Source organism: Pan paniscus, chromosome 4 (genome assembly GCF_029289425.2).
Source record: "Pan paniscus chromosome 4, NHGRI_mPanPan1-v2.0_pri, whole genome shotgun sequence".
NCBI lineage: Eukaryota > Metazoa > Chordata > Mammalia > Primates > Hominidae > Pan > Pan paniscus.
Window position 1 is genome coordinate 124,235,690 of NC_073253.2, and position 144,179 is coordinate 124,379,868.

At 36.8% G+C, this 144,179-nt stretch overlaps 1 protein-coding gene across 7 annotated transcripts; it reads left to right on the forward strand.

Moving 5' to 3' along the window:
- The first annotated feature begins 37,203 nt into the window (after nucleotides 1-37,203).
- Nucleotides 37,204-106,244, forward strand: SLC27A6 (solute carrier family 27 member 6). Of its 7 annotated transcripts, none has more exons than XM_008952026.4 (11): nucleotides 37,204-38,326; nucleotides 38,503-39,247; nucleotides 57,785-57,988; nucleotides 61,254-61,412; nucleotides 62,993-63,117; nucleotides 88,308-88,502; nucleotides 96,025-96,115; nucleotides 99,615-99,813; nucleotides 100,827-100,924; nucleotides 102,064-102,194; nucleotides 105,590-106,244. In XM_008952026.4, exons 2-11 carry the CDS (start codon nucleotides 38,767-38,769, stop codon nucleotides 105,764-105,766), a joined length of 1,860 nt encoding a protein of 619 aa, XP_008950274.3. In that variant the 5' UTR covers nucleotides 37,204-38,326; nucleotides 38,503-38,766; the 3' UTR covers nucleotides 105,767-106,244. The 7 variants fall into 7 exon arrangements, with proteins under 7 accessions (XP_008950274.3, XP_034816338.2, XP_008950275.3 ...); XM_034960447.2 differs by having other exon boundaries at nucleotides 38,607-39,247; XM_008952027.3 differs by having other exon boundaries at nucleotides 37,204-38,321.
- The last annotated feature ends 37,935 nt before the right edge of the window (nucleotides 106,245-144,179 follow it).

The window sequence follows — 144,179 nt, forward strand, 5'->3', positions numbered from 1 at the left end:
GATTTTCTTCTAGCTCCATGTCCTGTTAACCACACCAAGCCAGTCTGAATTATAAAACAGTGTTTTTGTTTTGTTTTGTTTTGTTTTTGAGACAGAGTTTTGCTCTGTCACCTAGGCTGAAGTGCAGTGGTGCAATCTTGGCTCACTGCAGTCTCAGCCTCCCAGGTTCAAGCAATTCTCATGCCTCAGCCTCCCAAGAAGCTGGGATTATAGGCACCCGCCACCACACCCGGCTAATTTTTGTATTTTTAGAAGAGACAGGGTTTTACCATGTTGCCCAGACTGGTCTCAAACTCCTGAGGTCAAGCAATCCACCCGCCCTGGCCTCCCAAAGTGCTGAGATTACAGGTGTGAGCCACCACACCCAGCCAACAATGTTTAATCATTGGATAAATTATACAATTCAATGCATTCTCCCCTGGCAAGAAGAAATGCCCTGGCATGGTACGCAGGGCAGATCAAAATGATAATATCATGAGATCTACTCCCACAAAAAATATTTGAGAGACTTCCTTTCAAAAACTTCAAATTAATTATAACTCAGTTGAGGGAGACCTGAAAATGAATAATGACAAAGTACGGCAACATCAAAAATATCTTATATTACTATAATTTGTGCAAATGCCAAATTAAATGTTATAAGCTATCTAAAAAGAATTTTTGCACTATGAGAAAGATGACAAAGCAATTTCCACATGGCTTCTACTGCCTGTTCATATGTTTATACTAAAAGATACTTCCTCTATTGTCCACATGGCTTTTACCAACCCCCACTTCCACTTAGAACTATTAGAGGAAGTTGCCAAATTATTATGAGTCAGTTGTTTAGAAATTGAACATTATTATACAGGTAGCCTACCTAACTCACAGTGTGCCTAAATATGGCAATAATAACACTGACTCCAACATTGTACTCTAAGCTCTCTCAGAGGAAAATTCATAGCAGATTCTTACTTGAGATGACAAATTACGTCTCACGGCTGTAATCTCTTCCAACACACTCTCTTCAGTCACTGGGAATAATTACTGGGATATGGACAAAGAGTTCCATCCATCTGGGGTTTGGGTAAAGGACAATAGGAAGAGAAAAAAGGAGTCCCCAGGAGCTCTTGGTTCTGCATCAGCTTCTAATTGCATTTCTTACAGGGCCAGGAGATTGGTCCACATATTTCTAGTTCTACTATCCTGGCCTGTTCTCCTCTCCCAGGCCACTGCCCTGTGAAACTACAGTTCTTCTCTAGTCTCCAGTTCCTGAATCAAGTATACAGTCCTTTGGAGCAGTGGTTTTCAACTATTTTTTTTTTTACGTGATCTGCAGCAATAAAAGCATTTGACACCATAATTAAATAAATATGTACCTCTACATAGACATAAGTGAAAGAAAAGTTTTACAGGGCAAAACTCATCCTACTATGTGATATGCACATTCTATTCCATTCTATTAAAAAATGTTTGTTATCATGGCTCACTAAGTCAATTTTATGACTGTTTTATAGATTATACCTCACAGTTTGAAGAACTGTGCTTTAAACATTAAAAAAAACTTTAAAAAAAGTCTAAAAACTAACACAAACAATTTCAAATCATCTCGAAAATGTCACACTATACTGGACATTTAGTTTATTTTGACGTTTAGGGCTTTGAAACTCCTCACTATGGAAACTTCTCTACCTCATGAAAACTGGAGAGATAAGGGTATGTTTCCTACTGCAAAATTGCCACTGTCCAGACACACTATTTCTCTGGCCCCTAGAAATAAGGGATGAGCATGTGACCCTTTCAGTTTCTTGGTTTGGAGCAAGAATTCATTCTGGCAGCATAAATTAACATTGGCTTCATGGGTAGTGGTACAACAGAGTACACTGTTCATTGTGGAATGGGCCTGGGTGCCACATGTTGCACCCAGTAGCCAGCAAGAAGGATAACAGTATCTGCATCCACATGGTGTTTGGTGGTGTGGTTTTAGCTGTAATCATTGTGTCCAGCCTCCTTTTATCCTTACCTTGCCCAAGTCTGATTCTCCAGCCTTTCTAGTAGTTCCCTTTCTTTTTAAATCTGCCACTGTGTAAGTTGGTTTCTCTGGTTTGCAATGACTTGCAATCTATTTCCCTGACGTTTAACTCAACATTAGGGATTTTTCCTCTGCTTTATGCAAAAGAACACTATCTCAGAGATTCTTTGCAAAAATATTCATTAGAGGCCTGTGAAGGAAAGGATGGGAACATTGAGAGGTGAAAGTTTGATAGGAGAATTGATAATTCAGCTTGCTGGTGAGAGAGTAAGTAGAGAAAGAATCTATCTTGGGATTTTTTCACCTTCCTTTCTTCAACAGGATCCTCATTATATCCCTTCTACTGTCAAAAATCCTGGTTGGGGTCAGGGTCGGGCAACAAAAGACCAAGATTCAGTGAGGGAGAAAAGGGAAGGCAGTCATAAGAAATGAAAGAGAAGGGAGCCCTAGTTGTATCATTGGGGAATAAAACTAATTCATTATGGCCACTCCGTTTCACATGCTGGGGGCCCGTCCTGGGTATGTACAAGAAAAGAAATGTGTGTGAAGCAAAAATGTGTCTAATGCCATCTGCAGTCATCTAAAGACCAGTGTAAAGAAGCATGTATTTTTCTGCATAAGTATCATTATTATTATCAAGATTATTTAGTATTTGTTAATAGACTGTGAGATCTAGTTTAATTCTTTCCAGTAACAAGCTAGATGGCCAGTGTAAATTTTCGTAGTTGATTCATCCAGTTGGTGCCTTAATTTCTGCACAACTTCTCATCAATAGGCCATAGCAAGGGGTCCTCAAATGCAAAGAAGTAGGTTTGTTGGGGAAAGTGCCCATTAAATTCCATTGTTTTCCTCTTTAGGATATTATGTTTTGACATTTCAACTGTCCTCATTGCACAAGAGTTTTCAGACTAAATGTTTGGTATATAAATCCAATAAAGATATGTTGAAAACTTTAACTCATACTTAAAATGCCACCAGTTTCCCAAATCTGCACTGGATTAACACCCACATGTAAATGTGATGATTCCTTATAACTGCTTCGAAGTTAAGTGAGCACAACTGTGTTCTTGTAGCAAATAAGCACTTGTGAAATATCGAATGAAACAAGCATGAAATACTAGTCAGTTAACAAAAATGCAAAAAAAAAAATGTTTTTACTACTGACTAGTAAAAATCAGTCTAAATAATTTCATTTAGACTGATTAATTTACCTTACCCAGTGAGCGTGTAGATACAATTAGTAAAAATAGAATATGAATATAAATAGCAGTTTTGATGCTTAGAAAAATTTGAAAACATGATATTTGCCAGCATTAAGCTCATGAATTTTCATTTAAAAATACAATTTTAGAAATTTTTCTTCTCTTTGCTTGCAGTGTGATATTGAGAAATAGATGTAAGGCCCAGATGTTATTCATATAAATTCTTAAGCAGTAGAGATTTTAAACAATATGAATACATGATTAACAGGTATTGCCTGTGATTTCGGATTTGAACATGATTAAGGCTGGGCTGCCTACATCTGCTGAATTCTGAGATATGAAGGGACAGGATCTTTAGGGCATCATCTAGTTTATCCAATGAAGTATTAATGTGTTGGAAAAAAATATTTCTTGTTCATGGGCCAAACACAGTCATGTGTCACTTAGCAATGGGGGGTCATTCTGAGAAATGGGTTGTTGGGTGATTTCATCCCTGTGTGAACATCATAAGAATATGGCTACTAAAGTTAGCTTCCAGAAGGGACAGATAAACTTATTCTCACAAATATTTACATTATCAAGAAGAAAGGGGAAAATACTTACAATTTTTAAAATAAGAAGAGACAGTTTTAATCTTTTATCTAATTGATTTTAAAATTATTGAATTAGCTGGGCATGGTGGCACACAGCCATAGTCCTAGCTACTTGGGAGGCTAAAGTGGGAGGATCGCTTGAGCCCAGGAGTTCAACATTATAGTAAGCTGTGATCACACCACTGCACTCCAGCCTAGGTAACAGAGACACCCTATCTCTAATATTAATAATAATTTGAAGGGTTATCATAGTCAAAACAATGTGAAGATTTTTAATATGTTACTCACTTTTTAATAAATTTCTAAGTGCTACCTTATTTAGGCATGGTAACCTTGAAATATTCACATGTTTAGAGTAAAAAAAAATGAAAAGTGAAGTGAATTAATTTTTGGAAGAGTCAGAAGTTAACCTTGGGAATGATTTCAGGTGATTAATTACCTGGGTGGCTGTGGCTGACCAGCCTTACTGGCTCTGCTTTTCTTCATCTGTGAGTCCTGAGCTAGATTATGTCACCCTAATGCCTAGAATGAGTAAATATCTTGTATTAAAAGAGCACAGAAAGCAAGAATATATCATATTTACTAGAAGCTTATGATGTGCATGCAGTGTTCTTTATCATTTCATTTAATTTCCACCATAATCTTTGGTGGTAGATGGTTAAAGTAAAATGCAAATAGACCAAGTTACATTGCTGTACCACACCAAGCCCAGGTGAAACCCACATGAAACTCCTAAGCCTGGCTCACCTTTACTCTTTGATTTAAAAAGTTCATTTCAAATGTCACTTCCTTTAGAAAAATTTATCTGACTTTTCCAAGAAACTCAAGAATTCTTTTCTTTAGCTGCTCAATACACTTTGTTCATTCCTTCATTATATAAACTATCATACGGATAGCCCCATGTCCACCTCCCTTTCTGAGAGAGGGGACTGTGATATTTCATGCTGTATCCCTAGAATCCGTTAGTATCTGGTATACAATAGGTACTGAATATATTCGTTAAATAAATGAATGAAATATTTAACACATTTCTATGGAAATAAAAGCCAGTAAGCATACCATCAGTATATATTAAATAAGACTTACCAATCATCCAATACCAACATGTTGGCACTGCTTTGGTGAGGACATTGTAAGCAGAAATTGGATTGAGCTTTGGTATGAGGAGTCTAACATGGTTGAACTTGGCCAGTCCAAACCATACATGTATGAAATTTGATATATTGCTCAGTGGCAGAGAAGTTGTGTCCCTCTCCTTAAGAGTTGCCTAATACAGCAAGACATGGCCAACCTGATTGTACCTGTGTCCACATCTGCCAAGACCAGCTCGGTCATGGAGACCCTATCCCAGTGGTGCTAGAGGAATTAAAGACACACACACAGAAATATAGAGCATGGAGTGGGAAATCAGGGGTCTCACAGCCTTCAGAGCTGAGAGCCACGAACAGAGATTTACCCACATATTTGCTGACAGCAAGCCAGTCATAACATTTACTAAAAGTATTCCTTATGGGAAATAAAGAGATGGGCTGAAATAAAGGGATGGGCTCTGACTAGTTATCTGCAGCATGAATGTGTCCTTAAGGCACAGATCACTGATGCTATTGTTTGTGTTTTAAGAATGGCTTAAGTGGTTTTCTGCCCTGGGTGGGCCAGGTGTTCCTTGCCCTCATTCCGGTAAACCGACAACTTTCCAGCGTGGGCATCAAGGTCATCACAAGCATGTCACAGTGCTGCAGAGATTTTGTTTATGGCCAGTTTTGGGGCCAGTATATGGCCAGATTTGGGGGCCTGTTCCCAACACACATCCTGATAGATGTGGACTTCTTCCTCATAGAGGATAAGGACTGGAGCTGGGCATGGTGGCTCATGCCTATAATCCCAACACTTTGGGAGACCAAGGTGGGAGGATCACTTGAGCTTAGAAGTTTGACCAGCTTTGGCAACATAGTGAGACCCCGTCTTGAAAAAATAATAAAAGAAAAAAGAAAAAAAGACTTATTTGGAAATATCTTCACTTGCTAAGCAAAATGGTCTACCAATATCAAATTTCTCTTACTAATGCTCCTAGAATGAAACAGGAATTAAAAGAAATTTAAGAATATGTAAGCAAAAACTCAGTTATATGTTAAAAAAAAACCCAATTCCCCCTGAGAAAGAAAAAGAAATGGAGTCCTTTAAAAATTAACTGCCAGTTTTTCTGTCTGTGGCTAGTGAGCCTTATCTCTCCCTTTCCCAGGCATTGTGAAGACCCTGTTTCTCTAGCTGTGCAGCTGCAAGGTCACTAGGTAGATAAACTCAAGTCGTAAAACATGTTTTTCCTTGAAAATTAAGAAATAATGTAATACATGTCTCAATTGAATAACTGTCTTTGTTTCTCGCTTCTGTAACATGCTTCCCCCTGCACAGATCTCCCCCCGCCCCACAAAATGCTTAAAAGGTAACCTGACCCTTTGTTTGGGGCTCAGTCCTTTGGATGTTAATTCAACCGGGTTGGTGCCCCTAAATAATAATATATATCCTCCTCAAACCCTCGGTCTCTCTGATTCCTAAATTATCCCACTGCATTTCTGCAAGAAGTTATCCTCTCTTCCTCTCTATCCTCTTCAAGAAGAGTCACTGGGCGCAGTGGCTCACGCCTGTTATCCCAGCACTTTGGGGGGCAGAGGTGGGTGGATCACCTGAGGTCAGGAGTTTGAGACTAGCCTGGTCAACATGGTAAAATCCCGTCTCTACTAAAAATACAAAAATTAGCTGGGCATGGTGGCACATGCCTGTAATTCCAGCTACTTGGGAGGCTGAGGCATGAAAATCGCTTGCACCCAAGAGGTGGAGTTTGCAGTGAGCCAAAATCATGCCAGTGAACTCCAGCTTGGACAACAGAGTGAGACTCTGTCTCAAAAAAAAAAAAAACAAAACAAAAACAAAAAAAAAACCGCGTAGATCTTTTCCCAATATAGGATGAAATACATCTGAGTGAAACATACAATATTGCTACTCCAGCTAAGGTTGCTCTTGGTCACAGAATTACCATTAGAGTTGATAAAATATGTTCAATTAAATTACTTTATCATGATGACATATTTGCAAATAAGAACATTCATATTTAGATAGGAAGTTAAACAATATATAGTAAACAAAAACAAATTACTTAATGACATAGTATTTCATGTTACTTAATATATTTATAACTATCTAGGAAGGAGAAAGGAAAAAAAGGGTAATATAATGACAAACCTATGGATTCCATATATAATAAATAGACTCATATATAATAAATAGATTTAAACACTATGAAAAAGCTAATGGGCTTTTATCTTCATTAATACATTTCTGATTTTTCACAAGCACTTTACATTTTACAAAGTCTATTCTTATACATTAACTCCTTAAATCTTCACAACTTCCTCCTGTGGGAGTTTTATATTTTATTTGCCAGAAAAGAGCATAGAGGTTCAGTGAGGTTAGGTTTCTACTTTGTATATAACTGTCTCTCCATTAAATAATGGAGCAGCATAGATGATACAGCATCATTAAGATAAAAATAAATTTACATATATGTAGAAGAATTTTCATGAAATGATATTTCAAAAAAGTAACAGTAAGAAAAATAAATTTTACCATATATGCTAAATAATTATATTGCAAAATGGAGCAGAACTATAGGTAGTTATGAAAATAATCTTGCTATATTACACTCAATAATAAGATTTTCACTGCATAATTTCCTAGCATAGCTTTTTGTTAGATTTCCTATTCACACAAAGCTGAATTTCTAATTGCAGTATTCTCTTTATTCTGGAAGAAAAGAATACTGAAAATCTTTTGTAATTTTACTATAATGTATAATGCAAGTGCTAATCTTTCTGTAGACCAAGAATTAATTCGCTAATCATTTTTGTGTTTCAGGACTTTGCTGGAGAACACAAAGGATGTTGGATACTTCTTGAAAGCAGTAAAAACAATTTTGACAGAAAGATAAGAATAGTCTAATTTATAGTGATAAGGAAATCCTGGGCATGAAGTCTACTGCTGCTGGTAAAGTTGGACTAACAGAGTTCAATTAAATCTCATGCCTGAAGTGACTTAAAAACTGGAAAAAATTTTAAGAAAAAAATGGTTTTTAGGTATAGCAATAAAGAACAGTGATCCCAGAAAGATAGGAAAAAAATGAGGTGACCCTCCAGCAGCCCCAGTTTACTGACTGGAGAGAGTTTCAGGAAACAGTACAGGGAGAGAGAACTGGGTAGGATCTGGCAGTTTTGTATGAGATGAGGAGACAGATCTTAGAATCCAGAGAGATCAACAAAACTAGAGGTTGCAAGGCATAGTATCAGAAGAGAGAGCTATCCAGAGAAATCTCTACATCTGTAGAGAGTGCTATTTGAATCTTCAGCTGAGTTCAGATCAGTGCATTCATGTGAGCGTAAGTAGCCAAAGGTGGAGGAAGAGCCAACCAAAAGGATAAGATGGAACACACAGGGTGAGAAATGTTTTTTATTCTAACCATGCAGAGTGGAAGACCCCATCATTCACAGGACACTGGGTAGAAAAGTCAGAAAGATTTTACCTCAGTATTAGGGCTAAATTAGCCCTACACTAATCATCACTCTTTTTCTTCCCAGTGAAGCTTAAACATAGATCTCAAAGGTATCAAACTGTATCCATGTTTCTTAATTGCATCACAAAAATAGGTCAATATTTATTTAAAGGAATACAAATATAGCTAACACAAAGTTAAATTGACAATATCTAGCATCCAATCAAAAATTACCAGGTATGTAAAGAAAAAGGAAAATAGGACCCATTTTGAGGAGATAAATCAATCCATTGAAATTGACATGGGACAGGGCATGGTGGCTAACACCTGTAATCCCAACACTTTGGGACACCAAGGCGGGAGGATTGCTTGAGTTCAGGAATTCAAGACCAGCCTGGGCTACGTAGTGAGATCTTGTCTCTGGTAAAAATAAAAATAAAAATAAAATAGAGTGGTGTGGTGGTGTGTGCCTGTAGTCCCAGCTACTTTGGGGGCTGGGGCAGGAGGATTGCTTGAGCCTGGGAGATAGAGGCTGCAATGCTCTATGATCATGCCACTGCACTCCAGCCTGGGTGACAGGGTGAGATTCTGCCTCAAAAAAAGAGAAAGAAATTGACATAGGAATTATATTTGTGATAGAATTAGTAAAGAATGGCTAAACAATGAATGTAATTGATTTCATAGGTTCAAGAAACTAAAAGACAGATTGAGCATGTTAAGTAAAAACATGGAAGATGAATGTTATTAATGTTTCTGTTAATATCAGACATAATGGATTTAAGAAGAAAGAATATTATCAGGTCATTTAATAATGATAAAAGTATAAATTATTCAAGGGTACATAATTCTCAATGTTTATGCATCTAATAACAGAGACTTAGAATACATGAAGCAAAAATTGATAGAATTTTTAGGAGAAATAAGTATACGAATGTAGTAAAATATAAATGTCAATAACCCTCTTTCAATAAATTATATAGAACATATTATCATATAATAATACATTTTATAGAGCAATTAGTCAGAATATCAGTAATGCTATAGAAAATTTGTTTGACACTATCAACCCAATTGACCTAATTGACATTTATAGAACAGTCCACCTACCAAGAGAAGAAAACACATTATTTTTAAGCACCTTTGGAACATTTACAGACCATATTCTGAGTCATAAAACAAGTCTCAATACATTTCAAATGATTCAAATCAAAAGCAGTATGTTCTCTGACTGCAATATAATTAAACTGTACATCAATAAGCAAAATATATCTGGGAAATCCGCAAATATTTAGAAACTAAATACCACCTTTATAAATAACTCATTAATCAAAGAAGACACAAAAAGGAAATCATAAAGTATTTTGAACACAATAAAATTAAAGGCAAAACATTTCAAAATTTGTGAGATGCACCTAAAGCAGCCCTCAGCAGAAAATCAAAGCATTGGAGTTCCACTTTGGGAAAATAAAAAAAAGACCAAATTAAATTCAAAATAAGCAAAATAAAGGAAATAAACATCAGAGGGAAATTCAGTAAAACAGAAAGACAGAGTCGATGAAACTAAATGTTTTTGTTTCTTTTCTTTTTTTTTTTTTTCACTCTGTTGCTCAGACTGTTGCAATGGCAACTATCATGGCTCACTGTAACTTCCAGCTCCTGGGCTCAAGCAATCTCCCTGCTTCAGCCTCCCAAATAGCTGGTACTACAGGTACGCACCACCATGCCTGGCTAATTTTTAAAAACTTTTTGCAGAGACAAGGTCGTGCTATGTTGCCCAGGCTCCAGGTCAAAAAATACTTCCACCTTGGCTTCCCAAAGTGCTGGGATTATAGGTGTGAGCCACTCATCTGGCTTAAAAGTTTTTTTTTTTTTTTGAGGAGATCAATGCGATGGATAATTTTCTAGACAGATTCATTGGGAAAAGAAATAGAAGAAATAAATTACTAATATCAAAGAGAAGTTATATGAATACAGATTCTGCAGATGTTCAAAAGGCTAATAGGTGTATTATTTTCCTATTGCCATCATAACAGATTACTACGTTATCACTCACTTGGTGGTTGAACACAACACAAATTTATTATCTTATAGTTCTGGGGGCCAGAGGTCAGGAATAGGTTTCCCTTGGCTAAATTTTTTTAAATACTTTAAGTTCTAGGGTACATGTGCACAATGCTATAGAAAATTTGTTGGACACTATCAACGTGCAGGTTTGCACTAACAACATGCAGGTTTGTTATATAGGTGTACGTGTGCCATGTTGGTTTGCTGCACCCATTAATTCATCATTTACATTAGGTATTTCTCCTAATGCTATCCACCCCAAGACAGGATCTCGTGTGTGATGTTCCCCACCCTATGTCCAAGTGTTCTCATTGTTCAATTCCCACCTATGTGAGAGAACATGCAGTGTTTGGTTTTCTGTCCTTGTGATACTTTGCTCAGAATGATGGTTTCCAGCTTCATCCATGTCCCGGCAAAGGACATGAACTCACTATTTTTTTATGGCTGCATAGTATTCCATAGTGTATATGTCCCACATTTTCTTAATGCAGTCTATCATTGATGGACATTTGAGTTGGTTCCAAGTTTTTGCTATTGTGAATAGTGCCGCAATAAGCATACATGTGCATGTGTCTTTATAGTAGCATGATTTAGAATCCTTTGGGTATATACCCAGTAATGGGATGGCTGGGTCAAATGGTATTTCTAGTTCTAGATCCTTGAGGAATCACCACACTGTCTTCCACAATGGTTGAACTAGTTTACAGTCCCACCAACAGTGTAAAAGTGTTCCTATTTCTCCACATCCTCTCCCACACCTGTTGTTTCCTGACTTTTTAATGATCGCCATTCTAACTGGTGTGAGATGGTATTTCATTGTGGTTTTGATTTGCATTTCTCTGATGGCCAGTGATGATGAGCATTTTTTCATATATTTTTTGGCTGCATAAATGATTTCTTTTGAGAAGCGTCTGTTCATATCCTTTGCCCACTTTTTGATGGGGTTGTTTTTTTCTTGTAAATTTGTTTGAGTTCGTTGTAGATTCTTGATATTAGCCCTTTGTCAGATGGGTAGATTGCAAAAATTTTCTCCAATTCTGTAGGTTGCCTGTTCACTCTGATGGTAGTTTCTTTTGCTGTGCAGAAGCTCTTTAGTTTAATTAGATCCCATTTGTCAATTTTGGCTTTTGTTGCCATTGCTTTTGGTGTTTTAGACATGAAGTCCTTGCCCATGCCTATGTCCTGAATGGTATCGCCTAGGTTTTCTTCAAGGGTTTTTGTGGTTTTAGGTCTAACATGTAAGTCTTTAATCCATCTTGAATTAATTTTTGTATAAGGTGTAAGGAAGGTATCCAGTTTCAGCTTTCTACATATGGCTAGCCAGTTTTCCCAGCACCATTTATTAAATAGGGAATCCTTTCCCCGTTGCTTGTTTTTGTTAGGTTTGTCAAAGATCAGATAGTTGTAGATATGCAGCATTATTTCTGAGGGCTCAGTTCTGTTCCATTGGTCCATCTCTCTGTTTTGGTACCAGTACCATGCTGTTTTGGTTACTGTACCCTTGTAGTATAGTTTGAAGTCAGGTAGCGTGATGCCACCAGCTTTGTTCTTTTGGCTTAGGACTGACTTGGCAATGCGGGCTCTTTTTTCGTACCATATGAACTTGAAAGTAGTTTTTTCCAATTCTGTGAAGAAAGTCATTGGTAGCTTGATGGGGATGGCATTGAATCTATAAATTACCTTGGGCAGTATGGCCATTTTCACGATATTAATTCTTCCTACCCATGAGCTAGGAATGTTCTTCCATTTGTTTGTATCCTCTTTTATTTCATTGAGCAGTGGTTTGTAGTTCTCCTTGAAGAGGTCCTTCACATCCCTTGTAAGGTGGATTCCTAGGTATTTTATTCTCTTTGAAGCAATTGTGAATGGGAGTTCACTCATGATTTGGCTCTCTGTTTGTCTGTTATTGGTGTATAAGAATGCTTGTGATTTTTGCACATTGATTTTGTATCCTGAGACTTGGCTGAAGTTGCTTATCAGCTTAAGGAGATTTTGGGCTGAGACAATGGGGTCTTCTAGATATACAATCATGTTGTCTGCAAACAGGGACAATTTGACTTCCTCTTTTCCTAATTGAATGCCCTTTATTTCCTTCTCCTGCCTGATTGCCCTGGCCAGAATTTCCAACACTATGTTGAATAGGAGTGGTGAGAGAGGGCATCCCTGTCTTGTGCCAGCTTTCAAAGGGAATGCTCCCAGTTTTTGTCCATTCAGTATGATACTGGCTCTGGGTTTGTCATAGATAGCTCTTATTATTTTGAGATACTTCCAATCAATACCTAATCTATTGAGATTTTTTAGCATGAAGGGTTGTTGAATTTTGTCAAAGGCCTTTTCTGCATCTATTGAGATAATCATGTGGTTTTTGTCTTTGGTTCTGTTTATATGCTGGATTACGTTTATTGATTTTCGTATGTTGAACCAGCCTTGCATACCAGGGATGAAGCCCACTTGATCATGGTGCATAAGCTTTTTGATGTGCTGCTGGATTCACTTTGCTAGTATTTTACTGAGGATTTTTGTATCAATGTTCATTAAGGATATTGGTCTAAAATTCTCTTTTTTGTTGTGTCTCTGCCAGGCTTTGGTGTCAGGATGATGCTGGCCTCATAAAATGAGTTAGGGAGGATTCCCTCTTTTCGTACTGATTGGAATAGTTTCAGAAGGAATGGTACCAGCTCCGCCTTGTACCTCTGGTAGAATTCAGCTGTGAATCCATCTGGTCCTGGACTTTTTTTGTTGGTAAGCTATTAATTATTGCCTCAATTTCATAGCCTGTTTTTGGTCTATTCCGAGATTCAACCTCTTCCTAGTTTAGTCTTGGAAGGGTGTATGTGTCGAGGAGTTTATCCATTTCTTCTAGATTTTCTAGTTTATTTGCGTAGAGGTGTTTATAGTATTCTTTGATGGTAGTTTGTATTTCTGTGGGATCGGTGGTGATATCCCCTTTGTCATTTTTTATTGTGTCTATTTGATTGTTCTCTCCTTTTTCTTTATTAGTCTTGCTAGCAGTCTATCAATTTTGTTGATCTTTTCAAAAAACCAGATCTTGGATTCATTGATTTTTTGAAGGGTTTTTTGTGTCTCTAGCTCCTTCAGTTCTGCTCTGATCTTTGTGTTTTCTTGCATTCTGCTAGCTTTTAAATGTGTTTGCTCTTGCTTCTCTAGTTCTTTCAATTGTAATGTTAGGGTGTCAATTTTAGATCTTTCCTGCTTTCTCTTGTGGGCATTTAGTGCTATAAATTTCCCTCTACACACTGCTTTGAATGTGTCCCAGAGATTCTGGTATGTTATGTCTTTGTTCTCATTGGTTTCAAAGAACATCTTTATTTCTGCCTTCATTTTGTTATGTACCCAGTAGTCATTCAGGAGCACGTTGTTCAGTTTCCATGTAGTTGAGCAGTTTCGAGTGAGTTTCTTAATCCTGAGTTCTAGTTTGATTGCACTGTGGTCTGAGAGACAGTTTGTTATAATTTCTGTTCTTTTACATTTGCTGAGGAGTTCTTTACTTCCAACTATGTGGTCAATTTTGGAATAGGTGTGATGTGGTGCTGAGAAGAATGTATATTCTGTTGATTTGGGGTGGAGAGTTCTGTAGATGTCTATTAGGTCCGCTTGGTGCAGAGCTGAGTTCAATTCCTGGATATCCTTGTTAACTTTCTGTCTTGTTGATCTGTCTAATGTTGACATTGGGGTGTTAAAGTCTCCCATTATGATTGTGTGGGAGTCTAAGTCTCTTTGTAGGTCACTAAGGACTTGCTTTATGAATCTGGGTGCTCCTGTATTGGGTGCATATATATTTAGGATAGTCAGTTCTTCTTGTTGAATTGATCCCTTTGCCATTATGTAATGGCCTTCTTTGTCTCTTTTGATCTTTGCTGGTTTAAAGTCTGTTTTATCCGAGACTAGGATTGCAACCCCTCCTTTTTTTTGTTTTCCATTTGGTTGGTAGATCTTCCTCCATCCCTTTATTTTGAGCCTATGTGTGTCTCTGCACATGAGATGGGTCTCCTGAATACAGCACACTGACGGGTCTTGACTCTTTATCCAATTTTCTGTGTGTGTCTTTTAATTGGAGCATTTTGCCCATTTACATTTAAGATTAGTATTGTTTTGTATGAATTTGATCCTGTCATTATGATGTTAGCTGGTTATTTTGCTCGTTAGTTGATGCAGTTTCTTCCTAGGCTTGATGGTCTTTACAACTTGGCATGTTTTAGCAGTGGCTGGTACCGGTTGCTCCTTTCCATGTTTAGTGCTTCCTTCAGGAGCTCTTTTAGGGCAGGCCTGGTGATGACAAAATCTCTCAGCATTTGCTTGTCTGTAAAGGATTTTATTTCTCCTTCACTGATGAAGCTTAGTTTGGCTGGATGTGAAATTCTGGGTTGAATATTCTTTTCTTTAAGAATGTTGAATATTGGTCCCCACTCTCTTCTGGCTTGTAGAGTTTCTGCCGAGAGATCAGCTGTTAGTCTGATGGGCTTCCCTTTGTGGGTAACCCGACCTTTCTCTCTGGCTGCCCTTAACATTTTTTCCTTCATTTCAACTTTGGTGAATCTGACAATTATGTGTCTTGGAGTTGCTCTTCTCGAGGAGCATCTTTGTGGCATTCTCTGTATTCTCTGAATTTGAATGTTGACCTGCCTTGCTAGATTGGGGAAGTTCTCCTGGATAATATCCTGAAAAGTGTTTTCCAACTGGGTTCCATTCTCCCCATCACTTTCAGGTACACCAATCAGATGTAGATTTGGTCTTTTCACATAGTCCCGTATTTCTTGGAGGCTTTGTTCATTTCTTTTCATTCTTTTTTCTCTAAACTTCTCTTCTCACTTCATTTCATTCATTTCATCTTCCATCGCTGATACCCTTTCTTCCAGTTGATCGCATTGGCTACTGAGGCTTGTGCATTCGTCACGTATTTCTCATGCCCTGGTTTTCAGCTCCATCAGGTCCTCTAAGGACTTCTCTGCATTGGTCATTCTAGTTATCCATTCATCTAATTTTTTTTCAAGGTTTTTATCTTCTTTGCCATTTGTTCAAACTTCCTCCTTTAGTTCGGAGTAGTTTGATCTTTTGAAGCCTTCTTCTCTCAACTCGTCAAAGTCATTCTCCGTCCAGCTTTGTTCCATTGCTGGTGAGGAGCTGTGTTCCTTTGGAGGAGGAGAGGCGCTCTGATTTTTAGAGTTTCTGGTTTTTCTGCTCTGTTTTTTCCCCATCTTTGTGGTTTTATCTACCTTTGGTCTTTGATGATGATGGTGACGTAAAGATGGGTTATTGATGTGGATGTCCTTTCTGTTTGTTAGTTTTCCTTCTAACAGTCAGGACCCTCAGCTGCAGATCTGTTGGAGTTTGCTGGAGGTTCACTCCAGACCCTGTTTGCCTGGGTATCAGCAGTGGTTGCTGCAGAACAGCGGATATTTGTGAACTGCAAATGCTGCTGCCTGATGGTTCCTCTGGAAGTTTTGTCTCAGAGGAGTACCCGGTTGTGTGAGGTGTCAGTCCGCCCCTACTGTGGGATGCCTCCCAGTTAGGCTACTCGGGGGTCAGGGACCCACTTGAGGAGGCAGTCTGCCCATTCTCAGATCTCAAGCTGCGTGCTGGGAGAACCACTACTTTCTTCAAAGCTGTCAGACAGGGACATTTAATTCTGCAGAGGTTATTGCTGTCTTTTGTTTGTCTTGGCCCTGCACCCAGAGGTGGAGCCTACAGAGGCAGGCAGGCTGTCTTGAGCTGTGGTGGGCTCCACCCAGTTCGAAATTCCCGGATGCTTTGTTTACTTACTCAAGCCTTGGCAATGGCGGCTGCCCCTCCCCCAGCCTTGCTGCTGCCTTGCAGTTTGATCTCAGACTGCTGTGCTAGCAATGAGCGAGGCTCTGTGGGCGTAGGACCCTCTGAGCCATGTGCGGGATATAATCTCCTGGTGTGCCATTTGTTAAGCCCATTGGAAAAGCGCAGTATTAGGGTGGGAGTGACCCGATTTTCCAGGTGCCGTCTGTCACCCCTTTCTTTGACTAGGAAAGGGAATTCCCTGACCCCTTGCACTTTCCAGGTGAGATGATACCTCACCCTTCTTCGGCTCATGCACGGTGGGCTGCACCCACTGTCCTGCACCCACTGTCCGGCACTCCCCAGTGAGATGAACCCGGTACCTAAGTTGGAAAGCAGAAATCACTTGTCTTCTGCATCACTCACACTGGGAACTGTAGATGGGAGCTGTTCCTATTCGGCCATCTTGGCTCCACCCCCAGTTTCCTGACTTTTTAATGATTGCCATTCTAACTGGCGATGGTATCTCATTGTGGTTCTGATTTGGATTTCTCTGATGACCGGTGATGATGAGCATTTTTTCATGTGTCTGTTGGATGCATAAATGTCTTCTTTTGAGAATTGTCTTTTCATATCCTTTGCCCACTTTTTGATGGGGTTGTTCGATTTTTTCTTGTAAATTTGTTTAAGTTCTTTGTACATTCTGGATATTAGCCCTTTGTCAGATGGGTAGATTGTAAAAATTTTCTCCCATTCTGTAGGTTGCCTGTTCACTCTGATGGTAGTTTCTTTTGGTGTGCAGAAGCTCTTTAGTTTAATTAGATCCCATGTGTCAATTTTTCCTTTTGTTGCCATTGCTTTTGGTGTTTTTGTCCTGAAGTCCTTGCCCATGTCTGTGTCCTGAATGATATTGCCTAGGTTTTCTTCTAGGGTTTTTATGGTTTTAGGTCTAACATTTAAGTCTTTAATCCATCTTGAATTAATTTTTGTATGAGGTGTAAGGAAGGATCTAGTTTCAGCTTTCTACTTATGGCTAGCCAGTTTTCCCAGCACCATTTATTAAATAGGGAATCCTTTCCCCATTGCTTGTTTTTGACTGGTTTGTCAAAGATCTGATGGCTGTCGATGTGTGGTATTATTTCTGAGGGCTCTGTTATGTTCCATTGGTCTATATCTCTGTTTTGGTACAAGTACCATGCTGTTTTGGTTGCTGTAGCCTTGTAGTATAGTTTGAAGTCAGGTAGTGTGATGCCTCCAGCTTTGTTCTTTTTCCTTAGGATTGTCATGACAATGTGGGCTCTTTTTTAGTTCCATATGAACTTTAAAATAGTTTTTTTCCAATTCTGTGAAGAAAGTCATTGGCAGCTTGGTGAGGATGGCATGGAATCTATAAATTACCTTGGGGAGTATGGCCATTTTCATGATATTGATTCTTCCTACCCATGGGCATGGAATGTTCTTCCATTTGTGTCCTCTTTTATTTCATTGAGTAGTGGTTTGTAGTTCTCCTTGAAGAGGTCTTTCACATCCCTTGTAGGTTGGATTCTGAGGTATTTTATTGTCTTTGAAGCAATTGTGAATGGGCGTTTACTCATGATTTGGCTCTCTGTTTGTCTGTTATTGATGTATAGGAATGCTTGTGATTTTTTCACATTGATTTTGTATCCTGAGACTTTGCTAAAGTTGCCTATCAGCTTAAGGAGATTTTGGGCTGAGACAATGGGGTTTTCTAAATATACAGTCATGTCATCTGCAAACAGGGACAATTCGACTTCCTCTTTTCCTAATTGAATACTCTTTATTTCTTTCTCTTGCCTGATTGCCCTGGCCAGAACTTCCAAAACTATGTTGAATAGGAGTGGTGAAAGAGGGCATCCCTGTCTTGTGCCAGTTTTCAAAGGGAATGCTTCCAGTTTTTGCTCATTCAGTATGATATTATCTATGTGTTTGTCATAAATAGCTCTTATTATTTTGAGACACGTTCTATCAATACCTAGTTTATCGAGAGTTTTTAGCATAAAGGGCTGTTGAATTTTGTCAAAGGCCTTTTCTGCATCTGTTTGGATATTTATGTGGTTTCTGTCATTGGTTCTGTTTATGTGATGGATTACATTTATTGATTTGTGTATGTTGAACCAGCCTCACATCCCAGGGATGAAGCCGACTTTATCACGGTGGATACCTTTTTGATGTGCTGCTCGATTCAGTTTGCCAGTATTTTATTGAGGATTTTTGCATCGAAGTTTATCGGGGATATTGGTCTATAATTCTCTTTTTTTGTTGTGTCTCTGCCAGGCTTTGGTATCAGGATGATGCTGGCCTCATAAAATGAGTTAGGGAGGATTCCGTCTTTTTCTATTGATTGGAATAGTTTCAGAAGGAATGGTACCAGCTCCTCTTTGTACCTCTGGTAGAATTTGGTTGTGAACCCATCTGGTCCTGAACTTTTTTTGGTTGGTAGGCTATTTATTATTGCCTCAATTTCAGAGCCTGTTACTGGTCTATTCAGAGATTCAACTTCTTCCTGGTTTAGTCTTGGGAGGGTGTATATGTCCAGGAATTTATCCATTTCTTCTAGATTTTCTAGTTTATTTGTGTAAAGGTATTTAAGTATTCTCTGATGGTCGTTTGTATTTCTGTGGGATCGGTGGTGATATCCCCTTTATCATTTTTTATTGCATCTATTTGATTCTTCTCTCTTTTCTTCTTCATTTCTCTTGCTGGTAATCTGTCTGTCAATTTTGTTGATCTTTTCAAAAAACCAGCTCCTGGATTCATAGATTTTTTTGTAGTGTTTTTTGTGTCTCTATTTCCTTCAGTTCTGCTCTGATCTTAGTTATTTCTTGCCTTCTGCTAGCTTTTGAATGTGTTTACTCTTGCTTCTCTAGTTCCTTTAATTGTGATCTTAGGGTTGTGATTTTAGATCTTTCGTGCTTTCTCTTTTGGACATTTAGTGCATGGCATGAGTACTACGTGACTCATGCACAAGCTTCAGTAGCTGATTCGATCAAGTGGAAGAAAGGGTATCAGTGATTGAAGGTCAAATGAATGAAATAAAGTGAGAGGAGAAGTTTAGAGAAAAAAGAGTAAAAAGAAACCAACAAAGCCTCCAAGAAATATGGGACAATGTAAAAAGACCAAATCTACGTTTGATTGGTGTACATGAAATTGACGGGGAGAATGGAACCAAGTTGGAAAACACTCTTCAGGATATTATCCAGGAGGACTTCTCCTACCTAGCCAGGCAGGCCAACATTCAAATTCAGGAAATACATAGAACACCACAAAGATACTCCTTGAGAAGAGCAACTCCAAGACACGTAATGGTCAGATTCACCAAGGTTGAAATGAAGGAAAAAATGTTTCGGGCAGCCAGAGAGAAAGGTTGGGTTACCCACAAAGGGAAGCCCATCAGACTAACAGTGGATCTTTCGCCAGAAACTCTACAAGCCAGAAGAGAGTGAGGGCCAATATTCAACATTCTTAAATAAAAGAATTTTCAACCCAGAATTTCATATCCAGCCAAACTAAGCTTCATTACTGAAGGGAAATAAAATTCTTTACAGACAAGGAAATGCTGAGAGATTTTGTCACCACCAGGCCTGCCTTACAAGAGCTCCTGAAGGAAGCACTAAACATGGAAAGGAACAACTGGTATCAGCCACTGCAAAAACACGCCAAATTGTAAAGATCATCTATGCTGGGAAGAAACTGCATCAACTAACTGCCAAAATAAATTACAGGCATGTGCCACCAAATCTGGCTAATTTTTTGTATTTTTAGTAGAGATGGGTTTCTCCATGTTGGTCAGGCTGGTCACGAACAGTGTAGCATCTTTAAATCTCTCGCTGACTCTGGCTTTCTTGTATCCCTCTTTCATGTAAAAGAAACAGTGAGATTGATTACATTGGGTCCACCTGGATAATCCAGAATAATCTCCCTATCCCCAAATCCTTAAAACATATCCGCAAGTGCTTTTTTTCCATTTAAATAACATAGTCATAGGCTCTGAGTTTCTGAATGCCCCAAAAGTGGGCGAATTGTTGGGCCGTTATTCTGCCTGTCACAGTAGATAATACTATCAACAAATTTATGCCAAAAATTCAGACAATTTAAATAAAATGGATAAATTCATTTAAAAAACAGCTAAAGCACACTGAAGAAGAAATAGATCATCTAAATAACCTTATATATATTAAAGACATTGGATATGTAGTTATAAAACTTCTGACAAATAAAACTCCAGGCCAAGATCATTTCCCTGATTAATTTTACTATTTAAGGAAGAAAATAATACCTAGTCTACAAAAATTCTTCCAGAAAATTGTAGAGTAAATCATGCTTTCTACCTCTTTCTATGAGGGAAGTATTATTACCCTAATACCAAAACCAGATGAAAACACTTCAAGGAAAGAAAGAAATGACCAGTATTGCTCATGGACAAAGGTTAAAAAAGAAAAAAAAAAAAGGCCTAACAGAACGTTACCAAATAAAATCAAACAATATATAAAAAGGGTAATATATCCTGACAAAGTGATATTTATCCTATGAGTGCAAGGTTGGTCTTTAGCCTTAAAAATTAATGAATATAATTCACTTTTTTTTGTTTGTTTTTGAGATAGGATCTCAATCTGTCACCCAGGCTGGAGTGCAGTGGTACAATCTTGGCTCACTGCAACCTCCGCCTCTCTAGCCCAAGTGATCTTCCCACCTCAGCCTCTATTGCAACTACAGGTGTGCGCCATTACCTAACTTTTTTTTTTTTTTTGGTATTTTTTGTAGAGATGAGGTTCTCACTATGTTGTGAGGGCTGGTCTTGAACTTCTGGGCTCAAGCAATCTGCCTGCCTCAGCCTCGCAAATTGTTGGCATTAACAGGCATGATCCACAACAGCCGATCCACAGTATTTTTAGATTGAAAAAGAAATATCATATGATCATCTTATCAGATGCAGAAAAAAAAAATCTCTTGGTAAAACCGAACATCCATTCCAAATAAAAACTCTTATCAAACTAGATGAGAACTTCCATTCCAAATAAAAACTCTTATCAAACTAGATGAGAACTTCCATTCCAAATAAAAACTCTCATCAAACATTGATGAGAACTTCCTCAACGTGATTCAAAGTACCTATTAAAATATCTACATTTAACATTACACTTAATGGTGAAAGAATGAATGCTATCTCCCTAATATCAGGAATAAGGGAAGGTTGTCCACTCTTACCAGTTTTATTCAACATTGTACTGTAAGTTTTTGCTAACACATTAAGAAAAAAAACAGAAATAATAAAGGCATTCAAATTTGAAATGAAGAAGTAAATCTTATTCATTAGTGGCATGATCATATACATAAAAAGTCCTGTGGAGTGTGCAAAAAGTTAATATAGTTAATAAGTGAGGTTAGCAACTGTTCTAGGATACAAGAACAACTTAGAGAAATCAATTATTTTTATACTAGCAAAGAAAAATCAGATATTGAATTTTTTAAAACATTACTTATATTAGTATCAGGAATATGAAATGCTTATATATCACCTTGACAAAACCTGGACAAAACAGAGGTACACTAAAAACTAGAAAAATTATTGATAGAAATTAAAGAGAACTGAATAAAGGAGAGATATATTGTGTTCCTGGATTGAAAGATTAACATTGGTAAGATGTAAATTCTTCCTTAATTGATTTATAGATCAAATGAATTCTGAATAAAAATTTTCCTAGGTTCTTTTTCTTTTGGTAGAAATTGACAAAATGATTCTAAAAAGAAAATGCAAATGCAAAGGACACACACACACAAAAACAACTTTAAAAAATAAATTTAACATTGGAGGACTAATGATACCTAACTTCAAGACTTATTAGAAAGCTTGAGAAATGAGGACACTGAAAAAATGATGTACAGGCAGACAGATCAATGGAACAAAATAGCACAAAGATAGAGCCAAAAATGTAGAACAACTGATTTTTTTACAAAATTGCAAAAGAAATTCTTTGTAGAATGTAGAGCTTTGCAAAAAATGGTGCTGAAATAATTAGATATCCATATGCAAAAAATTTACATCCATACCTTGTACCATATAAAAATTAACTCAAAATGGAGCCTAGATAAAAATGTAAGACCTAAAACTATTAGTCGTCTAGAAAAAAGCATAAGAGAAAACCTGTGACTTTCAATTAGACAAAGTCCTTTTAAATAGGATATAAAAAGCATGAGCCATAAAAGAAAAAATACTTAATAAATAAAACAATTAAAATGAAGAACTTATGCCCTTTGAAAGACAATCGTAAGAGAATATTTTTTTAAAAGCCACAGACTTGGAGAAAATATTTGCAAATCACATGTTGACTTTCTAGGGGCCAAGGAGGGCCCTCTGAAGATTCACTGAAAAATCTACTTGCAAAAGGCAGATTAACTGGAGAACAGGTGCATATGAACCAGATATGGTCATTCACATCTGCAGTCTCAGCTACTGGGGAGGGTGAGGCGAGAGCATGGCTTGAGCCCAGGAAACTGAGGCTGCAGTGAGTTATAATAGTGCCACTGTACTTCAGCCTGGGCAAAAGAGTGAGGCTCCATCTCTTAAGGAAAAAAAAACAAAAGGCATACACATTTATTTAACGTGTGTATACAGGAGCCTTCAGAATGCAGGCCCAAAGATACAGGGGAATCGTTGATTTTTATTCTTAGATTGAACAAAGTATGAACAACCATGTAGAAATATGATTAGACAAAACAGGTATGATGTAATGCTAATGGACTGAGTGAGGAAACCCAGCCAATCCTGTCTGTCTAGATTTTTCTTGGCCTCTCTGTGCAGCATTCCTTCCTTCCAGGTATGGGGCAGGACCTTCTCTGGAATGGGGTCTTAGGCTCTACAGTCAAACAAGATAGGCCGGGTAATTTCCTTATGGCCAGTTCTTACACAGAAACAAAAAGGGAAAATTAGAGTAATAATTTTAGGTTTTATGGCTGGCTGTAAGGAAAAGGAGTCCTGGTTTCTATAAACTGCCTTCACAAAGAGGGATTCTAGTTTCGATGGCTAGCCTTAGGGGGAAATGGAGCTGAGAGACAGGAGGGAAGGGAAAGGTCAAAGAAAAACTTTTCCTTCTGAGGCTGCTTTTGAGGGCTTCATTTTGGGGTATTGTTTTCTGAGCCCCAACAACTATTATCCAATATATTTTCAAAAACTCTCAAAACTCAATAAGAAAACAATAAAAACCCAATACAAAAGTAGATCAATGATTTAAGCAGACATTCACCAAGGAAGATATATGACAGTAAATATGCACTTTAAAAGTAGCTCAAGATTATTACTTATTAGGAAAACAAAAATTGATAGCTCAATTAGATATTACAACCCAGATATTAGAATGTCTCAAGTGAAAAAGAATTAACATTCCAAGTGTTGGTGAAGTAGAGGAACTAGAAATGCTGGTGGGACTGAAAAACTGAACACTTTGGAAAACATTTTGGAAGTTTCTTCAAAAGTTAAATATAACCTTACCCTATAACCCAGCCATTCTACCCTAGAGTTTTTATCCAAGAGAATCAAAGGCACATGCCTAGGCAAAGATGTGTACTGTAATATTCATAGCAACTTGATTTGTTTTTTTGGTTGTTGTTGATTTTTGAGATGGAGTCTCACTCTGTCACCCAGGCTGGAGTGCAATGGCTCAATCTCAGCTCACTGCAACTTCCGCCTCCCGGGTTCAAGCAATCCTCATGCCTCAGCCTCCCAAGTTGCTGGGATTATAGGCACCCACCACCATGCCCGACTAATTTTTGTATTTTTAATTGAGACAGTGTTTTACCATGTTGGTCAGGCTGGTCTCGAACTCCTGACCTCAAGTGATCTGCCCGCCTTGGCCTCCCAAAGTGCTGGAATTACAGGCATGAGGCACTGCGTCTGTCCATAGCAACTTTATGTGTAATAGGCAAACTGGGAAATGACTCAGATGCCATTGAAACGTGAATCGATAGATAAAATATGGTGTATCCATTCAATGGAATATGACTTATCAATGTAAAGAAATAAACTCATTCTACAGTTACAACATAGATGAATCTAAAAATAAATATGCTGAGCCAAAGAAGCCAGACCAAGTAAAAGGAGGAGTACATATTATATGATTCATTTATATGGAAATCTAGAACATGCAAACTAATCTATAGTGACAGAAAGCACTGTCAGGATTTGCTTAGTAACAAGGTGGAACAGATGTGTCAGAGAGGGATTTTAAAGTGAGGAAACTTCAGGAGGTGATGGATACAACCATTATCTTGATTGTGGTGATTGGTTCATATGCATGTACATATATCAAAACTAAACTATACACTTTCAATATGTGTAGTTTTTATATTATTATAATATATGTAAAACATCTCAATAAAGTTGTTAAAAAAACAACATTTATAAGAAATTTAGTAATCTAAAGAACACTTACATGTTATTAGTAATAATATTTCTTATTAGATATTAAATATTAAAATATAAATACATGCCTATATATGCTAATTCTGATTTATTTACCTTGTCATACATTTAAAACAAACAAATAAAAGTAATCTAATCTATATACTACTGTGAATGCTTCTGTGGTAGATACTCCTGTATCTGTATGTTGATGAATCTCTATTTTCGATCTAGTAAAAAAGTGTAAATTTTTCTGCAAAATCTTCTGCAATCCAGGTCTGCAAAGAAGCCAAACAGGGCTGGGTGCAATGGCTCATGCTTGTAATCCTAGCACTTTGTGAGGCCGAGGTGGGTGGATCTCTTAAGTCCAGGAGTTTAAGACCAGCCTGGGCAGCGTGGTAAAACCCTGTCTCTACAAAAATACAAAAAATACAAAAACTAGCCAGGTGTGGTGGCCCACGCCTGTAGTCCCAGCTATTCAGGAGGCTGAGGTAGGAGGATCACCTGAGCCCAGGGAAGTAGAGGTAGTAGTGAGCTGAAATCTTGGCACTGCACTCCAGCCTGGGTGACTGAATGATGAGGGCACATCAGAAAACAATCTTCCAGCTTTGCTAAAAGCAGAAAATAAACTACTGAAGCAGGTGAGACAGTAAGTGGGTGGATTACCTTCAAGCCTGTTGCTTTAAATAAATCAGAAATCATAGTAAAGAAGTAATTTGTGTATTTCAACCCCTTTATCTTCTAAAACCTATTGAGCTCATCTAATAATCCTCAAATGCATTATTAAATAATTATACAATTAAGAAGTTTTGGGAAAAAAAATCCTTGTGAAGACTTGTCAATCCCTTTCTTATCCTACTTCCACAATGAGTCTACATAATCTGTAAGCTTATCCCACCCTTCTCCTAATTCAACATGAGAAAATATGCGAAGCATCATGCCTGTGATGAAAAATGGGATATTTGGAAAGTTTCTATTTTGCTAAATGAGTTCCCAACCTTCTATATCTTCTGCTCCACCATCTACCCTTGTCTCTGCGCTGTCCCTCCTGCTCTATATAGACACATGCACACGTATGTTTATTGCGGCACTATTCACAATAGCAAAGACTTGGAACCAACCCAAATGTCCAACAATGATAGACTGGGTTAAGAAAATGTGGCACATACACACCATGGAATACTATGCAGCCATAAAAATGATGAGTTCATGTCCTTTGTTGGGACATGGATGAAGCTGGAAACCATCATTCTCAGCAAAATATCGCAAGGACAAAAAACCAAACACCGCATGTTCTCACTCATAGGTGGGAATTGAACAATGAGAACACATGGACACAGGAAGGGGAACATCACCCACCGGGACTGTTGTGGGGTGGGGGGGGTGGGGAGGATAGCATTAGGAGATAAACCTAATGCTAAATGACGAGTTAATGGGTGCAGCACACCAACATGGCATATGTATACATATGTAACAAACCTGCACATTGTGCACATGTACCCTAAAACTTAAAGTATCATAATAATAAAATTAAAAAAAGAGAAAATAATCCAGATTAGGCCTTTTGTAATCTTTGTGTGAGTTCAGAAGTTAATTGCAAAGAGTTGACAAGTTTTTCTTGTTGAAAAACATCAGACATTCCTTGTGTGTAACCATTAGGTTTTCATTTGATATTACATAAGGCAGCTCATGGACCTTATTGATTTAATGAGCCAAAATGTATGTGCCTCGTAAAGCAAGTCAGGACATACATTTTTATAACAGTTTGGAGAACAACATATCTTTGAAGCGTGTGGCCTGGATTTTGAGGCCACATTGCTACCGTATCTCTCATCTCTGAGAAGCTCTATTTGTTTAGTTTAGCTTTTGTTTTAAATGTGTTTTCCTAATTTGCTATATAATATAGACAGGAAATTTAGTACTGCAAGGAGCATAAAACTGATATGGATTTTGAATTATATAATTTCATGTCAAATAAAACAAAATTTACATTCTATAGGCATGAAACACTTAATGGCATTAGGATATAGAACAAAAACCTTTACAATAGGTAACTTTAGTTAACTTGTACATATTTGCGAGAACATCTTATATATTTCCTAGTATTTCCTACTTTCCCTTATTGAAAAGTAATCTTATTAGAGACTTCTTTTTCAATTGCCCAATATCCTCATACACTGATGCAGTACACGCCAATAGTACAACCAATACAAAGGGGAAATTGTCAAATCCAGAAAATTCACAGATACGTTTACCGTTTGAATCAGCAATCCCATTTCTAAGAAGCTATCTTAAAGTTACAGCTAGAAAAGTATGTAACATGTCCCAACTCATTAATTGTAACACTATTTGTAATGGCAAAAAAATGGAAGCAAGTCTAAATGTCTATCAGTAGGGAGGGAGTTGAGTAAGTTATTATATTATCCCACAGTGAAGTATATGCAACCATATGTAAAATGAAGAGGATGTCTGCATAATGATAGGTTGTGATCACCAGGATCCATTAAGTGAAAAAGGCAAGGTGCAGATCACTGTATACAGCAAGCTATGTTTTGTAAAATAAAAAAGAGAAAAATGTAAATATGTATGTATTTCTTGTATTTGCAGAAAGAAATATTGGAAAAGTGAACTGAAAGCAAAAATTACTACTATAAATGCACTGGCAATAAGGGTGAAAGGGTTAAGATGAAAGCCAAATTTTTTGAGTATATATATATATATATATATATATAAAACTTAATGTTTTACATATTTAGAATATAATATATAGTTAAAAACAACATTAAAAAGCACTTGTCAATTACAGAAACAAATGTTGCAGGAAGTCTTTACTTTGCAAGTTGATTGTTGAGGAAAGAATTGACTCTCCAACTCACTTTATTGTATAAACTGTATATAAGAATAATCATATGGTTCTTGTTAATAAAATAAAGCTCTTTTTGGAGAAAAATGTCAGCTAGTAGGATCATTTTTCAACTCTATGAAATAATTGACAGGCAATCAATGGGCAATCACTAATGGATACTAAAATAATTGAGTGAAAGATTGATAGAAAACTGAACATTCACACAGGATCCAAGTACCCCTTCCTGGTACTTGTGCAGTAGCACACCAAAAGAGGAAAAACAACCAAACGTGACTACTTGAAACCTGTAGTCAGGTTTCATCCTCAATAGCAATGTGTTGTCCAATTCACAACAAGCAGGTATTAGGTTTATCCTGATGTAATATGACATAAAGTACACAGCATCACCTATGAAATATTCTTGCCAAAATGTTTAACCTGAGTTTCATGAAGATTTTAAGTCTAATTATCAGTTTACATGAAATTAAACATGGTAATTAGACAGCATATTTTAGGGGCAATTAGGGGACATAAGAACACATTAAACGAGAGCAGGGAGAAGCAGTCAGACCAATGCAGAAGGTGGGACACTCTACAAGATCTGTGGCCTGTTCTAACAAGTAAATTTCTGACAAAGATAAAGAGGTTGTGATAGGAAATCAATTCTAGTTTAGACCAACAAACTCTATAATACATTATGAAAAAATTAAATGTGGACTAAATATTAGATGGTATTAAAGAATTATTAATTTTATCAGGATTGATCATGGTATTGTGATTAGGTAGGAAAATGTCTTTTTGTCAGAGATGCACCCTGAGATATTTAGGGGAGAAATGCCATGTCGTCTGCAATTTATTTAAAATATCTAAAAATAAACGGATAAGAATTTGAATATGATACTAACAATCATTAAACCTGTGTGATGAGCATATTGAGGGGGTGGGTCAAAATTTTATTGTTTCTACCATTATGTATGTTTCTAATTTTTTATTTAACGAAAAGCTAAAAATTAAAATTGAAACAAAGAAACAGCAATTGGCTATGATTTTCCTGGGCCCATTTTCCCTTCCTGATGGCCAGGAGAGAGCGAGAGCTGAAGCAGCTGCCTTGAATTTATAAGCAGAAACCTCCAGTTGGCAGAGCGGTGCCAGCCCTGGGCCACCAGCGCTAAATCACCAAATCACCTGCCTACCCAGGGAAAGATAATTATTATAATCAAGTCATTGAAAAAACATTTTTAAAAAATTAAGTGTTGTAACATTTCAGAATATATTGAGATGGGATTTCCACTGTACATCTCAGAAGTCCCACTCTCCCCTCATACACCTTCGAGACTAAATCTTAGGCCTTCTGAGACATGCAAGAGTGGGAGCACATGGAAAGACTCACTGCAACACTGGAGCATTGTTAATTCCTAACAACAGTTGCCAGAGAGTTTCTTTGATTTACCTCACTAATGATGAAATGAAGTTCCTCCATGTAGGTGGCTTATAAAATAGAAAGGAAGCTGGCTTGAGGACTCAGTGTTCTCAATTATTTATTTACATAAATATCTTTTCCAAACAGTAAATTTTGTCAACACTGAGAAAGGAGAATTGTAATAACTAGAAGTATGTGGATATAAGACAGCTGTTTTTTTTAAAAAAAAAAACACGAATAAAAAACGTGTGAAATATCTTCTTGGCAGGGTCCTGAGTGCCATAAATTTCTAGGCATAGTTTGTAATAAGTGGTAGAAATGATAGTTAAATATTTCATTTGTTTGGAAACTGTTCTTAAGTCTATCATTATAGGACCATTTATTTGGTGCTATAAAATTTTTATATTTTAAGAAGCGTTTGATGTGTCTGACATGTAGTAATGTTAACAGCACCCAATTCTCAAACAGCACACCTCTTATTTTTTTTTAATTATACTTTAAGTTCTAGGGTACATGTGCACAATGTGCAGGTTTGTTACATCTGTATACATGTGCCATGTTGGTGTGCTGCACCCATTAACTCGTCACTTACATTAGGTATATTTCCTAATGCTATCCCTCCCCCCACCCACACCCCACTACAGGCCCCAGTGTGTGATGTTCCCCACCCTGTGTCCAAGTGTTCTCATTGTTCAGCTCCCACCTATGAGTGAGAACATGCGGTGTTTGGTTTTCTGTCCTTGCGATAGTTTGCTAAGAATGATGGTTTCCAATCATCCATGTCCCTACAAAGGAAATGAACTCATCTTTTTTTATGGCTGCATAGTATTCCATGGTGTATATGTGCCACATTTTCTTAATCCAGTCTATCATTGTTGGACATTTGGGTTGGTTCCAAGTCTTTGCTATTGTGAATAGTGCCACAATAAACATATGCGTGCATGTGTCTTTATAGCAGCATGATATATTATCCTTTGGGTATATACTCAGTAATGGGATGGCTGGGTCAAATGGTATTTCTAGTTCTAGATCCCTGAGGAATCGCCACACTGACTTCCACAATGGTTGAACTAGTTTACAGTCCCACCAACAGTGTCAAAGTGTTCCTATTTCTCCACATCCTCTCCCGCACCTGTTGTTTCCTGACGTTTTAATGATCGCCATTCTAACTGGTGTGAGATGGTATCTCATTGTGGTTTTGATTTGCATTTCTCTGATGGCCAGTGATGATGAGCATTTTTTAAATATGTTTTTTGGCTGCATAAATGTCTTCTTTGGAGAAGTGTCGGTTCATATCCTTTGCCCACTTTTTGATGGGGTTGTTTGATTTTTTTCTTGTAAATTTCTTTAAGTTCTTTGTAGATTCTGGATATTAGCCGTTTGTCAGATGGGTAGATTGTAAAAATTTTCTCCCATTCTGTAGGTTGCCTGTTCACTCTTATGGAAGTTTCTTTTGCTGTGCAGAAGCTCTTTAGTTTAATTAGATCCCATTTGTCAATTTTGGCTTTTGTTGCCATTGCTTTTGGTGCTTTAGACATGAAGTCCTTGCCCATGCCTCTGTCCTGAATGGTATTGCCTAGGTTTTCTTCTAGGGTTTTTATGGTTTTAGGTCTAACATTTAAGTCTTTAATCCATCTTGAATTAATTTTTATATAAGGTGTAAGGAAGACATCCGGTTTCAGCTTTCTACTTATGGCTAGCCAGTTTTCCTAGCACCATTAATTAAATAGGGGATCCTTTCCCCATTTCTTGTTTTCATCAGGTTTGTCAAAGATCAGATGGTTGTAGATGTGTGGTATTATTTCTGAGGGCTCTGTTATGTTCCATTGGTCTATATGTCTGTTTTGGTATGGCACCATGCTGTTTTGGTTACTGTAGCCCTGTAGTATAGTTTGAAGTCAGGTAGGGTGATGCCTCCAGCTTTGTTCTTTTTGCTTAGGATTGTCAGGTAATGTGGGCTCTTTTTTGGTTCCATATGAACTTTAAAGTAGTTCTTTCCAATTCTGTGAAGAAAGTCATTGGTAGCTTGATGGGGATGGCATTGAATCTATATATTACCTTGGGCAGTATGGTCATTTTCATGATATTGATTCTTCCTATCCTAGAGCATGGAATGTTCTTCCATTTGTTTGTGTCCTCATTTATTTCGTTGAGCAGTGGTTTGTAGTTCTCCTATGTCCTTCACATCCCTTGTAAGTTGGATTCCTAGGTATTTTATTCTCTTTATTCAGCAATTGTGAATGGGAGATCACTCATGATTTGGCTCTCTGTTTGTCTGTTATTGGTGTATAGGAATGCTTGTGATTTTTGCACATTGATTTTGTATCCTGAGACTTTACTGAAGTTGCTTATCAGTTTAAGGAGATTTTGGCCTGAGATGATGGGGTTTTCTAAATATACAATCATGTCATCTGCAAACAGGGACAATTTGACTTCCTCTTTTCCTAATTGAATACCCTTTATTTCTTTCTCCTGCCTGATTGCCCTGGCCAGAACTTCCAACACTATGTAGAATAGGAGTGGTGAGAGAGGGCATCCCTGTCTTGTGCCAGTTTTCAAAGGGAACGCTTGCAGTTTTTACCCATTCAGTATGATATTGGCTGTGGGTTTGTCATAAATAGCTCTTATTATTTTGAGATACTTCCCATCAATACATAGTTTCTTGAGAGTTTTTAGCATGAAGGGCTGTTGAATTTTGTCAGAGGCCTTTTCTGCATCTATTGAGATAATCATGTGGTTTTTGTCTTTGGTTTTGTATATATGATGGATTACGTTTATTGATTTGCATGTGTTGAACCAGCCTTGCATCCCAGGGATGAAGCCAAGTTGATCGTGGTGGATAAGCTTTTTGGTGTGCTGCTGGATTTGGTTTGCCAGTATTTTATTGAGGATTTTTGCATCGATGTTCATCAGGGATATTGGTCTAAAATTCTCTTTTTTTGTTGTGTCTCTGCCAGGCTTTGGTATCAGGATGATGCTGGCCTCATGAAATGAATTAGGGAGGATTCCCTCTTTTTCTATTGATTGGAATAGTTTCAGAAGGAATGTTACCAACTCCTGTTTGTACCTCTGGTAGAATTCAGCTGTGAATCCATCTGATCCTGGACTTTTTTTGGTTGGTAGGCTATTAATTATTGCCTCAATTTCATAGCCTGTTTTTGGTCTATTCAGGGATTCAATTTCTTCCTGGTTTAGTCTTGGGAGGGTGTATGTGTCCAGGAATTTATCCATTTCTTCTAGATTTAATAGTTTATTTTTGTAGAGGTGTTTATAGTATTCTCTGATGGTGGTTTGTATTTTTGTGGGATCGGTGGTGATATCCCCTTTATCATTTTTTATTGCATCTATCTGATTCTTCTCTCTTTCCTTCTTTATTAGTCTTTCTAGCAGTCTATCAATTTTGTTGATGTTTTCAAAAAACCAGCTCCTGGATTCATTGATTTTTTGAAGGGTTTTTTGTGTCTCTATCTCCTTCAGTTCTGCTCTGATCTTAGTTATTTCTTGCCTTCGGCTAGCTTTTCAATGTGTTTTTCTCTTGCTTCTCTAGTTCTTTTAATTGTGATGTTAGGGTGTCAATTTTAGATCTTTCCTGTTTTCTCTTGTGGGCATTTACTGATATAAATTTTCCTCTATACACTGCTTTAAATGTTTCCTAGAGATTCTGGCATGTCGTGTCTTTGTTCTCATTGGTTTGAAAGAACATCCTTATTTCTTCCTTCATTTCATGATATACCCAGTAGTCATTCAGGAGCAGGTTGTTCAGTTTCCATGTAGTTGAGCAGTTTTGAGTGAGTTTCTTAATCCTGAGTTCTGGTTTGATTGCACTGTGGTCTGAGAGACAGTTTGCTACAATTTCTGTTCTTTTACATTTGCTGAGGAGTGCTTTACTTCCAACTATGTGGTCAGTATTGGAATAATTGTGATGTGGTGCTGAGAAGAATGTATATTCTGTTGATTTGGGGTGGAGAGTTCTGTAGATGTCTATTAGGTCCACTTGGTGCAGAGCAGAGTTCAATTCCTGGATATCCTTGTTAACTTTCTGTCTCATTGATCTGCCTAATGTTGACAGTGGGGTGTTAAAGTCTGCCATTATTATTGTGTGGGAGTCTAAGTCTCTTTGTAGGTCTCTAAGGACTTGCTTTATGAATTTGGGTGCTCCTGTATTGGGTGATATATATTTAGGATACTGAGCTCTTCTTGTTGAATTGATGCCTTCACCAGTACGTAATAGCCTTCTTTTCTCTTTTGATCTTTGTTGGTTTAAAGTCTGTTTTATCCGAGACTAGGATTGCAACCCCTCCTTTTTTTTGTTTTCCATTTGGTTGGTAGATCTTCCTCCATCCCTTTATTTTGAGCCTATGTGTGTCTCTGCATGTGGGATGGGTCTCCTGAATACAGCACACTGACGGGTCTTGACTCTTTATCCAATTTGCTAATCTGTGTCTTTTAATTGGAGAATTTAGCCCATTTACATTTAAGGTTAATATTGTTATGTGTGAATTTGTTCTTGTCATTATGATTTTACCTGGTTATTTTGATCGTTAGTTGTTGCAGTTTCTTTCTAGCATTGATAGTCTTTACAATTTGGTATGTTTTTGCAGTGGCTGGTATCAGTTGTTCCTTTCCATGTTTAGTGCTTCCTTCAGGAGCTCTTATAAGGCAGGCCTGGTGGTGACAAAATCTCTCAGCGTTTGCTTGTTTGTAAAGGATTTTCTTTCTCCTTCACTTATGAAGCTTAGTTTGGCTGGATATGAAATTCTGGGTTGAAAATTCTTTTCTTTAAGAATGTTGAATATTGGCCCTCACTCTCTTCTGGCTTGTAGAGTTTCTGACGAGAGATCCACTGTTAGTCTGATGGGCTTCCCTTTGCGGGTAACCCGACCTTTCTCTCTGGCTGCCCAAAACATTTTTTCCTTCATTTCAACCTTGGTGAGTCTGACAATTATGTGTCTTGGAGCTGCTCTTCTCAAGGAGTATCTTTGTAGCATTCTCTGTATTTCCCAAATTTGAATGTTGGTATGCCTTGCTAGGTTGGGGAAGTTCTCCTGCATAATATCCTGCAGAGCATTTTCCAACTTGGTTCCTTTTTCCCCCTTCACTTTCATGTACACCAATCAAACGTAGATTTGGTCTTTTCACATAATCCCATGTTTCTTGGAGGCTTTGTTCATTTCTTTTTACTCTTTTTCCTCTAAACTTCTCTTGTCACTTCATTTTATTAACTTGATCTTCAATCACTGATACACTTTCTTCCACTTGATAGAATCAGCTACTGTAGCTTGAGCATACGTTACGTAGTTCTTGTGCCATGGTTTTCAGCTCCATCAGGTCATTTTAGGTCTTCTCTATGCTGTTTATTCTAGTTAGCCATTTGTCTAATCTTTTTTCACTGTTTTTAGCTTCTTTGTGATGAGTTTGAACATCTTCCTTTAGCTCAGACAAGTTTTTTATTACCAATCATCTGAAGCCTTCTTCTCTCAACTCGTCAAAGTCATTCCCCGTCCAGCTTTGTTCCATTGCTGGTGTGTAGCTGCGTTCCTTTGGAGGAGAAGAGGCGCTCTGATTTTTAGAATTTTCAGCTTTTCTGCTCTGGTTCCCCCCATCTTTGTGGTTTTATCTACCTTCGGTCTTTGATGATGGTGATGTACAGATGGGGTTTTGGTGTGGATGTCCTTTCCGTTTGTTAGTATTCCTTCTAACAGTCAGGACCCTCAGCTGCAGGTCTGTTGGAGTTTGCTGGAGGTCCACTCCAGATCCTGTTTGCCTGGGTATCACCAGCAGAGGCTGCTGAACAGAAAATATTGCAGAATGGCCATTGTTGCTGCCTGATCCTTCCCTGGAAACTTCATCTCAGAGGTGCACCCGGCTGGATGAGGTGTCAGTCGGCCCCTACTGGGAGTTGCCTCCCAGTTAGGCTACTCGGGGTCAGGCACCCATTTGAGGAGGCAGTCTGTCCATTCTCAGATCTCAAACTCTGTGCTGGTAGAACCACTACTCTCTTCAAAGCTGTCAGAAGGGGACGTTTAAGTCTGCAGATGTGTGTGCTGCCTTTTGTTCAGCTATGCCCTGCCCCCAGGGGTGGAGTCTACAGAGGCAGGCAGGCCTGGTTGAACTGAGGTGGGCTCCACCTAGTTTGAGCTTCCTGGCCACTTTGTTTACCTATTCAAGCCTCAGCAATGGAGGATGCCCCTCCCCCAGCCTTGCTGCTGCCTTGCAGTTGGATCTCAGACTGCTGTGTTATCAGTGAGCGAGGCTCCGTGCACGCCTCTTATTTTTAATGTTCGGTTTGCTTCATGAGTCCTTGTGTCGAATACTATTCTGGGCAATGATTATTCATTAATACAAATAAACATTAGATTATAGGAAGAGTAAGCTTCCCATGATAACCGAAGTTATTATCAGATCCTAAAAGCAATAATTAAAAACCCTGTTCCCAGGTAGAATTGTAAAGTGGATGACTCCTGCATCCAGCATTCTCCCATTCATTTTTAGAGCCATCCAACTCCCTCAGTCACTTCACTGCCATTCCCTTTCCCAAGCCCCGGCTGCCGTCTAGATAGTCAGAGCTTCTTGGCCCATTGCAAGCACTCATCATGATGTTTAGCCACCAACCCAGCATTGTTTGGCATCTTTCTAAATTTCTTGGTTTTCACTCAAACCTCCCATAATCCAAATGATGACTGCTATAGAATTCCATCAGAAGACTTATGAAGACAAGTGATTTGACAGCAAAGAGTCAGAATTCTTAGGTTGCAGTGGCAAAATCCTGTAGGCTCCATGTCTGTCATATATTGCTATTTGTTCAGTCTTACTTTGATCTACTCACTAAACAATTCATCCTCTATAGAACTGAGGGTGCAAAGGTGGTTGGTAGTGGGTTAAAGAGGAAAGTCAAATCAGAAATGAAGAAGAGGTTGAAGAGACCATATGTAGATTAAAAATAAACTTTTTTTGGGGCATTGATTTTCATTTAGTCACAATATTTTTATTTTCAAATAACATTAAAGAAAAACAAAGTCTTTATGTTTTTTAAAGGAGAAGCAGAGAAATATTACACTATTCCTTGTCAAAAGTAATGTTAGCAGGAATGTCTAGACTATTTCTATGTGTTTATTTCTCTTTATTTTAGTTAAATGATAGATTTACTCACTTGCAACTAACTCTTGCTATATTTCTCCCATTTCAAAATTCTTAAACTATTGTAGCTAAAAATTGTATCTATTTTACTTAGCTGCCTTTGGTAGCATTTGAAAGTGAATGCAAAATTTCTGGACAAAATAGAAACAGGTACATGGGCTAATATAGGAATATACACAATACTGTTAACTGTCCCAAGATTTTTCATTGATTACGTCTTCCATGGTGAGATTTCAGGCATAAAATTGGTTTGGGTTAGTACAAAGTCTGGCCCAACATATGCTTACTTGTAGTTCTTCCTAATAAGTCAAACAAGCTCACATTTATGGTGCTGAATATATTCTAGATTCATTGTATCTGCAGTTGCTAAAAATTTAGTTCCATGCCTTAGGATGGTATTAGAATGTCCATGATAAGAAAAATAAGTGCAGCAAAATAAAAGAAATGCCACGCCTATCTTTCTGTATTATTTTTTCCACTGGAGAAGGACAGATTTTACTCATTAAAACTACAAAAGTCTGAGACCAACTGCTCCATATTCTTTAGTGTTCGTTAAATGTTGTTATTTGGAGGTGACTTAATTAGACTAAAGCTAGAAGAGAAAACAACAGAATGTCAAAGATGCTTTTCAAGTTGTAAACTAACGTTTTAAGTTATAAACTACTTGATACTATTTTCTTAATTAAAAAGATATTTCTGAATCGAAAAGATCAAAGCTTCTGAGTAAATTTAGAAAGCATTTTTTTGTCATTTACAGAAAAGGGTTTTAAGAGCCTATGTTCCTTTGGCTTTAAGAGCTCTTCACTGTGACTTCAAAGTAATCATTTTCAGATTAATAAACTGGAGCTCGTCTTTGGAATTATCAGTTTTTCTTTTATTACAGAATCTGAGGTTAGCCAGAATCCATCTGCAGAACCATGAGGCAGAAGGGAGAAACACCTGACAAGGTGAGGCCTTCCTTAACTATTTTAACACAAGCAATTAACCATTTATACTCACTTAAAAGCAGACAGCTGGGATGATGGTGTCTGCTAGAAAAAAAAGTGTAATGAAATGTTCTTTAGTTTTTTGATCTTTAGTAAAATTTCATCTTCGTATAAAATTTTATTAACCATTCCACTAACTTGTTACTTTTCCACTCCACCTCCCCACTCCCTTTAGAATCGTTAGTTTGAAGACATAATTCTTTAAATGATCTGTCTCGGGGAGGGGGGATCTTGTTACTTTTAAGGACTGCAAATAGCATTATAAACTTTGTTTTTATTTTTAAATACGAATATCGACTGAAGCTCTCAAATCAATCAATATTGTTGTCAAATTTTGTAAAATGCACTGTCTTAGCTCTCTAACGATAGAGTTCTAATATAAATGTAAAAACCAACCTATCAACATGTTTTCAAAAATACTTTTTGTAAAGAACAGTACAATTTTGTGGTGTCCAAATATTCCTTTCTTTCTTACAAAATATTATTGGATCTGTCCAGTTCATAATATTCCTTCCCTCTCTCCCTCCCTCCCTGCCTCTCTCTCTCTCTGCAGTTTTTTTTTTTTGATGTTTGTTCTTTTCTTTCCATTTTCTAGTTATTAATTGGTTCAATGGATGACCTTTGTGCGACACTGTTATACCTTATCAGCCTCGCCAGGGCCCCCGCGCCGCCCAATTCCAGCAACCCTGGTTCTCCTGTGACCCCAAGCCTTCCAGATCCCTGGGTTTCCTCCCACGGGACTGTCACATTCTTCCCCGCCGGAGACGCCAGTCGCGGGGCCTCCTCCCTGGGGTGTGAGCAGGTCGGCGCGCCACACTTCTCTAGGTGGCCGGACGCGCGCCCAGGGAGGAGCTGGCGGCGGGGCCCAGGCTGTTCCGGCTGCGGCACGTCAGGGGATGTGGTTAGCCCTGAGCCTGGAGGCCGAAGGTGGGCAGGCAACACTCCCACCGTGTTTCGGAGGAGAATACACTAGGCTAGCCTAACGACACTCGGAGTGCGAGCTGCGGCTGGGGTAGGGGCACCCCCTTCCAGCGGGCGCGTGGGTCACCAAGGAGCAGTTCCCCGGGACCCGTTGCGTCCGAGGGACTGGGCGGGGCTGGGCGGGGCAGGACGGGGGCGGCGCTCAGGAGCCCTGGAACCCGCTGGCCCTGAGGCCACGGACCGAGGCGTGGTGCTGAGCCCCTGCGCGGTTTCTGGTGCGTAGAGACTGGAAATCGCTGCGCTTCTCAGTCATCATCATCCCAGCTTTTCCCGGCTCGAATTCAGCCTCCAACTGAAGCTCGCGGGAAAGACTACCTGAGAGGAGAAAAACTTCTGTCCCTGGACCTTCTTCTGAGGGTGGTGAGGTTTGTTTAGGGTCGCAGAAGCAGGGAGGACTGACTCAGCCCTCACAGAGAAGAGGGCTGGAAAGTCCTGGGGAACTCGCAGGGCACGGGCCGCTGTCGCGGTTGGGAGGCGAGGGCGCAGCGCTGGGGTTGTAGATTCCAAGACCCCTGAGGGTGGCTGTGTTGGTTTCTCCCAGGAGTCGGAGGCTCCCTGCTCTCCAGCCGCCCAGTGACCCAAGCTTAATCTTCAGCACCACTTGGGGCGACCTTATCGGTGCAAACCTACGATTCTGTTTCTCAGGATTCCTCCCCATCCCGCTTCGCCCCGGAAAAGCTGACAAGAACTTCAGGTGTAAGCCCTGAGTAGTGAGGCTCTGCGGTCTCCGTGGAGAGCTGTGCCTGGAAGAGAAGGACGCTGGTGGGAGCTGAGATCAGAGCTGTCTTCTGGCCCAGTGGCCCCCATGCTTCTGTCATGGCTAACAGTTCTAGGGGCTGGAATGGTCGTCCTGCACTTCGTGCAGAAACTCCTGTTCCCTTACTTTTGGGTTGATTTCTGGTTCGTGTTGAAGGTGGTGCTCATTATAATTCGGCTGAAGAAGTACGAAAAGAGAGGGGAGCTGGTGACTGTGCTGGATAAATTCTTGAGTCATGCCAAAAGACAACCTCGGAAACCTTTCATCATCTATGAGGGAGACATCTACACCTATCAGGATGTAGACAAAAGGAGCAGCAGAGTGGCCCATGTCTTCCTGAACCATTCCTCTCTGAAAAGGGGGGACACGGTGGCTCTGCTGATGAGCAATGAGCCGGACTTCGTTCACGTGTGGTTCGGCCTCGCCAAGCTGGGCTGCGTGGTGGCCTTTCTCAACACCAACATTCGCTCCAACTCCCTCCTGAATTGCATCCGCGCCTGTGGGCCCAGAGCCCTAGTGGTGGGCGCAGGTAGAGTATGGGGTGTGGTCTGCCTATACAGAATGGCAACCCACCTGCTTTCCTACCCTTTTTTTTTCTTTAGGATAATTCGTAACTAATATTTTGGGTGAGTGAAGTGTGCATGTTAAGAGTACAAAATAGTTTTATGATTCTATGCTGGTTTAACAACTGTCTCCTCCCTTCAGGCACGTAGTTTCAGAAAACTTTTATGAAATCTCTGCTTCCTACCATTTTGAGACAGGGACAGTTTTACTGCTATTGGTTCCTTCAGTGAGTGCAAGAACACAGAGAGAGAACTTGGTCAGTTCTAAATTTTATCAGCTCTGACAAAATGATGAATAGGAAAGTTATCTGACTTCATTGTGACACGTCTACCTACCTCTAATTGTACTTTATCAGGGATGACTACATTTGCAGAAGAGATATGTTTAATGGAAGGTACCTGAATTCCTTTCTTCATGTCTGCTCTTATTTTATACTGTCTGCAAGCTAGGACTTGCCTAGCAAGGTTGCGCTCCCACCTGTGAGCCAGAACGTGGGCTCTTGGCAGACTCTAGGAGCCTTTCTATTTCTTCTTCTTGTTATCCTTCCATGCATCCTTTTCTTTTTTTGACTAAGTTCTACCCTTCCTCCTCCCCCGGCCTTGGAGTTAGGACATCTTAGGCTACACGTATTTTCACTGAACTGTAAAGAAAAGCCTGGGGTTTAGTGGCTAATTAGTAAAGAAACTAGGAAGATGGGTTGCTTAATGAAATAGAAGTGAAATATGAAAAATGATACTTATTTGGTGTAATCTAAATGGTTTATGCAGAGTCTTCTTCAATGGGGAAGGAAGGCGCAGAAAGAGGAAGATCCATTGCAAGGACCATAATGAAAATATTTAAGTATTTTAGATTAATAGATACATACCAATACCTTGTATAAAGTTTTTAAACTCACAGAACAATATGGAAAAATATATTTATACACTGGTGATCTCTAAGGTATAGAACTTTTCAAATAACCTTTATGATATAATATTTGTATATCAAACCAAAATGAGTTAGGCAGTATACGGAAAATGGGCTAGCCCTTCAAGGCTATCACTGTTCCTAGTTCTTTTCAGTTCAACTTGTGGTCTGATAAAGTGGCAAATGTTTACTTTTTCTTATTTATTATTATTTTTTATTATTTTACTTTAAGTTCTAGAGTACATGTGCACAAAGTGCAGGTTTGTTACGTATGTATACATGTGCCATGTTGGTGTGCTACACCCATTAACTTGTCATTTACATTAGGTATTCCTCCTAATGCTATCCCTCCCCACTCCCCCCACCCCACGACAGGCCCTGGTGTGTGATGTTCCCCACCCTGTGTCCAAGTATTCTCTTTGTTCAGTTCCCACCTATGAGTGAGAACATGTGATGTTTGATTTTCTGTCCTTGTGATAGTTTGCTCAGAATGATGGTTTCCAGCTTCATCCATGTCCCTACAAAGGACATGAACTCATCCTTTTTTATGGCTGCATAGTATTCCATGGTGCATATGTGCCTCATTTTCTTAATCAAGTCTATCATTGATGGACATTTGGGTTGGCTCCAAGTCTTTGCTATTGAGAAAAGTGCTGCAATAAACATACATGTGTGTGTGTCTTTATAGTAGCATGATTTAGAATCCTTTGGGTATATACCCAGTAATGGGATGGCTGGGTCAAATGGTATTTCTAGTTCTAGATCCTTGAGGAATCACCACACTGTCTTCCACAATGGTTGAACTAATTTACACTCCCACCAACAGTGTCAAAGTGTTCCTATTTCTCCACATCCTCTCCAGCACCTGTTGTTTCCTGACTTTTTAATGATTGCCATTCTAACTGGTGTGAGATGGTATTTCATTGTGGTTTTGATTTGCATTTCTCTGATGGCCAGTGATGATGAGCATTTTTTCATGTGTCTGTTGGCACATAAATGTCTTCTTTTGAGAAGTGTCTGTTCATATCCTTTGCCCACTTTTTGATGGAGTTGTTTGATTTTTTTCTTGTAAATTTCTTTAAGTTCTTTGTAGATTCTAGATATTAGCCGTTTGTCAGATGGGTAGATTGTAAACATTTTCTCCCATTCTGTAGGTTGCCTGTTCACTCTGATGGCAGTTTCTTTTGCTGTGCAGAAGCTCTTTAGTTTAATTAGATCCCATTTGTCAATTTTGGCTTTTGTTGCCATTGCTTTTGGTGTTTTAGACATGAAATCCTTGCCCATGCCTATGTCCTGAATGTTATTGCCTAGATTTTCTTCTAGAGTTCTAATGGTTTTAGGTCTAACATTTAAGTCTTTAATCCATCTTGAATTAAATTTTGTATAAGGTGTAAGGAAGGTATCCAGTTTCAGCTTTCTACATATGGCTAGCCAGTTTTCCCAGCACCATTTATTAAATAAGGAATCATTTCCCCATTTCTTATTTTTGTCATGTTTCAAAGATCAGATGGCAGTAGATGTGTGGTATTATTTCTGAGGGCTCTGTTCTGTTCCGTTGGTCTATATCTCTGCTTTGGTACTAGTACCATGCTGTTTTGGTTGCTGTAGCCTTGTAGTATAGTTTGAAGTCAGGTAGGGTGATGCCTCCAGCTTTGCTCTTTTTGCTTAGGATTGTCTTGGCAATGCAGGCTCTTTTTTGGTTCCATATGAACTTTAAAGTAGTTTTTTCCAATTCTGTGAAGAAAGTCACTGGTGGCTTGATGGGGATGGCATTGAATCTATAAGTTACCTTGGACAGTATGGCCATTTTCATGATATTGATTCTTCCAATCCATGGGCATGGAATGTTCTTCCATTTTTTTGTGTCCTCTTTTTATTTCGTGGAGCAGTGGTTTGTAGTTCTCCTTGAAGAGGTCCTTCACATCCCTTGTAAGTTGGATTCCTAGGTATTTTATTCTCTTTGAAGCAATTGTGAATGGGAGATCACTCATGATTTGGCTCTCTGTTTGTCTGTTTTTGGTGTAAAGGAATGCTTGTGATTTTTGCACATTGCTTTTGCGTCCTGAGACTGCTGAAGTTGCTTATCAGCTTAAGGAGATTTTGGGCTGAGATGCTGGGGTTCTCTAAATATACAATCATGTCATCTGCAAACAGGGACAATTTGACTTCCTCTTTTCCTAATTGAATACCTTTTATTTCTTTCTCCTGCCTGATTGCCCTGGCCAGAATTTCCAACACTATGTTGAATAGGAGTGGTGAGAGAGGGCATCCCTGTCTTGTGCCAGTTTTCAAAGGAAATGCTTCCAGTCTTTGCCCATTCAGTATGATATTGGCTATGGATTTGTCATAAATAGCTCTTATTATTTTGAGATACATCCCATCAATACCTAATTTATTGAGAGTTTTTAGCATGAAGGGCTGTTGAATTTTGTCAAAGGCCTTTTCTGCATCTATTGAGATAATCATGTGGTTTTTGTCTTTGGTTCTGTTTATATGCTGGATTAGGTTTATTGATTTTCATATGTTGAAGCAGCCTTGCATCCCAGGGATGAAGCCCACTTGATCATGGTGGATAAGCTTTTTGATGTGCTGCTGGATTTGGTTTGCCAGTATTTTATTGAGGATTTTTGCATCAGTGTTCATCAGGGCTATTGGTCTAAAATTCTCTTTTTTGTGTGTGTCTCTGCCAGACTTTGGTATCAGGATGATGCTGGCCTCATGAGTTAGGGAGGATTCCCTCTTTTTCTATTGATTGGAATAGTTTCAGAAGGAATGGTACCAATTCCTGTTTGTACCTCTGGTAGAATTCGTTGTGAACCCATCTTGTCCTGCACTTTTTTTGATTGGTAGGCTATTAATTATTGCCTCAATTTCAGAGCCTGTTATTGGTCTATTCAGAGATTCAACTTCTTCCTGGTTTAGTCTTGTGACGGTGTATGTGTCCAGGAATTTATCCATTTTTTCTAGATTTTCTAGTTTATTTGCGTAGAAGTGTTTATAGTATTCTCTGATGGTAGTTTGCATTTCCGTGGGATCAGTGGTTGTATCCCCTTTATCATTTTTTATTGTGTCTATTTGATTCTTCTCTCTTTTCTTCTTTATTAGTCTTGCTAGCGGTCTACCAATTTTGTTGATCATTTCAGAAAACCAGCTCCTGGATTCTTTGATTTTTTGACGGGTTTTTTGTGTCTCTATCTCCTTCAGTTCTGCTCTGATCTTAGTTATTTCTTGCCTTCTGCTAGCTTTTTAATGTGTTTGCTCTTGCTTCTCTATTTCTTTTAATTGTGATGTTAGAGTGTCAATTTTAGATCTTTCCTGCTTTCTCTTGTGGGCATTTATTGCTATAAATTTCCCTCTACACACTGCTTTAAATGTTTTCCAGAGATTGTGATATGTTGTGTCTTTTTTCTCATTGGTTTCAAAGAACAGCTTTATTTCTGCCTTCATTTCGTTATTTACCCTGTAGTCATTCAGGAGCAGGTTGTTCAGTTTCCATGTATTTGTGCGGTTTTGAGTGAGTTTCTTAACTCTGAGTTCTAATTTGATTGCACTATGGTCTGAGAGACAGTTTGCTACAATTTCTTTTCTTTTACATTTGCTGAGGAGTGCTTTACTTCCAACTATGTGGTCAATTTTGGAATAAGTGTGATGTGCTGAGAAGAATGTATATTCTGTTGATTTGGGGTGGAGAGTTCTGTAGATGTCTATTAGGTCTGCTTGGTGCAGAGCTGAGTTCAATTCCTTTATATCTTTGTTAACTTTCTGTCTCGTTGATCTGTCTAATATTGACAGTGGGGTGTTAAAGTCTCCTATTATTATTGTTTGGGGGTCTAAGTCTCTTTGTAGGTCTCTAAGGACTTGCTTTATGAATCTGGGTGCTCCTGTATTGGGTGCATATATATTTAGGATAGTTAGCTCTTCTTGTTGAGTTGATCCCTTTACCATTATGTAAGGGTCTTCTTTGTCTCTTTTGATCTTTGTTGGTTTAAAGTCTGTTTTATCAGAGACTAGGATTGCAACCCCTGCTTTTTTTTTTTTTGTTTTCCATTTGGTTGGTAGATCTTCCTCCACCCCTTAATTTTGAGCCTATAGTGTGTCTCTGCATGTGAGATGGGTCTCCTGAATACAGCACACTGATGGGTCTTGACTCTTTATCCAATTTGCCAGTCTGTGTCTTTTGTTTGGGACATTTAGCCCAGTTACATTTAATGCTAATATTGTTATGTGTGAGTCTGATCCTATTATTATGATCTTAGCTGGTTATTTTGCTCTTTAGTTGATGCAGTTTCTTCCTAGCGTTGATGGTCTTTACAATTTGGCATGTTTTAGCAGTGACTGGTACTGGTTGTTCCTTTCCATGTTTAGTGCTTCCTTTAGGAGCTCTTGTAAGGCAGGCCTGGTGGTGATGAAATCTCTCAGCATTTGCTTGTCTGTAAAGGATATTATTTGTCCTTCACTTATGAAGCTTAGTTTGGCTGGATATGAAATTCTGGGTTGAAAATTGTTTTCTTTAAGAATGTTGAATATTGGCCCCCACTCTCTTCTGGCTTGTAGAGTTTCTGCCGAGAGATCAGCTGTTAGTCTGATGGGCTTCCCTTTGTGGGTAACCCGACCTTTCTCTCTGGCTGCCCTTAACACTTTTTCCTTCATTTCAGCTTTGGTGAATCTGACAATTATGTGTCTTGGGGTTGCTCTTCTCGCGAAGTATCTTTGTGGCATTGTCTGTATTTCCTGAATTTGAATGTTGGTCTGCCTTGCTAGGTAGGGTAAGTTCTCCTGGATAATATCCTGAAAAGTGTTTTCCAACTTGGTTCCATTCTCCCCATCACTTTCATGTACACCAATCAAATGTAGATTTGGTCTTTTCACATAGTCCCATATTTCTTCGAGGCTTTGTTTTTTCTTTTTACTCTTTTTTCTCTAACCTTCTCTTCTCGTTTCATTTCATTTCATTCATTTGATCTTCAATCACTGATACCCTTTCTTCCACTTAATCAAATTGGCTACTGAAGCTTATGCTTGCATCATGCAGTTCTCGTGCCATGGTTTTCAGCTCCATCATGTCATTTAAGGTCTTCCCTATGCTGTTTATTCTAATTAGCCATTCATCTAATCTTTTTTCAAGGTTTTTAGCTTCTTTGTGATGGTTTCGAACATCCCCCTTTAGCTCGGAGAAGTTTGTTATTACCGGTCTTCTGAAGCCTGCTTCTGTCACCTCATCAAATTCATTCTTCATCCAGTTTTGTTCCATTGCTGGCAAGTAGCTGCGATCCTTTGAAGGAGAAGAGGCACTCTGATTTTTAGAATTTTCAGCTTTTCTGCTCTGGTTTCCTATCTTTGTGGTTTTATTTACCCTTGGTCTTTGATGATGGTGACCTACAGATGGCGTTTTCATGTGGATGTCCTTTTTGTTGGTGTTGATGCTATTCCTTTCTGTTTATTAGTTTTCCTTCTAACAGTCAGGACCCTCAGCTGCAGGTCTGTTGTAGTTTGCTGGAGGTCCACTCCAGACCCCGTTTGCCTGGGTATCACCAGCGGAGGCTGCAGAACAGCAAATGTTGCTGCCTGATCCTTCCTCTGGAAGCTTCGTCTCAGAGGGGCACCTGGTTGTATGAGGTGTCAGTTGGACCCTACTGGGAGATGTCTCCCAGTTAGGCTACTCGTGGGTCAGGGACCCACTTGAGGAGGCAGTCTGTCGGTTCTCAGATTTCAAACTCCCTGCTGGGAGAACCACTGCTCTCTTCAGAGCTGTCAGATGGGGATGTTTAAGTCTGCAGAAGTGTCTGCTGCCTTTTATTCAGCTATGCCCTGCCCCCAGAGGTGGAGTCTACAGAGGCACACAGCCCTGTTTGAGCTGTGGTGGGCTCCACCCAGTTCGATCTTCCGCGCTGCTTTGTTTACCTAGTGAAGCCTCAGCAGTGGTGGACTCCCCTCCCCTAGCCTTGCTGCCACCTCGCAGTTCAATCTCGGACTGCTGTGATAGCAGTGAGCAAGGCTTCGTGGGTGTGGGACCCGCCGAGCCAGGCACGGGATATAGTTTCCTGGTGTGCTGTTTGCTAAGACCATTGGAAAAGTGCAGTATTAGAGTGAGAGTATCCCGAGTTTCCAGGTACCGTCTGTCACAGCTTCCCTTGGCTGGGAAACGGAATTCCCTGACCCCTTGTGCTTCCCAGGTGAGGCGATGCCCTGCCCTGCTTTGCTCACACTCTGTGGGTTGCACCCACTGTCCAGCAAGTCCAAGTGAGATGAATCCGGTACCTCAGTTGGAAATGCAGAAATCACCTGTCTTCTGTGTCGCTCACGCTAGGAGCTATAGACTGGTGCTGTTCCTATTCAGCTATCTTGGAACAATAAAAACACAAAGGTTTACTTTTGAGCACTCATTTTAATCTTGTTTTCACTACAGGAGGAAAGGGTCTAGGAGCAAATGTAAACTCCAAGTTTTGCTAATAATTGATAAAGCCATAAGTTCTGTTTACAAGGGCCAACCAAGAGGGCCACAGTGTCCCTGAAAAAATGGAAACATTCCAAAGCCGGTTTCCTGAGAGATTCATCTTAAAGTACGTAGGACTGGCTACTTCTCAAGATAGAGCATTCAGACTTTTCTGTTGACCGAATTGTTGTTTAACTAGGACCAATTAATTTTGCAGTTTTACTTGTGCCAGCTTTTACTTTGCTTGCCAATAACTAATTGCATTGTTTTCTTATTTTTGTTTTTAACACCAACAGTCAGTTTTTTGTATTTAAAAAAGCCACTTTGGGATACTGAAGTTTTAAGCCAAGACTATTTAGTTGATTGGCTCGGTAAGTAGGTCGCTGGAGAAGTCACCCATTCTTTCTGGCATACCTTCAAATATAAATGAGATATATGTTTTCCAAAGATGGAAAAATTCTATTTTGATTAACAGATTTTGTAATAAAATGTAGCTTAGATCATAGTCACTTTTATACTTAAAATACTGTGTTGTTGGCATCTGGAGTCTCATTTGTGAACAATATAAACATACTGTTTTTAGCGCATTAAATTTCAGATTTCTTGGATTCTCATTGGATGTTTCTGATGGTGTACTGTTAAATCATTATACCCCCAGGGAGAGTATATTGAGGTAGAAAGATGAATCATGTGGTTCAGACGGAGGTAAGCCAGACAGACCCAAATTCCATGTATGGTCTGCCACTTCCTAGCTGTATGGTTAAAGATAATATCATCAGTTACCCTGGATCTCACTGAACTTAGTTGTGAAATGGTGATGATACCATCTGATTCACAGTATAATTCTGAGGATTAAATGACACATCTTTTGTAAAGTGGCTAGCTGAGTGCCTGGTATGTACTAAGTAGATCTTAATTGTATTTAAATGATTGCTATTATGATTATAGAGTAATCCTGTGGCTTTTAATAAGGGATCTCATTTGGATTTTGCAGCTACAACCTTATTTGATGTTAGCTAGTATATACAGTCATGAATCACTTAATGACAAGGGTACTTTTCTTAGAAATGTGTTAGACGGGCCAGGCGTGGTGGCTCACGCCTGTAATCCCAGCACTTTGGGAGGCTGAGGCAGGCAGATCACCTGAGGTCAGGAGTTTGAGACCAGCCTGGCCAACATGGCAAAACCCCATCTCTACTAAAAATACAAAAATTAGCCATGTGTGGTGGCAGACACTGGTAATCCCAGCTACTTGGGAAGCTGAGGCAGGAGAATCATTTGAACACAGGAGGCAGAGATTACAGTGAGCTGAGATCGTGCAACTACACTCCAGTCTGGGGAATAGAGTGAGACTCCAAAAAACAAAAGCAAACAAACAAACAAACAAAAGAAATGTGTTAGGTGATTTTGTTGTTGTGTGAACATCATAGAGTGTACCTACACGAACCTAGATGACATAGTTTACTACACACCTAGGCGCTGTGGTATGGGTTATTGCTCCTAGGCTACAAACTTGTACAGGATATTACTGTACTGAATATCGTAGGCAATTGGAACACAATGGTGGTAAGTATTTTTAAGTGAAAACAGAAATGGTACAGTAAAAACATAGTGGTATGATCTTATGGGACTACTGTTGTATATGCAGTCCCTCATTGACCAAAATATCATTATCATTACTATGTGTTAGCAGTAAGTTAATGACAGAGTTAGGATTTGAGCCCATGTTTACCTGATATCATGATGTGTATTTCTCACATTCAGACTTGCCACTTCTGTAAGGAGGCATATCCTTTCTTTACATTATTTTTGCTCCTGACAGTATTCAAGCATCATTCCCTTTCAGTAAATACATGTTCAACAGATATTATAAATAAAAACCCCAGAGTCAGTGCCTCCATGGCCAGTAAAGAAGAAACCACGCATTATCAGTGCTTAGAACACTGCCTTTTCTAGCTACTGAACCATGAAGCCATTTAAACTTCCTATTAAAATCAATTATTTTCTTTTGTAACAGAAGTAATTGTTGATCTAGCTGAGTCTAGGAATGAAAAAGAAAAAAAAAACAAAAAGCCAAACAGTCTATTCTACTAAATACAAGTAGAAATTTAGAAATGTCCTGAAAAGTAAAACAGATATCATGTATGGATATCATAGTATGTAGGTAAGATAATAAAAGTTCACATGAGCTATGTATTTTATCTATCGGCATACATAACACTTTCTATAAAAGTTAAAGGGGGCCAGCGCGGTGGCTCATGCCTGTAATCCCAGAACTTTCAGAGGCCAAGGCAGGTGGATCACCTGAGGTCAGGAGTTCAAGACCAGTCTGACCAACATGGTGAAAGCCCATCTCTACTAAAAATACAAAATCAAAATCAGCCAGGTTTGGTGGTGCGTGCCTATAATCCCAGCTACTCAGGAGGCTGAGGCAGGAGAATTGCTTGAACCTGGGAGGCGGAGTTTGCAGTGAGCTGAGATCGTGCCATTGCACTCCAGCCTAGGCAACAAGAATGAAACTCCGTCTCAAACAAAACAAAACAAAACAAAACAAAAAATCCAAAAGGGCATTTATTTTTCCTCTGACTCTTTTTCTTAGTCTTTAAAAAACAATTGCCTTTATGGTTGAAAGTCATTTGGAGAATTATAATGGCTTGATTGTTAACAAGAACATTTGCCCTGCACCGTTTCAGTGTAACAGTTTATGAAAACTAACAGTGCAAGGCTGCATGCATTATTTTGTGTTTATAGAGAAGACACAGGATTTTTACTTCTTACGAAGAGAAATCTGAAATGCTTCAAAATATGTTGAACAACAAAATACTATCAAATCTAAATTGAAAGAGTTCAGGGTAATTGAATAGTTTTTTAAAGGTCTCTATTTATAAGTATAATGATTTAATATGTGGTGTATTAAGAAAGGATGGAGAATAAAATATATACCATATGCAAGTAAATCTGAAGCCTTGTGGGTGCCTACTATGTCTAAAGTGCTTTGTACCTTTTGGGAGTGATGATTAGTAACATTGACATCAACACAACCAGGAAATCCCAACCATATCACCACCCTCAAAACCAGTTACCAAATGAACAGTAGAGAGTGGACAACTTTTTGCAAAAATATGCAAAGTAAATTAAAAGTTAGCAACTGTTCATGTGTATCATAGTTTTTATTATGCCATTCATTCACTCATTCATCCAGATAATAAATACTTGTTGAATATCTCCTTTGTGCTAAGTCCTGAAAATTTAGCAGTGAACAAAACAAATTTCCTCAGTTCAAGAGTTTACAACCTAGTTCTTGAACTATTCCTTGAGGCTGCATCAACATCTGTTTGTGAATTGGCAAAGAGAGCTTTATGATTGGAGGGAGTCACTGTAAAGACACATAGAGCACCTGAGGCAGGTGAGGTCAGTGGAAAAGGTACTCAAAGTAGATGGATAGAGAAAAGGTGAGAGAGAAAAGGAAAGGGGTGGGGGAACAAGGGAGAAAAGGAGAGGGAAAGGGAGAAGATGGAGATGAGGGAATGAGCAGGAGGAGAAAGGAGGAAAAAGACAAAGGTAAGCCCTTCAGGCTTTTATGATTTAGCATCAGAAAATCTGAACTCTAGTTCCCATGCCACCTTGCCTAGATGTATGAGCTTGAGTAGAGTATTTGCCCACTATAAGCAGGCTTCCCTCATCCTTAAAATAAGGTTAATATTTACCTATCATGGCTGTAAGTGTTGATCACCAAAAATAATGTATATAAACATTTTGTAATCTATGAAGTACTTTAAAATGGCAAGTATTCTTATTTATCATCAGCAGCATTATAATTATGACTAAACATGCCAAAGGATATAGAGATAATAGCATACAAATTTTAAATGATATAAAAGCACCCCAACATTGTTCTGTTTGTTCTAAGTAAAGAGAAGAGCATAGATCAGTAGATGATAATCTTGGCAGCAGATAATATTAGCAATATCAGAGATGAAAAATTGGGGGAAAAGTTGAGGTTTAATCTCAAACACTTTAATTTTCAATAAGTTTCCCAGAGAAATTTGGGATGCCATTTGATATATGTTCTAATCCAAAAATACACAGATATAAGACTTCTGCAAGTATTTTTGAGTCTTCAGACTGTGTGGGAAGGAAATAATAGTATTATAAAAATTTTAACATTTTTCTTATCTGTGTATAAAAAACTTGGTGTCTTAATATTGGTAACTTTTATTTTCATATTTTGTATAGCCTGAATGTGTATTTTTTCAGTTACATCAAAGTGGAATTGACAGTCTCAGAAACATTGGACTATATAGTATAGAGACCACGTTTTGAGTCTGCTCTGCAACCTACTAAGCTGTGTTACCTTAAAAAAGTTACTTAATTGTTTACCATTTCAGTTTCTAAAATATAGCACTTTACCTGTCTCCCAAAACCGCTGAGAGTGCCTTTTAGTTAGCCTTGAGTACATGGCAACTATTATTTTTGTTAGTGACAATAACAAGAGTAACATTTGCCTGGTGGTTTAGCTGAAATCTTTTCCTTTGGCTTATTCCTAAAGACAGTTATCAGATACCAGCCATGATAGAAACTTCACTTATCACAGTGCACATTATCTGGCGTGGCCTATGAAACCTGTTTGGAATTGCTTCTGTATAACTTATGAAAAATAGAATTTTTCTAAAATGTACCAAAACAATGTGTTTAAGGTTCTATTTCAAAGAAACTACACTATTATTTGAAGCTACATGGAAATGCCTGAATACATAGTTCTAGGAGGTATAACTAAAAAATAGAAGGCAAAATCATTATAAAGCCAATAATAGAATGCATACATGATGATGGTCCCATAAGATTGTAATACTCTATTGTACCTTTTCTAAGTTTAAATATATTTAAATACACAAACACATATTACTGTGTTAGAATTGCCTGCAATGTTTTCAGTACAGTAACATGGTGTACAGGTTTGTAGCCTAGGAGCGATAGGCTATATATCATACAGCCTAGGTGTGTAGTAGGCTATATCACTTAGGTTTGATCAATGATTATCATTCAGTCTTGTGTGAATTAAATGTAAAGAACCCAACAGAATACCAGGATCATAAAGTATATTCAACAAATGGATGCAATCATTATTTTTAACTGCATAATGGCAGAGACAGCCACCCATAGTAAGAAGTCACTTTTGCTCAGGTCTCTTCCTTTGAGATTTGTTGTATGGAGGGAAACCCACGTAGTGTGTTACGCAACCTTAGTGAGTTGGCTTTAAACAGCTTTCTTGTCCTCTCCAGTAGCAGTACATCCATAACTACTTCCCAACCCTCAGTGGCCAAGGTTGGAATGCTCTCAGACACAAGTTTGGAGTGAGGTCGTTAGCTCTTCTCTGGCCAAAAAGAAGAAGGTTCTTCTACTGTTAATACCAAAGAGGTCATGAGGGAGATAACCCTGATGGGGTCTGAGTCTTGCAGAAATACTACCTTAGTATTCACTGCCTTTTAAAAATATATATATATCATTTACCTACTAATGAGTCTGTCTGTAGATTGCTTTGGTCTGCATTTACTCTTCTAATTTCACCACTTTCTTACTGAAAAATAGCAAGCCAGGTGCAACATGCCTTCTTGTGCCATTTCAGTAATAATTATTCATTGGCAACAGGAGATGTGTTAGAAATAACATCAAATGAAGTGTTCGACTTTTTCTTTTTTGTATAATTTTGGTTATAATAATATAATGTATAAATTGTGTTATTATGTTATAATAATATTCAATCTGCTCACCTCAAAAATGTGGGAACAACTGAGAGTGAAAACACATAAACCCACTTAGAAACTTGTGTGCATATATTCAGGGCAGTTAAATCATGTCAGGAAAAAATATGTTATTGCAATAGAAAGACTTGTGCTTCTGTTATTCATGAGTTTTGTATTTCACTCCTCGAGAACTTTGCTATGTTAAGTGAGGAATGAAGCTTCAACTCACCCTGCCTGGTTATGCCCTTTTGGGTGGGAAGAGGAAGGGCATGGTCTGACTTGGAAACAAAACAGGCCAGAATCACTAGAAGCACTTCTCCCATGTAAGGACCTGGATTCCCAATCTGTTGCTCTCCCTTCCTGGGTCTGTCATCTCCTCTTTTCAGTCTTCAACCTTCTATTTAATGAGCTTGAGCTCATTGTATGTCCTCATCATCATCATCATCATCATCATCATCACAACCAACAGTAGTAGTAATAACAACAACCACCACAGCAAACACCATTTAAGGAGGACTGATTCTGGGTCAGGCACCACAATGAATGGTTTATATAGACCATTTAATTATCTCAACAACTGTATAAGTTGTATGGAGTCATTTTTCAAAAGAGGAGAGGGAGACTCAGAGAAATGAAGTGACTTGTCCAAGGTCACACAACTAGCAAGTGTCAGAAGCAGTGTTTGAATCCAGATTCTCTGGCTGAAAATCCTATACTCTAGGGAATCAATCCAGAATTCCAGTGTTTTGCTGAAACCATATGTTTTTGTTTTTAAGCCAGTGGGGTCCACAGTGTATGTTGGAACCCATTCTTGGGCAATAATTTTGCCTATTTAATCATCAATTTTCTTAGAAACCAGAGCTACCTGTGCATTATGTGAAAAGCCCGTTGAACTGCTCTACATAGTAGGATGGTAACTATAAGGATGTGGCAAGATCTCTAATTTCGCTTTGAATTCTAATGTTGCTTTGCAGTATGGAAAGCTAAAGTTAACCATTTGTAGCTGAATATCATATTAGGTTTATTAGTGCATAAAATTTAAAGTTGAAATGCTTACCAATGTATTAACAACTATAATCAATCAATTCCCATCCCATATCTTTGAAAGTATTAGCTTGTTTTATGTAGAATAATGTAGTTTTTAGTGCAGCATAAATAATATAACTCATACTAATGGCATATTAGAGGGATACATAAAATTTTTACCCATATATTTTGCAGTCTCAAAAATGTGAATAAGATCTAATGTTGATGAAGAAACAAGAAATCAATTTGTAAAATAAATGCTAAAGGATTTTAGGCAGGGATTATAATTAACATTTTTGTACTTGCAACCCCACCTAATGAAGTACATTGCATGTGGGAGGAAAAAAATATGTAATTTTTGAATGAACATGCTTCTTTGAAAACAGAAATTAAGCCTACAATGTAGACTTTGTTAAAGGTCATAGAAAATCCAGCTGTCTGGCTGGGCGTGGTGGCTCATGTCTATAATCCCAGCACTTTGGGAGGCCAAGGTGGGTGGATCACCTGAGGTCAGGAGCTCAAGACCAGCCTGGCCAACATGGTAAAAACCCCGTCTCTACTAAAAATACAAAAATTAGTTAGGTGTGGTGGCGGGCATCTGTAATCCCAGCTACTTGGGAGGCTGAGGTAGGAGAATCACTTGAACTTGGGTGGCGGAGGTTGTAGTGAGCCGAGTTTGGGCCACTGCACTCTAGCTTGCAGGACAGAGTGAGTCTCCATCTCAAAAAAAAAAAAAAAGAAAGAAAAAAAAATCCAGTTGTCTCATTTTCCTGCAGTAGTTTACGATCAAAATGGTACAAATTTCAGTTTCTGTAACCAGTTATCTATCTAGCACCTAATGGTATGCGGCCAGGTAGAGTGAGCAGAAGGATGGAGGAGAACACACATCATTCTTTTGAGATGCTTATAATTCTACAGGTATCAATGGTAATGCAGTGAAGCATAAATCCTCATGAGATAAAGTCATTTCCTTAAAGTATTTAAACAAATGCTATTTTGTGTCAAGACAATATTCAGAATTTACTGTTAAAGGACATGAAAAGAGTTTTTTTCTTTCTTTCTTTTTTTTTTTTTTTGTTAAGATGGAGTCTCACTCTGTCCCCTAAGCTGGAGTGCAGTGGCGTGATCTTGGCTCACTGCAACCTCCGCCTCCCAGGCTCAAGCGATTCACCTGCCTCAGTCTCCCGAGTAGCTGGGATTACAGGTGCCTGCCACCACACCCAGCTAATTTTTGTATTTTTAGTAGAGACAGGGTTTCACCATGTTGGCCAGGCTCTTCTTTAACTCCTGACCTCAGGTGATCCAGTTGCTTCAGCCTCCCAAGGTGCTGGGATTACAGGCATGAGCCACTGCGCCTGGCCAAGATTCATTTTATTAAGAAAGACTGGCAGTGATAATGATTCTTTATCCCCTACATGACTCTTCTTTATCCCCTACATGACTCTTTTATTTTAACTTTCTCTATCCTCACCCACATTTCCTACCACTATTGAAGAAATAATTTTGTTACACTAAATTCTATTTGAGAATTCTAAGCATCTCACCTAAATAAAATTAATTTTAACTTATGAAAGAAATGACATTGTATCTCCTCTGATTCCTAGGAACCTTCTCACTTTCTTTTTTCTTGCTGTAAAAATTATCACTCTTGGTAAATACTCAGTTTCTTTGGGCTCTAGAATTCCAACAATGATTTGGAGCCACACTTATTCATATTTTAACTTTCTTGGCACTTATTTCCCCAATTTAGACATACATATCATTAAGAACATATAAAAGTTTGTGCTGGGAATTTCTTATTCCAAATGAGAGACTTTGAAATTAAAGTAATGAGTCAGTTCAGAGATTTGCACTTACAAGTTCAAAACCTGAGAAAGAGTCATTACAACAAAATCTGGAACTAACATTAAAAAAGAAAGTCTAGATCCTTTGCTTATCCAGTTTTTCATGTTTCTAACTTGTCACTCCTCCTATCATCCTTGGTGGTTTTTCACATTTTGCCAAAGCAATCTATATACAGCAGCATGATGTGTGTGTGTTAAGTAGAGCTAGGCATTTTCCCTGGATTCTTACATTTTACTTAGATTTGTTATAGAAATAAAAATTAATAAGACATCTTAAGGCTATGAACCCCACTTTCCACCACATATCAACTTCATTATAATTTCTGTGTTGCCTTCTATTTTCATACAGGTTTTATTTATAAACTGCTTAGTCCCACTTGACATATTTCTCTTGCTGCTGCTTTGTGATCAATCTGGGTTATAGATTTCATGAAAGTAAATCAAGAGTTTTCCCCCAATGTATTGCATTGTAGTAGAACTAACCCAATGACTGATAGTTGGCCTTTTGAGGGAACCAGATACTGATTTATGTTTCCAGGGAAATGTTTAATGCAGAACTCTGAATTCAAACTCAAAGCAGAATATATCTTGTGATTATTTTAAAATTTTTCCTGAAAAAATTAGAAAAAATATAATTGCTTTAGGTGTAAAGGTCCACATTTTCATGTACAGAACTTGAGCATTCTGATCTGGGTTTTTTTTTTTTTTTTTTTTTTTTTTTTTGAGACAGAGTTTTGCTCTTCTTGCCCAGGCTGGAGTACAATGGCGTGATCTCGGCTCACTGCCACCTCCGCCTCCTGGGTTCAAGCAATTCTCCTGCCTCAGCCTCCTGAGTAGATGAGATTACAGGCACCCACCACCATACCTGGCTATTTTTTTTGTATTCTTAGTAGAGACGGGGTTTCACCATGTTGGCCAGGCTGGTCTCGAACTCCTGACCTCAGGTGATCCACCTGCTTCGGCCTCCCAAAGTGCTGGAATTACAGGCATGAGCCACTGGGCCTGGCCGATCTGTATCTATTTTACATTTAGCACCATTATTTTTTCTTTTTTGCCATTTATTTCTTTTATGAGGTAATTTTATAGTTTTAGAGTTAGTCTATGGTTAGATTACTAATTCTACCATCCACCAACTTGTGAGCTTGATGTATGAGTTTCCTAAGGCTGCTATAATGAAGTACCACAAACTTGGTGGCTTAAAACAAGCGAAATTTATTTTCTCACAGTTCTGGGGGCTAGACATCCAAAATAAAGCTGCCAGCAGAGCCATGCTCCCTCAGAAGGATCCAAGAATTTTTTCTTGTCTCTTAGCTTCTGGTAGTTGCCAGTAATGTTGGACTTCCCTTGCATTAACTCCAAAAGGCCAGTGGGGTACTATTGTTTAATATCCCCAAGGACGTTAATATAGATTTTAAGATAACCTATATAGCACTCAGAAATCCCTTGAACCTTCTAAATGTATAGCATATTATAGAAATAAGGAAGTAAAATCAGAGTTGCCATGTAGAATATAAAAGTTGAACTTCATGTCAGAGATCCATGCTAAAGTAAGGGAGTGGTGAATTTAAAAAGAATTTAAATAATATAAATAATTGTATGCCTGTCTACTCTGGAGAAAAAAATGATGATGCTTCACTTGCTTACACAAAAGACTGTATAGGAATGATGACATTGTTTCTTTTGTATCCCACAGAGTGTTGGTTACCTCAGTGCTTAATTATTTCCTCATCAAGGACCCAGTCCCACCTTCTGTCTCTCTTGTTTTCACCACTACTCCTCTCTTGAACAGATGATATTTTTTTCCTGGGTTACTGGGCAAATCAGGAAGGTCTGGTTAAGTTTCACAGATTAACTCAACATAGTCTCACCTCACCAGTTGCTCCTTTGTTATCCTTGTAGCAGATCCTTCCTAAGAAACTTGTCCCTTTTTCTTTCTGAACCTTAAATTGCCAATCACCCAAACTGTGAATTGTAAACATTGTACCCAATAGGTAATTTCTCAATCTTCACCTCTCTCTCCCACCCTCCCCCATTTTGGAGTCCCCACTCACTTAACTTCTGGCTTTGGAATGATTTCTAAACCACAACAATCTTGTGATTTCAGAGCAGTCGGGGATTCTCCCAAATGTTTTGCATTACAGTGGAACTGAAGAGTAACCTGCAGACAGCTTTTGGAATAACTAGCTACTGAGTTGTACTTCAAGGAAAATGTTTAGTGCAGTATCCTGAATTTAGATTCAGACAGAGTTTTAAATAGTTTTATTTAAAAATTGGCAGAGGGAAACCCATAATTTGAATAATGGAGTCTCTTAAATTCAGTCTGAATTGGACTGCTTGCATTGGTCTGTCAGGTGATAACTAAATTTCCCTTTCAGTTGGTCCTGTTGAAACGGAACCATAAAATGACTGTGATATTACTTATCCAACATAAGAAGGAAATCAGCATTTTATTTACATTTTATCCCTGTTTCAATACACAAAAGCAACTCCAAAGTGAATTGTTTGAGATTTAAGGTTTGCTTAACTCTTCCCAACCCTTTGGCTTTTAGATTTGCTTGGAACGGTAGAAGAAATCCTTCCAAGCCTCTCAGAAAATATCAGTGTTTGGGGGATGAAAGATTCTGTTCCACAAGGTGTAATTTCACTCAAAGAAAAACTGAGCACCTCACCTGATGAGCCCGTGCCACGCAGCCACCATGTTGTCTCACTCCTCAAGTCTACTTGTCTTTACATTTTTACCTCTGGAACAACAGGTATGATCCAATTCTTTTGAAGGCTAAAATGAATGCGACAAATTTGCAAAGCAACAGTGTTGGGCAAATTTCTACCATGTGTAGTGACCAACCGTCTGAGAATGCATGCTTGCAAGAAGATGTAAGGATCTCAGAGGCTAGAACTTTCCAACTTGGATGGAAAGTTAATTATCTTAACTTTTACTTGAAAAGTCATTGTGTTCATTTGGCATTTGTCCCATTTGACAAGATTTTCTTAAAGTTTGGTAGTACAAAGGGCATGGGAGTATCCAAACACCTTGATCCAGTCTCATTGCTCAGTGTATGATACTTGATACTTGATTTTTTGGGCAAGATCTTCGTTAGCTTCTCTGATCCTCAAATTTCTGATATCTAAAATGAAGAAATTAGTTTAAATAGTTTCTACTGATTCTTTTGGATTTAAAAAGTGTTTTAATGTACTTGAAAACAGTTCTCTATATTCCTGTGTAAATTATTAAATCCTAAGCATAATCCAGGTATACCTGCAATTTAAGCACCTGTTGCTGGTTCTCCTGATTTTGGTCAGGGTAATTGAATCATGTGACAAACAGGAACTCTTGAAGGCACTGCAGGTTTGGACTAAGATACAAAATAAAATCAAGTAAATAAGCTTTATTTTAAGTAAACAACAGCAATAACAATAATAAAACTGCCTGAGAATTCAAAAGAAGGGCCTGGCACAGTGACTACTCACACCTGTAATCACACACTTTGGAGGCCAAGGCAGGAGGATTACTTGAGGCCAAGTGTTTGAGACCAGCCTAGGCAACACAGTGAGACCTCATATCTACAAAAAAATTAAAAAAAATAGCCAGGTGTGGTGGCATGCACCTGTAGTACCAGCTACTCAGGAGGCTGAGGCAGTTGAATCATTCTATCCCAGAAGTTCGGGGTTATAGAGAGCTGATTGCACCTCTGCACTCCAGCCTGGGCAACAGAGTGAGACTCAGTCTTAAGAAAGAAAAGAAAGAGAATTCAAAAGAAATGTTAAACTTAATTGATTTCTAGGAAAAACTGAATGGTATTAATGGTAGCCTAAATAGGCTTTCATTATTAGTTTGAAAATGATTGTTGATTTGACTTAGACATATTAAGAGTATTGTTACTCATTTCTTGTGCATAGGTTGTGAGCAACTATTGCATAGTAAAATTTTTCTTACATTTTAAAAATCTATTCAGTTCCTAATTGTAATCCCTTTTAGACTGGAGAATATAATTTTTTTTTACATGATTAGAACAGTTTTGATAAATGAACTGAAAAGTGCTAATATGTGTGTGGCTACTCTGTCCAGACTGAGGGAGCTTCTTTCTCAGATTGTTCAGGCTACCTAATCAGGTCTATTGAATAATAACAGGTCTAGAAGTTGGCAGATTGAACAGATACACAGTCCCTTAGGACAAAAGGAATGGAACTAGAGATGACAGCTACAAAATTTTAGAAAAGGAGGTGATGACTGAGTGTGGTGGCAGACACCGCAGACCCAAGAAGCCGAAGCTTATGGTGAAGCCTTGAAGAAAACTCATTTGCCCCCACCAAACCCCAGAAAGCCTCAGAAATTGGGTACCAGGTACCTCAAAGAGTAGAAAATAAATGTGAAACTATAAGCAGGAAACTTTATGGGAAGTTTGTTTAAGAAGGAACTGTAGTCCTGGATTGCTTCTTCCACCCTGATAGAAGTCCTGAGACGTATTCTCTGGAAAAGATGAACTTCTGAAAATACCAGGAAGAACAGAGGTTTAAAAAGTAGGGGATATAAGAGAAAGTCTCCCTCCCTATAAATATGTATATATGTATATAGATAGATATACATATATGTATATGTTCTCTTTAATATATATAACTTCTTTTAATACTTGACTGTTTTAATCTTTGAGATTCTTGTCTGAGGAATCTGAATAGCCCACATGTAAAAATTGAAAGACACTGATCATGATGGATTCCCCCAACAGAATGTCCTGGACAGTGAAACCAACTAGTAAATAAGTATTATTCAGACACAGAGATTCTAGTTAATATTTTGTTTGTTTATTTTGTGTTTTTGTGTCTGCACTTTTAAATATAAACTGATAGTCAGTAGTCTCCAGATATTTGAAAAAAATCCTCCTGAATATATTCTAGATTAGATTGAGACCAATACAAACCAAAGATAAAAAGGATGTTGGAGAAAACTGACAAGATAGAGAGGAGAAATTTTCAAAAAATTATTATTGTTAATATTCTGAAAGATGGGGACAAAAAAGTGTCAATAATATAAAAATAACATACTACAAAAAGAGGAATATTCAGAGAACATAACTGTTGGAAAATCTCTCAAAAAGTAAAGTGAAAGGTAAGAGAAGGAAAATAGGATAGGCAACATTAGGAAACCAGTGATTCTGTCCAGGAGGGCTGATCTTCAGAAAATCAAGAGTTCTAAAGATGAAAGGATGAACACACAAATAAATGTAACAGAAAAAAGCAATGGGCAAAAAGAACAGAAATAAGGAAGGAATGAGAAGAAGGGGGTGTGAAAATTATTTTGTTTTCAAATTCAAAAATATCTAGAACTATAAGGCCTGAGTTGTTAGACTGAAAAAGCCTAAAAATTTCCCAGCGAAATGGATAGATGAGACTGATCCCAGTAAAAGTCATCATGATATTACAGACTACTGAAAACAAATAGAAGATTCCAAAAATGAAAAAAAATAGAAATACCATGTTGCATCCAAAGGATAAGAAATCAGAAAGACTGATAATTGCTCAATATATATACTGGAAGTCAGAAGATTATAGAGCAATGCCTTCAAAGTCCTGCGTAAAAATGACTACTTACCTAGAATTCTTTACAAGCAGCCATTCAAGTGTATAGGTGGAAAAAAAAAGACATTTTCAGACACATAAGGACTGACAAAAACTTACCTCCCAAATGCTCTTTATCAGATAGCTACTGAAACCAAATGTGTGCTACCACTGTAATTAATTTCTAGAATCTTAGATCTATCCAGAAAGGCCAACGATAAAATTACATAGCGTTTGAGATACAGGCCTACTTAGCAGCCTGTCAAAGGAGTGTTGCTAAAGTCAGAATGGCCTCTTTTACAAAGCAGATAGACTACTTTGATATATTTTGTGTCAATTGCTAGTGTAGTTGTTATCAGTATCATCTTCTTTCTGTTACTTCCTTTCTAGTTATATGAATATGTATGCATATGTATATGTATGTATGTGTGTATATATATTTCCTGTTCTTTTCTTTTCTTCCAGGTCTACCAAAAGCAGCTGTGATTAGTCAGCTGCAGGTTTTAAGGGGTTCTGCTGTCCTGTGGGCTTTTGGTTGTACTGCTCATGACATTGTTTATATAACCCTTCCTCTGTATCATAGTTCAGCAGCTATCCTGGGAATTTCTGGATGTGTTGAGTTGGGTAAGGCTTTATTTTCTTTTTGATAAGTTTTCAAAATGTCTAATAATTAGAACAAGTATTTATTAACATTTGAAGCTGTATCGGTAGAATTTAGAGTGATTATATGCATATTATTTTATTATAACACAATATTTACTTTTAAAAAACTACACAATTTTATGGCATATTCAGTGTTTTCCTGAGGTGAAAAGAACAGTTTTCTGAGGATTTGGCCATGTGGTTGGAGCTGGCTATTGGCTGGGCTTCTCTCTCCTTGTAGTCACTCACCCTCAAACAAACTACCCCAGATTCCTCAAATGTAGTAGAAATGTTCCAAGGGAGTGAGTATGGAAGCTGCATAAATCTTAAGGCCTAGTCTTGAAAGACACATAGGTTATTTCACCTTCATTCCATTGATCAAAGTAAGTCATGGGCCAGCCTAGATTCAAGATTCCAGGGCTGGAGAAATAGAAGCCACCTCTTGAAGGCAGAAGGAGCAAATTTACACTGCAAAAGTAAGAGCCCTGAAGAAATTGCTGAGGCCATCTTTGCAAACAGTCTGCCATAGACACTCAATAAATTAGTTGGTAGAGCTTGTGACTCAGTAGATTCCATTCATAAACATGCAAGATTATGTGTCAGTTTCTAGACCTCACATAATATACAAACAGTGGAGATCATTTGCTACTTGTATTTGTCCAAAATGCTGTAATTTTTAGAATAGAATATTTAGAATATGATCAATATCCACCATAAATGAAGATGAGATATTAAAAGACATTAAAATCTTCAGTGGACATACATTGTTGTCAAAATTAGGTTCTGCAGTCATTTAAGAACTTTTTTGTTAGTACTATCTTGCTAATTCAACCTTACTAACAGTTGACCTCAAGATATGTTGAGGTGGCCGGGCTCAGTGGCTCACGCCTGTAATCCCAGCACTTTGGGAGGCTGTGGCAGGTGGATCACGAGGTCAGGAGATTGAGACCATCCTGGCTAATACGGTGAAACCCTGTCTCTACAAAAAATACAAAAAATTAGCCAGGTGTGGTGGCAGGCACCTGTAGTCCCAGCTACTCGGGAGGCTGAGGCAGGAGAATAGTATGAACCCGGGAGGCAGAGCTTGCAGTGAGCCGAGTTCGTGCCACTGCACTCCAGCCTGGATGACAGGGTGAGACTCTGTCTCAAAAAAAAAAAAAAAAGATATGTTGAGGCTGCTTTAAGGTTTAAAAATGAATAATATGTATATATTCCAGTTCACAAGTAAGTGAATATTCTTGGCTTCTATGAAGAAGGATGACTCTTATCAATAGCCATGCTCTAATACTTTAACTCTTTTACTTATTTTGACTGTTGCTTTTCTCCTGTGTATTGCAAAAAGCATATTTTCAGTCAAAATTTAGAATTACAATATTTTAACAGAGTTTTTGGACGGTAAAAATTAGTGTTTCCAAATGAGTTTGATATAAATTATTGATGATGAGTTATTAAAGTTTTAAAATGAGCAAACATGTTCTAGACAGAGAAACATCATTCATGTTTTATGTTCATTCTGCCTTTGAATTTTTTTCCCTAGTGCCTGTTTTTGTCTTTTCTTATAGGTGCCACTTGTGTGTTAAAGAAGAAATTTTCAGCAAGCCAGTTTTGGAGTGACTGCAAGAAGTATGATGTGACTGTGTTTCAGTATATTGGAGAACTTTGTCGCTACCTTTGCAAACAATCTAAGGTAGGCGTAATCATTATCAGAAAAAAAAATATGTCAGAAAGCATAAGTATTGAGATAGAAAAGGTTATTTTTATTTCTTTGTTTATACTCTACCTTTGTTACTGGCGGGTCTTTGTTCTTAGAGCTTCCAAGATAGTGGCAGGTGCTACCTAGATGGTGGCGGGCAGCTCCCAAGATGGTGGCAAGCCTTGTGTTCTCTGATCTGGGGTTCTTGGCCTCACGGATTCCAAGGAATGGAACCTTGGGCCATGCAGTGAGTGTTATAGCTCTATTAGAAGCCATGGGTCATGGAAGAGAACCGTGGAACCCAGCGACTAGTGTTCAGCTGGATTAGGACGAACCTGGGCACTTAGCCATTCAGGAACAATGGCGAGCCTCTAGCCCGATTGGGAGCGGCAATGGGCACCTTGCTGGATCAGAAGCAGAGCAGACACCCTGCTGGATCTGGAGGGGTGGAAGTCAGCAGCAGGTCTGCGATGGCGGAGATCAGCAGTGGTGGACGGTGAGCAAAAGCTCAGCTTGAGCCAGAATAAACACAGACCAGAAGAGTATGCAGTTGCAAGATTTAATAGAGTGAAAACAGAACTCCCATACAACGGGAGGCGACCCAAAGCAGGTTGCCACTGCCGGCTCAAATGCCTGGGTTTATATCTGGATCTTTGTCCCTCCCCCTGTGCTCTCAGGTGATAGATGATTGACTATTTCTTTACCTCCCGCTTTTAGCCTAATTGGTATTTTAGTGAGCTCTCTTTACGACCTGATTGGCCGGGTGTGAGCTGAGTTACAAGCCCCATGTTTAAAGGTAGGTGCAGTCACCTTCCCCAGCTAGGCTTAGGAATTCTTAGTCGGCCTAGGAAATCCAGCTAGTCCTGTCTCTCACCTTCTTTCAGAGCATAATTTAGCTGACTTACAAAGATGCGTGCAATACCCCAAGATAAAATAAGACAAGTGAAAGAAAATAAACAGAGAGCTATCCAAGAATGTACTAATGTGCTTTGTACTGTAGCAGGATAGGACTGATCCAAAGACTGTGTTTAGACTAAAATTAAAATTTCTACAAACATAACACGCATCAGATTATGAAATTAGATTCATGCTATGTTTACAGAAAGCAATTATTCTAAGGTTAAAATAATCTTTTAAAATGCTGTTCTTTAAAAAAATAACTACTGACCACTGACACTGATTATAATTTATTTTCTATTTTTTCTTTTGAATAAGTGATTATATTAGGATATCTTTTTGTTTTACTTTAAATTAAAAAAAAAACCCACATTGCTTTGATTTGCACTTGTCTCCTTACCTGAAGAAGTCATTTCCACATTCTTTGATCAACTGCCACCATCTGAAAAACAGATAAGCAGAGACAGTTGCAATAGCCTGAAGTTTATCTTTATTGGTTCATTTGTTTTTTTGCCCTCAGAAGTTATTTTCTTTTTCCTGGTTTCATTTATCTCTCCAAATGCTTCTTCTTTAACTTTATGATTTCCTAAACATTCTTGAGACTATAAAGAAGTTACTTTCTTTAATCAAATTTATTTAATTCTTTATATTATTTTATTATTATAAATTATTTATCTTTTATTATCTGATTATTTTAAACATCAGATCCACATCAGCCCCTTCAAGAATGACAATAGAGTAGGATATTGCCCTACATGGGGTGGGGCAACAGAACCTTGGCCTTTGAGACCCACCTTTCCTTGACTAGAGGATCTCTCACTTATCACCTCTGCCATCATCACATCTGCTTAAGGCATGAATGGTGTGCTGGGATATCTTCTCTTCTCTTTGGCTAAAATCTGGGCATGTAATTTTTAAATTAATTACCCAGAGCACAGCTGACACTAGGCTGGAGGCATTTAAATAAGACTTTTTCATTTTGAGCTTGGAGTTTACCAAGGAGAAACCTCCAGTCGAGCTTCTGACCCACCTCCCTGTGGCAGAAGCCATCCTTACTCATTTTTTTGTCTGGAATGCTTCAAATAACTGTAGATTCCACAGATTCATAGCCAAGACAAAGAGTTCCAGATAAATGTTTTACATTTTTTTAATATTTTTCTCTTCAAGGAGACCTTGCCTCAGGTAAGGGAGGTAGTCTTAATCTAAAGAACCCCAATAATACACTTAGAATGCCACAACCTCACATATTTTCTCTTCTAGTTTTCATTGTACTTTTTGGTAATGTGATATCTGGACTAGGTTAATTTAGGGAATTAATGCCCTCCAGTAAGATTAAGGTCACCTTCAGTTGAGATTTCATGACTTTAGTACAGAACACAGTAGGTGCTACCTAGTGAAGCTCATCTGCTTTCTAAACCATGTGCTCCACCATTCCTGTTTCCTCTCATCCTTTAATAGTGACATCAGTTTGTGTAATGTCATTGCTCAGTAAATATTTATTGAATGGTTGAATACATGAATTTACTTATTTCTAAAATTTACCAACTTAATGCTGCATTTAGTATCTTCATGCAATTGAGCTAATGTAGGTTTTCAGAAGTGAATGTAAATAGCCAAAGTATATGGATACTTTTGCGATTTATAGAAAATATTTCTAAATTGCTGTTCAACATGGTTGAAGTGATTTAGAAGCTCATGCACATTGTAGGAGTATGCCTGTTGCACAGTGTCTGTCAGTACTGGGTGTTATTAAAAATAGTGGTTTTCCAGTTGTGCTTCTTGGAAAATTAGAAGCTCTTTTAAGCTCCCTCAAAAGTCCTTGAAACATGGTGAGTAAGAGTAAAAGCAGGCCAATTTCCAAGGCCCACCCTTTCAAATATCATGAATTAAACCCAGTTTCCTGAGCTCCTCAATAATGCTTTGTTTGAACAAAGGATGCCTCAGTGGTTTTTAATTAGAAAAAGTAAATTCGATTATTTACTTTTGTTTATAATTTTATAGACTAGAAACAAACATATATTAATATGCTCTGTTAAGATTACTGGCAAGGTGGGACACTTTTCCAGCTGTATTTCCCTTTAAAAATGTCTCTTTTGTGTCTTGTACTCATTTATTTGTCTGGTACATAATGTTTTACCTTATCCAGTTGAACTCCCACTTCATATAATAAAGGTATTAATAGTTTTTCATATTGATTACAAATCTTTTCTCAGTGTTTTTCTTTAAATTTTTTAAAGAAATGAAATATTCTTTTTAACTCTCTGAATCTGTATTGCACTGATTTGGAGGAAATATTATAGCTTCAGAGAATTTGAGAGAACTGAGAATTGAAAACAGAATACCTGATTGCTTTTTAATTAATTTAATTTTTAGGGGTGGGCATGGTGGTTCACGCCTGTAATCCCAGCACTTTGGGAGGCCAAGGTGGGCAGATCACTTGAGGTCAGGAGTTTGAGGTCAGCCTGATCAATATGGGGAAACCATCTCTACTAAAAATACAAAATTATTTTTTTGTAAAATACAAAAATACAACATGGGGAAACGATCTGTATTAAAAATACAAAAATTAGCCGGGCATGGTGGCGAGCACCTGTAATCCCAGCTACTCGGGAGGCTGAGGCAGGAGAATTGCTTAACCCCGTGAGGTGGAGGTTGTGTGAGCCGAGATTGTGCCACTGCACTCCAGCCTGGGTGACAGAGCAAGACTCTGTCTCAAAAAAAAAATTAATTTAATTTTTAATTTTAATTTTTAACTAAATCTCTTCAAAGAAAAAATGATGTTTATCAAATAATCTGCAAATGCTTACCTGAATGCAAACTGAGGAGGAAAGAAGGAAATAAATACAGCTTTACCCAAAGGAAAACTTAATAATTTTTTTTTAAGCAGAAAAGCATTGTACTACATAATACCCTTTGTTGAACTCACACAAAATGAGTACAAGCTGTTCTTGGCATTAAAAATTAGGAAAAGGAGAAAGTCATTCTGTTATGACATCTTTTCCCTTCAAGGAGATCTTACATTTTTGCTCTCCAATATTCCTTTCAATGACATTCCCTTGAAATGAAGGGGCAGTTTCTGCTGCCCAGCCAGCACATCAGTGGATTCAGGTAGAGCCAGAGAATGAACACGTGACATGGTCCTGGTCCTTACCTTCAAAGAATGAAAATTGAATGTCTCATAAGCCATGGTTTGAAGCCCCACAGACAGTTATTTAAAAGAAAGCAAAACCATGTGGTTTTAAAATAGATTCAGATTTGTTGACAATCTCAGGGTAAGTAGCATATTCCAAAGGAAATTTACCTGCAGGCAGAAGTCAGAATGTGAGTTGAATGTTTATGTGTAGTTGCACAAAGACTCCCTAGGGTTGGCTTTCTATGGCCAGAAGCATTTATCCATTCCTATCTCTCAAACATGCACCCTATTCCCCACTGCTTCTCTTTTTCAAAACTCCAGTTACAAAAGTTCTTTTGGCATGAACATTAGATGTACTTCTTTAAAACTGCTGGCAGCAGCATTGTCTTCAGAAAAAGAGACTGACTCCTGTTAATCATGGTGACATGAAGTTGTTCTTCTCTTCCCCTGAGACTAGGAAAGCAGCTCTCCCTCACTTTTAATCTTCCAAGTTTTCTATGTCACTAAAGCACCATCATACAATCTGATTTGGTCTAGTTCTATATTTTCTTAATACTAATGTTGTCTTTAATATTGATTGGTGAGGAATGTGTTGGAACTCTAGACATCAGTGATCCTCTAGGGGAGGCTTGCTGCAGAGTTTGTCTTATATAAGCAATTCCACCTAACACAGTCAACAGTTAGCCATATCTAGGGATATATCTAGGGATAGACCATATATGTAACATATTCATTTCCTCATTCATTCATTCAAGTAATATTGTAGGATTAGATATAAAGGACACACAGGACAAATCAGACTGCTTCTCTCTTAGAATTTATACTCTCTTTGATGAGGGGGAGAGAAAATAAACCCAGCAAACACAGATGAAAAGTAATTACAGACAATGACAAGGGTTATGAAGAAACAAAACAGGGTGCGGTGATGGAGAATGACGGGCTGTGGGAGTAGGACATTGCTAATTAGATTTGGTGGTCAGGGACGGCTTCACAGAAATAGTAATCTATGAGCTGAGGACCTGATATGACAAGTGGGATCCAGGCACAGAAAAGCTGGGAGGTTGCTGTCATGACAGAAGAAACTGAAAAGGAAGAGGCCCACAGAAAACACCACCTGAATGTTTGAAGAGAAGGAGGGTATGCTGGGCCATCCATTGACTAGATCTTGTAGGGCTTGAATCTTTGTAATCTTGGAGGAGAAACTTGGATTTTATTCCCATCAGAGTAGTTGAAAAAAGATGAAGGAAAAACTGGAAAAAATTATACCACTTTGGGATCTATCTTGAAGGAAAGCTAACAAGACTTGTTAGATCAAGGATAGGAAGTGAAGGAATGGGTAGAATCAAGGATAAGTCCCAGGTTTTTGGTTCAAACATGTAGGCAAATTATGAACTATTTGCTGAGATGAAGAAAACTGAGATTCGAGGAATTAAAATTCATTTTTTTTAGATCTGTTAAGTTTGATATACTAGGCATCCAGATGAATAAGCTAAATAGGCAATTGGATGTAGGAATCTGAAGCTCGAATAGTACAAAAGACAGGACCTAATTAACAAAGCAAGGACCTATAGTGTGATGCATGTATGATGCTTGTTTTTCAAGCTACTATTTGTAGTTTGACATTTAGGCTATATAATTTGTCTATATATGTCAATGTAGAACACCCACATTTTGACATTCTCAAGGCATAGTCTATACTTATTAGGAATGCATTTTCTAAAAATTATATCCCCTTTCCTTATTTTGTTTTCTTAAAAGCTAAGAAATTCCCTGGGAGCCAGAAAACATCCTTATGATTCTGAATACTTTTGGTAAAGAATATTGAAATTTGACAAAATGTCTTACACTTGACTCCCATTATAAAAAGAGAGGTGTTTTAAAGTATCAGTGTATTCAGTAAGTATTTTTATTCATTTTTAAACTTTACAAATTGTGCTAAATTTTTCATTAGTAATGCTTAGACAATCCTGCAGTGAGCCCCTAAGAGTTTACAGGGCTTTTTTTATTATTTTGTTTTGTTTTTCTGAGGCTGACAAGATGAAAATTTTGGAACACAAGAAGCGATTTATGGCAGTATGAGAGTGTTTAAGAGTTCAATTAGAAAGGAAACCTGCTTTCTTTTCTCCAAAAGAATGTATCATTCCTTTCAAGAGTTTTCTTTGTCATATCTAGATATGATATGGAAATGAAGAAGGTTCAGTAGTGCCAGAGAATAAAATTCCAATAAGGAGAGATTGAATGATGCTATCTTGATCTTGGTATCTTGAACTTGTTTGTTTGTTCATTTGTTTTGCCAGTTACTTTTTGAATGGGACCAAAGACAGTCATAAGCTAAAATCTTGGCTTTACTTTGTACCTGGTTAAGTGCATTCTATTTATTCTTTTTTCTCTATTGAGAATGGGCATATTAAAAATATTCTCTCTTTCATCACATTTTCATTTTCTTAGTTTCTACATAACTTCAAGTGTTTTATCATGTTTTCTCCTTTTCATGTCCTTTAAAAGATGTAATCAATCAAAGTACATAGTTTTGGAAAACTTTTCCCACCACATTTTAGTAACTTTTTAAAAATAGCATTTTAAAATTAATGTAAACTTTAATTGTTATCAAGATATTCTGATATAGTTTCATTACAATTCTCTGTAGCTTTCAAAACAATTGATTTTGCCTGTAAGATCTAGTTAAAGATATTCATATATTTTTTATTATTTCTATTCCTCAAATATTTGAAGCATATTATATGGTTGAGAAAGTAATCTCTCTTTCAAAACCCAGTTTTCCTTAAATAAGTCAAAGATATGTTTACATTGTTGTAATAGATATAAAAGCATTTAGAGAAGTTGGTAAGCTGCCAGAAACTCTTTTCAGCTTAGAAACTGTAAATGTAGAAATACAAGGGGCTAACATAAATAGCTGTTAGCAGCCTGAATGCTAGTGGAATTACACAGGAATTTGTGAATATTTTGGAGTGTTTTAGAACTATGTGTATATATTAAAGGCTTTTTATAAGTGCTAATTTTAATAGTTAATGATTCACATTTCATAGGTAGCAGTGCATGTAAAATATACACATCTTTTTCTATCTGTCCTTTATGCCATTTATGCTAATTCCATTGAGGATACATATATCCCGTCTTTGTAAAATTTCCCAAGAAATTTAGCTTTATGTAGGAAACCATCTGATAGTGCATTGGCTACGGAATCTAATGACATAGGCTTAATTTCAAGCTCCTGTTGTTTGACTTTCAGTTGCTCACTTCTTTAAGCCATAATTCTTCTCTTTATATAAAATAAGTAACAATACCTGCTTCTTCTAATTGGCCCTTGATTCTCATAATCCAGTTATGAGATATATGTGAAAAACTGTAAACAAGGAAGCCGAATACAAATGGAAGGATTTTAAACAAATGTAGGTTGAGTGCAGTGACTCATGCCTGTAATCCCAGCACTTTGGGAAACCAAGGCACGAGGATTGCTTGAGGCCAGAAATTTGAGATCAATTTAGGCAACATAGTGACCGTCCCATCTCTACAAAAAAAAAAAAAAAAAAATTAGCCAGGGGTGGTGATGTATGCCAGTAGTAGTCCATGCTATGGGGGAGGCTGAGGTGGTAGGATCATTTGCACCCAGGAGTTTGAAGCTGCAGTGAGCTATGATTTCACCACTGCCCTCCAGCAGCTTGGGTGACAGAGCAAGACCTTGTTTCAAAATAAAAAAAAGTAATATTTTACATGAATGTATTTATAAAATTAGAGTAATTTTGTAGAATGTATTTATAAAATTAGAGTAATTTTGTAGGTATTGAAAACTAATTGGTCTTTGACTAATAAAAATTACATAATACTGATTGTAAAATTCCATATAAATAGATCATGATCATTTTAAAATAAAACTTTAATAATAAAATATTAACAATTTTATAATGGCTTGTCACAAAAAGACTGAAAATAAAAAACCAGAAACTCTAAAAATATTATGCATATCTCCTCTTAGATTATGTATTCTTATTGTAGATGTGGTGTGTTAGTAAGATTTTCCCACATTTGATATTAATTTAACATTTAAAAACTTATGTCCAGGATTATTTCTTTGAGTATTCATTTGCTATTTTTCACATTGCCTATTCCTTAAATTTTCTATTCCTGAACTTCCTTGCTATGGACACATAAAGTGAAGGTCAGAAATGGTTAATCTTTGCTCTGCAGTGAGGGCTTATCAGGAAATAAAGAGTATTCAGCAAATGACAAACTATTAGAATTCTCCATGATCACATCATTTTTATTCCCAGCGGGGGTAAAACACAATGAATTAAGATCAAGAATTTAATGACAACTTTTCTATTAATTTACCATGTGACATAGGGCAATTCATTGAATTAATTTATTTGCCCCTTGGAGTTGGGGAGCCTGAAATTTAAGCCTAACCAACAACCATGTCTTATGAGCTTTGTGATCTTGGGCTAGTTCTTGTTCTTTCATCTATATAATGAATGTAATAACAATTATATCCAGAGGTGATAGGATGATTAATGAGTTAACTCAAGTAGAAACAGGTTGACTAGAACAGGGGGTGCTCTCTGGAAGAAGCTTCACAAGATTTTTTTATTATCATATTGAATATGCCAAAACTGAAGATGTAGTCTTCAGCCTTCCAGGACCAGAACTCAATTTATCAGTACATGTCTTTAGGTTGGACTCATATAAACCAGGCTCAAGAATGCCAGTTTATGGCTTCAAAGTCTCTTCATTGCTGGACCTTCCCTGATCTTCTTGACTAAATGTTGGCATGCCCCTGACTCACTCTCAAACCTTTATTCTTTACGCTATATTGTCACTCCATGGATAGGCTCCTGGTTGCCAATACCGTCTACAACTTAACTCTCAAATTGGTATCTCCAATCCTGTCTTCTCCCTTGATTTCTAGTTTTTTATATCTAGATTCCTACCTGACATGTCCACTTAGAAATCTGACATCTTACCTCAAAAATAGCCAAAGTCCAACTTTTTACACCCCGCTAGTTTATTCCTTGTTTACTCCAGCCTATCTGCCTCCTTGCCTTTCCCTCAGTACACCAGGACTTTCCTCCCTTGGACTGTTCCTCCCCTGGATATTGTATAGCTCACTCCCTAACCCATCAAATACCTCCTCAGAGTGGGCTTCTCTGACCTCAAGCTCCACTAATGTCTGTTGTGTTCACACTACCAACTTGATGGGCTCCCTACCCAAAGTTTGGGTAGACTGATGTTATACATGCATCAAGAGAATACAAAAAGGTTAACTACTGACAGACCCTTCTGAGGAGAGAAGCAAAGAGTTCCAAGCATGTCCAAAAATGGCTGGAGAGCAGGGAAAAGACTGGTTCAACTTTTATTTGATAAAGGAGCATCACTAAGGTGAAAGTTCCTGGGCATTTAGGCCTGTATATGTTGATCTGAACATACAGCTGGTGCCCAAAGAAAGAGCACTGGGCATTCTCATCAGCTTGCTGAAGAGGAAAGGATAGTGATGCGGTGTGAAAGCTGTGAGCAGTCACGCATGAAGAATGGAGATGGACACTGGATTATGAGGTCTGTCTTCTTCATGAACGTGTCTTCTTTCACTGCTTTATGTTTCTTCCTAGAGCTTATAATTCCATTACATATTTTATATATAATCTCTTTCCTTATTCTCTCTTAATCTTCTTCCCTCCACTATTACATAAGTTCCATTATGTATTATTATATCCTTAGTGCCTACAATGGTGCCTGACACATAGTAGATCCTCAACAAAATTTGTTAATATTTAAACAAAAGAGAGTAGCAAATAGAACAAGTCCAGTTGCTGGGATACTTGTGTGCTCATGACCAACATAATCTTTCCCTAGTCTCAGACCTGCAAGGAAAGCTAAATTCTACAGAACGTTGGTGTTTCTGGAGGGGACAAAGTCCAACAAGGGAATTTGGATAAATCAAAGTTTCTATCATTGCAGGTAGGGAGTTGGGACTCTGATGCGTTCAGGTCACTGCAGAAATGACCTTGCTAATGGGCCCCTGCACTTTTTGGAACGTTTCATTAATGAGCACTAGTAGTTGTAGCTCAGGTGACAGTTTTTCTGAGTTTCTAGGAAAAATCAACCTCCCTTCACATCTACGCATCCTTTTCTTAGGTGATTTAACACAGTTATTCAAGTTAGTGCCAAGTCTTGCAGACTGTTGGAGCTAGTCTTTCTCTACAAGGTGCCTTTGAATGTTCTGGGTCTGAGGCATTTGCTTTGCCTCCACTGTTCTCCCACGTGCTGCAGGATAGAAAGCAGCTATTCAGAGTAAGTAGTCTGTAAGTAGCAGTTCCTATTCCTGTACTATTATGTCTGGAAAATGAGGAGTTTGAAGTAAGCCGACTTTGTGCTGTAACACTTGAAATCACAGAAGTCTTTTCAAACTATCTTTTGTGCCTTAAATTCTTTGTTAAACTGATGGCTGTCATCTCTGAAACCATGGCCCACCCAAACTCAGGCTTGAGTTAAAGGCAACATTGAAAAGATTTTCAGGGGCAGCTGGAACCTGTGCTGTCTTGACCTTGTAGGCCACTCATTTTAAATACTACCAAATCCTTTCTTAAAAGAAGTGCATACTGTCTCCCCGCACCACTCCTTTCCTGCTTCAGTAAAAGAAAATCTGTTCTTCTGCCCCAGTTTATGCCTGTTTTTCTGCCCCAGTTCTCCGACATCCTGTTGGTATTTAGTGTTACTTCTTACTGGCTCTGCAATAGCCATTTGACTTGGTGTCTATATTGTTTCAGTGTATAGTATTAGAGTGTCTGTGAAGAAAGCAAACTGTTGGAATGTATTATCTTTCTTATTATTACATAAGGTGTGTTGGTGTGACACATGTATATATATAATTGTGAGCAGGTTTTAGGAAAAAGAAGTCTTATAATCCCTAACATATGTTTATATTTTAGGTGATCTTTTAGGAGTTAGATCATGCTTTTATGCATTAAATGGTTAGTTATCTAAGGCTGAAGGCAGAAATGATTTGCTTCTTTGTTTTCATGATGAATTTGTTTCTTTTGTGTCTCTCCACCTATCAACAAACATTCTTTTGTTTCATGAAAAATTAAGGTTGATATAAAATTACCTGTATTTAAACGGAGCTTGAGAGGTTCACTTTTCTTAGGCATATAAAGAGGTTATTCAGCCTGAGTATGTTAGAGATTCTCTAAGTAGGAATAACCACATGTTTTAGAAGAAAGAGCCTTTGTTTTTAGAAAGGCATTGTTAGAGGCCTGAGTATTTCGGGAAATGAATAAATAAATTCTTGACCTTGTAGGAGGTACCTACAGTTCAACTTACTGTGCAGCAGCTCAGCAGACACTGCTGGGAAAACATCTCTCAAATAACCTTTTGAAGAAACCAGAGTTTTGGTTCAAGTTGATGTGACTACTTTATTGGTATCATCACATCAATTTGATGAATGGTCCTGAAAGCTAGAGGGAAATATCTATTGAAATCCAAGACCTTGGGATGTCTGTATTAAAAGCTCTGGGCCACTAAGCAAGTTCTCTTTTAAATTTTAAAAGGAATTTTAAGTAGTTGACGATGAAATGAGCATTTTCTACATGTTTGAATGTGGCTTACTCAATGTGTGTATGCAAACATATAAGCATCTGACAAATAAAACTGAAATATTCCAGTACTTTTTCAGCTTCATTGAGTAAAGAACAAAACCACTGAATTAGAAACTCATGTTTTGATGACTTCCTATTACTGAAACCATGGGAACAGGATCGGTAAATAAAGCATGGGCTTTTGAGGCTTTTTAAAGCTGGTTTCCTCCCCACTCCCTCCATTGTTCCCTCTCTTGTTCCTTCCCTCTCTTGTTCCTTCCTTCTCTCGTTCCTTCCTTCCCTCCCTCTCTCCCACCCTCCCTCACTCCCTCCCTTCCTTCCTTCATTCCTTCGTTCCTTCCTTCCATAAATGTGTTGTGAACACTTCTTATGCACCAGGTCCTATTGCAGGCCATGCTCTAGGTAATGGGGTACAGCAGAGGACAGGGCAGACAACAATCCCTGCCTTTATAGAGCTTACATTTTAATGAGTTCAAATTATCTCTGTATCTTATGTGACCTTGGATCTGAACTTCATTTCTCCATATGCAAAATGAGAATAATTCTTCTTATTTTATAGGGTTATTGTGGTGATTAACATGAGACAATACAATACTTTGATATGGGGGCTCAAGCATGTTCTCTCTTTGTTTCGCCTGACCTGGCAGCCCACATGGATTTTGCTGCTGTCCTGCATTCTCTGTATTTGTCCTCTTTCTTGCTGTTTCTCTACTTTGGTTTTTGAGTGTATCTGTGGGTCTCAGTGCCTTTATTTCTATGTGCACCCGAGTCTTCTTATTTGTGTGCTTTGGCATGTGTGTCTCTCTCACTGTGTCTTTCTTTTTATATGCCTCTGTATGTCTAGTTTGTGTCTTTCTTTTTTGATCTGTGTGTGTGCGTGTGCCCGTGCACGAGAGAGAGAGAGAGCAAGAGAGAATCTGTGTGCATACATCTCTGTCTCTGCATTTTTCTGTCTTACAGTGTGGGTTTCTCTCTGTCTCTGTGAATTTGTCTAAGTTTTAAAATCAAAGTTCTGTGAAAAGGAATTTGAAAGAAAGCAACTTTATTCTGGTGAACTGTTTGCAAACTGTAAGATTGCAAACTTAGGTACATTCCAGAGAACAAAGGGAAGGTTGAGTGTTTATAGCAACAGTTCCTGCTCAGGTTTCCAATCAGGTCCATTTACGCAAATGAAAGACTCAAACTTGCTGAGTTTTGATTGGTTGATGTAGCTGAATTCTGCTTGATCAATTCAAGCCACAGCTTATTGGTTGGTTCAGGAAAAATGAACAAGAAGAGTCAGCTATGAAAGCCTTAGCAGTAGGCCAGTGCAGTAGCTCATGCCGATAATCCCAGCACTTTGGGAGTTTAAGGTGGGAGGATCACTTGAGCCCAGGAGTTCAAGACCAGCCTGGGCAATATAGTGAGGCCCTGTCTCTACAAAAGTAAAAAATTAGGTAGGTGTGGTGACACATGTCTGTAGTCCCAGTTACTTGGGAGGCTGAGGCAGGAGGATTGCTTGAGCCCAGGGGTTCAAGACCAGCCTATGCAACATAGTGAGACCTCATCTCTACAAAAGTAAAAAATTAGCTAGGTGTGGTGGTGCATTGCCTGTAGTCTCAGCTCCTTGGGAAGGTGAAGTGGGAGGATTGCTTGAGCATGAGAGGTTGAGGCTGCAGTGAGCTGAGATTGCCCCACTGTACTCCAGCCTGGGTGACACAATGAGACCCTGTCTTAAAAAAAAAAAAAAAAAGAACCTCAAACTCAAAGTTAAGCAGATGTGTGTGAGCTTTCTGAGAACACAGAGAACGTGTCTGACCTCTAGTCAAAAAATAGCTCATTGGCTCTATTTTATGTTTAGGCCCAGTTAGCCACTCAGGATTTATCTTGAGGAATTGTCTCATTCAGGTTCATATTTGGATTGGTACATGAATGTGTGTGAGTGTCTCTCTATGTTCCTCTCACAGTGTAAGTCCCTCTGTCTCTGTGTGTGTCTTACTGTGTTTAGGTTTCTATAATGTCAATTTGACTCTGTGTCTTTTTTTCTGTTTTGTTCATTCATATTCTCGCTCTTGCCTGCCCTTTCTCCCCTTGCTCCCTAGCTCTGACTCTGTCTGGCTCTGTCTCTCACCTTTTTCTCTTGCTCTGTGAGTCTCTCTTGCTTTCTTTCTCTCTAAGTCTCTCACTTTCACTCTCTGTCTTTCCTGCTTTTCGTCAGTCTTTCACGCTCTCTCTGTCTCTTTGTCACTTCATATCTTTCACTTGTGTGCGTGTGTAGGTAGGTTTTTGAGTATTCATTTATTTAATTGTGCTCATTATGTTTATGCATGTCCTCTCATTCCTATCCCAATATAGCTTAGATATTCGGTGATATTTAGGTAGCAATCTCATAGCTCAAGAAGAATAAAAAGGAATAGAGATTTATTCTAAAGAAGCCATAAGGGGATTTATGGACTGAGAAGTAGAGTTTTAAAAATTACAGATGGATATTACCAAGATTTGGTTGTATCTTAGGTGACGTACCACTAATTTCACAGTATCTCAAAACTGTCCAGTATAAAACCAAATATAATTAACAACCATCAGGCCCTCATCTCTATGTCTAGATAGTCCAGGGTCACTTTTTAAAGCTCTCTTTGCTGATCTTGATGATTTTTCTTCTTCAATGGTTGTCATTCTGCTGAGCCTGCTATTCTATTTCCTTGACTACAATCTAGGTTCTCATCATCATCACCCACATCATCTTTTGCCTGAACTACTTCAGGTGCTATCCCTGGCCCCGCTAACTTTCCATCCATCATGCCAGGTGGGGGCAGGTTATTGTTCCATCATCATTCTCTCCTTGATGCCCTCCCCTGGCTTCCAGTCTTCTTCCAGGGTTCACCAATAGAGTTTCACAACATAAACAGCTGTTTTTTTTAAAAGGCTCACCTGACCAATATTTTGCCCACCTACCACTATGCCCAATGTGTATAGGAAGCCATGCTTTTGAATGCTCTGACTAGGTGATTTTCTCCACTACAAATATTAACTCCCAGTTATTTCTAATGGGATAAAGCCCTTTCCTGAGAAGGAAACATAAAAGGAAAACACATGTGAATCTGGATAAGGAAACTTTATAAACCAATATTTGTAGCACCAATGTATTGTCCAGTTAACCAGACGATGCTTAACTTGTTTTAATACTAAGAAGTTTTTGCTATTTTGACTTTGTATCATTTAGGAAAGGGTTCAGCAAGATTTTTCTGTAAAGCACCAACCAAGTTAGTAAATATTTTAGGCTTTGTGGGTTATACTGTCTTTCTGACAACTATTTAATTCCACCCATGTTTCTCAAAAGCAGCCATAGATGATCCATAAATACGTCTGGTTGTATTTTTTTTTTTGAGACAGAGTCTCGCTCTGTCGCTCAGGCTGGAGTGCAGTGGCCTGATCTCGGCCCACTGCAAGCTCCGCCTCCTGGGTTCACGCCATTCTCCTGCTTCAGCCTCCCGAGTAGCTGGGACTACAGGCGCCTGCCACCACGCCTGGCTAATTTTTCGTATTTTTAGTAGAGACGGGGTTTCACGGTGTTAGCCAGGATGGTCTCGATCTCCTGACCTCGTGATCCGCCTGCCTCGGCCCCCCAAAGTGCTAGGATTACAGGCGTGAGCCACCGTGGCCGACCTAGGTCTGGTTGTGTTTTGATAAACACACCCGTTATTTGCAAAAACGGGTCATGGCTCAGATTGGGCCTCTGCAGGCTGTAGTTTGCCAGTACCTAATTTAGACTTTATGATAATATCTTATTATGTATTCCATATAGGTAAAATTTTCATTCCTGTGCACACTGTTTTTTTTTTTTGAGACGGAGTCTTGCTCTGTTGCCCAGACTGGAGTGCAGTTGTGTGATCTTGGCTCACTGCAAGCTCCGCCTCCTCCGTTCACGCCATTCTCCCGCCTCAGCCTCCCGAGTAGCTGGCACTACAGGCGCCAGCCACCGCGCCAGCTGCCGTGCCCGCCTAATTTTTTGTATTTTTAGTACAGACGGGGTTTCACCGTGTTAGCCAGGATGGTCTCGATCTCCTGACCTCGTGATCCGCCCGCCTCGGTCTCCCAAAGTGCTGGGATTACGGGCGTGAGCCACCGCGCCCAGCCACTCATTTTTTAAAGCTTTTTTTCTCTCTCACCTTTCATATATGTATATATGCATGAGTGTGTGTGTGTGTGTGTGTGTGTGTGTGTTGTGTGTCTGTGTGTGAGTGCCAAAAATATAACTTTTGGGCTTTCTACAGGGTTTCATATAATTTGTCATTATTATAATAAATAAAGGAATCATATTATTTTCATTTACATAAAATTCCATGCTCATAATTTGAATCAAGAAAACCAAAACCTGAAACATGTTACTGGTAACTTTCAAGAAATATCTCAATAATCTGTAAAATAACAGTAATTTGTATCACGTATTTTATGTAAATTATGTCATTTATGTTTAACTCTTTTGTAAGTGTTATGTTTAGATTCTTAGTTACCATTTAAAACAAGATTTTAGAGAATTGTTTTAAAGTATTTTGTGTATGTGTGCTTACTGAATCAGCTTAAAGATGTTTGTAAAATTTTAGACTTTTATTAATTGAAGACCTTTTATTTGTAAATCTTATCTAAAGTGCAGTTGAATAGATTTAAAATTAAACTTTCATGAAATCTGAATTGACCATCATTATGTACAGCAAAAAATATTATATCCTTGTCATAAAGTTAATTCTAGATAAATGTAATAGGTAAATGTAAAGAGATAAGAAGAAAATAATATATAGATTTTTTTGCTTATAGGATGGGAAAGAAAATTTTAAATCACATATTAAGTTGAAATATTAATAAGAGCAGAGAATGATCCATTTAATTATTAAAAACATTGAATGTGGCTGGGCACAATCCACCTGTAATCCCAGCACTTTGGGAGGCCGAGGCGGGTGGATCACAAGGTCAGGAGTTCAGGACCAGCCTGGCCAAGATGGTGAAACCCCATCTCTACTAAAAATACAAAAATTAGCCAGGTGTGGTGGCACGTACCTGTAATCTCAGCTACTTGGGAGGCTGGAGCAGATAATTGCTTAAATCCGGGAGGCGGAGGTTGCAGTGAGCTGAGATCATGCCACTGCACTCCAGCCTGGGCGACAGAGCGAGACTCAGTCTTAAAAAAAAAAAAAGAATATAAAGTTAAAAATAAAAATCAAATTAAAAGAAACAAATGCTCGTAACTATTTTAAAAAGTGTTAATCTTCTTAATACACTATTAAATGACAAGCATTCAACTTGGTTAAAAATAAAAAGAAATTAAACACAATATATTTTCTTATCAAATTGTCATTTTAAATTAAATGGAATGTCATATTTCTAAGAATTCTTCATTGAAGAGGTATCCATCTCCCTCTCCTCAATAAGATATAAATAGGAATGTCCTTTTTAGCCAACAATTTGGTAACATATCCATAAAAATATTTACAACTATTGGCTTCTTCCAGGGATCTGTCCTAATGAGATGCAAAAATTTATAGATAAGATATTCGCTCTACTATCTATAATGATGAACATTTAAGAACAATGTAGCAATTCAAAAACAGGTGATGAAGGGGTAAATTGTGGTATAATTATATGATAATCATAAGCATGGAACATCATATATTTGAATGATAACAATTTAGAATAATGTCCAGAATTTATTAATAAATTAGAATATATGGCCATATTATGGTGATTATAACTTTTAATGTATATATAGATATGTTACATAATATTTATATAGTGAGATTATATATTATTTCATTTTTTATTTTTCTGTATTCTCTAAATGTTGTATGATATGATATATGTATATTTCAACATAAAAGAAATACACATTTTCTTTTCCCACATAACACTAAACAATAGATCAATTGATGTTTCCTCATACCTTTCAAAGCATGGTCTTCTGGGTTTTCTTTAAAGGAAAGAAAAATTTTTTAAAAAGAGATCTTGGACATTAGAGAAATGAATTTGATATTTTGGGACAAAAGTCTTGATCCTAGTTTTGAAAATGTGATTATCTGTATCAACTGAATTTCTTAGGATGATTGTTTTTATTTAGTAAGCTTGTATAGCTATAGCCCACACAAGTTAAAGCCTGTGGAATTTGGTTTATAAACCACCTTCATATTGGATTTCAGAGAATGCCAAGGCATCTTATAAATGATGATACTTGCTAAAACTCATCTCATACCTGAAAAGCTTCCAAGCATTATACCATATAAAAGATTGTTCTCTATTCAAGCAAAATAAGTCCTAAGATTTGCAATGCTGCTGTTTGACGCAGGAAAATGGCAGTGGAAAATCCAAGAGCTAGTTCCATGCCAGGCAGGCAAAATCTGCCATGCCCATAGGAGGCGGGAACTAGAGCAGAACTGCTGTGGGTTATATTTACTGTGAGAAAAGAATCCTCTGTCTTGAAAGGAGCTGCAGATGGAGTCTTTTCTCCATTTGCAGAATAATTACCTTAAACCTCATTTATGTAGGTCTAAGGAAATCAACAAGTGAGAGCGTTTCACATAATTCCACATCTTGGCTATCTTATTATTTTCAATTGATTTTTTTTTTTTTTTTTTTTGAGATAGAGTCCCTCTGTTACCCAGGCTGGAGTGCAGTGGTGCAATCTTGGCTCGTTGCAACCTCCTCCTCCTGGGTTCAAGCAATTCTCCTGACTCAGCCTCCTGAGTAGCTGGGACTACAGGTACCCACTACCATGCCCAACTAATTTTTGTATTTTTAGTGGAGGCAGGGTTTCTCCATATTGGCCAGGCTGGTCTCATACTCCTGACCTCAGGTCATCCGCCTGCCTTGGCCTCCCAAAGTGCTGAGGTGTGAGCCACCATGCCCAGCCTCAATTGAATTTTTAAAAATCAAAACAGTACTTTTACACAGTTATAAAAATGAAATAGTACTCTTAGGATAAGAAATATCTCTGCATTATCAGTACTTGATCTCTAGAAGTAAGCATCTTTAATTCTTCTAGGACATTTTTAGTTATTACTTATCTCCATATTTCTCAGTAAAATATGTATTCTACTATTTCTTGATTTTTCAGTTTTAACTGTCGTCTACCTGGCTTCCTACTCACATACTCACTATCCACACACATATCTTCTCTCTCTGTGACACCAATAAAATTATGATAGTTTAAAAATATGTTTATAACCAGTTTTTAAGTATTGTAAAGAAGTGACAATATATAAATTTTATTCATAGCTGAGACATACTGTATTTATTTCATTACAACTTTTCTCTTTTCATTCCTTATAAATAATAATTGTCCCATTTTTATATTTTAAATTTAGCTTTCTAATGTCTATCACAAATCCATCTCAAACTCCCCATCATAGCTAACATTTCTTTGTGTGTGTGTGTGTGTGTGTGTGTGTGTGTGTGTGTGTGTGTGTGCGCGCGCCTGTGTCACTCTGTTGCCCCGGCTGGAGTGAAGTGGCGCGATCTCGGCTCACTGCAACCTCCACCCCCTGGGTTCAAGCAATTCTCCTGCCTCAGCCTCCTGAGTAGCTGGGACTACAGGCGCACGCCGCCATGCCTGGCTAATTTTTTGTATTTTTTAGTAGAGATGGGGTTTCACCTTGTTGCCCAGGCTGGTCTCTAATTCCTGATCTCAGGCAATCCACCCGCCTCAGCCTCCCAAAGTACTGGGATTACAGGCATGAGCCACTGCACCTGGCGCTAACATTTCTTAATAAGATTTAATAACATGTTACGTGTTTTTAATAAATCGTATTTTTTTAAAGGCGTCCCTGCTAACGTGCTGAATCAGTGAGTCACTGTCCTCCCAAATGTGAACAAGATTCTGATTTCTCCCAGTATAAATTAGTTTTGCTTGTTTCCCAAAAACAGAATCTAAATGAAATTATATATATGCATTCTTTTGACCTTGCTTCTTTGACTCAGTCAGCACTATGTCAATGAGATTCATCTTTGTTTTGAGGTATAGCAGTAGTTCATTCTCTCTCATCACTTTAGAGTTATGGTAGGCAAAAAAATACAAATTAAAAATTAAAAATTAAAAAATGGCCCCTTCAAATATGTCCATGCCCTAATTCCTGGAATGCGTGAATATGTGTGCAGTAGAAACATTGGCAAAAGGGATTTTGCAGATGTGATTACAGTTACAGAGCTTAAAATAGGAAGATTATCCTGGTGGATACAATATAATCGTATCAGACTTTAAAGCAGATGATTTTCTCTGGCTGCAAGCAAGGAAGACTCAGCATAGGGGAAGCTGGAGATTTGGAAAATGACAGGAACTCAGTGTGTCATTTGTTGTTCTCATATATAGAGGCCTATGTGGAAGAACTGGAGAGAGGCCTCTATGATCTAAGAGCAGCCCCCAGCTGATAGCCAGCAAAGAAAAGAGAGTCTTAGTCCTACACCCTCCAGAAACTTGATTCTGTCAAGAACCTGCATGAGCTTGGAAGGAGTCTCCCAATAAGACCCTAGCCAGTCAACACTTTCATTTCAGTTTTGTGAGTCCTGAATCACACAAATCAGTGAAGTTGATGTGGACTTTTGACCTATGGACATTGTGAGATAGTAACTTGACATTGTTTGAAGGGCCTAGGTTTGTGGAAATTTGTATGGCAGCAATAGAAAACTAATAGAAGACTATTCCATTATGTTACTATAACACAACATTTAAAATATATCTATTTTACTATTGATGGATTTGGATTGCTTTCAATTGAGACTTAATATGATTAATGATGCTAGGAACATTTTTATATGTGTCTTTTGGCAGATTTATGTATTTATCTTGGCAGATAATTAGGAGTGGAATGGGTAGGTTGTATTTTATGCATATTTCAGCATTAGTAGATATTGCTAATCAAAGTGGCAGCAGTAATAGGCACTCCTGCCCATGGTCTATGACAGTCCCAATTGTTTCATGTCCTTGCCAACACTTGTTGGAAAATTTATAGTGCTATGCTAAAGAAGAAATCATAATGTTTGTAAATGTTTGTTGCTACTTCATGGTGTTTTGATTTGTAGTTCTCTGATGATGAATGATGTTGAGCATATTCTCATATACTTACTGGATGCTTGGAGGTATTCTTTGAGAAGTACCTGCTCAACACTTTGCCAATCATTCAAGCAGTCCATAAGCAACACCATAGCTGCTTGACTGGCTCACCATATTTCCATAAAACTGGTTAGTAAGGAAAGAATGAACTCAAATAGATTTATGCAGCACAAAAAGCATCATAACCTTCTGTTCACATCTCATGTCCACAACAGTTCCCTCTCCCCACACATCCTATGGGGAATGCAGAGGTGGGCCTAGGTGGATGCTACATCTGTAGCATAGGTCTGTGCCTCAGCTGAGAACAAGGCCCTTAGGAGCTTCCCAGTCATTTAAGGGGCTACTGATAAACCTGCCCTTTCTTTATATCTGAGAAAGAGTTAATAAAGATATGCAAGTAAATCTTCTTGTATGTAAACAAATTTTCTCCCAGAAGAGGAGGGAGACTTTACTATCATGGAAGGTAAATAAATTTTCTCTGTGACCCAAAAACCATCTCTAGCTTCCAAGCCTGTTTGCCACACAAATACCCTTGAAAAGATACATATAGATATAGATATATCTATATATGGTTACATAAATATACATATATTATAGTTCAGTGCAAATATATGCACATACATACATGTATTATATAAATATATATCAAACTATTATTTATACATATATACTTTTATAATATAAAAATATGTATTTTTACTGTATTGCTTTTGCTGCATAGCATAATTTTTATTCTGTCTTATTTTTCTTATACAGTTCAAAATACTTTAAAATTTTTCATTGTAATTTTTTTCTTTTACCCATGGGTTGTTTAAAGGTGTATTATTATTATGCAAACATTTGGAGATTTTCTAGTTTTCTTTTTTGTAATTGATCTATGGTTTAATTTTATTGTGGTCAGAGAACATAGTTTGAATGAAGCTTAATGCTTTGAATTTGGCTTAGACTTGCTGTAAGACTCAACAAATGATTGATCTACTTTGATAAATGTTTCATGGGCACTTGAAAAAAAATGTGTACTCTTCAGTGACTTGTTATACTGTTCTGTATACATAAATTAGGTCAAGTTGGTTAGTTTTCTTTAAACTTCCATATTCTTATGATTTTTTCCTGCTTATTCCATCAGTACCAGAGAGATAAGTTAAAAATATCTCAGTCTATTTTAGCTCTGTCCATTTTTGCTTTATATATTTGACTATGTTATTAGGTAAATAGAAATTTAAGGTTGCTATCCATACAGTGAATTGACCCCTTTATTATTATTAACTATCCCTCTTTATCTCCAGAAATGTTGCTTTACTTAAGGTCTACTTTGTCTGATATTAGTATAGTTATACTAGCTTCCTCTTGGGTGATGATTGTATGGCTTACCTTTTTCCATCCAACTACTTTCAATTTTGGGCTCATGTAATATTTAAGATGTGTTTTTCATAAACAGGATATAGTTGAGTTTTATATTTTTATGCATTCTAAAAGTTTTTTTCCATGATTACATATTTAGTCCATTTACATTTTATGTACTTATGATATATTTGCTTTTATAGCTTCTATCTTGCTATTTTTTCTTGTTGTCTCATCTGTTATTTGTTCCCTTTCCCCCTTAATCTTCTTTTGAAATAATATTTTTATTATTAGTTTTCAGTGACTAGCCCTTTAGTTATACATCCTTTCATATTTGTTTTATTTATTTAAGTATTTTTCTTTGAGTAATTACCTGGAAGGATACAAGATTAATTCTTAACTTACCACATTCTATCTTCAAATAGCATATTTTCCACTTCTTTATAATGCAAGAACTTTGTAACACTTCTCTTTTCTGGTCCTCTTCATTCCTTCCTGCTTTTTGTTTCTTTGCTCCTGTATAATATTGTTTTCTTTGGTGCTAAGAACTGCCTTTAGTGTTCCATCTGTACGGTTCTACTAAAAACAAAATTTTCCATTTTTATTTGTGTGAAAACATGTTTTTCCTTTAGTTTTGAATAATTCTTTAGCTGAGTATAGAATGCTAGGTTGACAATTATTTTCTTGTACTAGCTTTAAAATATTATATTGTCTTCCAGGCTTACGGTCATTGTTGAAATGTCAGCCATAAATATTCATGTTGCCCCTCTGGAAATGATGTTTATATTTCTTTCTGGCTGCTTTTAAAATTCTCCCTCTCTTTTTAATTTTTATATATTTTTTCTTCTTAGCAATTTTGCCAGAAAATGTCCAACTGTATTTCCCTGGTGTTTAACCTGTCTGAGATTTTAGGTTTTATTTATTTATTTTTTCATGGCTTCATGTCTTTCTATCACTTTTGGAAAATTCTCAGTTAAAATCTCTTCAGAATTGCCTCTTCTCCATTCATTTTATTATTCTATAGGGCTCCACTTGTAGGTATTTTTGGCATGTTCTTTGTGTCTCATGTGTCTTTTACTTCCTTTTACATATTTTTATTCTTTAAAAAATTAATTCTTTAATCATCATATTTCAGAATGAGACACTAAATGCCTGATGGCACATGGCTGGGATTTGTCAACAAAAGGCTCAGATTCTAGGGTGACTAAGTGAGGATCCAGACATTTTATTGAGATACTTCCAGAAGTCAGTATCTTTTCTCTTGGACTGACCAGTTTCCTTGATAGTAACTGAACAGTTTCCTGCTCTGGTATATGATTTGGGGTATCGGAATTCTGATACTAGAGCAGGAAAAGAGTTTAGTGATCTCATCTTTTAGTATGTAGACTTTCATTTAACCCTCCTGTTTTCAGTAGTGTTAACTTGAAATAAAAATTACATAATAGAGATGCATCTCTAAGCAAAGAGCTTATTTGGAAACAAAAAATTGCAATTCGGGACACATAGACCAGCGTAGCCTCTAGGTGTGTCTGAAGAACAAAAGGAAAGGCTGGGGTTTTATTGGGAAAATGAGCAAAGTTATGTAAGCTGTTTTGAAGGAAGTTTCATTGGTGATGGCAGTGTCTTATGGGAGCTGGCGAGTTCTGATTGATGAGTGTCAACAGTTACCAGGTAAGACTTAAAGTTACGGTTAGGTCTTTGTGCTTTTGTGTTTGAATTACGAAAACATTTTCTGGAACAGGTATGCATGACCTGGGTGCCTTTCTTCATGGCCTCCAAATCCATTTTAGTTCGGTATGACGTGAAGGACTCTATTTTGTAAAATTAATTTTCACAGTAAGTTCCTCAACCCAAACTGGTGTCTGTCTGGCTAGACATCTCCAGAGATTACTTTCCAGTCTTTGGCCAATGTGTAGGAAGGGCAAACTCCCAGATGCTTTGTCTGTATGTAGATATTCAGTTATACAACTGCTTCTGAAACAAATTTCCTGCCAAGCTTTCTGCTTTCCTCATTCTTTTTGATGCTTGCTTGACACTTTCAGGAACCCTTGTCGAGTGCTAACCTGCAGGCTTAGATTTCAGCCTTATCCATTCTGCTCAATCACATGTCCTTTTATCTCTTCACTTTTCAGTTTCCCAAATTACCTCTCAACTCACTTCTCTCTATTCTTGAGAATTCATAGATTAAAATCTTCACTTTAAAACCATTTAAATGGTGTTTAGAGAAACTGAAATAAATAATGTGATCCATTAATCATTTTAAATTATGGGTACCAAAGAAGCCAGTTTATCTATTTTATTGTTGTTGCTGATTTATTATTACATCTTGTTATTTTGCATTTTTTGGTGATGATGGAGGTAATCAGACCAAATAATGGATTTATTGTGACTACACTGATAATATATTTTTACTCTAATTTTAGGTGAGTGTAAAAGTTCATGTTAGTTAAAACATTACTTATTAGATATAGAACAAAATAGAATCCTGTATCTTCCTTTAATTCTAAAATATGAACGAAAAGTAAAAATGTGAGAATATTGCACATTCTAAAACAATAATTACATATAGTTGCCATAATATTTACAAGTCAAATATTACTTTGATTCTATGGCCTCAAATTGTCATTTACTCTATGTTAAGCACTGCGTATTAACTATACACTACAGTATATAAGGAAGATGGGTATTATTATCTTTTTTAAAATAGATGAATAAACTGAGAATCAGAGGTAGGAGTCAACATCTTGTTCAGAATTGTATAGCTAATTACTGCTAAGCCTGGACATCCAAACTTAAGTATGTTTCATGTTATCAAAGTAATGATTTTTTTCTTCCTGAAAAATGCTTTCTTCCTTACCTGACATTTACCCAAAAAAAAGCCTTTAGTGATCTGCAATTTAGAATGAGCTGTTCCCAGATATGGAAAAACACAAACTGTATTATTCTTGACCAGTGTTACTTTCATTAGAATTTGGACACAGTTCTGCAATAGACTTATACACATATTTTAACTTCCCTTCTGTTATTGCACATATGCAGTTTACGTCTATGATATTTTTCATTTAAATAATAATAATGAAAGAAAGAATTAGAAACTGGAATTAATTACAAGTTAAACATTTTCTTCTAACAGAGAGAAGGAGAAAAGGATCATAAGGTGCGTTTGGCAATTGGAAATGGCATACGGAGTGATGTATGGAGAGAATTTTTAGACAGATTTGGAAATATAAAGGTGTGTGAACTTTATGCAGCTACCGAATCAAGCATATCTTTCATGAACTACACTGGGAAAATTGGAGCAATTGGGAGAACAAATTTGTTTTACAAAGTAAGTACAGCATTTTCCTTATTAAAGAAATACATTGGTGCGGTGGCTCATACCTGTAATCCCAACACTTTGGGATGCCGAGGTGGGCAGATCACGAGGTCAGGAGATCGAGACCATCCTGGCCAACACAGTGAAACCCTGTCTCTACTAAAAATACAAAAACAAAATTAGACGGGCGTAGTGGCGGACACCTGTAGTCCCAACTAGTTGGGAGGCTGAGGCAGGAGAATGGCATGAACCCAGGAGGTGGAGCTTGCAGTGAGCAGAGATCGCGCCACTGTACTCCAGCCTGGGCGACAGAGCGAGACACTGTCTCAAAAAAAAAAAAAAAAAAAGCACCTTGTGGTCTGCCAGCACTCTTCTAGATACTATGCTTGTAAATTGTGGTAAATATTATCACCTTTTTTTTTTTTTTAAGTTGAGAATTTCTAGAAATAGAGTAGTGGCCTCAGTGTGAGAGACAGTGCTGTAGGTTATGTGAACCTCAGTTATCTTCTGTATTTTCTCTCTCATATCGCCATAATGATGCCTTTTCTTGTTCAGTTTCCAAATTTAATGATATAATTTATAAATAGCAAGCATAGGCCCTGATATATATTAATTTGACTCTTTCCATATATATTAATTTGACTCTTTCCATTTTCCTTGAGTGTTTTTATTCCACTATTTCTGTTTATCTTTCATCGTTTATACCACTCAATTCTATACAGGCTTTAATAATTTTTAAACTATATTAAGATAGCACTAAAATCTTGAAAGTAGCCAAATAAACCAACTTTTTAGGAGGAGAATATTGACAGCTGATTTCTCAGTAGCAACCACAAAACACAAAAGACAGTAGACATTTACCTTCCACTGGCTTGGAAAAAATAACTGTCAAACTGGAACTTATACTCAACAATAATTTTTTAGGAATAAAGGCAAAAATAAAGATAGCAGTCTCAACCTTTGTAAAGCAAAACTGATATAGCTGCAAGAGAAAATAAATCTTCAGTAACCTTCTATAATAAGAAACCACTAATCGACATATGAAAGACCCTGCATCTAACAACTGCTGTATATCTATTTTATTCAAGCACTTTTGAAACGTTTACAAAAGTTACTGGGCCAGTTAGGTAATTCCAACAAATTTCAAAGGATTGAATATATATAAATTATGCTCTCTGAAAACAGTTTAATTGTTGGTAGAAATAATTTTTTTAAAAGACAACTAGATAACCTCCTATATATTTGGAAATAAAACATTTCTAAATTTCCATTCATCAAAGAAAAAATCATAATAGAAATTAGAAGATACTATGAGCTAAATCATAAAGAAAATGTTACATTAAAAAACTTGTGCACTTAGCCAAGAATAGCTGAAAATTGAATGGAGCTCAGTAACCATCTCTATAAGTTAATTTTTAAAAGGACAACTAAAATAAACTCAAAGGAAATAAAAGGAAGGAAATAATAAAGAACAGAAATTAATGACATAGAAAAAATGTTTGGTGATGAATACAAAAATAAATAGAAATATAATTTTTAAAAAGTAAATCGATTCTGATTTATAGAAGGCACAAATAATATCAGGAATGGAAAAGGGAACATTGCTGCTGATACTTTAGACATTAAGACAGTAAAAGAGGATATGTTGAATACGTTCCTATCAATAAACTTGAAATTATTAGATAAATTGGATAAATTTCTAGAAATGTACAACTTACTAGTATTGACTCAAGAATTATTTTATCACACTAAATGAAATAAATTCATACTCCAACATCTTCCCTTAATTTCAGATAGCTTTCCCACTCAGGATAATGAATATTCAAAGAGCAAATAATTCCTCTCTTACGAACTCTTCCAGATAATGCAGAAGGAGAAAAAACTTCCCAACTCATTTTTTGACTCCAAACCTGACGTAATAGTGCAAGAACGAAAGTACTTCCTACAGACATACATGTTTGAGGAAAGTTTTTGGTTGATAATCTCTCTCCTCAGGTGTGTTTCCTTAGTGGCCTCACCTGTTCCCTGAAAGTAGCACTATCCTATAGCATTGCTTTTGACATTTCCAGAGCACCCTACTCAAGCCATATTTAGAACTGCTTTTGAAGAGATCTTTAAGAATCCCATAATGCGAACTTTGGTGCTTTTTTGTCACTTTCATCCCTAGCTGCTTTAGTTTTATAGGTGAAGTTTTCTGTATAATAAACTGCCATACCTCAAAGAACACCTGGAAGCAATAAAGTATTTGCTTTTCTAATCCATGGTGATTTTTTCAGTATCTGGAAGTAATCGGCAGACATGTGTTTTTCATGCCACAGCAGCTCACTTTTTCAGTCTAGTTGCCCATTCAAAGCTGGTGTAAATCACAGTAATGCTCTAAACCAAAAGAAGGTGCAAACTATTTTTATAATGCATTCTTTTAGAACTTTGAGGGTATAGTTGACATCTCAGAAATGCACTTTATTCTGAACAAAAGCATTTTGGGGAAAGTAAGTGCTGATTTTACTGAGTTTTACATTCCTTGCAGTTAATTTTCTCAATTAATTGCACTGGTTCCATTACAAATTTGGTATTGATATTGAGCCCCTTTGTGAAGCTGAGTCATTCTAAAGCAACCAACAAGGGTATGATGATTTGTATTTTATATTACTGACTTTATTATAATTTTCTAATGCTTTAAATTTTCTGTCAACAGTAATAATGTCAATCATATAAAAAATCATGATTGTCTTCAATTTATTTGGAAAACCTCTGATTTTCAACTCATTTTAGTTTTCTTTTTCAGTTTGGAAATGAAAAAACAAAGTTGTGCCTAATACTGTATGACTTCTAGTCTGTCTTTTATCATTTTATTCACATGTTGTTTTGTTAGATAGCAGGTAATTAGAAAAATTTTGTTCAATGATTATCTCATAATTAAGAGAGGAGATTTGATAAATGTCTCTCAAAAATGCTAACCTAATGGAGGCTCATGCTTATTATCTGGGAGGGAAGCAGCCTCCAGAGATAAAATGTTACAAGTGAAGGAGAAAGATAAGGCAGCAACACAGAGTTCCTATAACCCATTGTCTTTATGTGCTACACTTACTATTTTAATGCATAAAACTGAAGAGATATTGTCCCACGTATTCTCCCAGGGCAAACTATATAAAAATTTAGTGACAACATATTTGAGAGACAAACTCAAGTAGAATTATGAAGTGCTTTCTCTTTTTCTGTAGTATTTTCACCTGGGGAAAGTAACTAGGAAGAGACAAACATAAAATACATAGATAAAGCTTGAAAAAAGGGAGAAAATGAATCTAAATAAAAGGCAGCTGAAAAAAATGAATGCACATTTTATACATAGATGAAATAAAGCTCGGAAAAAAAGAGAAAATGAATCTAAATGAAAGGCAGCTGGAAAAAAAAAATGAATGCACATCAAAATAGTAAGTTCCCCAAAATGACCAGGAAATGTTTAGAAAAACAATTACTCACAGGCTTGAAAACTTGCAATAATCTTCTCTTTAAAAATAAGAGCTCAGAAAAGAAAAAGGATCAAGGAGAAACATAAATAAACAAAATGAACTAAAAAGTAAGCATGCTCAGCTCAAAGAAAAAAATAGAGGAAAAAATGTAAATATTACACAAATGAGCATCACATAAAATAAAAGGAATGTAAACGTTGTTAGGGAGAAAGATGAGTGGAATTAAGGAGTCCCACAAACACAATAAAAAGAGCAAGCAAATGATCATTTAAAAATTAAGAAAAAGGATTTTGAAAACATAGACAATGATCTGATGTGTCCTTAATTGGTGTTCCTGCAGAAAAGAACAGATCAAAGAAAAAAATAATTATTTCTACCCTAATAGAGGAAAATTTCCTTAAGGTAAAAACTTGAATCTTTAGCAGAAGAGTACACTATATGAGGTAGAATAATTATCAGAAAAATATATCCTGGTAAAATTGTGAAACAAAAAGAACCAAAAGGAGATTTTGAGGTAGCGAAAGCAAAGGATGAGCAAAATGTAACACAGGTGAGGGTGGGAAACATCTTAGGCATTCTCAAAATAAAACACTCAAGGCTAGAAAAAAAGGAAAGAATTGGCTTCACTTAAGAATTTTTGTTCTGGCTAACTTGCTTCTCAAGTATCAAGTCAACAAAGAGGTTTTCTCAAAGTTTTAAGAAATCAGAAACTATAATACCTGCATATTTATAGGAATGCAATATTTCTTTGTAAAATTCACTGAATGAAAAATCATGGCCAACTTGAAGATAAACCATAACTTAGAAATGAAAGAATCACCTTCAGTTAAAATGCCTGATGGTGAACATTGGATCAATTCACACGTAGAAGATTGAACAACTCTGAATTGTTTATACATGGAATAAAACCTGACAATGTAAAAATAATTATAACACTAACAAAAATGGGAGTAGGGAGGGAGGAAAGGAAGAAATGGTTATTCTCCTACCTGTCATATTGGCAAATCCATAGATAACAACGGAATTTAAAATTTACCATCTAAACTTAAATTTTAAAATAATATATGAGATTAATAAAATGGCTCATTTCTTTAACCATTTTCATAAGCTGTTTTATTGCCTTAAAAGTAGGTGTCTTTTAGGGATGAGGAAAGTTAGACAACTTCAAAATAAGAGAACAGTCCCCACAAGACCACTCCCATTCCTGACACAATTTCAGGAGTCTCAAAGACCACTCTCAGGTTTGATAATTTGCTAAAAGGACTCACAAAACTCAGCTTATTACAGCTAAAGGATCTAGATTATAATCAGCCCAGGGATGTCATACGTAAGGCAGAATCCAGGAGGGTACCAAGGGTGAAGCTTCCAGTTATGCTGTGTTGTGGAGTCAGAACAGCATTACTTTCCTGGAATTGTATAATAATACGCACGAACTGGTGCCAAATGGGGACGCTCATAGGAGCCTTGATGTCCAGTCTTTCTGGGGGCTTGGTTGTGTAATTCTGGTTGACTGCTCACATAGCTTACATCCATCTCCTGCCCCTTGGGAGGTCAAGCTGGGTGATCCAAAGCCCCCGGCCTACCTCACATTGTTCATGTGCCTCAGAGACCCCATTCTAAATCATATTGTTACCATCTGGTTGCCCAAAGGTTTTAGAGAAAAAAATGTCCTACTCTATTAAGAATGACATTCCAAGGGCTTAGAGATCACCTCCCAGAAGCCAGGACCTCTTTTGGGGGCAAGGTTAAATTCTTTACTACACAGGGACTGATAACTCTATTCCCGACTCTACTACTATTTCACTTTGTGACTTTGACAAGTTACTTTTCTCTCAGTTCAGAGTTTCCTCATGTATTAATCAAGGAAATTAACTTTGCGTTCCTTTTCCAACTCATAAATTTACAAATCTGAATCTGCAAAGATACGTGGGTGTGGATAAAATCTCCCAGGGCCAATGCATAGAGCCACATAGGTGTGTGTGCATTGCACAGTTCTGCTATGAATGGGACCCCATGTTTTGAATGGGACCCCCTGCAGCTGTGCTCCAGACATGTACGCATATACACATACATAAACATGTACATTTGGGAGATTTTAATGTGTGGCATCTATTTTTTAAATTTGTATTATAATGCAGCCATTTTTGTAATATCATGAGGACCTCTTGAAGGCAGGAAGGAGAATGGAAATATTTCTAGTTGAGCACTAATCCTCTGCTCCAGAGTACTTCTAGAAAATGCGGTGATATATTTAATTGCATTTGAATTATAAAATTATTCAATTTCTGACTATCAAGTCCCCCTTTTCTGATAACAGACACACTAAACAGTAATTTGCTGTGGAATGAATCTCACCCACACACAGTTGCCCAATTAATCTAAAAGAAATAACGCTAAAGCTGACATCACAAGTCACTGGGCAAATTTTCCAAAAAACAAAGCATGTTAAAACAGGAGAGAAAAGAATAAGTAATGAACAGGGCTCTGTTTTTGTTTGGCCAAGATGATAAAGGCAGTCCCGGAACTTCTGGACTCTTTCTTTCTACTAGCCATTAGGCAAGTGGCCAATATCCTGTTATCCCAATTACAGACAAAGACCAACAAGATGCAAGTTCGTATTTTAATAAACAGTCTTTATATCTAGAATAACAATATATTTGCTTTGCTGCCTCTTTCATTGGCTCTAATCCTAAAATAGGATAATATTAATTTCTACATCATAGGATGTTTTGATGATTACATTAAATAGAACTCTTAAACACTTAGCACAGTGTCCAGCATATAGTTGGTGCCCAATCAATATTAATTGCTCTCATTTATATTTTAATTCAAATAATGAGTTGTGATTCAAGTTACATGCTTATTTTACTAATGCTAAGAACCAGAGGTATTTGTATTTAATCTTTGATGATAAATAATACTATTGCATCTATCTCAATCATCTTATCTTTTCCCACTTATTTGTTCTATATTTGTTCATTTCTCTTCTCCTGCTTTCCCCCCATTCATCTTTCCTTATTATTATTTTATCTCACTTCATTTTATTACATTCATGTTAGTTTACCATTTTCTAACTGAGCTTCTTTGATTGCTGAGTAGAACCTCAATTTTCTTACAGAATAAAAATGAGGAGGGTTGGGCGAAGTGGCTCACACCTGTAAGCCCAGCTGCATGGAGGGCTAAGGTGGTAGGATTGCTTGAGCCTGGGAGGCAGAGGTTGCAGTGAGACAAGTTCTCATCACTGCACTGTAGCCTGGGTGACAGAGTGAGACACTGTCTCAAAAACAAACAAAACAAAATAGGAGGAGATTGGACTAAACCAGTCTGCAGTTCTCTTCCAGGGTGAGAATTTAGTGGACAAATGAGCCTGCATGATGTGATAATATGGACATGATAGGAGCAGAGTAGCTGAAAATATTTGGGGATGAGAGGAGACATCCAATTTTTGGTTCTTGATGTGATGGGAGTTTTCTAATAAATTTATCATCTCACACCAAAAGAGTGTGGAGAAGCACTGAATGTTAGTTTAGGAGCATTAAAGTGAAAGGCTCAGGGGAAAGGCTTAGGGGAAAAGGACAAAGTGGCTGTCAAGTAAACATACTTTTTAGGCATTTGATGTGTTTTGGCTTTTTTTTTTTTAGATACTGTGAGGAAAAAACAACCCAATTTTTGAATTAATATGCTTCCATTTTAGTTCTATTAAAACTTTTCATTTCAAGGGCTATTTTAAATAAATGGCTGCAGAAAATGGTCCTTTTGCCTGCAGTTAACAGAGTATATAATTGAATGCCTGGATTGTTTCAGTATCTTGATTAAAATTAGTAGTGTTTTGCTAAGTAAAGTGTACCACAAAAGAAATGAAAGTAAATGCCAGTAAATGACTGCTGTTTACTAATACCTTTAGTTTTGATTTTTAAATATTTATTTAATTTGTCTTCAGTAAAAGTTGTTTTAATAACTCCATATTCCAATTATTTATTTCAATTAGCATAGTCTACTACAGTAGATGTCATTGCACAAGTAACTAAATGCTTGTTTCTATTTGTTTGATTTTTTTTTTGCAGCTTCTTTCCACTTTTGACTTAATAAAGTATGACTTTCAGAAAGATGAACCCATGAGAAATGAACAGGGTTGGTGTATTCATGTGAAAAAAGGTAAGACTTCTATTTGAAGACATCTCCTCAAGCAAAGTTTCTGATCTCCTGTAAACAGACATCCCTTGGTATCCTTGGGGGATTGGTTCCAGGACCCCGGGTAGACACCAAAATTCATGGATGTTTGTTCCTTATATAAAATGATACAGTATTTGCCTATGAGGTGTGCACATCCTCCTGTATACTTTAAGCAGGTTGCTTATAATACCTAATACAATGTAAATGCTACATAAATAGGGTCATATGGTATTTTTTATTTGTATTTTTTATTGTTGTATTATTATTTTATCTTTTTTACCAAATATTTTCTATCCAAGGTTGGTTGAATCCACAGATGTGAAACCATGGATATGGAGGGCCCACTGTGATTATTAGTGAATTTCAAAAGGAGAGGATGACTAGGTCCACTGTATAATTTAACTTTGGAATTTTAATGCAGGTGGAACAATTTTACTATTAAATGTTAAGAGCCCTAGAGGGATCACTCAGATGGTAAATTATTAAAATACAAAAGTGGTAACTATTTGGCTCATACTATTCTTAATCCACCACTTGTAGTATGAACAGTGGCAAATTTCTAATGTCCTATATTGCCAAACTATAATATAGAAATTAGTGAATTAATTTATCATTCTAGATGTAATGTAAAGTCAGGCCAACTTGGATTTAAACGTGGTCTCTGACACTTAGAAATGGTGCAACATTAGACAGATTACTCAACCTAAGTCTTATTTTCTTCATATGTAAAGTAGAAGTGACAATATTTATTAAGTGAGGTTATTGTGGACAATTAAATGGGATGTATATATATTCCTGGGGGACCTGGTATGTGGCTTGTTACTTTCCTCTCCTCAGCTTCTCCCTCTCACTCCCCTCCCTTCTCTACCAAGGTAGACTTTCTTACAATTTTAGGTTAGAAATTTTCATGAAAGCAAGTACTTCAATTAACTTGCGGCTGCATATAATCAAATTAGAAAATAAAATATAGAGATGTGCACTTAGAATTGTTTAGAGATCCAGTATGGATAAATCAAGACAAAATTAATTTGTATTGCCTTAAAATATGTTGAAACTACATTTCAGAAGTGGCTTCCTAAATCTTTACTTCAAATGTGAAGATAAGGTGACAAACCTGTTTTTATTTTCTGGTAGCTGAAAGACTAAAAAAAAAAAAATGCAAACTTTGTCTATTAAAAAACAAATCTCCCAAATCTCTGAATTTCAAGCCTACTGGCATTTATCAAATATGTTTCTCCAATTCTATTCTGTAGACACTGCCCATGGGAAAATAATTTCTGAGCAGAGTGCAAAGAACTTAAGTACACTTTTCTACTGTTCTATTTCTTACAATTATAGTAATATCTGATGTTAAAACTTGAATCCCAGAACTGTGCTTATGTAACCTCAGGGTTTCTTAAAAAGCTGGTTGACCCCAAATATCTGTTTTTCTATTTTGGAATTCTCATTATGAGCTACTTAATATTTTTTCCATTAAGGCATTGTGTCTTCACAATGTAAATTATGCCCAGACAGGAAAGATATGAATACACTGTGACCTATTTAAACATTTGCAACAATTAGTTTGTCAGAAAAGAAACTGTCACCTGTGTCCTGAAAAAGAAAAAAAAACAATGTAAGTTTTAAGGGAGATATAAGAGTCTTGAAAAATTCTGAAATATAGGGAATGTAGACTGACAGAATATATCACAGAGGTAAGGCTTTGGAGTCAGATGTACCTGGATATATATATATATATATATATATATATATATACATATATATATATATATATATATATATATATACACACACACACATATACATACATACTCCGACTCCTGCATTTGACAGCTGTATGACATTGGGCAAATTCCTTTTTTTACGCCTCAGTTTTTTCACCTTAAAATGAAGATATTATCTGGGCCTTTCTTATAGGTTTGTGATGAGAATTAAATGGATTACATATGTAAAACACTCAGAATCATGACTATTACCCAAAAAGTGCTCAATAGGTATAATTGTGGTGATGATGATAATGATGGTGATGATGATGATATGATGGTGTTGGTGATATGATGATATGATGGTGATGATATGATGATGATGATGATGCTGTCAGACTGCTGGGGCAGAGAAGATTTGCTTTGGCCAGTGACCTATGTGCCCTTGAAAGCCAGAATGCCCAGGAGTGGGAGAAATGGGAGTCGAGTAAAGACTGTTGGCTGGGTGCGGTGGCTCACGCCAGTAATCCCAACACTTTTGGAGGCTGAGGTGGGAGGATGGCTTAAGCCCAAGAGTTCTAGATCAGCTGGGCAACCTGGTGAGACCTCATGTCTACAAAAAAATTACAAAATTAGCTGGGCCTAGTGGCATGCATCTGTAGCCCAGCTACTTGGGAAGTTGAGGTGGGAGGATCGGTTGAGTCTGGGAAGTCAAGGCTGTAGTGGGCCATGATCATGCCACTGCATTCCAGCCTGGGTCACAGAGTGAGAGTTATTTTTTTTAAGAGCATTAAAAAGACAGAAATCACTCTGTATCATAGTTTGCTGGACTCCAACTTCATCTAGCCACATGAACACTGCATCACTTTACAGCAGGCATAGCAAATGGACAATAGCCTTGAAGACTTCCAGAGCAGTGTTTGCTGCTGTCCTTTGTCCTCTTGTCTTCTCTTAGAAGTAGCTTTTACCTTGCAGATTGCTGAGAAAAATCTTAATTAATTTGAATAAGTTTGATTGGAAAATTATTTCAGATAATGTGTCTAAACATAACTGAAACTAATAAGTATCATAGAATAGGAAACCTTTTCAATGTCTCATCTCTTTCCCATCAAAAATTTCCAGAATAGCATCCCAGAGGAATAAAGTGTTTTATTATAATAACATGTGTGTTGGATCAGAGATAGTATTATACAGAAACCTTGCCACACAAAGTCATAAAAACTTGAATTTGAGTTATAGGTCCATTTATTTCTCTGAGCGTGGCAACTATTTTACCCCTCTCGGTCCTAGTTCCTTGTTGGTGAAATAGGGATTATATCAAAGGATTTCTATGCAGAATAAGCAAAGTGGCATTTGCAAAGGGCTCATGGTAAATGCCCAATAAAAAATGCTATCATTATTTTATTAACACTATCACTACATTTGTTATTTATATAACAAATGTCAATATTATCTGTGGTAACATCTACATAATCCAAAACAAAAATAGCCGTTGGTCTATCCACCTGGGAAGTATAAGAAATCTAATGAGGCTTTTCTTTCCATTCAATTCCCTTTTTATTAGTTTTTCCAAAGTAATTTGTATTTGTGGTAATCTGTGAAAGGATGTGCTGGATATAGGCACCAAGGGTAAATGATGTCAAATACAGAAATAGGTTCAGAGGAAGCTGAGATAAGCAGCATTGGTTGTGCTGGCCAGATATAATATAGATACATGCACGGTGTGTGTAACAATAGTTTTAATCAGATGGCTGCAAAAATGTCATTCTTTCTTGCAGGAGAACCTGGACTTCTCATTTCTCGAGTGAATGCAAAAAATCCCTTCTTTGGCTATGCTGGGCCTTACAAGCACACAAAAGACAAATTGCTTTGTGATGTTTTTAAGAAGGGAGATGTTTACCTTAACACTGGAGACTTAATAGTCCAGGATCAGGACAATTTCCTTTATTTTTGGGACCGTACTGGAGACACTTTCAGGTATGAAATGTTATGGGATCCATAGCTTGTTCTGTAATTGTGAACCATGCTTCTGTAGAAATATCAGAGACCACATATGCTTTAGCTTTCAGGGCAGACAGAGCCCTTTTATCTCCATGTCTCCTCATTAAAACATTTATTGGCCATCTGTTTCTAGACTGAACCACAAGTTAAATTTTGATGTAAAGTTTTATGATTATTTTAGTGAATCAGTTTAGAGCAAATCAGTGAGCTCCTTTTTAAGGAAATAAGGCTGGCAGACAGATGTAAAATATAAATGGTAGGTTTAAAACAGAAAGCCAGTTTGGTCAACTGTAGTCTAATTCTTGGCCTAATGATAAAAATTTTGAAGCAGCAAAAATCCCCTTTCTCACATTTCCTTTTTTAATTCCCTAAGATTATTTTAGGCCTATGAAATTATTTTGCTTTACTAGTCCAATGACTTGAATGAATAAGTAACTTCCTACATCCTTGCCTTCTTGTACCATGTTATAAGCTCACTTTATATAAAATTATTTCAATTAAAACAAAATATTCATTCAAAAGCATTAAAGGAGTCAAAGGGGGTTAACACCTAGAAATTGAAGTGGGTCAGAGTCAAAGGGGTTAACACCTAGAAACTGAAGTGGGTCAGTGTCCTAAAAGACAACTAGAGCTTTGCTTTCAATTCTTACCACCAGAGAAAAGGAATGTTTCACACTTCATTGTTATTTTACAAAATAATATTTTTGTAATGATAATCCTTGTAGTTATTTTATTTTTATGTATATTATAAAACATAGAAGGTAATTTATACAATGAGATATAAAGTAATTTTGACTAAAAGACCAATGCTGATTTTGTTGAAATACCAACAAAGTGCTTTCTTAGAAATGCCTTTCATCTTGAAAACTACAATTATGTTGGTCAGTAGGTGCTTGCACAGTGCCAGATGCAAGACATTAAAACTAAAACTGGGTACCTAGTTTTTCAAATACAGGTTCACTAACTGGAATTTGATTTTTTTCATTTAGATGGAAAGGAGAAAATGTCGCAACCACTGAGGTTGCTGATGTTATTGGAATGTTGGATTTCATACAGGAAGCAAACGTCTATGGTGTGGCTATATCAGGTATAAATATATTTCAGATTTTGGAAAGATTCTTAGAATAGAATTGCCACTATTCTCTAGTTTTGCAACAGTCTTGCTAATTCAACATTTTAATTTTTGTGTATTAAGATAAAGATTTTATTATTGTCTTGGCAAGTAATGCCCCTTGACCAAGCTAACAAAGTTCATGATCACATCAGGGGAAAGGTACCAACTGAATTTTAATGCCTGTGTGTATTTTTTTTTTTTTTTTTTTTAGCAAAGCTTGAAAATTCTGATCAATGTCTCACTGCTTGGAATTAGTTACAGCTTTTTATTAGTCTGTTATTTTTCTTTTTATGACTAGTGTTTGTACATACCACTAAACAAGAACATGTTCTATTTTAAATGTTTAAAAATACTGACTTTTAGTTAAGATGGCTCTTTATAAAAATTATTTTTAAATTTGGACTCATTATCCTTATAGTTATGCATATGAGGATTGTCTCATGATGTTGAAAATGCCACAGAAAAGTGACCAATTTGAAGTCATAAGACAGCCATTCTCCATTTTTTCTGCAAATGCTTTTAGGTGCAGGGGAGATCAGGGATGTGAGTGTGTGGATAGGAGAGCAGAAGAAGGGAATGATTACTTAATAAATAGCCACTGAGTGTTGAAGAAAGATTCCAGGACATTCTGACCCCTGTAAAGATCCACAGGTGGCATGATAAGCATTAAATGATTTTTGGAATCAATTATGGAAATACGAGTTTCTAGTTTCTTAACTTAAAAAATATGCCCTTCATATTTTACATTAAAGCTTAGGATATGTATTTCTGCTGGAATATAGTTGCCTTTAAATAAATGTTTTCTTTCTTAATATTTGTTTTAGTGATGGTAGGATGCAAATTCATTGTAATTTATAGTGTTTCCCATTCCATGTATTTCATTTCTGTAGTATAGGCAATTAGAGATAGACTCTGGCCTTCCCTGTCCTTAAATGATTTCTAGGGGGTAAATCATATGTTCAGGGAAGGATACAGACTAGTTTATGCTCCTGTTGTCTTATTATTACTGAAATAGATTTAATGTCTCCATGTTTGCCAATTAGCATGTACAGAATTATCTTTTAAAGTTTATTTGGTACTTAAAAATGACTCTATTTCAAACTTTTTTTCAGGTTATGAAGGAAGAGCAGGAATGGCTTCTATTATTTTAAAACCAAATACATCTTTAGATTTGGAAAAAGTTTATGAACAAGTTGTAACGTTTTTACCAGCTTATGCTTGTCCACGATTTTTAAGAATTCAGGTAATTTTAGTGGCGGAGTTTACTATCAAATATAAGACAGTAAACAAGGAAGTAGTTTAATTGCAAAATAATATTGTATCCTTTAGATAACATGTGAGTTATGTGAGAGGCGTGGCGTGTAGAGTTGATGCAGATCGATGCCATGTCTGAAGCCTAATTATAAAGGGGGCATGGTGAAATGCTAGGACGTACCTGTCTTTGTCCTGATTATAGAATTGCTCTCTTCCTCTTCAGTCAGGACCTCAGAGCAAAATGATGGTCCCAGTGACGGTGGCAATCCAAAACCACATCTTACTTTTATCTTGCGAAGACATTTGGTGCTATGTGCCTAGAATTGGGTTCCATTAAGGAGACATCAAAGAGATGGCAAGATGTGTGCAGAACCTAAAGGCATCTGGCTTTAGGCAATCCTGCTTTTAATTTTTATTGCTGTTCTGTCCAAATTCCCCCTCACCTGGACCTTCCCCATGTGAGAAATTCTGAGTTTCTTTATTTTGAGATGAGGACTTTCTCTCGTTAGCTTACTGGTATAAGTACAGTAAAAAGAAAACAAATTTCCTTAACTACTGGGTAACTTTACTTACTCATTTATTCAACCATTCATGTATTTAATGTTTTGCCTCAAATATAATTTCCCAAAATTATTACTCATCATCTCTTAACATCCAACCACACAGATTTTTTTTCTGAATACATTTGTTATTTCACTAATAGACTTCTAGCAGAGCAATAACCTGTGTCATATTCAGGTTTCAGTATTTGCCAAGCAATCATTGCAGCCAAGTCACTGCTTATTCAATGGGACACATCCTCTGAACTATCATAATACCTATTTCATTTCTCTTTTTGATTTTGAGTTTTTACTTTGTCTCAGATTATTTTAACAACAACCCTCTGAAACACTAAAGGTAAGTAAATATGAAAAAGAAGTAATATATTTTTATTGAAATTTTGTTGAGATAGTGGTAGATTGACACGCAGTTATAAGAAATAATAAGAGAGAACTTGTATATCCTTCACCTTGTTTCCCCCAAGGATAACATTTTGCAGATCTGTTACAACCAGGATGTTAACATAATCTACCCATCTTATTAAAAATTTTGCTTTACTTACACTCATATGTGTGTGTATATTTTCTATACAGTTTTATCACCTGTGCAACTTCATGCATTCATGACCATAGTAAAGATATGAACAATTTCAGAATCACAAGTTTCCCCCATGTTGTCCTTTTACAACCATAGCAAGCTCCCTCTTGTCCCTCCTCATCCTCACCCCACCCCATAAGTAATATATTTTGATGGAGTAGAAAGTTGATAGGACAAATAATATTTTAAGAGTTGTTTTCCAGGACAACATAAAATTCACTTTCATTAAATAGAAAAAGTGTTTTAGCACAAGACTACTTTAGAAGGTTAGATCAGTCTTGCACAAATTTAGAAAGTATTTTAGGATCTTTAAGCACCTAAAAAGAACATGGACCATGACTGTTATGTTTATTAGAGTATTCACTATAGTTAGAAATAAAGCCTGACAGCAGTCAAATATTTGTTTAATAAATGAATGTTAGTAATAAATGATCTCATGAAAGTAATGTAAAAGTAAAAGTTACTTCTGACAAAATGAGTCAAATAAGTATTGTATTATGAATCTATTTAGCACAAATTAAAAAATGGAAGAAGTCTTTTTGCCAATAATTCACAAAAATATTCAGTGTGGCTGGGATAAAACGAACTTGGTCCTTTCATTCTGCTCATGGAAACATAAATTGTTATAACCTCTCTAGAAAACAATTTGGTAATATATGATCAGACTCTTAACAGTTTGCATATATTTTGACTTAGTCAAAATGCATCTTAGGAAGTAATCAAAGATGTATAAAGATTTTAATATTCTAAAACACATTTTTTATTTCTAGTGTTAAAAATTTTGATATTCTCTAAAAGTTCATGAATAAGGGCAAAGTTAATTAAAATATGATAATTAAATGAGACCTTATAAAACAATTTTCTAAGTTCAATTTTGAAGAAAATTACAGGACCCAGGAAAATATACTTTGTATAATATTAAGCTTAAAAATGACAGAACACTAAATTGTATAAATACAGTGAGCTGCTAATTTTTAAGAAAAGAGTAAAAGGATATGTTTGCTTGCACAGCCATATCTGGCTGTGATGACAGTGTTGGATCAGAGGAGATGGAGGAGGGAAGGGAGATCAGGGAAGGGGGTTCAAAGTGAAGTTGACTCAAATAGTCCAAAAGGATAAATAAAAATGGCCAAGCTACTCATAGAATGTTGTAGGGTCTCTACATGTCATCTCACTTACACAGACTGTTTATCCATGCCTGAGATTCCCACAAAGGGATACACTCTTATCTCCTTTAAACACCTTGAAACAGAGATTCTTAAACTTTCTAGACTCATGGCATCTTTAATGTCTCATAGCACTCTTGGGTCAAAACAAATACCTAAACATTTGTTTATTCACTAGTTAAGGAAAAACAAATTGATAAGTATTTAGGTCTAACAAATGAGTAGCCACCTGAAAAATAATCCATATAAATAAGTAAATGCTTTCATTTCATTTTCAAATAACCACAATCAGTCACTAAGGAGATGTAAGTTGGACCACAGTTCTTCAGACCTTGGAATTAGATTGGACTGGACAGGGAGAGCCTGATTTCATGTTCCATGATGATTTTTGGCTGTACTTGCTTTTTATCCCAGCAACTACCAAAAACCCAATTTTGCAAAGATAATGACATCATTGAATGTATTACAAATTACTATTGAAACTGTGAACCTTGAGCTAGTAGTTTGTGACTGGTGACTAACAGATGTCACTGAGTTTCTCTTGAAAACAAGATATCCTGTGAGGACCTTGGAAATTCACTGAGGTACCTCAAGTTTTAGACCATTCAAGTAACCCCTCTGGGTACATTTAAGCCATGTTTTAGAACATTCTGCACCCCGTCTGGCTCTTATAGTATTCTGCTTTTTATGATAGATTTGTGTGTACCTGTAGTAGAAATTGCTGTCTTTTGTGGCTTTTATCTCCTTAGCATCTTATGGCATTCTCTATACATAATATTATATTGGCATTGAATTGAAGAGATAACCTATGTATTTTAGACATAATTATAATCAGTTTATTATGTTCATAATTCTTACATATTGAATGAGTTTATATTTAAGTAAAGTTTACAGGTAAATCAAACTAAAGATTTTAATATTTTAAAATACATTTTTTATTTCTAGTGTTAAATTATTAGAAAATACAGAGATCACTAGATATAAAGTGTCATAATTTAATATTACAGTCTATAGTATTAACTATATATGTATATATTATAGTTATTAAATGATTCTACTCATCCTGGTAATTGCTTTACAGGAAAAAATGGAAGCAACAGGAACATTCAAACTATTGAAGCATCAGTTGGTGGAAGATGGATTTAATCCACTGAAAATTTCTGAACCACTTTACTTCATGGATAACTTGAAAAAGTCTTATGTTCTACTGACCAGGGAACTTTATGATCAAATAATGTTAGGGGAGATAAAACTTTAAGATTTTTATATCTAGAACTTTCATATGCTTTCTTAGGAAGAGTGAGAGGAGGGTATATGATTCTTTATGAAATGGGGAAAGGGAGCTAACATTAATTATGCATGTACTATATTTCCTTAATATGAGAGATAATTTTTTAATTGCATAAGAATTTTAATTTCTTTTAATTGATATAAACATTAGTTGATTATTCTTTTTATCTATTTGGAGATTCAGTGCATAACTAAGTATTTTCCTTAATATTAAAGATTTTAAATAATAAATAGTGGCTAGCGGTTTGGACAATCACTAAAAATGTACTTTCTAATAAGTAAAATTTCTAATTTTGAATAAAAGATTAAATTTTACTGAAATATTTTATTCTTATGTGTCCTGTCTTATAACCCAATAACATAATTTTCATTAAAAATGTGTTTTCAGTATAGTTTGAAGTCAGGTAGCATGAAACCTCCAGCTTTGTTCTTTTTGCTTAGGATTGTCTTGGCTATGCGGGCTCTTTTTTGGTTCCATATGAAGTTTAAAGTAGATTTTTCCAATTCTGTGAAGAAAGTCATTGGTAGCTTGATGGGGATAGCATTGAATCTATAAATTACTATGGGCAATATGGACATTTTCATGATATTGATTCTTTCTATCCATGAGCATGGAATGTTTTTCCATTTATTTGTGTCCTCTTTTTTTCCTTGCACAGTGGTTTGTAGTTCTCCTTGAAGAGGTCCTTCACATCCCTTGTAAGTTGTATTCTTAGGTATTTTATTCTATTTGTACCAATTGTGAATGAAAGTTCACTGTTGATTTGGCTCTCTGTCTGTTATTGGTGTATAGGAATGCTTGCGATTTTTGCACATTGATTTTTTGTCCTGAGACTGCTGAAGTTGCTTATCAGCTTAAGGAGATTTTGGGCTAAGACAGTGGGGTTTTCTAAATATACAATCATGTCATCTGCAAACAGAGACAATTTGACTTCCTCTTTTCCTATTTGAATACCCTTTATTCCTTTCTGTTGCCTGATTGCCCTGGCCAAAACTTCCAATACTATGTTGAATAGGAGTGGTGGGAGAGGGCATCCTTGCCTTGTGCCGGTTTTCGAAGGGAATGCTTCCAGTTTTTGCCCATTCAGTATGATATTGACTGTGGGTTTGTCATAAATATCTCTTATTATTGTGAGATATGTTCCATCAATACCTAGTTTATTGAGAGTTTTTAGCATGAAGGCTGTTGAATTTTGTTGAAGGCCTTTTCTGCATCTATTGAGATAATCATGTGGGTTTTGTCATTGGTTCTGTTTATGTGATGGATTACGTTTATTGATTTGCGTATGTTGAACCAGCCTTGGATCCCAGGTATGAAGCCAACTTGATCATGGTGAATAAGCTTTTTGATGTGTTGCTGGATTCAGTTTGCCAGCATTTTATTGAGGATTTTTCCATTGATGTTCATCAGGGATATTGGCCTGAAATTTTATTTTTTTGTTGTGTCTCTGCCAGGTTTTGGTATCAGGATGATGCTGGCCCCATAAAATGAGTTAGGAAGGACTCCGTCTTTTTCTATTGATTGGAATAGTTTCAGAAGGAATGGTACCAGCTCCTCTCTTACCTCTGATAAAATTTGGCTGTGAATCCATCTGGTCCTGGACTTTTTTTGGTAGGTAGGCTATTAATTACTCCTTCAATTTCAGAACCTATTATTGGTCTATTCAGAGATTGGACTTCTTCCTGGTTTAGGCTTGGGAGGGTGTATGTGTCAAGGAATTTATCCATTTCTTCTAGATTTTCTAGTTTATTTGCATAGAGGTGTTTATAGTATGTTGGTAGTTTGTATTTCTGTGGGATCAGTGATGATATCCCCTTTATCAGTTTTTATTGTGTCTATTTCATTCTTCTCTCTTTAATTCTTCATTAGTCTGGCTTGCTGTCTATTTTGTTGATTTTTTCAAAAAGCCAGCTCCTGTATTCATTGATGTTTTTGAAGGGTTTTTCGTGTCTCTATCTCCTTCAGTTCTGCTTTGATCTTAGTTATTTCTTGCTTCTGCTAGCTTTTGAATTTATTTGCTCTTCAAACTATACTACAAGGCTATAGTAACCAAAACAGCATAGTACTGGTACCAAAACAGATATATAGACCAATGGAACAGAGCAGAGGCCTCAGAAATAACACCACACATCTACAAACATCTGACCTTTGGCAAACCTGACACAAACAAGCAATGGGGAAAAGATTCTCTATTTAATAAATGTTGTTGTGAAAACTGGCTAGCTATATGCATAAAACTGAAACTGGACCCCATCCTTACACCTTATACAAAAATTAAGTCAAGATGGATTAAAGATTTAAACATAAGACCTAAAACAATAAAAATCCTAGAGGAATACCTAGGCAATACCATTCAGGACATAGGCATGGACAAAGAATTCGTATCTAAAACACCAAAAGAAATGGCAACAAAAGCCAAAATTGACACATGGGATCTAATTAAACTAAAGCGTTTCTGCGCAGCAAAAGAAACTGTCATCGGAGTGAACAGGCAATCTACAGAATGGGAGAAAAGTTTTGCAGTCTATCCATCTGACAAAAGGCTACTAAATAATAATAATCTACAAAGAACTTAAACAAATTTACAATACAAAAACAACCCCATCAAAAAGTGGGTGAAGGATATGAAGAGACACTTCTCAAAAGAAGAGATTTATGCAGCCAACAAACATATGAAAAAAAGCTCATCATCACTGGTCATTAGAGAAATGCATATCAAAACCACAATGAGATACCATCTCACACCGGTTAGAATGGCGATCATTAAAAAGTCAGGAAACAACAGGTGCTGGAGAGGATGTGGAGAAATAGGAACACTTTTGCACTGTTGGTGGGACTGTAAACTAGTTCAACCATTGTGGAAGTCAGTGGGCAATTCCTCAGGGAACTAGAACTAGAAATACCATTTGACCCAGCCATCCCATTACTGGGTATATACCCAAAGGATTATAAATAATTCTGCTATAAAGACACAAGCACATGTATGTTTATTGTGGCACTATTCACAATAGCAAGATTTGGAACCAACCCAATTGTCCATCAGTGATAGACTGGATAAAGAAAATGGGGCACATATACACCATGGAATACTATGCAGCCATAAAAAATGATGAGTTCATGTCCTTTGCAGGGACATGGATGAAACTGGAAACCATCATTCTCAGCAAACTAACACAAGAACAGAAAACTAAACACCTCATGTTCTCACTCATGAGTGGGAGGTGAACAATGAGAATACATGGACACAGGGAGGGGAACATCACACACTGGGGCCTGTCGGGTGGTGGGGGACTAGGGGAGGGATAGCATTAGGAGAAATACCTAATGTAGGTGACGGGCTAATGAGTGTTGCAAACCACCATGGCACGTGTATACCCATGTAACAAAACTGCACGTTGTGCACATGTACCCCATAACTTAAAGTATAATAATAAAAAAATGTGTTTTCCGTTTTTGTTCTGGTGTTTTTAATTGTATACTTCCAATCAAAGAAAGCTGACTGACTAAATGCAGGCAGTGATATCTTCTTTATCTTAAACTCACATTAAGATGATAGAAATATAAAAATATGAAACAGCAGATCAGGAAAACTGGTAAGCTCAGAGCACTTAGGAATTTTTGGAAGATATATAAAAGGGATAACCTGATGATAAAATCCAACAGATATGTCTAAACCACTCATCATACTGGGAGAAAGTAGACTAGAACAGAACCATAGGATTTTCATCAAGATCAAAAACAAAAAGGGCTACAGGTTTGGACAGTTTTGTGAGTAGTTAATGGGGAAATTTATTATAAGGATAATCTAATGAGCACAATTGTACTTATCTCAAGTTGGAAGCACCAGGCTCCAGTATTTCCTTCAAGCTAGAACCACAGAAATGACTCTTAATAAGATGAGGTATCTTCTATAGGAGGGCATTGCGGAGCTGGACTGAGAGGGGGAAGACTGCCCAGCAAGAAGCCCCTGTGCCCATAAACCCAGTTCCATGTACAACCAAATGGAAAGTTTTCCTTGCTTCATGCAGTCTCTCACATGCTAAAGAGATTGCTTTGGTTGGAACAGAAGTTATAGAGAGTTTAATTTTGTAAATGCTCAGAAATCATGTTATAAAGTTAAAACATTTTAAAACGTAAAGGTTAACCACAAATAGCATAGAAATAAAATGTCAAATTTTATGAGAAATATAATTTTGTAAAAAGGAATTTTGAAAGAGAAAAAATAGTAAATAGAAAAAATACATGTAAGCATACTCATATCCCAATATATAAATGAGAATGGATTAATTTCCTTTATTAAAACATAAATGAATCAATAGACTTTTTTATATCTGTGATTTGGCTGGTTTTTTTGCCTTTCCAACTAAAAATGATTTTGCCTTTACATAGTTTTAATTTGTAAGTGTTCTTTAAGTACTATGAATCTGAGTGAACTCATTTCTTATTTCCTACTCTTTAAAAACTTTGGAGATTTGATCATGACAGTGAAGTAGGCATACATATATCACCCCCTTGGATATATGGGTAATCTCCTCCTCCTGCCAAATCCATTGCAATGAAAGACAAAATGTTATAGAGAGAACAATCCATTTGAAAATGGAGGGTTGGGGCTAGGTACGGTGGCTCACCTGTAAACCCAGGCCTTAGGGAGGTCAAATGGAATCGCATGAGCCCAGGAGCTTAAGACCAGCTTGGGTAACATAGTGAGACCCCTGTTTTTACTAAATAAATAAATAAAGCTGAGCATGGTGGCAAGTGCCTGTAGGACCAGCTACTCAGGAGGCTGTCCCCAGGAGGTCAATGCTGTGGTGATCTATGTTTGTAGCACTGAACCCCAGCCTGGGTGACAGAGCGAGACTCTCTTAAAAAAATTACTAAAAAATATAAAACAGGTGAGATTAGATTAGCAAAGAAACCATGAGGGAAGAGTGGGGAAACAAAACATCAAACTTATGCACAGTGAAAAACTACTTCAAAGGAAAAAGAACTCCAACCACACAGTAAACACATATAAAAACAAAGATGGGGCGTCTGTGTAACTACAGAGTATCCCGATTATTAATTATCAGGATACTTAATTGTAGAAAATTGAGACCGTGAATTTTCTTGTCATTTTCTTACTTATAGAAAACTTCCAGCATCAGACAAAATAATTCATGACATAAAAATAAGTCGTTAATTTAAAAACTTCTTTAAGACAAGACAATAAAGATTAAAGTTTTTAAAGAGCTAGAAACTAGGGAGAATAGTTGTCACATTTATAGTATATAAAGAACACTTAGAAATATAAAGGCAAAATAATTTTAATGAGAAAAATGTGAGAACAGGCAATGTGGGGAAATTTTAGCTTACCAGTACTTCTATTGAGGTTATAAATAAGTACAGTCATTCTGGAAAGCAATATGGCAGTACTTATTAAAATGTTAAAGGTATATAGCATTCAACATGGCATTCTACTTCTAGAGGACATGGAATACCTTTAATACATTATAGACATGTGCACAAAGAGTCTTAATGAATCTTTTTCTCTTTTAATAAAAAAAATTTGTACTTATACATCAAAAGAAAGAAAAATAAATGTCAATATAGTCATATGGTAGAATATTATGTGATCATAAAATAATAAGGTGGGCTAACATATACTGATTCATAAAGCCATACTATAAATTTAAAAATTCATATTGCTGAACAATTCATACAATAAGATAAATTTATGTAAACATTCTACAAAACTATTTTATATATATGCATGTATAAATACATAGAAAAGTAATAACAGTGTTTATCTCTAGTGAAGAAAGTTGTATTTAGGCATTGAGAAATGTGGAGAGTTGTAAAGAAAGGAAGATGAAGGAAATAAATTTTAAGTTATTCAGGTGATATAAATACTTTTAATATAAAAATACTTCTAAAGTATATGATGTAAGAGTTTAAATTCTTTTTCATTTAAACTTGGTGAAATGGTGAAAACTAAATATTTGTTGTTTAAGCCACCCAGTCTATGGTATTTTGTTACAGAAGCCCAAACTTACGAAGATACTCAGCAGACCTAAAATTGAAAAAGTGCAAAGAAAACCATACCTAAGGCATTAAAATCAAACTGCTGGCAAATAAAGAATAAAACAAATTCTTGAAAGGGGTCAGAAAAAAAGTACATAATGGAATAACAATTTGAAGTATGTCTGACTTCTCATCAAAGGTAGGATGGACAGAAGAAAACAGAACAATATCTTTAAGATCCTAGATAAACAAAAAACTGTCAAAGCAGAATTCTACAGGCAATGAAAATATCCTTCAACAATAAAGGTAAAATAAAGGCAGCTTCAGATAAAAGATATCTAGAAGAATTCATAGCTAGGAGTCCTGTCTAAAGAAATGCTAAAGGACGTTGTTTAGACTAAACAAATACCAGATGGAAACCTATCTCTTCAGGAAGAGATAAAGAGTTATTAGAAATGGTAAATATGTGGGTAAATATAAAATATTATTTTATTTCTCTCAATTTAACAAAAGTACATAACTACTTAAAGCAAAATTTATAACATTATCTTCTTGGTTTAAACTTACTATAGATGAAATACAAATGGCAACCATAAGCATAAAGAATGGTAAATCCAGTGGAAAATAACAGATACTTATTCAGCATCAGGAAACAAATCTTAAAACTCATGACTAATTAGGAAACTTCAATTTAAAATAAAGATGATATATCTATCTATATCTGGCAATATATAAAAAATAGGACTCATAAGATTGTTGATGGAATGTAAACGGGTGCAATGTAAATGAGTGTAAATGTTCTGGAAAACAGTATCTATGAGAATATAAAACACAGATAACTTTGACTTATCAATTCTATTTGAAAGGGTTTTTGTTTGTTTTTTTGTGTGTGTTTTATTTGAGACAGAAATTAGGCTGCATTGCAGTGGCCCATCTCAGCTCACTGCAACCGCCACCTCCCGGATTCAGGTGATTCTTGTGTCTCAACCACCCTAGTAGCTGGGATTACAGGCATGCACCATCACAGCAGCTAATGTTTGTATTTTTAGTAGAGATGGAGTTTTGCCATGTTGGCCAGGCTGGTCTTGAACTCCTGCCCTTAAGCGACTTGCCTGCCTTGAATTCTCAAAGTGCTGGGGTTATAGGCATGAGCCACAGCACCCAGCCAGCAATTCTATTTGTAGGAGTAAAGAAAAAAAAATCACTTTCGATAGTGATCCAGGATTTATGTCAAAATATGTTCAATTAAGGATAGCATTTATTAATAATAGTATTTGGAGACGACCTAAAAAAAGTTAAATAAAAATTGATGAAATCAATGCTTTGTTATGCTCTGCAATGATTCCAAAGAGTGACTGACATCTCAGCATACACTGACCTGGAATACCCATGCTGTATCCCTAAGGGGGGAAAAAAAGAGTACAGAGTACTTATTATTTATTTGTTAAAACTACATTGAGAATTAGAAGTATTTGTAAAGACAATTTAAACAATTTTAATTAATTAAGAAGTGTGGAGTTGGATGGAGAGTAGGTGACTTGTTACTTTTTAGTCTATACTTGTATTATTTGAATTTAAAAATTGCTGTATTCTGCTTATGTGTTCTTTTAAGACAATTAGAAAAGTTAAGTAAATTGCTTTCTTTAAGAAAAATATAAGGCAGAAAGCAAGAAATTGATTAAGTGGTATTAATAGGCGCGAATTTAAGATACTCAACTATTTCTCAGTAGAAATAAATATTAGGTTGATATTATTTCTGTTGCTATATTTCATTTTACTACAGATTTCACCACTTTTTGACATACTTAGATGAATTATTTTAAGACCATTAAAAAGGAGAGTACAAAATATCTGATATTTTTAACAAATCTTATACATAAGAGTTAATTTATGAGGAAAAATACTCTAGCTGTGAATTCTCCCCAAATTGCAGTAAATTTGTATGTAAATTTTAACATGTATAACAAAAGCCAAGTTTGAACCACATCCAAGATGATCTTTCTTTGAGGTCCTGTTATATCTGTTGCTGTTTTACTAGTGAAGGGATTTATTACTGGAACTGTGGCTTTTATACAAAGAAACTTGGAGTAATGTCTTCAGTAAATTAAAATCAAAGTTAAAATGCAGCACTAAAAATGTGAGTGGAGTTTATTTTATGAACTTCTTGCAGTGCTTTTCCTTATTCAGAATATTGGTTTCTTGATTTAATGTAGCTTGACATTTAATCTACATAAACTATTTGACTGTAGTCCTTTTAGAGATAGAATCATATCGACATGATTACTATCTGTGTACTATGTCACATTTCAACAATGAGGTGAAAGCGTTGAAAATGTGAATGAATAACTAACTGTTTCTCAGTTCACCACACCTAACCTTGTAAACAGTGATAGCTCTTCCTCCCCCATAAAAAACATGAAGTCTTTATTACCTTTCTCCCCAGCATCCAACAAAACATAAATGTTTCTCAAGGCTAGAGTGCAAAACCAAACTTTTGTGATATTTTTAAAAATGCATATTCCTGATTGTCACCCAGATGTACTAAATCAGAAACTCTGAGTGTAAGCCTTGGGAACTTGTATTTTTAACAAGGATTTTGAATTCTTGTCATGTATGATATTTTACTTCTTTATTCTCATTCTCTAACTGTCTCTGCCTCCCAGATTTTCCTCTGGGCCCTCTTGCAACTCCAGACCTAACTAAGCACATCAAATTCCTTATAAGTCTTCCGTGTATTCCCAAAGCCATCCTTCCAACTGTTTGCCTTATTAGAAAACTTTCTGGCCGGGCACGGTGGCTCACACTTGTAATCCCAGCACTTTGGGAAGCTGAGGCAGGTGGATCACTGGAGGTCAGGCGTTTGAGATCAGCCTGGCCAACATGGTGAAACCCTGTCTCTACGAAAACTACAACAACAACAACAACAAATTAGCCTGGCATGGTAGCAGCTGCCTGTAATCCCAGCTACTTGGGAGGCTGAGGTAGGAGAATCACTTGAACCCAGGAGGAGGAAGTTGCAGTGAGTCAAGATCACGCCATTGCAATCCAGCCTGGGCAACAACAGTGAAACTCGGTCTCAAAAACAAAAAAAAAAAAAAAAGAAAAAAAAAGAAGCCTTGCTGTCCCTGGAGGATACCATTTAACTTTTGGTCCACTAAAGTGGAGGCTCTAACACTCATACACCATATATTGCTGTCAAGAGGTGGTGTGTTCCTTGTACCTCATGGTCCCTTCTAGACTGTTATGCTTTCTGCACCTATGAGTGCTCTGCCATTCTGCTGCAACGTACTCGCCTCTTGGTCCTTACACCTCATTTTCTGACAAGCTCATTAAAGGGTCCACAGCTTTCTTCTCACCCTAATTCATGTCATCAGCCAATACCAATCTCCATCTAATCATCTCAGGTTTTTTCCACTTTGACTATAACATACTTTCTCATGCTTTTCCAATCTGTCATTTCCCACCTACCCCACTATGTTCAGCTGATGGCTCTCTTTGTTCTTAATTGAGAATATACAAGTCATCAGATGGAGACACCATGATTTTCATAATATCCTAAACAACTTACATATATATGCCAATTATCTTTATTCTTTTTGCCATGAAATGAATGTCTTTTTGTTATCAAAAGGCATGCTCATAATTTATGTTTCAGTACTCATCTTCTCTCCCCCTCTTAAGAGTCATTTCTAAATGTCAGCAGGATGGCAGAATATGAGGCTCAGGACTGTCTCTCTACCCACAGATAATACCAAATAAACAGTTACACTTGGATCAATACCCTCCGAGAAAGATTCAGCAACTACTTGAGGGACTTCTGCACACTAGACAACTTAGAAAATACATCAAATTGGGTAAGAAAGACTGAAATAGTCTCACCATTAACCCTACCCCTAAGACAGTGCCATACAATCTGGAAGGAACTCCCATTTCCCAGCTTTGCCCCAAGGAGTGAAGGGTCCTGAGGTACTAGCCCCTGACTTGACTAACCCAGGAAGCTGATGGGGAATGAGTGAATAACACTCAAGTATTCACTACCTCCCCAGGACCACAGAGAACAAAATGGCAGTTTCAAACAGGTGTGCAAGCACTTCCCACACCTCTTTCTCCAGCTCCGTGCAGACTTAGAAGGCAATAAAGCCCAGCTTTCAGCTCCTCTCTGGAAAGGTAGACTCTACCTCTAAAGTTCCAACTTTTCCAGATGCTGTCTGAGCATCTGGCTTCTAACTAGCTTTCATCTGGGAGCTGAGAGGGCAGGGAATACATCTATACCACCCACTCAACTTTTCTGGCTGCTGTCTGAAGGACTGGCCTCTAATCTGCCTGTCTTTGTGAGCTGATAGGGCCCAGCATTTGCTATGCTGGTGGGGAGACAGAGAGCAAAGCAACGTTTTGAAAGTGCATGCAATCTGAATGAGCATGCAGACATTTGTCACAACTCCCTTTCTCAGCTCAGTGCAGAGCCAGCCAGCAATAAACTCCCACTTTCAGCTTCTCTGTCAGGAGAGAAAAAACTGGGCCACACATCCAGCACCACAACTTTTCCAGGTGATACAAAGAAATAGAAAATATTTAGAAATAACCAAACAGAAATCATAGAGCTAAAAAATATAACTGCACTGAAAGTTTTAATAGAAGGGTTCAATAGCTTACTATATCAAGCAGAAGAAAGGATCAGTAAACTCAAATACATACAGGTCATTGAAATCATCCTGTTATAGGTGCAAAAAGAAAAAGAATAAAAAAGGATAGCTTCAGGAACTTATGGGACACAATCAAGCCAAACAATATATTTATTATGAGACTCTTAGAAGATGAAGAAAAGGAGAAAAAGTTCATTCAAATGAATAGTGGCTGAAAACCTCCCAAAACTGGATACAGAAATAAACATCCATATCCAGGAAGGCCCCAGACAAAACACGAAATAAGATGACACCAAAGAGCGTCACACCAAGACACATTATAATCAAATTTTCAAAGTTAAAAACAAAGAATTCTGAAAGCAGCAAGAAGAAAAGTGACTTATCATGTACAAGGAAACCCCAATAAAACAATGAGTGGTTTTTTATTCCCAGTAGAAACTTTGCAGACCAAAAGAGAGTGGAAGAATATATTCAAAGTACTGAAGGAAGAAAACTGCCAACCAAGAATACTATATATGGAAAACCTGTCCTTCAAAAATGAGGAGATAAAGACTTTTGCAGACAAACAAAAGCTGAGGAAGTTTACCACCACTAGACTTACCTTACAAGAAATACTAAACAAAGTTCAAGTTGAAATGAAAGGACACTAAACAGCAACACAAGAGCATAGGAAATTGTGAAACTAATTGGCAAAGATAAATATATAGATAATATTACTATAATGATGGTGGGTAAATTGCTTTTTATTCTAGTATAAAAGTTTAAAAACAAGTATTAAAAATAACTATAACTAAATTATGTTAATGGGTGCACAATATAAATGGATGTAAATTGTGATATCAATAGCATTTTTGGGGGTCAGAAGAGGTAAAAGTGTACACTTCCTGCATGCAGGTGAAGCTGCTATCTGCTTAGACTGTTATAACTAAAAGATATCACATGTAACCTCCATGTTAACCACAAAAAAACTATAGACATTACACAAGGGAAAAGGAAGAATTAAAACTTATAAATACAAAAAAGCAATAAAACACAAAGACAGTATGAGAAAAAACAAATTGAATAATTGCAAGACAAACCAAAAAGAGTTCACAAAATGCCAATAGTAAATCCTTCCCTGCCATTTATTACTTTAAATGTAATTGGATTAAACTTCCCAATCAAAAGATATAGAGTGGCTGAATGGATGAAAAGCAAGTTCAAATTATATGTTCTCTACAAGAAATTCACTTTAAATTGAAAGACAAAATGAAAGTAAAGAAATAAAAGATATTCCATGCAAATGATAATCAAAAGAATGCAGGAGTGGCTATATGTTTATCAGACAAGTAGATTTGAAGTTGAAACTGTCCCTAGAGACAAACAATGTCATTATATAACGATAAAAGGGTAAATTCAACAGGAAAATATAGCGATTATAAATATCTATGCACCCAACATCAGAACACCCAACTATATAAAGAAATACTAACAGATCTAAAAGGAGAAATTTATAGCAATACAATAATAGAATATTTCAATTATCCCATTTTCAACAAAGGACAGGACATCCAGGAGAAACAATTAACAAAGAAGCAGCAGAACAACACTACAAATGGGCCTGACAGACATACATAGAAACCAAATGGGCCTGACAGACATACATAGATCTTTCACTCAACAGGAAAATATACATTCTTCTCAAGTGTATATGAAACATTCTCCAGGATAGATCACATGTTATGTCCCAAAACAAGTGTTAGCCAATTTAAGAAGATTGAAATCACATTGTATTGATCAGGGTTCTCCAGAGAAATGGAACCAATAGGAGGGAGGGAGAGAGGGAGAGAGAGAGAGAGAGAAACAGATAAATAGGAAACTTATTATGGAAATGGGGTCATGTGATTATGGAGGCTGAAAAGTCCCACAGTATGCCATCTGCCAGGTGGAGAACAAGGAAAGCCAATGATGCAATTCAGCCTGACTCAGAAAGCCTGAGACCCAGAGGAGCCAATGTTGTAACTCCCAGTCCAAGGCTGAAGGCCTAAGTACTCCAGGAGTGGGAGTTTGGGGGTGCTGTTCTAAGTCCAGGAATCCTAAGGTCTGAGAACCAGAAGCTATAATATACAAAAGGAGAAAATAGATGTCCTGCCTCAAGAAGAAAGAGAGAAATTTGCCCTTCCTTCATCTTTTTATTCTACTTGGACTCACAATGGATTGATGGATGCCCACCCTCATTAGTGAGGGCTGATACTCTTTACTCTGTCTACTAATTCAAATGCTAATTTCTTCTAGAAACATTATCATAGCACACCCAGTTATAATGTTTTGCCAGTTATCTAGATATTCCTTAGCCCAGTCAAGTTGACACATAAAATTAACCAACACAAGTTTACCTTTTATTAACTTGGCACCTAAACCCACTCCTTAACCCATACCTAATTTTCAAGTAAATAAAATTACAAGGTCATAGTACCACTTGACATGATGTAGCTATCCTGCATACAATGAAAAAGCACAGACCCCTTTCCCAGGAGAGAAGATAAAGTATTTGAGTGATATTTACTCTTTTTATTATCTCCCATAATTTAATTACTGTATAATTAACATATTTATGTTAATGTATATAAACATATATATTTATAAAGTCAATACATCTTATATATTATATGAGAAAAATAGAGGAAAGAAAACAAAAGATATTACACACACACATACACACACACAAAAAATAAACAAAAAAACATGTATTCAGCCAACACCATAACTCGCTTCTTGGTCTGTTGACTCAAAGGCATGAGGAGCCCAAGTGGCCACGTAGCAGTCTTAACTTCCAGTTTAATGCAATTATTGTGATACCTCCTGATGGAAGCACTCCTTCTGGAGCTAAGACCTCTTTGCCAGCAGAACGTAAAATTGAGGGAACAGGAAGCAAAAAAATTGCTAGTACGTCACTGTGGTAATGATGAGTGGTGCCATTCTCATTTCCATTCGTTGGTTCTTGATTCATGAATCCTAGCTATGAGAGAAAGATATTGTACACTGACTTAGATAATATACACCTTTCTGGAGAACTCTGCCCCAGTCCTGCAAAGTATTGTCACCTAGCTGGCACTATCACTATTCCTTCAAATGGATATTCCACTGTCCTATCAATCCAGCTGCTTCAGGATGGTAAGGAATATGATAAGAACAGTGAATTCCATGAGCCTAGGGCTTTTGCCCTGCTTGTTTGTCTGTGAAGTGAGTTTCTTGGTCAAAGCAATACTTTGTGGAATACCATGATGATAGATAAGGCATTCTATAAGTAAACAGATGCTAATTTTGGCAGAAGCATTGTATGTAGGGAAGACAATCTGTATTGAGAGTATCTATTCCAGTAAGGACCAAATGCTACCCCTTCCTTGAAAGAAGTGAACTAATGTAATCAACTTGTGACCAGGTAGCTGGCTAATCAGCCTGGGGAATAGCGCCATGTTGGGCCTCAGTGTTGGTCTCTGCTTCTGGCAGATTGGGCACTCAGTGGTGGCTGTAGCCAGGTTGGCCTCAGTAAACAGAAGTTTATATTGCTTATCCCATACATAATTGTTATCCCTGCAACCATGGCCACTTTGTTTATGAGAATGAGTGGCTGGGAAGGAGGATGACTGGTAGGCCAGAGATCAGGTCATTATATCCATTTGATTATTAAAAATACTCCTCTGCTGAAGTTACCCCTGATAAGCATTTACATAGAACACAAACATCTTGACCATTCAGAATGTTTATTGACCATTCAGAATGGCTTCTTGACCATTCAGAATGATCCATCTGTACACCTCTTTTTAAATTTCTTTGTCATCAATTTTCCAATAATATTTCTTAGTCCTTGACCATCGAGCCAAACCATTGAGTACAGCCCCTAAATTGCAGATATCCACTTTTGGGTGTTACTTGCAGAACCATCTGTAAGCCAGGCTGACGTTTTCTCTTCCTCTGTCAGCTAATCATAGGTAACTATCCAAGAAGCTGAGAGTGCAGAGTGGGAGAGAGAAGGCAGTGTAGCAGGAGTCGGGACCATGTACATTCAGGCTATTTCTTCATACAAATTACTTGTGTGTTCAGAGTTTGCTAAGGGCCTGATAACCTATATATTACTTCTATTTAATGATGGAGTGCTGCTGTGTTTGCCCATATGGCTTGATGGGCCAGAGAACACCTTGTTCATGATAGGCAGCTCAGGTCACATTGTAACTTGGTGGCCAATGATCAAGTGTGCATTTTCTACTAACACTTAACAGCAGGCCTGTAATTCAACCATTGGGACCTGCCAAAGGCTCCAAATAGCATCCCTACATGCCCCTGATACATCAAGTATCAGTGGACATACTGGATCATAAGGCACAATGATCTGCTGGCAGAGCAGCTTGCACAGAAGCCAAGACTTGTTGCAGCGCCTTCTCTTGCTCTGGGACCCACTTAAGACTAGCAGCTTTTTGGATCACTCATTAACTTCGTTAGAGCAACACAACCAAATGGGAACTATGACAGAAATAAAGTCAAATGACAAATGAAAAACTAGGGGAAATATCTGCAATTAACATCACAGATAAGGGGTAATTTCTTAAATGGAAATCTCTTCGGTCTTGTTTAGTAAAAGATAAGTAACACTGTAGAAAAATGGGCAGAAGACATGAACATAGACAAAAGAACCCCTAGGGGTGTAAAAAAGTCCAACTTTATTTATTGTAAGAGAAATACTTATTGAAATTACACTTATCAAGGAAATGGGGAATCAGATGGTCTCATATATTGCTCATGGGAACGTAAAATTATATAACTGTATGGAAGTCAGTTCAGCAATATCTATCAACACTATAATACCATGTGTCTTTGACCCAGCATTCTCATTTCTGGGAATGTATTCAACAGATGCATCTGTATTTATAAAAGAAGAAATATTTACAAGGTCATTAATTCGAGCATGATGTGTAATAGCACAATCTTGGAAACAATCCAAGAGTGCATTAATAGTGGCTGCTTAAATAAATTATGATACATGCTTCAAAACTACAATAAAAATTAAGCAACTCTCTGTATATTAATTTGGAAGGATCTCCCAAATCTGTTGTTAAATGGAAAACTTCAGGCATTAAAGATATATCTTGAATCATAAGATATTGTGGATATGATGCCAGCTTCACGGCTGCTCAGACTTTGGCCTACATCTGCTGCAAAACCCTTTTTTTCCTCTAGGACCCATACAAAACCCAAGTCTTTTGTACTACTTGATAAATAGGTCAAAGCAGTATTCACCAGTGTGAAATTGTGCAATTGCTCCCAAAACCCTAGGAGACTTCCCACATGTTTTACTATTTTCTTAGTGGTAAGAGGTACAAGAAACAATACTTGTCCTTTACTTTGGAGAGAATATCTCAATAGGACATTCCTTACAACTGGGCTTCTGTACCTCTAAAAACTTCACTGATATGTCAGGCCCTTGAATCTTTGTAGAATTTCTACAAAGATTGAAACTTCTACCTTCTAAAGTTAATGTAACAAATGGAAGCAAGGCTTCCAACATAGTTGACATTTTTTGGATCATTCTGTAGGATGATACATAAATCAAAACTACAAGTAAGCTACTGTCATCCACTATGATCCCTCTACTTTATGCAGGCACCAAACTGATAAATTGTTTGGGGATGTGATGGAGACTACTACCTCTGCAACCTTTAAGTCTGTGGGGGTGGTACAAACCTCCATCATTCCTCCAGGGATGTAAAAATCATTTTTAATTTTGATGTCTATCTTAGGCTGAGGACACAGAATTCAAGGGCTTCTACTTGTATTTTCCTGCTACTATTGATCTTTAGGTGAAGAAAGCACTATATGGTTTGTGCCACTTGCTTGGTGTATTCATTCCTATTGTATGTTTTAGAACTGGGGAAATGACCACAGGGTATGTCTGTGAACCCATCTGAGCCACTGGGAAGTCAATATCACTTTAACTGCTGAATCTTACTTACTCCTATTCCAACACATGGGCCACGATTTACTGCAGTTCTCAGTACATTAAAATCAGCCTTTGATTCAACAGTCCTAAAAAGCTTTGGGTATGCTTTTCCCCTAAGTAAATGGCCATAGGTCTCTGAGGAGAATAGGAATTTACTACTCTATATAATTGACCAAGTATTACAGGATCCTTCTTCATGGGGACCCAGGCTCTTCAGTCAAAAAGGGGTTATTGTGCAGTTCTTAAGGGAGGCGGCAGCAAGAGTAAGAAATACTGGTTGGCTTCCCCAAATGCTCCTTTAAGCAGTGTGAAGATGAGGGAGAGGAGGAGAATATGAGAAATGGAATTCCTGCCAAAATCCAAGTTGCCAGGACCAAAAAACAGAGGGGAAAGGTGACTTTCCAATTTTAATTTTTAAAATAAGTAATGTCCTTAGGAGAATGTAGAAAAGAGGAGTTCAAGAAGAATGGGACTTCCATCTAGAGAAGAATTTTTCTGGCCTTAGCAAAGGAGAGACATGTGAGAAGTGATAAAGATATTTCAGAAACAAAATGAATACTACGACTCCAATGTTGGCAGCAAATTAGTGAGAAAGCCGTTGGACTTCAAGAGGCCTGGAGGCTGGGAATGAGGAGCATTTCAGTGGCTAACTGCATGGATCTTTGGGAACCAAATAAAACAATGACCGTTTCAGAGACTGTTGCATGGCTGGTAACCCAAGGCTATCTTTCATCAAATGTCTTTAGCACACTCTCAAGAACTTAGACCTAATGCCCATGGAAATGGTAGGAGAAAGGAGGCCAAAATTGCCTGAAATTAAGTGTTGTTCTCTTGGTTTTTAAAAGGGAAATTAGATTAATTGTGGTTAGAAGTAAAATTTAAATTCCCTAGAGGGTAACAATTCTTAACATACAGGAAAAATTGCCAGAGGAATCTTTACAGATAGATATTCAGAGGATCATCTAGCAATCAGTTGTACTTCTTGGGACTTCTAGTGTGATGCACAAGGTGGATCTCTTAGAATTGACAGATATTTTGCCTCTTTCTCTCTGTTTGTAAATTAGGGCTGGAATGGGAGGAGCAGCCAAGAGATTTCATCAGCCACAGTGTGCATGATGGATGAGAACACGGGACACATACCAGTGAAGGGCAGGTCGTATAATAATGTTATGCTAACAGAGATTGGGAATGCTAATAATCAGGGAGTTCATGTGCTATCTTTTTCACCGTGACTCTACTTTGTGCTATTTATTGAATGTACTATTACTTATGAGTGGATGTCTGAGCCAAAAATACGTCATTTTCTATAGACACAGGTTTTAAAAATTGTGGAAAATTAAATTATCAATATATTAAGAGTTGCAGTATTCAGACCATATATTATATTCTTGTTCAAACAAGCTAAAAATATTAAAGATGATACATGTAAGCTTATGCCAAAAATGCCAAAGTGTAATGAACAAATTCCTGTTAGACTGAGTTTAGTAAACAAAAAGGCACTTCTTTTTTGATGTTACCACAGAAACCCAGTAAGGGAGAAATGTGATCTAACTGGCTTAAATAAAAGATAATGATGAAACCTATTTTCATAAATTTGCATCAGTCAAATATTTTGATGATTAATAAGCAAGCCAAACTATTATACTTATAAAGTCTATAAATGATCAAATGCCTTTTATCAACATCAAAGTATCTGATTTTTCTATTTCCTTACCTTCACAGCCTATTTAAATAAAAAATGAGAACATAATTTTAAGCTATTGTGATCTAATTGTGTGCTATATGAAAGCATAAAAAGACATTTGGATCAAATGGAGTTTGCATTAAAACAAATCAACTGTTTTCCAGAAAATGGGGGGAAGTTCTATATATATTATATAAAAGAACAAAGTAATAAATCAGGTTTCTCACATGCTTTATAGAAAATGTTACTTATCGACACTGGACTAAAAAAAGACTGTGCGTAACCCATAGATAAGCCAACTCTTATTGTGATAAAACATCAGACAAATCCAAATTGAGAACATTCTACAAAATACCTGACCAGCACTCCTGAAAACTACCAAGGTCAGTAAAAATGAAAAATGATAACTAAATGTAATATGATGTCCTGAACATGGTTCTGGAACAGAAAAGGACATTAGGTAAAAACTAAGGAAAATTGAATAAGAACCTTGGTTAATAATAATATATTAATATTTCTCATTAATTTTAACAAATATATCACACTAATTTAAGACATAATAATAGGGGAAAATGGGTGTTGGACATATATATGGCTGCTCTCTATATGGCCCAATTTTCCTGTAAATATAAAAGTATCCTAAAATAAAAAGTTTATTTTTAAAAAATTCCCCACCTCCAAAAAAAATCTTATAAATCTGTTTCATGTACTGCAGTATGAACATGATTTCAGAGGGTGAACAGTTAATAAATGTTTATATGACAGTTCAATAAATCAATCCCCTTCTCTAAGGTTTTCAGGTTTACTTTCTGGCACTACGAGATACTCTAGGCTCACCTTGCTTACTACTTGCCCCAGTCCAGCCATCAGCCATTCCTGTTTCCTTTTATTGGAGAATAGAAGAATCTAAGGACTGGGTTGTTACTGGTGTTTTGTTGCTTCTAGGCCCTGACAGCTGGCTGACAGAACAAGGAAATATACCTGGTATATTAACCTATGTATATACACATATCTATGAATATTTCTTTGTGTAATCATATATATTTATATTAAGCTAAACATCAGTTCATATTTAGGACTCCAACTCTAAATCATTACCCTGTGGGTCATTCCAGCCTTCTGTCTTTGTATATCTGCAGCCTCTCAATCCATGGATGTTCTTTTACTTGGTCATCCTCACCCCATGGTTCAAGGGTATAGTAAGTATTTAGTGATTCTGCATAAATGTTCTGCATATCAATATTCAAGTATTTGTTCAATGTATATGATTTTGATTTAAAGTTATCAGCTCCAAATGAAGGCTAGGAGGCTAAATTAAACAGAAATTAAATTGGCTAAAGTTAGAGAGATCTTTTTTTAAAAAATATATGTTACTGAGTAAGCTTATCTCTATAATTGGAATTTTAATTTTATCTACTTATATATTGGGCAATTTTGGAAAACGTATTGTCTTCATGTAGGACAGATATCATTTGAAGATATTCTATAAACTAAATAAAATAAATAATAGCAATTGTTCTTGATTATTATTGACAGTGATTTTTTTTTTTTTTACTTTTTAAAAATGTTTCTGGTCAAACAGTGCCATCTGTCTACTGGCCCACATTGCAGGTGCATAAGTTTAACACTGTAGCAAATATTTGCTTTAATTAATAATTTCTGAAAATTAGATTCACTGGCACCTTGACTTTATCTGATGTCTAGCAATTATGAGTTCCTATTTAAACTCATAAGTTGTTTCAAGTCATAGACTTCATAAATGAAGTGAAACTGGAGTCAAGATTTCTCTGTTCTGTGTCATCACAGCTTTGCCTTTTTACTAGCTGGGTGACCTTAGCAAGTCACCTCTCTGAGCCTTGTTTTTTTCATTTGTAAAATACAGATTATAAGCCTACCTTAAAAAATGTTGTAAAGATGAAATTAACAAAAAATATAAAGGCCCTGAATACGCTCAACAAAAAAAGTTTGTTTCATTTATCTACAGAACATAAAAATTGTTTTTAGCCTTCATTTTACAAAAACAGAGATGCCCATTTTTCTAATTTCAGGGTTATATTGTACAATGTCATTTCAATTGAATGAATCAATGGACACATTAATTTAGAAGAATAATAATTAAATTTACAGCCATTGACTTATTTGGACAATAATTGACTTTATAGCAGTAGAAATAATGAAAGATACATTTGCTTTCCCATAAAAATGTGATTTTAGTGGAGAATAACGTTCCTGAAGGGATGAGTTCCCAAATGTTATTAATCAATATATTATAGCAATGAGCATAATTAACAAAACAAATTATATTCCTCAGTATTGTTCATCACAAACCTATCTAAATTACATATCAAATAATCAGCAAGTTAATACAGAAATGAATAGCATATATAACATTTATTTACTTTTACTTAGCAGACTCCAGGGAGAGGGAATGTGCTCACTTGGGAAAGGGTTGAAGGAGGAACATGAGAAGAAATGAGTTGGACATAAGAAATTTAGAGGCCGGGCGCAGTGGCTCATGCCTGTAATCCCAGCACTTTGGGAGGCTGAGGCGGGTGGATCACCTGAGGTCAGGAGTTTGAGACCAGCCTGACCAACATGGAGAAACCCTGTCTCTACTAAAAATACAAAATTAGCTGGGTGTGGTGGTGCATGCCTGTAATCCCAGCTACTCGGGGGAGGCTGAGACAGGAGAATCACTTGAACCTAGGAGGTGGAGGTTGCGGTGAGCCGAGATCATGCCATTGCACTCCAGCCTGGGCAACAAGAGCAAACTCAAAAAAAAAAAAAGAAAAAAAAAAAGAAAGAAATTTAGAAAAATACTCCTTGAAGCGCCATGCTGATGGAATAGTTCACTGGAGTGTAAGTGGCAAGATACAGGGTAAGAATCTCTAACTCCAAAAAAACAAAACAAAACAAAAAACGTAATGAAGACCCAATTTGTTTAATTTCCTAAGCCTATCTTAAGTGGTAGCAGTGATAATGATAATGATGATTTTACCCTCTTCCATTCATAAGGAACAGTAAAGTTTGTGTAATTGACCTTCGCTTGAAGGGTAAAACTTGTTGGTCTTGGTATTCTCTTCAATAGTGACTTATTAAGAGTGAAAATGAGAAGAGGAGGTGGAGCAAGATGGTCAGATAGAACCATTCACTGATCATCCTCCCTGCAGGAACACCAAATTGAAAAACTATCTACATAATAAAGCACCTTCATAAGAAGCAAAAATCAGGTGAGTGGTCACAGTACCTGATTTTAACTTATATCCACTGACAGAGGCACTGAATGGGGTAGGAAAGACAGTCTTCAATTGTTGATGCCACCCCTCCGCCATGTGGCAGTGGCCACATAGGGCAGAGAGAGAATCTGTGCATTTAGGGAAGGGAGAGCACAGTGATTGTGAGACTTTGCATTGGAACTCAGTTCCGCCATCACAGCAGAAAGCAACACCAGGCAGAATTCAGCCAGCACCGGTGGAGGAAGTATTTACGCTAGCCCTAGGCAGAGTAGAATCGCCCATCCCAGCAGTCGGAACCTGAGTTCCGGCAAGCCTCACTACCATGGGCTAAAGTGCTCTGGGACCCTGAATAAACTTGAAAGGCAATCTAGGCCACAGGGACTGCAATTCCTGGCCAGGTCCAGGTGGGGTGCTGGGCTTGGAGCTAGTGAACATGGGGGGCATGTGACCTGGGGCAGTCGAGAGAGTGCTTGCACCACTGTTCCCTCAACCCCAGGCAGCACAGCTTGCAACTTTGCAGCTCCAGGAGAGACTCCTTCCCTATGCTTGAGGAAAAGAGAGGCAAGAGTAAAGAGGACTTTTTCTTGTAACTTGGATACCAGCTCAGCCACAGTAGGATTGGACAATGGACAGAGTCCTGAGACCCACATTCAAAGCCCTACCTCTCAGATAACATTTCTAGACACACCCTTGACCAGAAGGAAACTTGCTGCCTTGAAGGGAAGGGCCTAGTCCTGGCAGGATTCATCATCTGCTGATTAAAGAGCCCTTGCGCTGTGAATAATGAGTAGTGGTAGCCCGGCACTACTTGCTGTGGGTCTTGGTGAGACTCAGAGATGGGCTGGCTTCAGGTATGACCCATAAAATTCCCAGCTGTGGTGGCTATGAGAAACTCCTGCTTGAGAAAAGGAGTGGAAAAAATAAAGGCTACTTTGTCTTATAGCTTAGATACCAGCTTGACCACATTGGGGTAGAGCACAAAGTAGACTCTTGGGGTCCCCAATTCCAGGCCTTGTCTCTTGGATGGCATTTCTGGACATGTCCTAGCACAGAGGGGAGCCCCACTGCCCTGAGTAGAGAGTCCCAAGCCTGGCAGCATTCACTATGAGCTGACTGAAGAGCACTTGGGCCTTGAGTGAACATCAGCAATAGCCAGGCAGTATTAATTGTGGGCCTGAGGTTGTGTTGGCCACAGGGAGAGACTTCCTTGCTTGCAGAAAGGGGAGTGAAGAGTGGAAAGGATTCTGTCTTGTGGCTTTCATGTCAAACATGAAGGAGAAATAAAGATTTTCTAGACAAACAAAAACTGAGGGAATCCGTTAACACCAGACCTGTACTACCAGAAATTGCTAAAGGGAGTTCTTCAATCTGAAAGAAAAATACAATAATGAGCAGTAAGAAATAATCTGAAGGTGCAAAACTTACTGGTAATGGTAAGGACACAGAAAAACACACAATATTATAGCACTATAGTAATGGTGTGTAAACTACTCATTCCTTGAGTAGGAAGAATAAACAATGAACCAATCAAAAATAACAACTACAAATTTTCAAGCCTTAGACAGTAAAATAAGATGTAAACCGAAAGAATAAAACATTAAAAGTGTGGAGACAAAGTTAAAGTGTAGAATTTTTGTTAGTTTTCTTTGTGTTTTTTGCTTACGGAATCAGTGTTGTCATTAGTTTAATATAATGGGTTATAAGATATTATTTGCAAGCCTCATGGTTACCTCAAATAAAAAACATACAACAGATACAGAAAAAATAAAAAAACATGAAATTAAAACATAAGAAAATCCCCTTCACTAAAAGAAAGGAAGTAAAAAAAAAAGGAGAAGAAGAAGAGACGACCATAAAACAAGCAGAAAACAAATAACAAAATGGCAGGAGTAGGTTTTTTGTTTGTTTGTTTGTTTTTTGTGACAGAGTCTTACTCTATCGCCCAGGCTGGAGTGCAGTGGCGTGATCTCGGCTCACTGCAACCTCCACCTCCTGGGTTCAAGCGATTCTCCTGCCTCAGCCTCCTGAGTAGCTGGGACTACAGGCACATGCCATGATGCCTGTCAAGTTTTTTGTATTTTTAGTAGAGATGGGTTTTCACCGTGTTAGCCAGGATGGTCTTGATCTCCTGACCTTGAGATCCACCTACCTCAGCCTCGTAAGTGCTGAGATTACAGGTGTGAGCCGCCACGCCCAGCCAGGAGTAAGTTTTTACTCTTCAATAATAACATTAAATGTAAATGGACTAAACTCTCCAATCAAAAGACACAAAATGGCTGAATGGATTGAAAAGAAAGACCCAATGATCTGTTCCTATAAGAAACATATTTCACCTATAAAGACACACACAGACTGAAAATGAAGAAATGGAAAAAGATATTCCATGAAAATGGAAATTTAAAAAGAGAAAAAATAGCTATACTTATATAAGATAAAATATATTTCAAGACAAAAACTGGATAAAGAGACAAAGAATGCCATTATATAATAATAAAGGGGTCAATTCAGCAAGAGGATATAACGATTGTAAATATATCTTCACCCAACACTGAAGAACCCATATATATAAAGCAAATATTATTACAGCTAAAGAGAGATGGATCAGAAGAAGATAATAGCTGGCTACTTTAACATCCTACTTTCAGTATTGGACAGATCTTCCAGACACAAAAGCAACAAACACTGGACTTAATATGCACTGTAGATCAAATGTACCTAATAGATATTTACAGAACATTTAATCCAACAGCTTCAAAATCTACATTCTTCCCCTCAGCACATGGATCATTCTCAAGGATTGATCATATGGTAGCACACAAAACAAGTCTTAAGAAATTCAAAAAAATTGAGAATATATGAAGTATCTTCTCTGACCATAATGGAATAAAACTAGAATCAATAACGAGGAATTTTGGAAACTATACAAACACATGGAAATTGAACAATATGCTCCTAAATGCCCAGTGGGTCAATGAAAAAGTTAAGAAGAAAATTAAAAATTTTCTTGAAACAAATGATAATGGAAACATAACATATCAAAATCTTTGGTATATAGTGAAAGCACTACTAAAAGGAAAGTTTATACCTATAAGCACCTATATAAAAAAAAGTTACATAAATAACTTAGAAGTGCATCTTAAAGAAAAGGAAAAGCAAGAGAAAACCAAACCTGAAATTAATGGAAGAAAAGAAATCACAAAGATCAGAGCAGAATTAAAATTGAAATGAAAATAAGACAAAATAATCAACAAAATAAAAAATTGTTTCTTAAAAACAATAAACCAAATTGACAAGCCTATAGCCAGACTAAGTAAAAAAGAGAGAAGCCTGAAATAAATAAAATCAGAGAAGAAAGGCCATGTGCTGTGGCTCATGCCTGTAATCCCAGCACTTTGGGAGGCCACAGTGGACAGATCATGAGGTCAGGTGATCGAGACCATCTTGGCTAACATGGTGAAACCCCATCTCTACTAAACATATAAAAAATTAGCTGGGCATGGTGATGGGTGCCCATAGTCCCAGCTACTCAGGAGGCTGAGGCAGGAGAATGGTGTGAACCTTGGAGGCGGAGCTTGCAGTGAACTGAGATCACACCACTGCACTCCAGCCTGGGCAACAGAGCAAGACTCTGTTTCAAAAAAAAAAAATCAGAGAAGAAAAAGGAGACATTACAACTCATACCACAGAAATTTTAAAGATCATTAGAGGGTACTATGAGCAACTATATCTCAATAGATTGGAAAACCTAGAATAAATGAATAAATTCCTAGACACACATAACCTACCAAGATTGAACCATGAAGAAACCCAAAACCTGAACAGATCAATAACAAGTAATAAGACTGAAGCCCTAACAAAATGTCTCTCAGCAAAGAAAGTTCTGGGAACTGATGGCTTCACTGTAGAATTTTACTGAAGACTTAAGTAAGAACTAATACCAAGTCTACTCAAAACTATTCTAAAAAATAAAGGAGGGAGGAATACTTCCAAACTCATTCTACAAGGTCAATATTACCCTGATACCAAAATCAGGCAAAGATATATCAAAACAAGAAAACTACAGGCCAATATCCCTGATGAATATTGATGTAAAAATTCTCAACAAAATATTAGCAAACCAAATTCAACATTACATTAAAAAGATCGTTCATCAGGACCAAGTCAGATTTATCCCAGAGATGCAAGAATGGTTCCAGATACACAAATCAATCATTTTGACATATCATATTGACAGAATGAAGGACAGAAACTGTATGATCATTTCAAGTGATGCTGAAAAGCATTTCATAAAATTCAACATCCCTTCATGACAAAAACCCTCAAAACATGGATATAGAAGGAACACAATAAAAGCCATATATGCAGACCCATATCTAGTGTCATACTGGATGAGGAAAAACTGAAAGCCTTTCCTCTTAGATCTGGAACATGACAAGGATACTCACTTTCATCACTGTTATTCAACATAGTACTGGACGTCTTAGCTACAGCAATCAGACCAAAAAAAGCAAATAAAGGGCATCTAAATTGGAAAGGAAGAAGTTAAATTATCCTTGTTTATAGATTATGTAATCTTATTGGATAAACCTAAATACTCCATCAAAAACTATTATAACTGATAAACAAATTAAGTAAAATTGCAGGATACAATATCAACATACAAAAATGAGCAGCATTTTTATGTCAGCAATGAACAACCTGAAAAAGAAATCAAGAAAGTAACCCATTTATGATAGCTAAAAATAAAATAAAATACCAAGGAATAAGCTTAACAAAGAGGTGAAAGATCTCTACAACGAAAACAATAAAACATTGATGCAGGAAACTGAAGTGGACACACGCAAACATGGAACAACATTCCAAGTTCTTATACAGGAAGAATTAATTTTGTTATAATGTCCATACCACCCAAAGCAATCTACAGACTCAGTGCAATCCCTAACAAAATATGAACAACGTGCTTCACAGAAATAGAAAAAATAATCCTAAAACTTATATAGAACCATAAAATATTCAGAATAGACAAAGCCATCCTTAGCAAAAAGAACGAAACTACAGGAATCACATTACCTGACTTCAAATTGTATTACAGAGCTATAGTAACCAAAACAGCATGCTACTGGCATAAAAAAAGACCAATGGAAAAAAATAGAGAACACAGAAACAAATCCATATACCAACAGTGAACTCATTTTTAACAAAGGTGCCAAGAACATACATTTGGGAAAGGACAGTCTCTTCAGTAAAGGGTGCTGGGAAAACTGGATATCCATATGCAGGAAAATGGAACTAGACCCCTGTCTCTCACCATATACAAAAATCAAATCAAAATGTATTAAAAACGTATTAAATGTAACATCTGAAACCATGAAACTACTAAAAGAAGACTTTGGGGAGACTTTCCAGGATATTCAATGGGGCAAATATTTCTTGAGTAATACCTTATAAGCTCAGGCTACCAAAGCAAAAATGAACAAATAGCATCACATCAAGTTAAAAAGCTTCTGAACAGCAAAGGAAACAACAAGGTGAATAGACAACCCACAGAATGGGATAAAATATTTGAAAACTATCCATCTGACAAGGGATTAATAATCAGAGTATACATACAGCTCAAACAACTGCTGCATGAATGATTTTCTTAATTTCTCCATAAATTCCCAGAAAACCTTTGAAATCATTCATGACTATGATGTTACTCTATAACATTCCATAACATTCCAGCAGACATTTACAGCTTCTGGTTTTAATTCATCCATTGTAACTTTGATGAATGTTTTTTCATCATAAATAGTGAATGATATCCAGCCTTAAATTATGTCCAGATTATGGTCTGCATCAATTGCTGATCTATTAAGATCAAATACCAGTGGGTGAATATGACCTTGACAAACCAAATGATGCCTTGGTTAAGGGGCTGGAGCAATTAGGTTTTATTTAGAGGTATAAAGGCAATCTCAACATTTTCATTTTCAACACAAAGAGATTCAGGATGGCCAGGTGAATTGTCTATTATTAATAAGATTTTAAATGTCAACCTTTCCTCTTCCAAGTATTTGTTCACTCCTGGGATGAAGCTGAGGTAGAACCATCTCATAAACTAGATGGCTGTTACCCACGTTTTCTTATTATTTAGCCATAACAGGGGCCATTAATTTTTGTTTTTGAGAACACTTTCTACACTGTGCATGATTTTATCATATGTCCTATGGTGTTTCCACATAGTACCAGAGTTGATCTGTCCTTTCATGTGATTCTCTGGTGCCTCCTTTGCACTTTTATGAATTTAGGTTCTATTGGGCATCTTCCAGAAGAGTGTGGTTTCAGTGCAGTTGGAAACTTGCTTTGGATGGCTTCCTTTCCCCTTACACAGTTTCTTCAACTCTGCTGGAAATGTAGTACCAGTTTCTTCACTGGCAGATATCACCTTTCCAGTAAATTTTATATTTTTCAGTCCAAACCTATTCCTAAATTCAAGTATCCTTTACTTACAGTAAATGCCCTGCTTCACTCATTTCAAGGGAATCTGTTGCTTAAGTCTTATAGGCTCAATGCTTTCTAGTGCAACACATGTAGTCAAACATCACGTTTCTGTTCATGTCTTCCACCTACAAATTTAATGCCTTTTTCATCTTATCTAAACACTTATCATGCACTGTGGCCATAACATTTGGAGCTTGAGGTGTGACAGCAAAACTAGCATGATTTTTTCCCTTTCTTTGCAATGTTATGAATGAGACTCCCTCTTACCATAGATTTTAGCAACCTCAGCATATGATATTTTTCTTTCCTTATTGAGAATTTTCAGCTTTTAAAAGATATTTTATGACTTCTCTTTGACGTATCTGAATTGCCAGTATCACTACTCTTGGGCTTTGAGCCTTTTTAAGTAAATTAAGGATCACCTGAAGCCAACCACTCAGATACCACCACAATTGATCTAGTAACACACAGAACTGCTAAGTGACTAACAGGTGGGGTGGTTTCCACAGCGTGGAAATGCTGAACAGAGGGGGCATTCACATCCAGAGCAGGACACAGTGGGATGGCATGAGATTTCATCATGCTACTTAGAATCATGCACAAGTTAAAACTTGTGAATTGCTTGTTTCTGGAGTTTTTCATTTAAGATATTCAGACTACGGTTGACTGCAGGTTACTGAAATCTCAGAAAGCAAAACCAGGGCTAAAGGGGACTACTGCATGCCTCCTGCCTTGTTAATATACAGCTCCCCTCATAAAGTTTAATTCTCCACAGTATTAATTACTTACACCAGGAGAATACAACACCTTCATGGGCAGGTGCCTGAATTCTTTTCCTATTACCATATAGAATAATATTTACATTGTGCTTTGAAAAATACAGTTGTCTAGCAAAAACAGTGTTATTACTTCAACAACAATTCAAAAATATAAATTTAATGAAAGAGAGAATGAGAAGTTCCACTCATAATATTTGGCAACATCTGAGGTTTAGGATTGAAGCCTTCAATAAGGAGAGGGTGATGATGAGTTATCCATTTTTAATTATTTTTGTGCATTTTTTTCTGAGATATAAACTTTCAACCACTGTGACTAGAAAAGAGCAAGCTGTAAATGTGTGAATTATTTTCTGCCTCAGCACATTTCATTCCTCATAATATTTTAAAAATATAAAATTTAACTTAAATCAAGAAAAAAATTCAATAAAATTACACATACACAAAATAGCTGGTTAATTTTCACATTTCTCTCTCTCACCTGTGCAGATAAGTTTTTATTCTAACCTGAATGTTTTTGTTCTCTAATACCTGAAGCCAACCACTGATATACCACCACAGTTGATCTGATAACCCACAGGGCTACTAAGTGACTAACAGGTAAGTGGTTTCTACAGCGTAGAGATGCTGAACAAAGGGAGGATTCACTTCCAGAGCAGGACAGAGCGGGACAGCATGAGATTTCATCATGCTACTTAGAATCACTCACAAATTAAAACTTGTGAATTGTTTATTTCATTTCTTTCTTAAGTAGAGACATTTTCACTTCACAATTCACCTAATTTCAAGAATTCCACATCATTTAAAGAGTTTCCCTTACATATATTCACTCTTATCCTTGCCCTTTCCTTGTCTATATGAATTTGAGAATAAGATTTCACACTTGTATTTCTCTCCCAGTTATCCCAGGAATGACCCCCTTCCCTTCCCTCCTCACCACCCCTTAACCAGCTAGAGCAAGAAGTATCCATTTCCTCCAGGTAGGCTTATTAATTATGGCAGAACACAGAAAAAAGTAAGTACTTAGTTTATGAGCTTCAGGAGCTTAAGCTGCAAAGTCAGTCAGAGCCAATGTTTTCTGTCTCAGCAGATAATATTCAAGTTTGCCAGACTGTATGAGGGTGGATACAATAGGGTTAGATGTTGGCATGATTCCCAGAGAGAGAGGGTTCTGTTCCCTGGCTGAAATCTCAGGACAAATGCCAGGGAAAAGAAGAATAGAAACCCTAATTAGAGGATGGAGATTTTGAACAGAAGTTCAAGTAAATACTTGGGCAACAGCAAGATCCCAAGGGCCCCTGCATCCAACATGGTATATACAGTGTGGGCAGGAGTTGCCTGTGGCAGGTCTGAGCAAAAAGGGTCTGAGAAAGCCTGGGAGAATTATTTTTGTGCCAGTATGGCTTGGGAGTACAGCCTTGGAGTATTTTTCCAAGCTCTCTAGAGAAGCATTGCAGTAATGAAATAATCGGAACAAAAAGCTTTAAGGTTGGGGAGGAGAAAGACTCAGCTGCAAGTGATATAGGCTAATACCTGCTAATGATATGGGATAATATGATGATGTATATTTCAGCAGATGCCAGCATGAAGTGATCATGGTAAACAGGACTGATTTCATCTCCTATGCACCTTTGTGACCTGATACACTCACCAGTGACTGCTTAGGTTTTCTCATCTTCTCCCATGTTTACTTTGCTGCAGGACAGGAATTAATTACTTCTTTGTTATAAAACTTTTAACTCAAATAGTGTCTGCCTACTTATTTGTCAATTCAGAATTTTAAGAATATGTGTATATCTGAAATATAATAATGAAAAAGGGATTTGAACCTGATTTGTGGAAAAGATTGAGTCAATTTGGAGTATCATGTGCATATGGATTGGTTTAAAAAATAATTTTTAAAACACCTCACTTAATAATACAACACTCTTATTACAGTTTAAAATTGCAGTATACTAAAAGTTTGTTTAAAAATAACAGAATATAAATTCTATAAGTGATTATAGTTCAGAGTAAGAGATGTTTGGAAAGAACATAAAAAATTGAAAGAAAAAATAAACTATTTTCAAATGTGCTGATGGTGATGTTTGAATATTTGAAAAGCAGATGGGTCATAGCCTTAAATATGCATCACCTAGATGATAATAAACAAACTACCATAATGTATTTTTTGCTAATGCATTTGTATAAGCAGATATAATAATTCAGAGAAATTATTGTACACTGATTTTGTTGACTTTAAAAGTTAGTTCTTTTCCTATAATTGTAATGTGATTAATCCCTCAGGTTATATAAACCTAAAATTCTTTTGAAAATGACATAGCAACAGTACAAAACGGAGTGTATTTCTATTACCTAGCATAGTGCCTGGCACATAGATATTTTAAAAACAATGGTTTTTGAAATAATCAATGTTATTTCCTTTTCTAAATATTATGTTACTAATGTTAATGCAATTTAAAATTGCATTATCTTAAAAACTCATAGGGATAATGGGGTCAAAAAAACCCACAACACTTTACTTTTGACAATATTTCTGTGAAATCATGTTTTTCTCATTGCATTTTCATAATTTTTTTACACTTAAGTACAAAAACTTTTTATTAATTATATCATGTACTTTTTTCTTCTTCTTTTTTTTTTTTAAGTGAAGGAGGCTCCCTGTGTTGCCCAGGCTGGACTCAAGTCTCAAGTGCCTGGGCTCACGTGATCCTCTAGCCTCAGCCTCCCAACTAGATGGGACTACAGGTAGCATCATCATGCCTGGCTACATGTACTTTTAAATCAAGATGCCTGCTAATTTTTCTTCTTCTTTTTTTTAATCTTTTGTCAGTTAGTCTCAAAATATAGGATAATTTGACCAGGTTGTCATAGTGTACAGATTTTACATTAGAGGGTTAAAAGAGACAATAAAGAACATCAATATCTTATGGGTATAAGTATCTAATTTACAAAGATTTTCATAGTCCATGGAGTGGCTATTCAAACCACTATGTCCTACCAAGCATGAGAGGTAAGTTAAAAATGCTTAACTGACATTTACAGTTACTGTTAATTTTATTTGACTTACATAGAAAGTAATGATAATTAACCAAAAACCAGTATGTGTTAGAGATATTATAATATGGTTACTGTGGTAGATAGAATAACATGTCCCCAGCATCCAAAAGATGTCTATGTCTTAATTCCCAGAACTTGTGAATATGTTACCTTAAATGCAAAAGGAATTTTGCAAGTATGATTAAATTAAAAATATTGAGATGGGAAGATTAGCCTGGATTATGCAGGTGGGCCCAGTGTAATCATTGGGGATCTAGTAAGGGAAAGAAGGAGGCAGAGTGGTTAGAGATATGAAGATAAAAGCAGAGAGATTAGAAGATGCTAGGCTGTTGGCCATGAAGATGGAGGCAGGTGCCCTGTGTCAAACAATGCAAGTGGCCCTTAGAAGCTGGAAAAGGCAAGGAACAGCTTCTCCTGCTAGAGCCTGCAGAAGGAATGCAGTTCTGCAGACACTCTGATTTTAGGACTTCTGACATTCAGAGCTCTAAGACAATAAGTTTGTGCTGCTTTTAAGCCACTTAATTTGTGGGAATTCACCACAACAGTTAAAACTAATATAGATGCTAAATTCTATGACAGATTAGTAGGGGCCTACCCCATGTTTCTTAAATCCTCTTGGAAGTGGCACTTCATATCGTAGGATTGTGAGACAGCTCACTCATTAGGAAGCAAGCAATATGAAGAACCTACAGCATGAGGTTCTTAATTTGGAAAGTAGATCCCTCAGGAGATCTCTGCTTCCATAACAAATTGTGTGCATTTACCTGGGGAAAGTATCTGTAGCTTCCCACAATTTCCCAAAATAAGTCCAGGCTTAAAAAACCATTAAGAACTGCAGAATTATAACAAGGATTCTAATTCTGATTTATTTAATTTCTGATTCAGATTTATCTAATTTTATTAAGTAATTTGTAAAATTGGAGTTTATCATTAAAATCGCAATAATAGGAGGAAATATTTCAACAACAAAATAAATAATACATGTAAATATAAGCAATCTGTAAAATTGCAGATTATCAGGAAAATTGCAACCATATGAGGAAATGATATTTCAATGACAAATGTAAGTAAATAGAGAGGAGATAACACATCCAGAGGTAAAAAACTGAAGACCTTCAAATTCCAGACTACAGATGAGGTTTTTTCGGGCTTGCTCAGGTGTCTAAGTGATACACATTTAACTCCCATAGCAACGGGAGATGCTCTTGTTTAGACTATTTGTCTGACTCCTATTGGCACTGTGTTAGTAACCAGTGGACTTCTGGATTTGCAGTGAGGCACCTTGGTAGCCATTTAACTTAACAGGTTCTTATTTAATTTCCACAAGATTCCCTGAAGGTCAGAGAATTTCCTGAGGCACATAACTATTTGGGAGGGCTCTGGGATTTTAATACAAGCCTGAATTTTCATTGAATCTAGGAAGCAGTGAGGTGGTGGGGGGAAGGAATCAGTTTCTTAAGTACCATGCAAGGGAAAGAGTATTTTGAGCACCTACCTAGAGCTAGGAAACACTTCTCAGGTGCGATTCTGCACCAGCAGCATCAGCATCCCCTAGGAACTTGTTAAAAATGCAGTTCTCAGGCTCCACTCCAGACCTACCTATGGAACTAGAAACTCTGGGGACAGGGCTCAGTAATCTGAATTTTAACAAGCCCTTCTGGTGTTTCCAATTCCAAAGTTTGAGGACCACTGACCTCTCTATCTGCCAATAGAGCATATTGCATTGATTTCTATGTTCAGAAAACAATAGTTAAATTAGTGGTTAATTTTCCCAAAGTGGGAGGGAGATGGAAAGGGGAAAGAACGAAGGTAAAGCAAGTTAACGGAAAAAGGAGAGGTTAACGGAAAAAGGAGAGATTAACTTGATTTTTCTTTTTCTTTTTTTTTTCCTTTAAAAACTATAAATATAATCCTTTCCTGGTCATTTGTGGCTGAAAAAAATGTATTTCTAGGGCATCGTCTTCTAACCTAGAGACTATCAGGAGGCTGTGAGAAAGCTTCTAGGGGTTTATGAGCCTCCTAGGCCTCTTACCTGTGATTACATTTTCATCATGGGTCAATAGTTCAGCCTTAGCTAATTTACTATGGTCTGAACAGCTAAGTTTATAATACCAAGTATGTTCATCAAAGTCAAGTTAGATTAAGGCAAAATGCATTGGCTGGGAGTGATTTAAAGCAAACACCAAAGGACATAGTTACTTTAATTCAAAAATTTCTTAGCTATTCTAACTCAACATATTTACTCAACTTTAGCACTGTCTTTCTTAGTTTTAAGGTTCATCCAGGTATGCCAAAATCTAGGATCCCCATATGACAAGTGCTAAATGGGGCAGGATGCTGTGATAATGTGTAAACCAAGCAAACAATGATGTGTGATTTTAATCTAAATTCCAAAGACCAGTGTAAATACTAGAGATTACCTGATGCAATGAATTGTAGTTAATACCTCAAAACCCCTTTTCTCAGCTATTATATTGTATCACACTTTTGGGAATGCCCTTCTTTTTTACTTCTGCCGTCTCACATATTCACCCTATAATTACCACTAACATTTGCTTTGGTTGATAGACTGGATGTCCTTGAAGTCTAAGGGCAGTCTTACTGATGAGAATATAGCCTTTCTGGAACTTCAGCAACTCCCTTTCTTCCCATAACATAATTCAAGCTCAATCGTGCATAGATTCTTTCCTTAAAATCTTGTTGAATTTGTTCACAATTTATCTTGAGTATTCATTATGTGGATGACTATTAAAATTATTTTATTTCTCTTATTTATAACATTTATATTAAAAATCAGCCTCAACTGATATTTCCAAGTGTGGTTTAATCAATTTATTTGCATAGTTCAGGGTGTGATAGTGCCTCATGTACACAGCTAACCTTCTGTACATATTTATGTGTACCTGCATTAAACAACTTTTGCCTATCTTCTGTTGTTAAAATATCCTACAGTTTTATGGCCAACCACTTCTCATTGCTTTCTATCAAGAATCCTCTTTCTCACTTGGCATTTTTTCTATCAATTATAAACTTTTTCCATTATGTTTATCCTACCAGTCCCCTAGGTCCACCTTCATCTCCAAATTTAGCTCCTTCTGGGGAAAAAAAAATAGCCCTCCCTTGACATTGCATCCTTTTATAGCTACCAAAGTCTTTTATGCCCTTGTTACTTCCATTTCCTTACTTCCTTTGCATCTTAACTCACTGAAATCTTATATTTTGATGCCATAGTGATGTTAAAATTGCTCTCTAGAAGTTCTTAATGATAAACACATTGTTAAATCTGGTGGCTTTTCAGTATTTTGTGTTTAGATTTGCAGGCTTTATTTGACATTTTGAGCACTTATTTTTCTTGAAACTCTAATGTCTTGACTTCTCGACAATAACTTTCTTCTAGTTCTCTGTTTTATCTCAAAGGCATTTACCCCTCTTTTTCAATTCATTTCTTAAAGATTGAAAGATCTCAGGATTTCAGCCTACTGTATTTCTGATAATAGCAAATGTCATCATTATCCATCCACCTAATCATTCAAGTCAGAAACTGTTCCTTTGCTTTTCACATAAGACCTTAAAATATATCTCTTAATTATCTTCCTTCATTGATTATTGTTTCTCAACATCATTCACTACCTTGCTAATTCACAGTCATTATTCAATAGTCATCAGGGACTTTGATTTTTGCCCGAAAATCTTTCCTACTCTGTAGTTTCCAAACAGAACTACATTAAGCAGAGCTTGTGGTATTAAAGTAACTGAGTCCGTCTCGTCTGTGACTGCACATCTTTTATTCACACTAAGAGAAGCAACTGAAATCCTTTGAATTATGTAAAACTAACTCCCTTAAGAACATTTAAGTTCTGGTATATGTCTCACAGAGCCTGTTACCATCTGGCTCTGTTTTCATTATCAAGAATAACCAAGCATAACAACTTATGAAACTGAGATGGGGAGGAATAGTCAAATGAGCCTACAATTCAACATTATTTGCATACTAGCTAAACTGCCAGCTATTTGAGAACAGATCCAAAGAGCAGCAATAGATCTTAGGAAAACTGAGAAAAAGTGGAATTTGTCTTCTGTACATATTCACCTTCACTTCCGCACTTCCTTTCAGCTTCTTGGTGCTCCTTTCAGATTATGAGTAGTTGGAGTCCACTTGCTGCAAATTGCTAATATTTTATCTATTATTATTATATTTTTGCTTAGGGTTAGCTAAGTTAAAAGAAGCTGATATTAAACATCCTTGTATAAGACATGTGCCCATTTTATTATTGATGAAATTGGGTCCTGGGGAATGTACAGAATAAATCCACTAAACTCTTGACTTGTAAATATTAAAAATCAGTGCTCAAAATATGTCAATAAAATAAGTGCTCAATGTCAAAATCTGCAAATATTAAATATAATACTAATGATTGAATTCAGAGATTCTCTGACTTTAATGAGATTTTTACACTATTATTTTTAAGAAGTTTAAGAATTCGAGAAACCATTTTAATTTGGTTTGAAAGAGGTAAAATGATAGCCTTTATGCCAGGTTAAAAAGAGAGAGAGAGGAATTCCCTTAACTGATAGCAGCAAACTAGATAATTAGGACAATCTTCCCACTGAAAGAAAACCTAGAAAACCTGCAAAAAATGCTTTAAAAATTTACTCGACATGATCAGCATCTTAACAAGGTAGTAACGAATTACTGAACGAGAAAGCAGAAATTCAGGAATGGCATCTGGGGCTGCTTTGGCCCAGGCCCCTTTGATCACCCCAGAAGTGGTGCCAGGGAAGCTCAGCAGCACTGTTGAAAGAATTTTTGACGCATGAGACAAAAGTTGGACTCCACAGCCCATCAATGGTAGGGACCCTTGTAAATCCACAATGCTTTAGATTAGGGCTCAAAAGATTACATTCTAGGAAGAAGGGTAAACTGGAAATGAATCAGCTCTTGCAGAGACTATAGAATAGCTTTAAGTCAGCTGAGAACTTCTAAAAGAAATCCCAGTTCTAGCACTTAGTACACTTACATTTAATGTAACTAGTATGAGTTTATAACTAAATCAGTAGTGTTTGTGTTAAAGCCTGTAATCTTGGTATTCGCTTTCTATATATCCTGCCTCTTTGTTGTTCTTTTTCTTAATTTTGTGACTTCTTTTACCTTCTACCCATTTATCTTCCTCTAACATGAATTTTACCTTGAAATAAGTTTCAGTTGCTTAAATCTATGGACTGAATGAAGAAGTCTTTCATTAGTTTTGGTAAAGTTTTTGCTGTTATCTTTTCAAATATTTTTCTGTCTCATTTTCTTTTTTTCCTTCTGGGACTTCAGTTAAATGGATGCTAGAATTTCTAGAAAAATACAACTTACATAAATGGGTACAAAAAGAAATTGTAAACATAAATATTCTTCTATTGAGTAAATTCAATCTATAATTAAAGACAATATACAGCTAAAATAATTAGGATATTGTCATAGTGATGTAAAGAGAGCAAAATAGAACAATGATGAGGGTTGGAAACGCAGAAATATATCTGGGCACATACAGATATTTGATTTGTGAAAAAAGAAGCACTGAAGAATGGTGAGGAAATGATATTGATTGCAAAATGTTATGCTGGGAAAATTGAATATTCATATGGAAAAATAATAAAAATATGTTTTAATACCATAAGCCATAAGCAAAAGTTAGTTACAAATTGATTGCAAATCTAAATGTAAAGGTCAATAAGGTTCCTAAATGATATCTTTATGAACTAAGGATATGAAAAATTTTAAACAGAAACCAAACACTGGCTATTAATATGAAGGAAAAGATTAATATCTCTAATTCAGTTAAAATTAAGATTTTATATTTCTTTAAAGTTATCATTAAGATGAAAATTCATGCCACAGAATGTTATTAGAAAGCACTTGTCCTGTGTGTATAAATATATACATATAATTATATGTTTAAAAAGAGACAGAGACAGCTCACTTTTTATTGAAAAACATATATAATCCTAAGTGAATATCTAGAATGACAAAAAGTTATAACCTTATATTAGTAAAATAGCCTTTTTATTTTTGCATTTCACCCTTTGTGCATGAATGTTTTAATATTATAATCATGATATTCATGCAATTTTGAATTTTTAACAGATATATTTTTGTTTCCTACTTTCTCTATTTTTAAAGTCTTCACAGATCTAAACAATTAGATATTATTTACCTATAGAAATATTTGAAGCCAATATATATTAGTCTTTTAAAGAAAAAGAAAAAATGATATCTAAAGATAGCTTCACATTTAGGAATACAAAAAAGTATGGGACAAGTGAATGACACACGAGAAATTTATTTAATAAAATAGTTTTAAACACTTTATATGTTTTATGGTTTCCATTACAAAAACTGAATAGATTAAAACAAATCAAATATGAGAAAAGCTTTCACATTTTAAACTTTGTGACAACCTTCAGTGAAATAAAACTTTTTCTGAGTTAAAGCCTTAATATTTAAATTAATTATGCTCCTATTTTGTTTGGAAAGTGGA

Excerpts from the sequence above, each read along its gene's own strand:
- SLC27A6 (XM_008952026.4), top strand. The coding sequence starts at position 38,767 with ATGCTTCTGTCATGGCTAACAGTTCTAGGGGCTGGAATGGTCGTCCTG. Across the intron at positions 57,989-61,253 it reads TTTTACCTCTGGAACAACAG|GTCTACCAAAAGCAGCTGTG; the intron begins GTATGATCCAAT and ends CTTTTCTTCCAG. Across the intron at positions 63,118-88,307 it reads ACCTTTGCAAACAATCTAAG|AGAGAAGGAGAAAAGGATCA; the intron begins GTAGGCGTAATC and ends TTCTTCTAACAG.